This window comes from Diceros bicornis, chromosome 41, assembly GCF_020826845.1.
Source record: "Diceros bicornis minor isolate mBicDic1 chromosome 41, mDicBic1.mat.cur, whole genome shotgun sequence".
NCBI lineage: Eukaryota > Metazoa > Chordata > Mammalia > Perissodactyla > Rhinocerotidae > Diceros > Diceros bicornis.
The window spans coordinates 6,597,511-6,726,803 of NC_080780.1; the positions used below are offsets into that span (position 1 = coordinate 6,597,511).

Sequence of the window (129,293 nt, forward strand, 5' to 3'; positions counted from 1 at the left end):
GCAGACTAATGTGACAAACAGATCATGGAGCAGGTCACCAGCAGATCAGTGAGTAGTAGCATACTCCCTGGACACAGGTTTACCCCCAATACTGTACCCAAACCTAATGTGTGCTGCTGACCACAAGAATGTGTGTGCAAGATGGTGAGGACAGCCAACGCCATCTGTCACTGCAAAGAAAATCACAAAGCCCAAGCACTCTGTATCATCTTTGCTTGTAAAGGTGAAACAAAAAAGTACATTATTACGTGGAAGATGGATGACAAGCAGAATATAAAGCCATAATTAGGTCTAGATTTCAATAGTATCTTAATTCAGCAAATGCATTGTCTTTAGTCCCTTTGGGCTCCTATAACAAAACACCACAGACTAGGTAGCTTGTAAACAACAGAAGTTTATTTTTCACAGTTCTGGGGACTGGAAGTCTGGGATCAGGGTTCCACATGGTCAGGTGAAGGCCCTCCTCCGCAGACTCCTCACTGGGTTCTCACGTGGTGGAAGAGACTAGGGAGCTCTGGAGGCGCTTTCGTGAGGCACTAATCCCACACGTGAGGGCTCCACCCTCACGGCCTACGCACCTCCCAAAGGCCCCACCTACTAACACCAGCACATCGGACATTAGGCTTTCAACATATGAATTTTGGAGGGACACAAACATTCACTCCATAGTGTGCATATGTAAAGAAGCCCCTGACTTCCTTGGGGCTTTCAAAATATTCATCTCCTCTTCTACATAGCATTTATCATCCTGAAGAGCATTTGATTTCATGTTTGTCTTCCTCACTAAACATTGGGGTTCTTGAGTGAAGGCCCCATATCTTAGTATGTCCTAGGCGTAGGGCCCAGCCTAGTATTTGGCATGTAGCAATAAACAGGAAGCAACAGGTGGATGAATAAATGATGGATGGAGGAAAAAATTTAGGAATTGAAGGTTGGAAAGAAAGGAAGGAGGAAGGGAGGGAGGGAGAGAGTTCAGTAACAAACGTGACACCACAGTAAGCATTGGTGGCCTGCATCCTGTGGTTCAGCTCTCCAAGAAGGAGTATGCCACCTCCCAGACCAAACAAAAGATCCACACAGAGCTGCTATTTGGCTTCACCCAAGAAGCTAAAAAGCTGGACCCATGGCTAGAAGTTCTAAGTGTCATATTGGTGGTGAGAGTTCTCTATCCCTCCTGTGTACCCCTTCCTCTACTCAGGCATAATGCCTCCAATAGCATTCTCCCCGGGTCAGATGGAGAAGACACTACCACTGGTCATTTGCTCTTGTGAGGGTCTACACTTTAGTGTGAATGTGTTTGTCAACTTTAGCCCAGTGGTTCTGACCCCTTTTGAGGGGAACAAGGGGCAGCTGTCTGGGTGCATCACAGGCCTGCCCTGACATCCTGATTAAAGCTATGGATCCTCTCCTCAGGAGAGTGCACCACCACTGTCCCTCTAATGCACAAGCTCAGACACTGTGGCAGGCAGTTTCCAGGATTCACAGCCGTGAGATCTATGATCAGGGGCTACTGGCCTCTATTATTTGGCTCAGCAGTTTTTTCTTTTTAAATTTTAAACTTCTGCTCTCTAATTGGAGAAGTACTTTACTTAGATGTTTATCAGGCACCAATAACCAGACAGGGAGAAAGACACTTCTTTGATCAGAATCAGACCTCAAAGTACACAGATGGAAGCCGTGTTAGTCTGCTGGGAAACTGGGAAAAGATAAGGTAGCAAGGTGATGTAGATGCCCGTCCCCTCAGCTCCCACTGATCCTATACACACACACACACTCACATACACATGTGTGCACACAGGCACACATATACACACATGCACATACACACACACATACACACACACTGGTCACTGGATGGAAGTGCCAGAAACTCATTGCCTCTGGGGAGCAGCTCTCCATCAGTGACTGACATGAGTCAGTGGCTTAAGCACCAAACTTCCTTGCTTCACAGGTGGAACAAAAGTATGGTGTATGCTACGTCATGCCCAGAGGTCTCCTTTGGGGTTCAGCTCCAGGAGCCCACAGTGGTCACCTACTCATTAATGCACCAGCACGGGCTTCTTCCCTTCCCTGGCTCACCTTCCAGCTCTGCCACCAAGGCTTCCTGGGATCATCTCCAGAGAAACCACCTACACACAAATCCTCATTTCAGGGTCAGCTTCTGGACGGACACAACCCAACAAAGGTGGTCATCCAAACTGTAAGCAATCAGATACAACCCTGAAAGGCCTTTATAAGATGGCAAACAGAGGTGAGATTTCATCATTGTGCTCAGTATCTGGCCTTCTGAGAAGGCTGAACAGGAAACAGGTTAGGATGTGGCTGTGCCTAGAATTTTAGGAGGAAGAGAGGGTGTTAAGAGCTCACCTCAGTACACTGGTGATGTGGCCCTGATAGGAAGTGAGGTGTATCTTAGTCAGCTTGGGCTGCCTTAACACAATGCCACCAACTGGGTGGCTCAAACAACAGACATTTGCTTCTCACAGTTCTGGAGGCTGGAAGTCCAAGATCAGGGTGCAGGCAGATTCAGTTCTTGTAAGAACCCACTTCCTGGCTTGCAGAGAGCAGCCGTCTCACTGTGTCCTCACATAGAGGAGAGAGAGAGGGCTCTGGTCTCTCTTCCTTTTCTGTTTAGGGCACTAATCTCATCCTGAGGGCCCCACACTCATGACCTCATCTGAACCTAATTACTTCTCAAAGGCCCCACCTCCAAATGCCATCACAGTGGGGTAGTTAGGTCTTCAACATATGAATTTTGAGGGGACATGAACATTCAATCTATAACAAGGTGTATTGCTTATTTGAAAATCTTAAATTCTTTCAATTAACATTTAACCACGGTTTTCAGATAGTGTTTGCTGTCCAGTTTGTTGTTGTTGCTGTTGTTTGAAGTAGTGGTACCACATCTTCAGATGTCTAATCTGATGAGCTCATTTTCTAGGGGCACCGGCTGCTGGAGTTATGTGTGTTTAGGAAAGGCAGGTGCTGGGCTGCATTAGCGCCAAGAGTTTAAGGGGAGGGGAGAGAGCCCAGAGCGACACCACCAAAGGCCTCTTTGCAGATACTCTAGGTTAGGGTTTCACCTTTAAACACTTAGGAAGTGATTCTCGAAGGACATGCCCCTAAGTATCAGTGTCAGCAGCTCCTGGAACTTTTTAGACACCAGATTACTGGGCCTCACCCTCTACCTACTGCAGCAGAAATTCTGGAGTGGGCACCAGCAATCTGCATTTCAGCAAGCCCTCCAGGTGATGCACTCAGATGCGAGAATTGCTCCCAAAGGGTGTAGCAGCACTGAAGGGGCCAGCCTTGTAGGGATCATTTTCTAGCTTTGGGGGTTTAGAATCAGAGGGATGGGGAGTTGAATGCCTAAGGGTAGCTGGTCATCCCATCTGTCCATCTGTTTTCCTCAAGACCTCACACAAGGCCTTATCTCTGCCCCGATGTCACCCGACAAGTACTGGTATCAGTGATCTGGACCCTTGCTGAAGATTTATAAAGTAAAGAAAAGAAGCAGTAATTGCCCCCAGCCTTGTGGGCAAAAGGCAAGAGGAGAGGTAAAAATTCTTTCTGCCAGTCTGTCATCTCGCTGCAGTTTCTGGCCCTCCTCTCCCCCAGGCTATCGCCACCCATCTCCCCCTTACACACGAGTTCAGAACGGTCCTCAGTCTCCTGAAGAGATTGTCAAGCTTACTGTTGTTAATTTTTGTTAATTCCTATAGTTTTATCAGGTTTAATTTGAGGGTAGGGAGCCAAAACTGTGTTGATAAGCCATTTCGTCACCTACCCTGGGAATTCTAACCTTATAAGTTTCAAGACCCAGTTTTCTAGAATAATCTACCTGTGGCATTCTAAACAAACCTACCACTTACATGCTCTTTTTAAATAGACTTTATTGTTTAGAGCATTTTAGGTTCACATAAAAATTGAGCAGAAGGTACAGAGATTTCCCTTATACTCTCCATGCCCACAAACGCATAACCTCTCCTACTATCAACATCCCCCACCAGAGTGGCACATTTGTACAATCATTGAACATACATTGACACATCAAAATCACCCAAAGTCCATACTTTACGTTAGAGTTCACTCTTGGTGTTGTACATTCTGTGGATTTTGGCAAGTGAATAATGATGTATATCCACCATTATAGTATCATACAGGGTAGTTTCACTGCCTAAAAATGCTCTGTTCACAGCCTATTCATCCCTCCCCACTAATTCTTAGCAATCACTGATCTTTTTATTGTCTCCCAAGTTTTGCCTTTTCCAGAATGTCATAGAGCTGGAACTACACAGTATGTAGCCTTCTGAGGTTGGCTTCTTTCATTTATTAACATGCATTTAAGATTCCTCCATGTCTTTACTTGGCTTGATGGCTCATTTATTTTTAGTGCTGAGTAATATTCTATTTTCTGGGTGTACCACAGTTTATCCATTCACCTACTGAAGGACAGGTTGGTTGCTTCCAAGTTTTGGCAATTATGAATAAAGCTGCTATAAACACCCATGTGAAGGTTTTTGTGTGAACATAAGTTTTCAACTCATTTGAGTAAATACTAAAGAGCGTGATTGCTGTATCATGTGGTAAGAGGATGTTTGGTCTTGTAAGAAACTCTCAAACTGTCTTCCAAAGTGGCTGCACATTTTGTATTCTCACCAGCAGTGAAGGAGAGTTCCTGTTGCTCCACATTATTTCCAGCATTCAGTGTTCTGATTTTGCCCCTTCTAATAGATGTGTGGTAGTATATCATTTTTGTTTTAATTTGCAATTCTCTCTTTTTTTTTAATTTTATTTATTCTTTTCCCCCAAAGCCCCAGTAAATAGTTGTATGTCATAGTTGCACATCCTTCTAGTTGCTGTATGTGGGACACGGCCTCAGCATGGCCGGAGAAGCGGTGCATCGGTGCGCACCTGGGATCCGAACCTGGGCCGCCAGCAGAGGAGCCCGAGAGCTTAACCGCTAAGCCACCGGGCCGGCCCTAATTTGCAATTCTCAATGACGTGATGTTAAATACCTTTTCATATGCTTATTTATCATCTGTATCTCTTCTTTGGTGAGGTGTCTGTACTTTCATGCTTTTTATTCTACTGGTAATGAAGTTTCTGACAGCATACTCTGCCATGCTGTGGCAGCATCCCATATAAAGTGGAGGAAGATGGGCACGGATGTTAGTCCAAGGTCAATCTTCCTCAGCAAAAAAGAGGAAGATTGGCATCGGAAGTTAGCTAAGAGCTAATCTTCCTCACACACACACACAAAAAAACAAACTCTGTAAGGATGTTTCTGTGTGGAATTATTGCAGTGCTTCCATGTTGGTTTTTATTTTGGCTCAATTTTCTCCAAAACTAAGATTGCATCCCATTTTATAAAACTAAAAACAAAATGAGCTCAAGTATTTGACTTCTCACTAGTAATCCATCTGGTTACTATTCTTATAGTCTATGAATTGATATTAAGTTAATCATGGGATTTTTAGAACCATCCTGAATTCCTTTTTAAAGTTGAAGACTATGTTTTTATTTCTTTTCCTCAATGAAGAGTGATGGCTCAGTGCATAACCTCTTCTGATCTCTTAAGCATCAGAAAATATAAGCCCTTGGATCCAATTGCACTGAATAAAATCATCTTTCGAGAGTACTTTTTGGTCACTTTCTTCCAAATTCTAGCATATGTTTCATCTTCCCAACATAGGAACCTGTAGTTTTTAGGTCATAATTTTTTTAAGAAAACTAATAAAACCCATGAAAAGTTCCCAACTTCTTAATTTTACAATAGAGTTCCATATTCACCAAATAGGTTAAGAGCATGTGTTTTTTGTTTTTTGTTTTTTGTTTTTTTTGTGAGGAAGATCAGCCCTGAGCTAACATCTGTGCCAATCCTCCTCTTTTTGCTGAGGAAGACCGGCCCTGAGCTAACATCTATTGCCAATCCTCCTCCTTTTTTCCCTTTTTCTCCCCAAAGCCCCAGTAGATAATTGTATGTCATAGTTGCACATCCTTCTAGTTGCTGTATGTGGGACACGGCCTCAGCATGGCCGGATAAGCGGCGCGTCGATGTGCACCTGGGGTTCTGAACCTGGGCCACCAGTAGTGGAATTCGCGCACTTAACCGCTAAACCACCAGGCCGGCCCTAGAGCATGTGTTTTTTAAACAACAACAAAAAAATGAGAACAGACATTTTTATATGAAATCCTTTGAGGAAAAGAAAATATATTTAAATAAATAATCATGGATTATAAAACACTCCAGGGTTCCTATAATAGATAAATTTGAATATCTCAAAATGCAATGAAAACTACATTAAGATATGACACCAAAAGCACAACCAACAATAGAACAAAATAGATAAACTGGACTCCATCAAAATTATAAACTTTTGCACATCAAGAACACCACCCAGAGAGTGAAAAGACAACCCACAAAACAGACCAAAATATTTGCAAAGCATGTATCTGATACAATTCTGGATACTAGAATATGTAAAATCTAGTATACAGCCAGAATATATAAAGAGCACTCACAACTTAACAACACAATGGCACACAACTCAATTAAACAATGAGTGAAAGTCTTGAATAGACCTTTATCCAGAGAAAATGTACAAATGGCCAACAAGTATATGAAAAGATTTTCAAAGTCATTAGTCATCAGGGAAATGCAAATCAAAACTACAATGAGATAACACTTCACAACCACTAGAATGGCTATAATCCAGAAATTAGAAAATAATGAGTACTGGTGAGGATGGGGAGAAATTGGAACAATCATACATTGTTGGTAGGAATTTAAAATGGTGCAGCTGCTGTGGAAAACAGTTTAGCAGTTCCTCAATATGTTAAACATTAAATTGCCATACATAGTATACACTCCTAGGTGTATACACAAAAGAATTCAAAAAGATGTTCAAACAAAAACTTGTACACGAATGTTCACAGGAGCTCTATTCACAGGAGCCAAAAGGTAGAAGCAATCCAAATGTTCATCAACAGATGAATTGATAAACAAAATATCAATACAGTGGAATATTGTTCAGCTATAAAAAGGAATGAAATACTGATACAACACGATGAACATTGTGTTCCAAAATATTGCGCTAAGTGAAAGAAACAAGACACAAAAGGCCACATATTGTATGATTCCATTTATATGAAATGTCCAGAATAGGCAAATCAATTGAGATAGAAAGCAGACTAGTAATTGCCAGGGGCTGGTGGAAGGGGCCAATGGGAGTGACTGCTTGATGAGTGATGAAAAAGTTGTGGAAATAGATAGTGGTGATGGTTGCACATTTTAAATGTCTTAATGCCACTGAATTGCACACTTTAAATTGGTTATAACATAAATTTTATGTTATGTATACTTTACCACAATAAATAAAAGACAATAAATGCTTCAAAAGCATAATTTGTTTGTTTCATTAGTTAACTTTATTTCAGAAACTAGTGCTTCCATTATGCAAAACCAGAATTTTTCTGTGTTTTAAGCTTCTTCTCTATGGAAGTGGGGAGTTGTACTGTTTTTCACCTTCATTTCATGTTCTTAAGGAGTATTTTATTCATTATAGTAGTTGAAAAGTACATCTACTTTTTTTTTTCAGTTAATTTGACCTCCACAAGTGTGTGCTAAATCTTTGGGTTCAAGTTGTGTGATAGATTCATCTTCAATGTTTTTGGAGACATATTTATGTGTCTTTCTAAACTCTATAGGTCTGGATTTTACTTGCCATTGTGCAAGAAACTCAGTCTTTCACTTTCCTGATAAAGTCAATAATCAGCCTATCAAAATATCTGCATCCAACACTGACTCATTTATCTCTCACATTTAAATTAATTTTCAAAACAGTCTTTGCTTATTATGTATTTTCTTTCCACTTAAGAATGAATCAATTATTATATGATAGTTTCCAACATAATTTTGACTCATCTCAGGTTCTTGTTACACTTTTTTAATTCAAGGAAGCAAATCACATGAGTTATGTCCACTACATTTTTTTAATGTACATAGCTTTATTGATAATATCAAGTATTACTAATGAATTATAATGCAGTACAAAGAATATAGAAAATCATCAAGATAAAATTATCAAGATAAAAAAATTTAAATTATCAAGATAAAAATCTCTCAAGAACCTCTCACCCACAGGTAATATTAACATTTAGTGAATAGTCTTCTAGATATATGTACGAAATACCTGTGAAATACTTAAAACTATCCTGCAACTTGAATTTTCACTCAACTATGCATAGTGGATATCTTTTCATCTCAGAAAATAGATATACATCATCTTCTTTGACAGCTCCAAACTACTCATTCATATGAGTATATCAAATATTATTTCACCTTGTTATGAAAATTTAGTTTGTTTTCAATTTTTGTTTCAGAAAACCTCATTCTAATGAACAACGTTAAACACTCACATGCACACCTATATCTTGAGCATGCATTCCTTGAAGTTGCAAAGTAAAAAGTCTTACACATTTTGCACTTTGTTTCATATTGATATGATTGCTAACCTGACCTCTAAACCATCCTAGGAATGCCACCAACAAGCCCCAATTTCTTCAACCCTTAACAACGATCTTTGAGGAGTGGTAAACAAAAAGTCATATCTCACAATTTATTTTAATTTTCATTTTTTAACCTCTACTAAAGTTGAATATTTTCCTTGCATTAGTGTTTTTTGCATTTATTTTGTAAATTGTATAATTAAGTTCTTTGCCCATTGTTTATTGACATTTCTTTTTATTATTTTGTTAATTTGTAAAAGCTCTTTGTATATTAGCAAATGTAACCCTTCTTTCATAGTCACTGCAAATATTTTCTCAAAATATCATTTGTATTTAAATAACAGTCTTCTCGTCTTCCCTTTCTTTCTTTCTTAAAAAACACTATCAGAGAAATGTTCAAACATATGCAAAAGCAGAGATAATCATATAATGAATCACCATATAGCCATCACTCAACATCAACAATTATCAAAGTTACTACCAACGTGATTCCATCTCTCAACTGCTCTTTTTATTTATTATTGTTATTGTTGTTGCTTTGCTGGAGTATTTTAAAGCAAAGCTCATTTCACCCATAAATACATTAGTATGCATCTCTAATAAGGACATTTTGACATGCCATTTTCCCAACGTATCCATCTTTAATACTAAGAAAATTTCACCTACCATGTAAAACCCTTTTGGACGATGTATATCTATTTCAAAATATCCCCCAGGTCATTTCCTTAGGGTGTGCTGCCTATTTAACCAGAGACAATTTCATCTACTTGCTTTGCATAGTTTGTCGAACATATTTTTATAATTCTTATTGGATTCTCTTTTCCTACAAAGGATTTGTGCTTCACTTCGATGTTCCCTACACATTCATCACATTCTCTTTTCTGAGCATCAGATGATCGTAGGCCTTTGAACCTAAAGTCAGTTGTAATTCTTATTTTTACTGCCTCTCCCCAGTTGCAGCTCAATATTTCCAATTGAAGTGATAGTGGGTGCTGAGATCTCAAGGTCTTCCTGCTAATTTTCCATGTTGTAGGCATTTACATAGGCATTTGGGGAAGTTATGGGTTTTCCCCAAAGCATTCCCCACTTACCCAACTGCCTAACTCAAAGCAGAGTTTAGGATTTCCCCCAGATCGATATACTTATTTTAGTCCTCTATTAACTCATCTTCCTTAAATCTCCCTTGTTTATGCAGCAAGCAGCCTTTCCCAAGAGTCCTGGTCTTCGCCAGGTGTCTTTCTTCTTTTACTCAGGAGGACTTTCCAAGGAAACTCCTGTCACTGGCAAGAAACATAAAACTTCTCTGTGAGGGCACTGCACAGATCAAAGTCAGGTGAATCTTTATCTCCAGCATTCATCTGTTTTATTTGTGCTTCACATTAGGAGAATTCTTAACTTCTTCACTCCTATTCACACAGTCCTGAAGTCAAAACATCCAGGTTTGGCCAAAGGGGTTAATCACTATAGGTTGGTAGGTGATCGGGTTGGTGGTGTTTGTGCATGTTTGAGGGTGTAATAAGTTCTGGCTGCTTTTAACAGAGTTAGCCCTCGTGCTTGGGGCCTTTTGGGATGGCATGGGGCTGAAAGGCAGAGGTAGAGTACACTTAGAGAAAATGGGGCAAGAGCCAGCAGAGCTTTTCCCCCAGGCTGTTCCCAGTTCCATGCCAGCCCACAGAAATATACTGCCAAAGCCAAAACCAAGTCACAAAGTATCAGTTAGGAGACATCATCTTGTCAATCACCATCATCTTATGAATGAAGAAACTGGAGCTTAGGAAGGTGAACTGAATGACTTGCCCAAGGTTGGAGAGAGAAGTATGACCAAAACCAGGTCTCCTGACTCTTACTAGTGACCCTCTCCATCTACCAAACCATCTCTGGCTGGTGACACTCTCCATCTACCCAACTCCCACCAAAGCTCAGAAGGCCAGTGATGCCTCTCTAAAGCATCTCGTGTTATGGCTGAGCCTCAAACCACCTCAGTAGGATTGACTGCCATTATCAAACTAATTCCAAGGGACTTGGAACATAACTTGTTCAATCTGGAGTCTCATCAATTGCAATTCTAGAATCCCTCATCTTGGACATCAGGAAGATGGAATTAGATATGGCCCTGTTGGATGAACTAAAGTCTACTTAAACAAAAGGGAATGGTGTGCATATGATTAAGATGAAAAATGTACTTCAAGTGAGAATAGATGACTAACACTGACGTCCTCAGGAGGCCCCGATACAAAGCTTCACTCCCATCCTACACTTGACCTGCCTTAGTCCTTAAATTACTTGGTCTTTTGTCTGTGAAAAGACAACAGGATTGAGTCTTTAAGCGAAGAAATAAATAGTAAGTAGTTCTCCAGGTTTTCTGCAGCTATGTCTCATATTTGACAACCTTACACTCACCAATTTGACAGTCTGCTTTCATTAATCCATATGCATATAAGGTGTATATTACCCCCATGTCTACGAGATTCTCACTTAGCCAACGACATCTGTCTTTGAACTGTCATGAAATGCTAGAATGATTCTTTTTCTTTTGTGGTGTCAATTCCTCTTTCTGTCATTATTAACCTTGCTAAATACTCTCTTCCCTCCCCTTATGAAAGGCATGAACTGAGTGCTAAGTTTCAAACATACCCCCTTAACACATCCAGATGGGAAAAAAAAAGCACATCTAGCTACTTACTTAATCAAACATCTACTTTTACTCCATCAACGGGGAGTAGGCCCTTTTGTACATTTAACAAATTCAAGCAATTTAGCAACTGGGTTAAAGTCTATGTAAAGTACTTCAACAACATGGGAAATAAAGACACTGGTCTTCTGTCTTAGAATTGGTTAATGGAAGATGTGAAGTCTCAAAACGTGCACAACAGTGGGTTCTTACAGAGCTGCCTAATGCACTGCTGGGAAAACCTTGAGAAGTTTTCCATCACGGGGGGAGGTGGGTTGACAGTTTTTGCCTTTGCTGTCAGCTCCACTGTGGGAGGCTCCTAAATTTATTATACCTAGGAAATGATTCTAGTGCAAGCCTATCCTGGAGGAAGGAAAGCAGCAAGGCATGCAGTACGCCCTTCTACATGTATTGTCAGGTATTACTGTAAGGCGACGGAGGCTGAGTCTTGGCAACTCCAAGGGCAGTGACCATGGGGCGCTTCTCCATCTAACTCAGTCAAGGGGAGGCAGAGCGGGAAATTGGTCCCATTGGCCTTTCTACATCAACCAGCTTGCCAAGCCTCGGCTAAAAGAAAAACAATATTGAGAGAGTAAAATAGAATCATCCCAGTGGGGCAGCAGTGTTTTCCACTGGTGAGCATCTCCATAAAATGCTATTTCTGCCGAGTAGTCAAAACCCTCAATACCACCTGCTAGAAGATCAGATGTCAAACATTATTTTCAGGTTCTCAAGAAGTAGCTTTATTTCTCTTTTTTCAATCTCCTCACTTTGAAAGGCTCCTTTACCTCAGTTTCCTCAGCCACAAAATACGAATAATAATGTGGTCCAACTTCCTGGGGAGGAGAAGATTGATGAGCACTTTTTGCTGATTAGCTCAAAAGCCACACAAATATAAATCACTGAGCACTGCGCACGCCGCTGCACTGCTACCCTAGGCACCTGGAGCTCTCACTGAGTCAACGGGAGCTCCAGGAACGTACAAGAAATATGTGCTGGGAGAACTGAGTCCGGCGTGTTTTGGTGATGATTACTGACGCACTGCTGTAGTGGAGTAGCAACTGCTAAGTGTATGATTATGGACCACTGCATTGGGATTGGCTCTGAGAACTCTGCTGCATCAGGCAGCCAGGCTCCAATGGCATCAATCATTTGGTACAACACTCTGTGTTTTATGGCCTTAATGGCATTGGAATCCAAAGGGCCAAAAGCTGCCATCAGAAGTGAGCACAGGGCTCTTCACAGGCTGGAGGGGTAAGAGCAAGACGGAACCAACTTTTGCTTTACAAATAATAATCTAATAATAAGGTAATTAAACTAGCATACAGGTTATGTTGATCTATAATATTGATTAAACGATCCATAAATGCATACCTGTGCTTAGCTAATGGAGCCAAATCCCTTGGTCCTATCCCCAGGTTAGTCACTTGGCTTGTCATCTTTTGATGACCATGGAATGTGTCCCCAACTGTAGTCAATTGTCTTATCAACACATACAAATCCCCTATCTTAACTTGCCCCAAAGAATGGGATCTTCATTCCACATGCTCTGTTTTCAAAGGTAGCCTTTGCTATCATCTGTAAATCAAGACAACATTATTCCTTCTCCCAGAATGCAGGGTCATTCAATACAATGTATTGGAAACATGCTGCTCAGCAGAAAATGTTTATGAGATATAATCATAGAAAATAAAGGCATATTATAATGAGAATTCAATCCTTCAGTTTAATTGCAAAACACTGTTTAAGCTAAAGGAAATTGTGTCTTTGAGCTCTGAAGTAGAAATAAAGTTGCCAGTTCCTGAGATGCATATCACAGAAAATGAGTTCTTTTTCTTCATTAGAAAAACATATCTGCAAGTAATAAGAATATTATGAGTAAATATTAAAAGAATACATAGCCATTGGCCTGTGAGTAGCTACAGAATATATTATATCTTTAAATAATTTCTAAATCACCAACTTTGAGAAAAACTGACTCCTGGTCTTACCAAATTGTAATCTGTGCTTATCCTGCAGAAATAAGGAGGTATCAGCTCACTTAGGATAATTGCCCCATATAACCAGAACAGGATTAGGGGAAGTTCATTATGATTCTGAAGTGCTGCATTTTTAAATTATTCTTTGCTTCCTTTTTGGAAAATAGCTTGAAAATGAACAGAATAATGCATATATAAGGATAGGGTGAACTAAATTGTCCATTTTTCTATAGACCCAAGAAGGAATGAAATGTGGAACATTCTGTGCTGAAGTCATCATTGCTAAGAGAGCATTAAACAGGTAAAGAAGCAACACTGCCACATGCATGAGCTTGGCACTCCAGACGGACAGAGAACAGAAAGAGAAGGTGGCTCCTTCCAGCTGTGAGGCTAGGAAAACACAGTTCCTGTACAGATTGGAAACACAATATGACAACTTCTGGTCATATGATTAAACAAAATAGTTTTTTATGAGCTAAAAAACGCAGATGAACCCTTCTAAAGTAATACCAACAAATGGAAAATATCTGCTGAGTGTCCCGGTCACTGTTCCAGGCACTGAGGAAACAACACAGGCAAAGAAAAAATCTTTATCATCATAGAGAGTAAACAAAATAAGTGTTAGTTATACAGCATGTTAGAAGATGATAAGTGCTGTGGAAAAAACGTGAAGAAAAGAGGAGAATAGGGATGCTTGGGATGGCGTGGGAGTCAGGGTTGCTGCATTTTATGAAGGGTGGGCAGTACAGTCTGGGAGCCAAGATGACGTCTGAGCAAAGACTTGAAGCAGGTCAGAGGGCAGGCAGGCAGGCAGGTATCCAGAGAACAGCGAGTGCAGTGAGCCGTCCCGGGAGCTTGAGGAATAGCAAAGCAGAGCAAAGTGGCTGAAGACGGGTGAGCAAGGGGGACAGCGAGCAGCTGCACGCGAGTTGTAGGGGAGAGAGGTGAGGAGGAAGAAAACCTCATACGTCCTCATAGGACTTCAGCTGTTACTCCAAGAAAGCTGGAATGCCACCCAGCAAAGAAGCACATGTTCTGACTTAGCTTTTTTCAGGCTTTCCCTGAGTGCTGTGAGGGACAAGGACAGAAGTAGAGAGCAACTATGAGGCCCCACAGTTTGCAGATGAAGATGACCGTAGTTTGAACCAGTGCGGCTACAAACAAGGTGGGAGGAGGTGGGATTATGTAGGGATACTTGTTGGAGGCAGGGCCAGCAGCAGGTTCTGACGGATTGGATGGTAAGAGAAAGAAGTTTTTTGGCCTCAGCAATTTTCAGTTGCTCTTGAATGAGATGAAGAAGGCTGCAGTGAAGCAGGTTTGAGGGGAAAGATCAGGGCTTCAGTTTGAGGACATGGTAAATAGGAGATGTCAATTAGGCCTCCGGGTGACAGTGTCGAGGAGGCAGTCAGACACTCCAGAGTCTGATTTCAGAGGCAGGTCTGAAGTGCAGATGTCAGTACAGAGATGACATTGAAAACTATCTTCAGGGCCTCGTCTGGGGAACTCTTGCATTTTAGGAAGGAGACTGAGAAGGGGCAGCCAATGACAAAGAGAAAAACCAGGCCAAGGTGGCCTCCTGCATGTCTACCTCACTGACATCATCAGGTTCAAATGAAATGTTTATGGAAGTTTTTTGTAAACTTTAAAGCCCTAGATAAATGCTCACTTACTACTCCTGGAACCAGCCAGACTTTGCTTCGACCACTTTGAGATAATTTTGCAAGCTCTCTTTCGATAAAGAAATGATCTCCTTGCAGCTAGGTAAAGGTTAGTCCCAACTGTGAATCTGTGAACACCTTTCAGGTACTCCGTCTTCTTCCTTACCTGCTGTCTGCTAGATGTCACGTTCCAAGAATCTACATGGACATCTCTAATCAGAGGAATGGAAGGAAAGAGGAACCAAGACTGATTACCAGGTATTAGGACTAAAGACTTACAGTCACACTCCATTCAATCTTTATGCCAATCCCATGAAGCAGTATTGACTTTCCCTGTTGTAGAGATGAGGATGCGATGCTCAGGGAGGTGAAGTAACTCAACTAAGTGTCTACAGTGACCTTGTATGGGGCCGTCGATGGGGAGAGATGCCAAGATTTTTAGGACACTTGCCACTGTAGAGTCCCATAGCTCAATCCCTTCTCCAAAACTATCCCACTTCCTTTAAAGACTGAGCAGGAAAGACTTACAATTTAGTAACGCTGAAAAGAGAAAGTTGCTATAACAATACAAAAGTAACCAGACTAAATGTCTATGTACTGTACAGATTGGAAAGCCCATTCACGAACCATAATCTTTCCTGGACGGGCCCATCTGATCCCTTTTCCAAGATCGGTGCCTCCAAGATTGGCGATTTAGCCTTAGGGGAAATACAAAATTGAAAGACCGCAGGCAGGAAACACTTTCCACCAATTGGAAAAGGATTTCTTAAAGGAATGAATCCTGGAAGGGATCTCAGTTCTCTGCTGGGAAACAGGGCATTGGCAGGGGCCACAGCTGAAGGAACTGACCAAGATTTGGATCCCAGCCCAACCACTTGGAAACTGAATACTTCAAATATCGAACGCTTATTCAGTGCTTAGTATCTGCCAGGGATCCATCTAAGTATGCCTATGATGCACTAACTCCCAGACCGGGAACATTCCTGAGGAAGGTGGTCTTGTCGTTTGTTGTTATCATTATTTCTACTGTTGTTGTTACTATTCCCATTTTACAGAAGAGGAAACTGAGGCATAGAGAAGCCTAGTAACTTGTCAGGATACCAAATCTAAATAGTTTGGCTCCTGAGTCTGTCACTTAACCTTCAACAGCAGGCAAGCCATCCTCTCTGAGCTTTAGTGTCCTACGTACAATTGGTACCACAATGCTGCCCTTGCTGCATTGTTAGATGGGGAAACTATGTCTGGAAATGTCCTTCACAGACCTGGGCTCAATAGTGGGCTTACTAGAATATTACCATTCGTCTTTGGTTAAGTCTGTCTTTTGAAAAAGCTCTTTTTAAGTCCCCGTATGTGGGGAAGATCAGCATTCCTTACGCCTCCTCTATGTTCTTCCTTCCCTTCCCTCCCTGTGTCCACAGAGCCTCTCCCACATCTGGCAACCACTTAGTGGCTTCATCCTCTGTGTTCCAAAGGCTGTGTCTAAATTTACCATGACACGTTTCCCACCGAAATGCAATTGTTTCTACTTTACTGGATTGGAAGGCTCTTAAGGGATAAGAACACATCTTATGCTTTATTGGGACTACTTGTCTCTCCAACGGCACCCGCAGTGGTAGGCTCTCAATGAATGCATGCTCCTTGAATAAATGAATGAATATATGCCACCAAAAGTTTTTATACCTCCACAAATGGTGTTCTAATCCCATTCCTACACAGTGTAATCAACTGGCGGATGACACCCACCTCTCTGTTTTTCTTTATTCTGGTCTGTTCAGGTCAGTCAAATATCTACTTTCCCTTTACTCACTCAAAGCATTTTCAAAAAGTTTTCATCAGAAAGCTTGTTGGGTGAATCTGTCTTCTCCAAATCACTATGACTCAGTTTGTTTTTCAGTCTCTTCTAACATCTCTAAATCTCTAATCTCTTCTCATCCTCTAATTTCTTCTAATACCTCTGAATGATATTGATAGAAGTCACCATTTTGAGAATCTAAGTGTATTCTTCTTACAAATACCAACGGGAATAAAGTGAAAGAATTATCAAAGTGGGAAGAATTTGTTTGTCAGCTGCAGCACATCCTTAATTCAAAATCTAGAGGCAGAGATGTGAATGATCAGCAGAGCTATTGAATTTCTGTGGGTTTCAAAACCAGGATCCACCAAGGCTCTGTAGAAGGCCTTATAAATGCTGCAGGAAACGGAGTACCCTGAAGGGTCTCTTTCTGGCTCACTGGGCATTTCCCACCCAGGCACTGCCAGCTGGAAGTGCTGGCTCCAGGTGAGCTCCCCACCCCTCCCTGTGTCCTGTGGCTTCACTTCCAGAAGCAGGTGGGAGCCAGTGGTCTGTGCTTAGAAAGAACCAAACCCAAGGAGTGAGCCCCAAGGAAAGGAGTTAAGAACCTTGCCCCAGGCCAGCAACTGCTAGTTTTCAAAAACAGCAGAAGCAGAAGCTGGAGATGGTGGAAACTGGGAAAAAGAAACCAAAGAAGCAGAGTCTTTGTTGCAAAAGTTTCATCCAAGTTCTAGGTCTTTCTCCTCAGGTTCATGTTCCTTTTCAAACAAAAGTACATGAGTTCTGTATTAGTTTAACCCTGTATAAGTTAACAGAAAAAAACTTTTTTTAAAAAAACTTTTCCTATTACTTAAAATTATTCTTGCTGTTTCCCAACTGCTGGAGGAAATAAAGGATGCTCCTTTATTGCTGTTTAACAGATTTTTTTAAATTGAAGAAAAATACAATTATAATAATAACTAATTACATGCATCATCTCCTTTAATTTCACCTAATTCTATCAACACCATTGTAAAGTAGGTATGCTCTGCAGATAACAAACTGAAGCTCAGAGAGGTTAAGTAACTTGCCAAGATTCACACAGCTAGTAAGAAACAAAACTATTCACCAGATCATATCACCTCAACCATCCTTCCACTCTACAAAGCCCCCTTTCCTTTAAAAATTCCGTCCAGTGTCTGCCAGAAGTGCCAGTAGCTGACTCTCTTATTAGAGTAAGCTCCGAATAAATAGCGTTTGATTAATTCTATAGATGCTCTTTATTATTTTGATATCATCTCAAAGAAGAAAGATGGGTAATTTAGCAATTATTCCCTGAATAAACTAAGCTAGACTTTATTAAACACTCTATTAAACACATTATGAAAACAGCAATATATATATACATATTTGCTAAAGAAACAAGATAACTTTAGACTTACGATTTTTTTAAAGTATCACAGATGTTTCAATTGCCCCTGATGTTTGCCCCTCCAATGTGCCTACCCACAGACCCCAGGTTGTAACCTGAATTCCTTCTGCACCACCTGTTGGGGGGAGTGGGATGTGGAGCCTGACTCTACTCAGTTTACTCCCCGTCTCAACAGGACACTGGTAGTTATCAGGGTTAATAATAAGGAGTAGTTACTACTCACGTGTCCTCCTCTCTGCTAGGCATATGGCAAGAGCTTTCATATGTGATCTACATGATCCACAAACAATCCTGTGAAGTACTTTATATTATTACCACCAATATATGCAGAAACTGAGGCTCAGAGAAGTTAAGGGCCTTGATCAAGATCGCACAGCCCAAACTGTCTGGGCTCTAAGTCTCATGCTCTTCTGCCTCAGGAGGATCTGCCTTGGCTAGAGGACCATGCCTGAGTTCTTGATTCCCACTCCTGGGGAGCACAGCACACATTTAAGGAGACACACTGCGGGCCGAGGGTGCTGCATGCATCCGGGAACCAGAGGTGCCCCATGACCCCTCCACTACATTTTTGGTCTCCCTAGGCCTTGAGCCTTGAATTTATTGCCTCATTTAATCCTGACAAGGACTCTTTAGGATGACGCAGCATTTATTTCTTTTGCAGATGAGGAAGATGAGGCTCAATAACTTGCCCGAGGTCATACAGGTAAGGGGAGGACTGTGAGTTAAACCAATGAATCTTTACTAGTCCCGCCCCCTCTGGCCTTTAAGCAGGGGGTTAACCGGCTCAGGCTCAGCACAGAGGAATTTCTTTCGGGACCAGCTGAGTAGTAGGTGTTGCATAAGTGGTCCAGGGAGAATTTGGCCAGATGCTGTTTGTGGTTCATGGAAGGTAGAAGAGACTTCTCCTAGGATGGCTCCAGGCGAAGCCCCTCAACCTGGTGCCTGGGACTGCCCCCAGCAGCCTCCTCAGCCAGGCCACAGCCTTCTCTGGTGGCTGCTGCCCCGGCCACACTCAACTGCTCTGAAGCGACATTTTCCGCACGTTACCTTTGTCCCCTGTCCTCTCCACCTGGAAGGCCTGCACATTGTGTCCCCCTCACGGCCCACAGTCCCTTCCTCACTCTCCTCGTGGGAAGTCACCCCGTCTTCCCCCAGCTAAGCAGAGGTCTTGTCTGTCCCGTTCACAGGGCCGCGCTGGCCTTCCCGATGCGTCCCTGCAAGTCCTGCAGGGCGGGAGCCGCGTCTCCTTCATCCCAGTCCCTCCTTTCGCGCCTGAGGGGCTCGGGACAGATCTGTTGAATTCATGATTCCTCCTCTTCTGCTCAGATTGAACACTCTTGCCTGGCTCCTGCTAGGGTGGGGCCCGGCTAATCAAAATGATGGGCTCCTTGCAGAGTGTGAAGAGGTGCGCTGTCAGAGCCGGCATTCCTGTTGTAACTGAGACACACAGCGCCATACACTCGCGCTTCGGGGATCAGGGAGGGAGAGGTCTGAGCACAGCGCAGCGGAGCAGGGCTGCAGCACTGCCTTCGGTGTCACCTCCTCCCGCTGCCGCCCTTTCACACTTGCATGTGCACACAGGCCGAGATGGAAGGCGCGATCCTAACTTCTGCCGTGAGCAAGTGGGAGGGAAGAGAGACGAGAGGTATTCCATTGGTTGTCTGGGAAAATGAATCGCACCTTCCCTCACTTACGGAGGATCAACTTTTCCCACCTCCCCCCTCGGGTGGGCACTCATAACCTGGGGTCGCAGCCAGAACCTGGGAGCCAAGTGGCCCCAGTTCGAGGGAAGGGAAGCTGGGCCGGCATTGGACGCCCCCAGACACTGGGGAAAGTGCTTCACAGTGTCCCGAGTCCCTCGAGTCGCCCCAGCGGGGCGAGCATGCGGGTGCCCGGACGAGAGGCCTCGGGCGCAGGGTGGCTGGGCCCGGGGAGTGCGCACCCCCTCCGGTTGTCCCGCACGCGTCGCCCGCGCCGGGCCCCCAAGGGTTAAGCGCGGGTCCCCCAGCGCGCCCACCCGGCCACCCGGCCCAACACGCAGAGCGCCGGCCACCGCCTGCCGCGCGGGGCTGCGGCGCGATGCGGCGCTGGAATGAGGAAGCGCGGCGGGGAGGGGAGGGTCCGGGCGCGCTGCGCGCGGGGGTGGCGGCGGCGCGCCGAGCGGGCCCGGCGCGGGCGAGCCGGCTGCAGCCGGCGGCGGCACCAGCAGGTACGGCCCGCGCCCGCCGCCGCCCCGGCGGCCGTTGGGGGCTGAGGTCCAGGCCCGCGCCGCGGCAAAGTTTGTGCGCGCGGCCTCGGAGTTGCGGTCGGGACGGCGCCGCGCAAGCGGGCGACCCGGTGGTGGAGGCGGGGGCGGCGCGCCCTGCTCTGTGTCCCGCTCCAAGTCCCGCTCCGCGCCTCGCTCTGCGCCCGGATCCATGTCCCGCTCCGCGCTCCGATCGATGTCGCGCTCCGAGTCCCGCTCCACGCCCGGTTCCACGCCCCGCGCCCCGGTCGAGTCCCGCTCCCGTCCCGCTCCGTGTTCCGGAGCAACGAGCCCGGCGAGAGCCCGGACGTGCACGCGGGGCAGGGGGGCTGCGGAGCGGGTGGAGCTAGGACCCGCAGTGTGCGCAACCCCAAAGTTTGTGGAGCGCCGGACGGCGGGCGCGCGCTCGGGCCACCGCTGCTCTGGGCGGCCGCAGGTGGCGAAGCGCTGGCCCGCGGGGGCGCGGCGCGGAGGGGCTCAGGTGCGCGGCCCGTGGGCGGCGCTGTGCGCGCGGGGCAGCTGCCGGCCGGGAGCGCGAAAGCCGGGTCGGAGCCGGCGGGGGGTGGGGAGTGTGGCAGAGAAATGGGGAACAATGCGAGTGAGCAACTTCAGGAAGTCATTGTGAAAGAAAGCTGGGAAGAGCTCGGCGGCCAAGTTAGCAGGGCACTCTAACAAGTGCCTGCGCGGCCCGCGCCCGGGGCGGCGACTGCGGCGACAGTGCCTGGGTCCCCGCGGAGCGCAGCCGAGCCGGGCGGGACGCTTGGCCCCGGCGAGGCGGCCGATCCGGGCGAGCCCGGCAGGGCAGTGGGAAACCCGGCTTCGAGGTTGCTCTTCGCACCCGAGGATCAATCTTGGCCCCCAAAGTGCGACGCACAAATCCACGTGAGTGTTTTCAAATTGAATTTCAGTAGGAAAACTTGGAGAAGCTGGTGGATTTAAAAAGAGTGAGAGAGAGAAGGAAAGAAAGAAAAGACAAAGCAGTAAGATTTGTAATCCCTGGTTTCACTCAGATTCGTCTGTCTCTCCTTTCTGGGGACAGCGTGAGCGTTGACTTTTGTCAAAGCTTTCGCCACTGTATGCTGTGACCGCAGGTGCAGGACCAGGCTGGCGGTGGGGCACTTCTGAGGCGCCCCGCTGTCACAGTGAGGAGGACGGTCTAGCTCCGTTCTATTTAAATTGATATATACTTGTATAGTGAGATCACGGAAGTCAGCTTTTATAGTCATTCATAAAGAGCTTTGTTTTCTTATTTTTGAGATGAGAGCTTTTTGCTTATCCTGTAGAACAATTAGATCGTGTCTGAACTTGCTTTCTGCAAAATAGGAATTATGCCGGTTTGAAAAGTTAGTAGTACTTTTGCTGACTGCAATTTTGGCTGTCAGGTTATGAATCCCCTCGGTAATAAGGCATCAGGTTACTTGCGACTGTTTTTGAAATGTGTTTTAAAAATTTGTCAGGGATCCTTGGTGATTCCTCAGGAATCTTGTGAAGGTGTGATTATTTTTCTTCTAAGTTGGAGGCACGGAGTATGGCATCTAGAGAGTGAAAAGTGTGATGATTCAATAGGGTCTGATCAGGCACAGCCTTCAACAGCAGTTTCCCTTCTCTCTCTCTGGCTAGAGCCCGCCCAGAGTGAGTCTCAAGGCAGTGTGCTTCGCTCAGGTTGCACACTCATAATTTCCCACCCTGCTCCCGACAGTGTATTTCACCTTTGAGGTAACTAGTTTTAAACTTGGAGAGACAAACTGGTGTTGAAGAAATGTCTCCTTACTAGTCAAATCAACTTCTGTTAAAAGAGAAAAATTTATGGAAGTTGAAAATATTTAATATGCGTAATATTTAAACTTTCATGGAAATTTAAATGATTTAAGGATTGGTTCACTTTGGTTATGAGTTGAGAGGAGAGAGAAACCTACAGGAAATGGTCTGAGCCTCTTGAATTTATTTCTTTGTTTGAAGATGTTTGATGAAGTTAATTGGACTCATCTTTTATATGGGATTTTAAAAGTAACAATTTAAGTATTATTTATATTAAATATATCAGAATTGTTTCAGTGACAAATCAGATTGTGTGGTACATGGCTTAAAATTTAAACAGTGACAAATATCTGTGACAAGAATATTACCTGCTTACTCCATAGAATGCTTATGGAGTAAGCATACTCCGTAAGCATACTGCATATTCTATGCTTAGTCCATAGAATATGCAGGACGTGTGAAAAAATAACAAGTACACACAGATGTAAATAATGATGTCACATTTTAAAATCCTATATGATTCTGGTTTGATATAATGTATCTGATTTCAAAACTTCCCGTGAACATACATGTTTATATCTTTTTTATGTGGAAAAAAATGTCCTTCCCGGTCTTGAAGTCCTCCAGAGCTGATGACCAAAACATTTTATTAAGTTAAATGGTCATGTTTTCCTCCCCTTTTGTTTCATGGGGATAGTTGAAGGCAGGAGTTTTAGAAGCTCCATCATGCTTGTTTGTTTAATTCATCAGTATTTTAATTAAAATGCCACATCTTGGAAAACCACCTGTCCTGCACAATTCAGGAGCATCAGCCCATCCCCCTGGTCTTGTAGGAGGAGCCCACGGGTCTGTCAGTAAAAGTGCCTGTGTCATGTTTGACCCTTTTGAGAAGTTGGTTCCCAGTCTCCTGAGAGAATGTAAAGTGTGGCTGTCCTTGAAGCCATTTATTTCCTCTGTTGAAAATTTAAGATTGTAGCGAATTTCCTGGCTGGGAGGTCTGAAGCCCAGCAGTGCTGCTGGCCACTGCGTCTTCCTCACTTGACTAGAGACGTAGGGTTTGAGGATGGTGGTTCTTTGCTTTGGGGATTTTTTCTCCTTGATTTGGATTTGTGTGTTTCATGTTTGGTTAATGTAATAGCATATTGTCAATATAGATGTCAAACTTTTGAAATTTGAGAGAAGACTATGTGTATATGTGCTGTCTACTATGTGTCCTGCTATGAAACGCCCCCACCCCACACACGCACGCATTATATATATACTTCAAGCTTGCATGTATTAATAGATAGAGGAAATAAAGAATTCTATGCGTGTGCTCACACGCACAGAGCGTGTACACAGTGTAGAGAGAGATGCATGGGGACAAGGTGGGAAAGAGTTTTAACATTAGACAGACCCAACCTGGGTAATAAAGCCCTTCCTTTCTGGTTTTGTTTATTTTTTACCTTTTACTAAAACAAGATGTACTTTCCTATTTATAATGATGAGTTTAGGCATAAGTGATGTTAGTACTTTGGGTGTCTGCCTAATACTGTATGTGCATGCAGTGTACTGCAGTTAACCCAGAATTTGTCAAGGATAGCAACATTTAGCGGCATTTTTCCCCTCCTCAAATCTGTGTAATTATGAAATAATTTCACTGTGACATAAGTATTGGTTTTTGTTGGCTTATTCTAACAGAGATTCATGTCAGTGGGTCCAGCTCACAGAGAGCAAACCAAGACCCTCTTGGGTTCTCTGGCAACCCTTGCTGTTTCTAAGATGATAAGCATTTTCGGGCACCGTGACTCCTTCTAGCCGCGAGCCGCTGCACCTGCTGCCCTGCCCATTAACGTTACTCCCTGTCCGGTGCTGGTACGTTCATATTTGCAGAGCCCTCAGACATGTGTGTGTAATGATTCCATTGCATAGGAGCAAATAGAACACGTAAAAGCCACAAGAAGCCCATCCTTTGAGGCTGACAAGAGGAGAACCATTGATCCAGTTTACGCCTTGAGACAGATCATTCTGTTTTGTTTAAAGCAAGTACATGTACATGTGGCATCTAGATCTTAGGAAGATTGAGTTTCGGAGCGTTGGCATTATACACACATGCCTTGAAGATTCAGATGAGGAGGGAGTTGGGAAAGGGGTTCGTCAGGGACTTCAGCACCCAAACCAGACTATAGCAATAGCAACAAAACTGTTTTTATCATGGTGTCGACTAAAAGCTCGCACTGGTTTCTCCACGTAGACCTGTGGCGTTCCTGTTGTGCTTTGAAGTTTAATCTATGACTTCACACCTCACGTTATCTTTCTGCATCTCCTGTAATATATGTTCACGTCCTTCCATTTTCAGTGTCCTTGCTTCAATGGGTTGTGTGTGGCGTAGTTTTTAAATGCTTGATGATATTCTAACAAATGTTATGAAACATTAAGAGTGAAGTGCTGTGTTATTACCCGTGAAACACAGCAAACAAGAGAAGCTTTGAAGGAAGTTTCTAAGTGGAGGAGTGGGCAGGGCCTGCTCTGCTGCACTGTGTGTCGCTGGGGGTCACTCCTGAGAAGGGTCTGAAGGGAAAGCAGCTGAAGTCTACACTGCAAGCAGGGGCCTGCTCGGTTCAGTTGACTTTTTTCCTTCTTCTATTTTACTCTGATAAGTAGGTGGACGCCATGGGTGCCTTCAGTGACCTGCCTGGTGATTAACTGTTAAAAATGGTGAACACCCAGAGTCCCCAGCGTGGGGGCCACTGTCTTCCCCGTCACAGGCCTGGCCCTATTTCCCTTCTCCCATGGCCCTTTCTGCCTTTGGGGAACTCACAATTCCTGTTGACTAAAAGAGCTCCCTCTTCCACCACAAGCCTGTCAAATCAGACGTCCTAATAATCTCTGAACCCACTTTGGTCAGGACAGGAAGCACGGGCTCCCTTCCTGCCTGTGTTTTCCTGAGAGAAAACTATCTTCCCTCCTTTTTTGCATATTTGGCAAATGGTTCCACCTTTCTCTCCGCCCCAGTGGAGTGTGAAGGCGGTGGCGGAGGAGACAGACCCGCCACCCGGGCAGCAGGGTCCCTCCCAGGTGGCTGAGTCGAGAGGACTCTGGGCGGGCGGCCCAGGGTCCGAAGACCCCAATCCTCAAAGGCAGGATTTGTGTGGGAAAGGCAGCACCCCTTTGGTCTCTAGGAGGCACAGGCTCACTGGTGAGTGCCACACGGTTTCTTTGCTGTGCTTGCGTAGATGGGAATAGCCAGTGTGCCCTCTCTTCCCGGTGGCATGGTGTCTCGGCAGCGGGGTGGCCTGCGCCCCAGCACCTGCCCCACACCCCTCCTGGCCGACTGTCTCAGGGTGATGGAGAGCATCATTATGCTTCATTTGCACTCTCTGCTTTCGGGTTGTCCCACGCTCCACCTCCTGATAGGTCATGGCGCGAGGCCACGGCTTAACGAATGGCTGAAAATGGGGCCTAATTAGTGGGAAAGTGCCTTCTTCATATTTTCTCATCCAAGTGTGCAATGATTCATTTTTCTTCAGCAATCAGCTCACTGCTGAAGGAAATCTGACTCTCTTCCTGCCATTTTCGCGCCAAAAGTTAGCTATAATGGAGATACAGTTGATGCACAGCTTCTAGGGTATGGTGAGAATGTGGAGGGGGACCCAGCATCGTTCCTTCATCCTTCCTCCCCTCCCTCCCTTCCTCCCCTCCTTCTTTCCTTCCTTCCCTCCCTCCTTTCTTCCCTTCTTCTTCTCCTTCTCCTCCTTCTCCTTCTCTCTCCGTCTTCCTTCTTTCTTTCATGTGTGGGGTTTTTAAGAGCCGATTGAAACAACTAAGAGCTGAGCTGCATAAAGTATTTTTTAATGGCCTTATACATACTGAAATTGATTTTTATGCTCCATTTTTAAGATCATATACTAAAATCACATTCTAAAGCATTTTCTGTTAGTTTGAAACTGTTTAAAATTGAACAATATGGTTTGGATTAGAGTCCTTTTCTACAGCTAGGAATTCTGCTATGAATATTGATTCATTGGTTTTTGGTAATTTTTTGTTGGTAAATCAGATTTTCACTGGCAAACTTGGAACAAATGAAATAGCACATAAGATACCTCTGTAGACCTAATGGGAAAAATGTTTAATTTAGAATCTTTAGGAGAAATGAAAATGAGGAATTGATCTTTTATAAGCTTACTGCTGAAGCACTCTGAAGTGTCCTCCAGTGCTTTTAATGGAAACGAGAGAGCCAGCGACCCCCTAGTGCAAACCCCACTTTTAACCTAAAAAAGTGACCTTTTCCTTTCATTTGTGCTGAGTTTTGTGTAGGGCAGAAAATTAAAGTGATATTCAAAGAGATCCACAGTGAAAACATTGATAAATTGTATATCCTACTTCATTAAATTAAAATCATAGTGCTAATTATCTCAGGTTGTTAGAGATAAGGCAATTAATTACCATTTAAAAATGGGTTGGAAATTTCTAGTGCTTTTCTACATGTGTTTTCTTGCTTCTGTCTGGAGTTGTATATGTTTCCCTGAATTTAAAGAATTTTCAGTTTAATTTAGAGTAGAGAAGGCTTTTATCAAGGAAATGTAATTTGCTAAAAAAAAAAACCACTTAAAACATTGAAAATAAATAATTTAAACTTATTTAAGGGCTGCAGAAAAATCTGACTATAATGTTTAAAGTGAATTTTCCCGTAATTTGCTCTCTGATGGACATGGGCATTTTGTCCCCGATTATAAATAAAGACATGCCGTTTTGTAGCCCTAAAATGAGGAAGTTGTAAGCTTCTGTGAGGCTCAACTGATGACACCCCCTCCCCCTTGGTTTGCATGAGGACATTGTAGGCTAAAGGTTGTGGGTTACAGAATGGGCTCCAAGCACTCCCGGTTGGGCCTGATAGTCACTGGGATGTTGTATCCATACGGACCTTGTTACCTGTTCTGTGGTGTTTGACATTTCATCTTCAGGATCCTTCGAGGTTTGGGTTACAAGACAGCCAGTGCTGAGCTCTCTGTCCTTCATAGAATGAAATGGAAATCTGGAAATTTTCTTGCTAATTTGATCCAACTAAAGAGCCAATTCAAAATGTCAAGTGATATTCTTTTCTGTAATTATTTGGTTTATTGCCCATAGCAATCCTTTTTACCAAATAATTGATACATTTATTCTTCCCTCTACCCTTGTCAGACACAGCTGAATTTGGCTTCAGCTGAGCCATTTGAAGTTGGGGTGAACAAGGTGAATTTCCAAAGTACTAAAGCTACCAAGAGATTAAGCTATGATTTAAGGAAACCGATTTTTTAATCCATATTTGGTACACTGTGCACACAGTTTAAAAATGTGAACGTAGATGATTTTTTAATAGTTTTTATGAAAAGTTACCTCATTTTAATTGACTATAGTTTTGTGAGTGTTGTAAACAGAACTGAGCTCAGAATCAAGTCCTTCAGGGAGAATTTCCCGTTAGCCTGGAAACTGTGTGGTCTTAATACGGAGAGTCAGAGTCATCAGGATGTCTGCACCCTCCTCTCTGGAGCTAGGACCAAATATTCCGTATTACACGTTGAGCCAAAGCAGCCTTGTTATTGCAGGGAGTAAGAGGTAAGTAGATATCTGGGTACCAATGAATCCCATGATGTGTTTGCTCTAGAACATGTTTTCTCTCCGTGTTTGTATCTAGATTTGTAGATCTTGTCTCCCCAACAGCTAGACAGTAGACTTATCTAAATAAAATGAAAAAAAGTTACAGTACCTAAGACAGTGTCCTCAGTGGGCAAATCAACAATGGCTTTTCAGTTATTGTTAATAAATATATACGTATAAATATATACGTATGGATTTGTAAACAACTGGACATGCCTGTGAAGATTTGCATAATTTTACTCCTTGGATCTGAATAAAATACAGCTTTCGCCAAAGAATCTCACACAAGCCCTTCTTTAACTACAAGTCCAGTGGCCTTGTAGAAACCTCATTATTACAGGTTCATTTTTTGTAATGTTATGGGTATACAAGTGGATTTTTCTACTAGGTACAGTTTTAATTGTGACTTTTCACATGTCCACAGGAAATGATCTACTGGTATCTTAAGATAAATTTGCTGCGAAGAAGGCAAGATAAGATGCTGTATTCTTTGTGACAGCATATTGCCTTGCTGAATGAAGAACTTAGTTAATATTGTAACTTTGTATTTATCTATTTTTTTAAAAAATGAAAAAAAAATTGAAAAGCATAGAAACACAAAAACTGATCCTGAGCTCCTCTGTCTCTTCATTTTTTTAATAATAAATGACAAGACATCAGCACTTTGGGGAATATCTGTGCAAGTCATTATTTTGAGGCAGTTTCTATCCTTTTCTAAGATATAGGTCTCATTTTTATTGCACCTCGTTTTGTTGCACAGTTGCTGGCCATGCATGAAGTCTTCTAAAATCGGGAAGAAAGTAGAAGAAATTGATTCTAAATTTAGATTTCTTTACTTAAGTGATGAAGTGTAAAAAGCCATTTATATTTAAGGAAGCTACTTAGGAACTGGCCTCTGATGATGGTCAAAATCAGGAAAAGTCCTATAAAAGCGTATGTAAATTTTGAGCGTGTGTGCCACCAGCACGGTGTGGATAAACAGGAGTTACTGTTAGTAGTTTGGGAAGCAGTGGTTTTGTGGTGCAGCGGGTCTTCGGGAGGAAGGCCCCTCTTTCTCTGTGAGAGATGCACGTGTGACAGAGCACAGATACAGCAGGTGTGCAAGGCCGGGACATTCCTGGGCCCCTGAAATCCAGCCCTGGACCTGTTGTGAGAGCAGGTGTGTGAGCACAGAGAACTGTCTCCAGCTCCATTTTCTCTAGTATTTTAAAATTTTTAATACAGTATCTCGCATTTTTTTATACTTCACTTTGAGAAAGGTGGCTCCATTCTGGCATTTAAAAATATTCTCGTGGTTCTTTTCCTTCTATATTAAATACCTCTTTCCTAAGAAGGTTTTCAAACAGCAGGGTTTCTGGCTGTATTTTGAAAAGGCTTCCTCAGTTCCCTCTGACCCTTCTTCTTTTGCATATCAGTTCCTGCCCCTAGAAAAAATGTGAGGACAGAATTGCACATCTGAGCTAATTTGCCCTCACAAAGCAGGTTCACTGGAGAACCAACTGCAGGAGGAGTTCTCTGTGGCTCAGATAAATACAGGGGGGTGGGAGAGTGAAAGCCAAATTGGATTCCCTGCTGTCCTGTTTAAAGCTTGTTTTTCTTTGTTATTTGTACCAGCAATACTCTGTGGAATAATCAGGAAAATGTGTAGATTGGCAGCTAATTTTTGAAAACTGAAAAGAATTAGAAATGAAATGAGTGCTCCGAAGTTTTCATGTTCTCCCGACCTGTTTTGTCAAGTTGTTAGGAAAACCTATAAGATCCGTCTGACTAGACACAAAGACCGTGCAGATTGCCTCAGCTTTCTCTTGGAACATTTCTTTTTTTAAGATACAGTGTAATTCGCAGCGATATGATAGATTTGCAAAAATAAAATCTACCAGTGTGAAGATGAAAGAACTTTCTCTAGCAGGAATAATGGGTTTTATTAAAAAGGTCTGAGACCTCAAGCATTTTAAATAGATTATGGGTTTGGCCCATGTTCCCCCTTCTTACCCGCCCCCTTCAAAATAAGCGTCATTGAGTATATAAGGAAAAAACACCAAATGTAACGCTGGTGCAGCCGCATTCATCGGGGAGGAAAAAAGCCAATAGCATACGTTTGACCAAATAGCCAGAATTTAGCTATCTTGTAGAAGTGTTGTGATACAGTTTGCCCTAATTGCAGAGTATTACAAAGATCATGCTTATTTTCTGTTAAGATCCAGGTAACATCCATTCCTTGTCTGTTATACATTTGAAATTTGGGGCCACTGCACTGGGGTGTTACTGCAGGAGTGGTACTCCAGTGGTCATGGGTTCACCTCTCAGCTCTGTTGTCTCTCAGATATGTGGCCTTGGGCAGGCTACTTCTTTCTTAGCCTCGGTTTTCTCATCTATAAAATGGAAATAATAATACAGATTATGTGTAATAATAATACAGTTTAACTGTGAAGGTTAAAGATACACATTTAGCAAATGGGTATTGAATACTAGGTCTACCTTGGACACTGTACCAGGCACTCAAATAAGATGGTGGACAAAGTGGACGACATTCATGGTTCTTTGAGGCTTAGCAATTAAATGCCAGGCGCGTAGTAGGTTGCTTCAATAAAGCTAACTAATACCAGCATCCTGTCCTGTACCATCTTTTTCTGACATATATACAATACTCAAGAAATGTTATAAAATATTACTGGACAGAAAATTCACTATACACAATAAGGCGAGAGGAAGGCATTTGTTAAAAAAAAAAGAAAGATAGTGGACATTGTTTAAACCTCAGAGAACTAACGTTTTGTAAAGCCTGTAGAAATGCTCTGTGCTCCCAATGAGTGGACTAATTTTGAGTGAACCTTAGCAGTTTGTTACAGCAAGTTTGGCTTGCTATGTACTATGCTTATGTTGTTAATAGCCATTAATTTGGGCAGCTTGAAAAGTAATCAAGTTGTGGTTCTTGACAAGCAGCTGGCTTTGAATTTTGACTTCATGAATCTAGACTCACCTTTTCAGAATTATGGAAAAGCCTGGGTATTTCAGAGCAAGTACTGTGAAGAGAGTTTCATCATAGAGACAGAGAGGGCACATGGGGAGGCTAAGGAGGGTCTGAGGACCGCCACCCGGCCCTTCCGACCGACAGTGGCCCTTGAAAGCTCTGGTGGCTCTCACCGAGCTGTTCTTTGAGACACTTGCTCACTGGCAGGTGGAAGTGAGGACACTCCTGGAGCCTTGCCTGGACTCCTTGCTCAGAAGCCACAACTGCCCAGGGCTCTTGGATGTTTCTCCCCAGGAGATAGCCAAGTTCCAGTCTTGTGTGGGTGTGGAAGGAGGAAAGGAAAGCAAGGCCAGAGAGAGTGTTCCAAAAAGTCCACTGTCCCCAAGCAAAGCTCCGAAGGGTCAGCGTAGGCAGTAAGTCCACGTTTGTCTGGCCTGGCCGCTGGAGGAACGTTCTCACAGGCAGGAGTGGCCTGTTTTGGTATGCTCTGGACCTGCTCTGTTCCTGTTTCTCAGTTCTTGATCCTCAACATACCCTGTTCTCTGAAGTCATTGATATGCCAACTTCATTGAACTGAAACTAGGAAAGTCCTGTTTGATCAGAAGAAGGAGAGAGAGACAGAGAGAGAAAGAGACAGAGAGAGAGAGAGAGAGAGAGAGAGAGAGAGAGGGAAGGAGGGAGGTATGGGGAGGGAGAGATAAAAGAGATAGAAGGAAAGACAGAGAGAGCCTTTAGACTTCCAGATCAGTGACCAGTCCAGAGTAGGAGAGGAGGGTGAGTCGTGATTATGACAACAGGCTATGTCCTCCTAGAGGGACGGCCATCGACAGCCTGTCACGTTGCCCTTCACTTATCTCTGCATCTATTTCCCCTTGTGCAAGATTCAGAACTGCTCGCTCCAAAGAAACAATAAAAGCATTCATGGTTATAAGAACTACACAGGTGACAGTTATTTACTGATATTGGTGACTTTCTACGATCAACATGTTGAGCTCTGGCCTAAAATTGTTTGGGTTTCCCATGCAAAATAGAAAATCACACTTTGTTTCTGTGAAATAATTATTCCCTGCAGTGTCTCCCTTTACAGGCTTACTGATCTTGGTTTTCGTTTAGGTGAAGGTTTGCAAAAACAAGTTATTAATTTGCTTGTGTGATGAACTCCTCTTACTAATTATAAACTCCTTTATAGCTGAGACCATCTCAAGCCTGAATTCCATTGTCTACTTGACACTGGGCGCTGCTTCCACATGGGAGAAGAGGGCTGTCTAAAAATACAGAGCGCGGCCGTGTGTGTATTAAACGGGGGTAGGGTGGTATTTCACTGCCCCTTTTGAGACCCCCAGGGCTGCCTGGTCTTGGAGAGGGTGGAATTTCCTCTCCCTCAGTTTCCCATTGTGCATTATTCCTTTGGTCTTTGCCTAAAAGCAAAGTCACTTTTACAAAAATGTCACTACTTTTTTATCCAAAAAGATGCAGATTCGGAGTTTGGGGAAGTTTGAGGGAGCTTGTCAAGTCACCCCCAGTGTGACATCAGACCAGAATTCCCAGGGCCCAGCGCAGACTGGAAACACGGGTCCTGTTCCTAAATTATTAAGAATGTCGAAACAGTGGTGACAACCAAAGATTAGTCCAAGCAAGTCCTCTGTGCACAGCCCCCAGCCACTGCACTGGCCGCACCCCCTGCGGCAGCCCTGATGTCAGAGTGGGGTTTTGAGAGTGTGTATGAAAATCTATCTAAGTGAGCTGATTACCTAACAAAGTTCTGTGGGGCGGGGGGGTAGTGGTTATAGACATTTAGTGAAAATGGAAACAGGCCAGTTGACACAAATCCAGAGTCCTCTGGCTCGGTGTGGTCGGCTCCGTAACACCCACTGTCCTGAGTGTGCAGATGGCTGCTGAGGCAGGGCTGGTTCCAGGAAGGAGCCCTCACCCTTGCTCCCTCGGGACACAGGAGACAGACGAGCTTGCATCTGTGAGATGACTGCCCAGGGCAAGGGCTTTCCCACCAAGCGGAGCCTGCTCTGGGCACTAGCCACGGGCCTGGGCAGTTTTCTGCTTTGTGAGGCGTTCTCACCTCTCCCTGCCTGAACAGACTGATGCGTGAAGGGGACTCGGTGCTGATCTATTCTGCCCCTGACGGCAAACCCAGAGGGTACCCCAGCGGCATGCAGGAAGGATGCCTTCTCCGGTAGTGCTTGGGTGGGGAGTCATTAGCTGGCCTTAGGAAACAGTATTTTTCCTTTTAATTGGAAATAACTTGAGTATACAAGAGGGTATTGGTTAAATCAGTTCCTACAACTGAGTAGCGCATAGCCATTAAAACACGGGTATTGATGTATATTTGTAAAATAAAAAGATATTTGTAATATTAAATGAAAAAATATTTTACAACAGTATATTTGGAATATGTTTAGTAGTGTATTTTTTTAAAAAGCTCTGTGTGTGTACACACACTCAAACACACACCCACACCCACATGGAAAAAATTTGGTAGTCCTAAGTGGTGAAAATTGTGGATATTTTCTTACCTTTATAAAAAAGTTGTAAAAATGTATCACTTGTGTATCGTAAAGCTCAAAGTCAACATTATAAAATTTTTGTGTTAAGAGTAGTACTTGTTGCAACAAGATTCGAGCTCTGTTATGTGTCTCAGCAATCAATACAGGAGACTTTTAGGACCGATTTGTGATATATCACAATAAAATACTGTGCTCATCTTCAGAAAACTGAATCTCGTATTAATGCTGCACAGTGAATACGAAGATTCTTCTCATTTGAATCTGTCTTATTTCTTTTTTTGTGTGTGAGGAAGATCAGCCCTGAGCTAACATCGGATGCCAATCCTCCTCTTTTTGCTGAGGAAGACTGGCCCTTGGCTAACATCCGTGCCCATCTTCCTCTACTTTATATGGGACGCCGCCACAGCATGGCTTGACAAGCAGTGCATCGGTGCGTGTCGAGGAACCGAACCTGCGAACCCTGGGCCGCCAAAGCGGAGTGCGTGCACTTAACCGCTGCGCCACCAGGCTAGCCCCGAATCTGTCTTATTTCTTTATGATTGTTTTGACAGTTTCAGAAGAATCATAGATTTTTGCCTTTTTTACACTAAAAGTGTGTGAGACTTTGGACACATTGCTTTTTGGTGACACAGGTGCTGGTTTGGTGTTAGCCTCTGGGGCTGGTGTGTCTGGCTTTGGCTTGCTTGTGGACCTTCAGTCTTGGGGCTGAAGCACATGTGGGCCGTGGGGCCTTTTTCCCTTTTGTGGTCACTTGCTTACCCCTAAGCTACACACTAGCCTTGGAAATTTATGTCACAACTCAGACTAGTTCAGTGGCTTTCAGAAATAGATGAAAACCCCTACTATCCAGAAAAAGTGAGTGATGGTCATTCATGTCTTCATGACTGAAATTGAAACTATGTATTCCATATGTACCATAAAAGCTATTATATGTATATATGTATATATGGCCTCTGCCCACAGTTTTCAGCCTAACTGGAGGGGGTAAGGTCCATCCATCAGTGTCCAGGTCTTTGCTGAAAACAGGCCTCACAGCTCAGATCCACACATCTGAACCAAAAAGACTGAGGTGCCCCCCCCAGAAAAAAGTGACCTGATTTAGATTCAACAAATAGACTCAGTTTGCTGGTCAGAGAAGGATCTCTTCTGAAGGCTGTCCAACAGAACATAAATGAGCAGACTTTGTTCAGGCCACAGATTTCTCATCCATGGAGCTCCCAGATGTCATCTCCCGGGGCACCTGAGACTTCCAAGGTGTAGGCCAGGACCCGCAGTGGGAACACACATACCCCTTCCTTCTGCCCATCTGACTTGGGGCCTCTTCACGGTGTTCGTGGTGGCTGGCAGTGCAGTGTGCAGGCCGTTCACTGTCGCCACCCAAGGGCAGCTCTTCCCAATTGGTTTTCTCTTTTTAAACCAATCTGCAGAGCCCACCATCTGTCAGCAAAACAAGAAGGTTTGGGTGCTCTCTCAGCCTTGTTTTGCTGCCATCATGAGCTTCACTTCTCCTGCATAAGAGCGCTGGCAAAGTCTGCAAGGGCCTTGAACGAGTGGGGGACAGAGACGGAAGCACCCGTGTTGCCCATCTGCCAGGCTGGAGCTGTATTCATTATTGATGGAGGGAGTGCGGTAGCTGCTCAGATATGCAGCCCTGCCTGGGTAAATGAGACATTCTTCAGCAAATTGCTTCGTTTTTTGATTGCTGATTGTACGCGTGTCACCAAGCTGACTCAAGGTTCATCGATGCATGCTCAGTAAATTAGAAAGAACATAACTATGGATCAGCCAAGAGAATGAATTCTGTGCCTACAATGACCCAGGGCCATTTAATTTTCTGCTTAATTTTGTTGCAGTCAGTTTGCATTTTGGGTTATTATGCAGTAGGAAATTAACAATAAATAACAAATTTGGTCCTCCTGTGCTTGTAATGATATTTTTATAAATCTTTGTAGTGCTGTTTTTAAAAGGATCAAGGTCTGTGCCAGTCTGATACTCCAGCAAGTATGTGAGGAGGAAAATGCATTATTCTTGGTAGATAACCTTGTTGTTAAATACATAGGGCTTCTCTATCTCTCTCTCTCTCTCTCATATCTTATTAGTACTTTGCTTTAAACTAAAATCCCTCCCTCTCTTTCTCAGATAACCTGAGGACAATGGACGCTGATGAGGGTCAAGACATGTCCCAAGTTTCAGGTGAGACCTGTGAGACACCTTTACGGGGGAGTCCGTGAGGACTGCTCCACTGGGGGCTAGAAGTCAAGGTGCTCCTTGTGTTCCTGGGGGAGGCAGAAGGGCTGTTCTGCAAAAGGAAATACCAAGATGGAATTTGTGTCGATGGTTAATGTCAACTTTTAGAGGTTATTCCAATTTGAGAACCTGAACAGAAAAATCTCCAAGATAAAATTATTTTTACTGTTAAATCTTGAGAGCAGCTTGGAAAGGATTCAATATATGTTGGTACTCGTGGGGAGAAAATGACTGATTGATCTGCTCTAGACCCCAAACACTTGCCAATGATGGGTTTAGAAGAGAGAGAAAAAGAGGAAGGGAAAGAGGGAGAGAGAGAGAGAGCAAGACAAAGAAGGAGAGAGAGGGAGGGAAAGAGGGAGAGGGAGAAAGAGAAGGGGAGAGAAGGAGAGACAGAGGGAGGGAGAGACGGGAAGGGAGAGAGAAAAAGAGAAGGAGAAAGAGAGAGAAGGAGAGGGAGAGAGAGAGGGAGGGAGAGAAGGAGAAAGTAGTTTGAAAAACATAGTTGGGGGCACAGTTCAGGATATTTGTTAAGCGTGCGAAGAGCGTTACTCCCCTTCACCATGTTACTCAAGCCGTATTGGACATAGCTTTTCTCATCATAGGAGACCCAGGAAGTAGACAGTAAGTATCAGGAGATGAGCCTAAGGGTGATCACAGACTGTCCCAATGGGTGATGCTGAGGAGGATGAACCACCAGCTAGTGTGGCAAAGCCTGCACAGCTCCCATATTCATAGGGGTGGGAAGCCCACCTTCTGTCTGACCATGGACCCAGAGGTGACAGCAGCAGTAGCAGCCTCCATGGGCTTTGGGTTTTCAGTATTTTATCTTTTAGAGCCTCACAGGCTCAAGGTCAATCCCAGGCTGGCCTCAATGCAAAAATGGCCTGTCCTTGTCCTCTGGGCTTGGCCCTCCTGCCCCAACTTGTTTACAAGTGTTTGCTGAATTCTGCATCTCTGTCGGAGTCAGTCCTCATGACGAAGACCCAGAGCGAGTGAGCGGCGACTGCCCCGCTTGGTGGCTGCTCACTGGAACTGTGCAGGAGAGGAGACGCAAGTCCCATCCAACTGGAGGCAGACCTGCTGCGTATCACACATGTCGTCCTCCTGCTCTGTGCCAGTTACCCCTGCCATTTAGAAAGTTGGGACTTAAACTCTCCAGGCTGTAAAGAGCAAGCCAAAGGCTAGCTTTTCCACTGTTGCACTTAGGCCCTTCATGTACAGTTGGTGGAAGTGAAAATTGGTCCTCAAGGTTGGCACATCTATATAAACTAAAACTGTACTGAATGAGTTGACCATAGAGATACCCTTTCACAAGTGTGCAGACTATTCAAGCAGATGCTCACAGCAGCATTGGTGCTAATAATTGAAAGCTATGGTACATCCACGCACTTGTTCATTCAGCTCTTAAAAACGAGGATGATATAAGGGGCCGGCCCGGTGGTGTAGTAGTTCAGTTCACGCACTCCACTTTGGCAGTCTGGGGTTCTCAGGTTCGGATCCCGGGCGCAGACCTACGCACCACTTATCAAGCCATGCTATGGCAGGCATCCCACATAGAAAGTAGAGGAAGATGAGCACGGGTGTTAGCTCAGGGCCAATTTTCCTCAGCAAAAAGAGGAGGATTGGCAACAGATGTTAGCTCAGGGCTAATCTTCCTCACCCCCCACCCCCCAAAAAAAGAGGATGATGTAAATATACTAGTAAGGAAAGATGTCCAAGATATATGTGAAAGTGACAAAAGAATGTTTCAGGATGGTCTGCAAAGTGTGATCCCATCGGTGAAAATGAAAACAAATTATGCACATACTCACACACTTTCTACATGCATATAAACTTAGGAAAATTCTGGGGTGATATTTATTAACCTGGACTTCCTCTCGGAAGCTTAGTGATAGAAAGAAGGAATGGATTAGGGAGGAAGGGGAGGGAAACCTTTGCTTTTCATCTTCTTCCTTTCAGCACTATTTGAATTTATTTTCCTTAAGCACATACTTTGTTTCTTATACAGAAGTACAACAACACAACAACAAAAATACTGTTTAAATGAAAAAAAAAATGTTGGCTCTTTGAAGCCTCTCATTTGGCTTGACTGGGGTTGGGTCACTGCTGGCCTGAAGAAGCCTGCTCTGAAGGAGACGTGTGGCCCTTCCCCAGGAAGCAGGTCCCATCCCCTGGGACCGTGGTTGGAGGTGATCAGTGTCAAAGCACCAGATGTTGAAAATTCCAAATACAAAAAGAGACCCTTCCAGGAGACCACCAGCCTGGTGGTGTAGTGGTTATGTGTGCGTGCTCTGCTGTGGCGGCCGTGGGTTCGCAGGCTCGGATCCCGGGCGTGCACCGACGCACCACTTGTCAACCCGTGTTGTGGCGGCGTCCCATATAAAGTAGAGGAAAATGGGCACAGATGTTAGCTCAGGGCCAATCTTCCTCAGTAAAAAGAGGAGGATTGGCAACAGATGTTAGCTCAGGGCTAGTTTTCCTCACAAGAAAAAAAAAAAGAGAGAGAGACCCTTCTACTGTTTCTCCTTGTTGCTTGTGGTTTTCCTTGTTACCTTGGGTAGCTTCCAAATAGGCATTTTGCATGAGGTGTTTGAAGAATAGGAGACCCCTTGGATCAGTTTGGAATCTACACTCTGATGTCCCAGAGCCAAAGCTAAAAGCCCTAGCTGAGGCAGCATCTCTGTAATGTTTCATATGAGGAACAGCTGGTCAATAATCTGATCTCATGTCTTGGTAAGAAAAATAACAAAAGCCTCATTTTCTTCTCATCTTTTTCTTGCCCTTAACATTATGCTAGATACTCCACTTGTTCTGGATGCTGGCTTTTCAAAGGGGAGGGTAGCTGGGGGTGGAGACAAGAATGAAGGGAGGCCACATGACACAAGACTGCCTGAAAAAGGAAACTCTTCTTTGTTTGAAAAGATTTAAAGTTTGGTCTGAAATTTAGTTTGTATACACTTAGTGAAGGAAACACTACTTCTGAAACATGACTAGTAGTTTGGGTTTCTGTTAAACTTGAAGCATTCTAAGCAGTGATTAGAACATCTGAAGAGTTGTGCCATTTTCACTAGAGATTTGAAGAATGCTTTTCTACTTCCTGTTGCTTCTCCAGTTAACACCTAATCACATCCCTTTTTCCTTTTCATTTCTAAGATTGAGGGAAGTGGCAGTTAGTTATGGAATAAGGATGTACATTTAACCAAGCAGGAGTTGACATTCTTGATATGAAATCTGAGGAATATGCTACTAAATCATCCTCTTTTCCCATAAAATTATTCAGTGCTGTCCACAGGAAAGAAAAAAAATAGATTTTTCTAAGTTGAACCCTCTGAAATTGCCACTTTCATATGTAAAGAATGTTCCAGTATCAGCAATTTCATAGGGGTCAACCTGATAGATGTGAAATATTCACTTGAAAAACAGAGAAATACCCAATATCGTCCCTTTTTTTTTGCAAACCACCTGGTTCTTTCTTCCTTGGGATTTATCCTAAATGTCGACTGAGCCCTGGTGAATAGTGTCTTTAGGGTAGCAGACACTCAGTAAATTTTACTGACTTGCATCCACTGGTTTTGGACAATAGTATTGAAAGCTATTCTTTCCTTTTGGGCACATCTCATTCATTCTTTTGGTAAGGTTTTTTTTTCTTTCTCTCCTTCTTCTTTGGCAGTCTTTCCAAAATACTTTTCAAGCGTGTGTGTTATTTTTTGTTTAGGTTGCCAAAGGAAGAGTCAGCCTGTGGGAAGAGAGAGGGATATGGGAGTTGAGAGACCTATATCAGCCTCCCATCTCTGCCCCCAGCTGTGGGACCTGAGATAGTTTTCTATGCCTCCTGGGCCACTGTAATGTCATCTGCAAAATGACAGACTTGAGCCAGTTGACCTTTAAGGATCCTCAGACCCGAAAGCTACATTGGATGTTTTCTTAATGGTATTTATAATATTTGTGGGAACATGGAAACAAGAAATATGCACTGTAGACATGCATAATCTGCTTAGGGAAATGAAGCTCATCTATATTGACGTATCAATGGAAATATTTTCTCTCTAGTTAATCATAGTAAATCACATTGATTGAATGCTTTATATTTACCAAACATTGCCCTAAGAATTTTTCTCATTTCAACTTTACAAGCACCCAATGAAGAAGATACACGTACCATCCTCAATTTGCAGGGAGCTGAGACTCAGAGAATTTCAGTAACTGACCAGAAGTCCCATAGGGATCCAGACATGGCACTGGGATGCGAGCCCAATTTGGACCCTGGATGCAAGCTTCTCCACTGTTCTATAGAGCTGAGATTCTATATTCTGAGTTTTTATTTACCCCCATGAATTATGTTCACATGGGTAATTGTGTATAAAAAAAACTCATGCTTTTGGAAGATAAGGAATCACAGAAGTTTGCTGGGTGAATTATAATCTACCTGAGAAATTATTTACTTTCTGTTGATAAGCTAATTGTACAATTTTCTCATCTAATTTGCCCAAAAAACTTCTCATAGGTAATGCTTTATTTGAAACATAGGCAGTAGGTAAATGAAATGTAAATTGGTAAGAAGTTTCTTTCACTTTTCTAAAAAAGTGAAAATGTATTGCACCTCCTAAATTGTTCTTTTTAAATACTGGATTTCTGGCTGTCTGCATTTCTGTGTGTTGCATGTCGTGGTACATGAATTTACAGAAAATATGGACACTTAGTGCTACACATCCCATATGTTTCTACAGTGTGTTACAGTTTACAAAGTAATCTCATGAGCTTATTTAGCATATTAGCATTCACACACATTATTGTTATTTTATCTTCACAACAATCCTGTGAGCTAGACCAAAATCATGGTTTTTAACCTCATTTTACCATTGAGGAAAGAGTCTTACAGAGGCAACTTATTCCTCATTTCTGTCAGTCTTATAATTGGTCAAAGCAGAACTATATCCCAGGTCAACTGACTTCTAGTCACAGTGTGTTAATATTTGGGGTGTGTTGACTTGATTTACTAATTTTATTTTTTTTATCTTTTATAATCTTTCTATGGTTTTGCATTTTAAATGGTTAACTGGGCAAATTTGTTTAAAATCAACACATAAAAATATTTTTGCCTAACATGAAGATTTTCACGAAGTGGTAAATGTTCATCATGGAAATATCTGCAGCGCTGGAAGAATCCAGGGGTCACTGAGTACAAGGCTCATGTGAGCAATTAATGTCTCAGCAGCCACTGCTCCAACGTTGGGGGCTTTTAGGCAAATCAGATGACCTCTTAAAAACTATCACTGAGTGAAGGCGAGGAAAGGTTGAATTACAGCAGAGCTCTTGGAGGGCACATGAATATATATCTAACTCTCTCTCTTCTAGTTCGACTTTCTACTAGATGCCACTGCACATGCCAAGGCTGATTTTTTATTCTCTTCTCCCCGTGTGTTTCTTCCGCATAAGGAGCTCCTGTTGATCAGTCTGACCCACGACATTTTAGAATCGTGATCCCTACTGTTTTCATCATTCCTTTTTCTCCCCTAGGTAGAAAACAATAAAAGTACTGAGATACAAGACGAGGGACACTAGAGAGGTGGCACTTAGTTCAAGTCAGGAGCCAGACCACACTGATAGAATTCTGAAGAAGCATGTCTATTATTATAGGCATCCTCAACAATTTGTAGTTGGTCTTGTTCCCTAATAAACAGGTCAGTTAAATTTTAAAAAAGTAATCAGGAGTTATTTGGACGTATTTTAGCATGAACTGAGCAGAGAGATGGTATTCCCTCATCAGATAAGTCCTGATTCTTTGTGATCCTCCCTTGGTTTCAGTGTGTCCTGATGTCTAAATTGGTCCCACACCATCATGGAGTACTCCAAAGTTATCACAGGGAGATCATAATAAGAAAATATGTTCATAAAGTTTAATTTCTCAACCTCCCACCCCATAATAATGACAACTGGTTAATCCCCAAGACATGCGTGCACACGGCCACACTCTATGCACATTTCATCACTGGATCAGTTTGTTAGGCCAAGGGTCTCTGCTGTCAATTCTGTGGAGGTTCTTCAGGGGGTCTTCGAGAAGACTGGGGGCTGGGTCTCTGATCTTCTAGCCTCTCCACCCTGCAGTGTCCCCACTTTACACAGAAGACTGGTTTTATCTGTTGAAGTTCTGTGTAAGATTATTCTTACAAAAAAAAGAAAAAAAAAAAGACCCCTCTGACCATCTCCCTGAAGTCCTTGAAGTTTGAAAACCATCATTCTAGGCAGTCATGAGAAAGAAAGAGTTGTCAGTGGTTCATAGACTCCCTGCATTCTCCTATTCAGAGATTTTCCCCATTTATGCAACGGGAGAAAACTAACAACGTGGAGACATTTAGCTGTTGTTACTTTTAAAGTCTTCTACTTAGGGCAATGACAATATTCCTGGTGTAACGTACATTTACAGGGCTTTAGTGTAACATGAGCACTTCAGTCAATTTCTCTCTGGCCTTTTGTTTTTCCTTGGGAAATTCTTATAATCCTGCCCCATCTTTAACTCTTCATCTTGCGTTGACTATCCAAATATACCCAATGATATTCTTTCCGAAAATATGCCAATTGTGGTAATTACCACTAAGCTGGAAGATAAATTTCCAGCCCCGCCAACAAACATGCAGTCCCAGCCTGCCGATTTTCTGTTAACCTCCCTTTAGGATCTTAATCCCAGCTGGTCTTCCGCAGCCGCTCTGAAGGCTTATTTGCATCAATTTAGGACCTCACCAGCTGTTTCTTGCGTGTGGTTTATGTCGTCCCCTAACTCAATTTCAAGTTACATCTAGAAGGTTAGAAGATACAAGAGTTTCAGTTTCAAAGGAAAAAGAGCATTTTCTACCAGTTATGGCTTCCCAGTGTTGGATTCCTGGGAGGGGGAGTGACTTCCCTATTGCTGGACCCTCTGGAGAAACTTAATTCTAATTTAGTCAAAATAGATATAGGCATCCTGTAGAACTGTATTTCGTTTGGTAGATCCTACTTTGTGAAGTATAAGCAACTTTTGCAGTTGTGTGGATTATATTTTATTTTTATATTTCAAAGATAAGAATTCATGTTGGCAGACTCGCCGTGCATGTGAGGAGGGAATCATGCTCCTGGGAGGCGTGGGGGTCCCTGTTCATTCTCCTTCCAAGCTTCCTGTCCCCAGCAAGTTGAATCAAGTTAGGCAGCCACCAAAATATTCCCTGAGCCTTGAAAAGAAAGTGAACAGACCCAGAATGTGTAGTTCTGAGCAGAGGGCCCAGTCTGATGACCTTAAAACAAACTAATATGAAAGTGTGGGGAAGCAGGCTTACAGGAGGGTAAGCTGGAACAACTTTATAGGCGAAAATTTTGGCATAACACATGAAGAGCCTTAAAAATGTAGATGCCTTTTGACCTAGGCATAAAACTTCTGGAGATTTATACTATGGTGATTCTTAAGAGCATGTGCAAAGACTGACTATTAGGATGTTCACTACAGTGTTGTTTAATAATAAAAAAGATCGAAAACAATGTAAGTTTAAAAGTGGAAAAAGGATTTAAATAAATCCTAGTATACCCATGCAATGGAGTATTACCCACAGACATTGTAAATAAAGTTGTAAAAGTATGGTCACAGGCATGGAAAAGCATTCATGAGAATATCTAAAAACTAGTTTATTTTGATAAAGAAAATATATCACCATATGTTATCTATGATATACAAATATATATATGCGTGTGTACACATTCACACACCCACGCATACACCATCATTTTACTAGTGATAATCTCAAGGGGATCTTAATCTTTTTTCGTTTTGCACATCTATGTTCTCTCATTTTTTGGTGTGGTAATGGTATTGTTTTATAAAAAGGAAAGTAGATTTTAATCCCTGCAGAGAAGCATTAGCTCAATCCAGTAACTGCCTCCTCATGCTGTCCTCTCAAGCCAAGCAAAGGTGAGGCCCAGGCACTTGGGGCCTCCCTGCTGGTCCATCCATGGTGACCATGCCCCCAGAAACTCAAGCTCCTACTTGTCTCCTCAGGAAAGGAAAGCCCTCCAGTAAGTGACACTCCAGATGATGGTGATGAACCCATGCCTGTCCCTGAAGACCTTTCCACCACGTCTGGAGGCCAGCAGAACTCCAAGAGTGAGAGAGGAGTGGGTGAGTTGGGTCATCCCGGCATCCTGTTAGCAGGCTGTTGCATGCTCTATTCCTATAAAACCTTTTCCCTTTGTATTCTTCCAGAGACGGTGATTAGAGGACATGAGTCATTTTCTCTGTTGTGTCCCCTCAGCCACCGCGTTAAGGAAATACAGAATAAAGCTGAGCAGGATGGGGCCCTCTTGTATGAAGGAGGCTAGACACTCACAGCTCAACTTGGCCGTGAGACCCACGTGCGGAGCAAAATGGCAGAGTTGAGAAGTACCCCTGCCATGGGGGGCATGTTACTAGCATTGTCCTCTGTCCTCAGTGTGCTTCAGGAATATCCAATTTTATGGATTGTGAATAGTGAAAATTATACATTTTATGTATTATGGCAATAGGACTGTTTATTTTTAGAGCTTTGGATTAGAAGGAGCCAAATATGGCCATTTTATGTCATCTCTCTCATCTTTATTTCTTAAATGTCAAATTTAACTGAAAATAGAAAATTTGATAGAAATTTCTAAATGTTAAAAGTAATCTAGATGATCTCAGTTAGCATATATTTACATACCTTTTCCATGAAGAGGTGAGTATGGAAGTATCATCAATCTCTCCCCTGATTAACTTACATATGCTACAGTTCATCTTTAGGAAACCTAACCCACCCTGTTTATTATAAGAAAACAGAGGGCCAGAGATGTTCAGTGAATTAACCAAGGTCAAATAGCAGAGTCAGAATTAGACTCAACTTCTGACTCAAAGACTAGTTTTTACTCCATTATACCATGTTCTCATGAGATAATAAGTCAACAGTTCCTTGGAATACCTATTTTCTTGTTCTTTTTAAAGAAAAAACAATGATATTGAGAGCCACTTATTTGCACAAAAGAATAGCATGAAGGGTACACAGGTCAAAATGAGGTAGAATGGATCACATGTAGATCAGCTGCATAAGCTCCTGCAGGCAAAGAGGGCAACATATGTGAAGCTCTCAGGGTTATGAAAATCACACAGCTGTCTTTCTATAGGACATCCTGATGTAATAACTAAGAAACATATTGTATATGTTTACGTGTGTCTTAGGAGCCAAGTAGATTTTTGATATAATGGTTCTTTTGCTTAAATTTAGCTATACAATTAATTGTACAAACAGACAAGGATAGTGGCTAAAGCCATTTGTAGTACATGAACCAAGAAAACAAATTTGTGAATTCTTTCTCCCTATTAGAATATGCCTACTATCTGTGGGAGAGCGGATGGGAAAAGAAGCATTTGTGGATCTTCCGCTCTCTTCTGCACACATCATTTCAGGGTTTCCCAAAGATGAGACACAGAAGAGCATACTTTACTGTAATTGATGCATTTACTTTCAAGATTGTCTTCTGTTTATTGCAAGTGATACTGGTTTATCATACACCGTACTGCTACAAAGGTTCTTTTAAAAACACATTTACATAAATTAAAAAGTTAAATTTAAATAAAAACATTAGGCCAGTGATGGTGCATGTATCTGATAAAGATTTGCAGAGGTGGCATATGAATGGCTAATGTTGGGGCGACCATGCATTGTCTCATTTCTTTAGTCCCTGAAGCAACCAGTGAGATGGGTACTGTTCTCTGCACTTTGCATATTAATGAATAGATGCTCATAATTTACCCGGGACACAGAAAGAGGGGCTCAGGGACCAAGAGCAGAAGAAATTGTACAGAAACATATCCACTAACCATTTCAATGAACCGAGACCCCAGACATCAGAGTTAGGACACTCGGGGACATTGCGGAGAAACCGGGGAGCTCTCCCTGAAATCCCCACAGCTGCCCTGCAGCCTGTGAGCCCATGGTCGCCGTGGGCATCCTTTAGAGAACTGAAAGTCAGGCTGATTCCTGGAGAGTAGAGAACAGTGCACAGTTCACTTGGTATAGGTAAATAAACCATTGTTATAAATGCCTTCACAATCTTCTAAATATATCGCCCCTTATGAACTTCAAATTGTTGGTGATTTTCCTCTGGTAAGAGGTCATCAAGCCCTTGGCAGGCACTTCTGACTGGTTCCCAGACTGCACTCTCTTGGTTGAGATTTGAGCTCTAGGTCCTAGCAGGCGCCCCATGCAGGTGTGGCTGGGGAGCCAGGGCTGCTCTGTGGTTTCCTGTAGTCTCCTCCCAGTGTCCTCTTGTTTTCATGTGTGACACGATTCATTCTACTTCTCCTTTCAGGATAAAGTTTATCAAAACTGAATTTCAGAGTTGTAAAATTTAAAACACCTGAAAAACCTCTTTGCTCGGTTTGTAAATAGCTGTTGATGTAGCCATATGGACAGGCAGGGAAAGCCGTCTGAAGTGGGTGCTGAAACACTGTTTCAGAGAGTAAACGCCCTCCTGGGGGGCTGGATCCAAAGGAGCAATGGCTCACTCCGGGGAATGCCAAAGCACAGATGAGAGGGGAGAGGTGTGAGGAGAAAAGTTGGTCAGAGACAGAATCCCAAGAGAACGAACAGTGGGAAGAGGCATCAAGGAAATCGACTACTCCTCATGGCAACAAAGTTTTAGAAACCATCCTTTACGATTTCTGAAGGGAATTAGTATGTGGTGATGGGTTGCTTGTTAAAGTAACTTGTAACATGCAGCAATATACAAAGTAATTATGCAGACAGCATTAGGAGACAATATAAAAAGACAAGAGACTTAGTAGATCGAAGGAAAAGGAAATACATTTGAAGCCGTATTTCATCAGCTCCACGGGAAGAAGCCAGAAGAGCAGAGGAGCGTCAACAGGAAACGAGAAGAAGCCCCTCCCTGCAGAGTGGTGAAGCAGGAAGAGGAAGTGCTGCTGATGGATATGGGGCAGGAGGCGCAGAAGGGGCGGAGAGGCGCTGTGGGGCACAGAAGACACATCTTAGAGATGGAAGGGCCACGTCCAAGCCCCTCCCCTAGCTGCCTGCCTCTCAGCAGGCTTTTCCCTCTCTGAGGCTCAGTTTCCTCGTTTTCAAGTGGCAGAAGTAACCAAGCACGTCTCACAGAATGACTTTGAGGGTTGAATGAAAAACGTAAACATGCTTTGCTGAAGACAGAATAACACAGACATAAAGTAAAAAGGACAGTAAAAGGCAGAAAAAGGATGCAATTTGTGCAAAGCAGAGCTTTTAAAGATTTATGAGAAGGGTAAGGGAAGTTGCTGTAGCTTCGCTTGAGAGAGGGGAAGAGAATAGCAACATTTGTAGCACCAAGGATGGAAGAGGGACTTATTAATTAAAAGGAATTGATCCAAGGACTAGGCAGACTGAAATAGAGCCAAGAAGAGAAGGGAGGAACTAGTTAGAACAGGGCAAAACCAAGGGAGAGACTAAGGTGCTGGCCACCACCAGACCCAAGTTAGAGTCCAGGGTGCTCGCTGCTACTGTTGAAATATCAAGGAAGAATGATGGGAGGCCAGAAGCTGGGAAAAGGCAGGAAGATATTTGGTAATAGTAGAGCGCTGGGCTGTCCGTTTTAGGAGGAGGGAGGAGTGCCTTTGAAAAGCCATGAGCCGTCATTACCAGTTTGACAAATCTAATCTCAACCAGGAGAACAGACCATCGTAATGAAAAGATTGGTGGGAAGTGATAGAAATCAACCCCCTAAGATGGGGGAGGCAGTGTTTATACTGATGATTGGGTTGTTCCCAGATGAGAAAAGTAATAACTTCACACCTCTTTGCTTCACCCAGTGTTGAAGGAACACCTACAGGACTGTGTAGAAATATGGTCTCCTGGATTTAAAAAAAAAAGATATGGGAAAACAGATGTCAGAGAAATAAGGTCGAGTCCAGGCTATAACCCTTATTTGGCTCCAGTTCCTTCTAGGTCTGAATAAGAGGAAGCAAGGATTTGAAGTGCAGCTTGAAGAATTTAAGTTAGATGCAAAAGAGGACTTCCTGACTATGAGGGATTTTGTCATCAGAACAGTCTATTTAATGAGATGATAGCTGGTTCCTCTGAAGTGGTCTCTTTAAAAATAAGAGAAATCTCACCTCTCTGAAGTGGTTGTGTATGAAACAGCTTACAGCAGAGGATGTGCTCAGTGACCTCTTAAGGCAACCCCAAATTCACTCAGTCAGCCGTGGCATGCATACTAGAGCAGTGGAAAACGGGTCGAGATTTCTTCTGCCAGCTGTGGACCAGGGGCTCTTAAAAGCGTCTCCTGTAGGAATTGTGTTGGAATTGGCATCTAAAGAGCAGATAGGCATTTTGTATTATTAAAAAAAAAAACATAAAACTTAGTTATTGTCTTTCTTTATTCAATAATCCTTAGATTTCTTCCTTCTTTGTAGCCTGAATTTTTGCCTCATTACTGCTCTGCCCTCCCTTCGCTTGTATTCCATGTTTCCATGTCCTAAAATTGAGGAGGGATCCTGGAGCTCTGGAATGCTGTCACTGAGCTCGCCGCCCGGAGGTACATCTCCCACTCTCAGAGGACAGGATGAGAGGAGGGACTGAGGCTGTGGGTTGGCTGGTTCCAGACACAAAACAGGCTGTGAATGAAGGAGGAGGCCCCCTCCCCTGTGAATGGGGATGGCTGGCAGGGAAGGAGGCTTGGTGGGCTGGAGCAGAGGAGAGAGGGAGGAACCAGATATAGAGAAGAAAGATTAGAGACGGCTACCCCTGGGAAAGATGACCAGCACACTCAAATATTTGGGGAAGACCCAGGGGCACAGTAATGCTGTAGGACTGAACTGGAAAGATGATGTACACAGGCACAGAGAGCAGTTGAATCATGGGAGGGCAAAGAGACTGGAGACTGATGTGGGGTTGAACAAGGCTCAGCAAATGGCTTGGCTCCGTGAACGGATAGTCGGGATGACCTTTTATGCAGTAGTTACTCTATGCAGAGGCAAATGTGCGGGTTGCGTGAGTTTGAATATGGGGTAATAACGTGTATTTCTACATGCCCGGTACGTCCTAGAACATGCTGCTTTTGCCTCTGCTCACTTACATGCCCTCCTCCCAGAGTTGGGAGGAAGTGGTAACCATTGTTTCATCCGTAGTTTATGTTAGGACTTATTTACTGTAGGTCGCACCTTGCAGTGTGGTGTTTAGAGCCCACGGCTCTGCGCTCGTGAGGTAGTGTTCTCAAAGCTGAATTAGCACACCTTGGGTCCTTCCCTTTGAGTAGTTTGACCAGGGTTTGATTCACCTTGGCAAAAATGGAAGGAAAAAAAAGTTGAAAAAATCTGGATTTTTTCCCCTCGAATCCAGGGAAAAGATTGTGTAAAAGCATAAATTTTCTTTTTTGATCCATTCACTCAAAGTAAAAATTGCTTTAGTCAGTCTTGAGTTCGAGGACTGAGGGAGTTGTGAGAGGATTCACATATTTTTAATTGGTTATTCCGGTGTCAAATCTCACCTTCATTTTAAAATTTTAGGCAGAATACCCAGAGAGTCCTGAGAGATGGACGAGTGGCTGTAACGCTTCTCCGAAGGCTGGGAGGGGAGAGATGCTGGAAAGAGAAAGCGGTGGGCTTTGGTCTAATTGGAGATTGGGCAGCCAGCTTTTGAGGACGGATGCTTAAGCCCGCTTATCTAATCAGCAGTTAGAGGAAGTTGTTTTTATCTGTGAAATGCATCTCTTCTGAACCGATAAACCCCATTTTAGCTAGGGAGAAATATTATCTAGCAGCATCTGAGCATGAGCTGCAGCTGAGCTCAAGCCTGTTCAGATGGGATGGGCTCTGTGAAAGAAGTCTCAAAGCAGAAAACTGCTGAACTTAGGTGGGTGGGTGTGTTGGTTTTCGGTTTTTTATTTTCCTTTGTGGAATAACTAAAAGCATATCATTTGGATTCTTGTTCACCTCTGCATTTCAGTTCCTTTCTCCTCTTCATAGCTGAAGTAGTGTGCAATGGTTGTGATGGGGCATATTTTAAAAATTCTGTATTCTTCATCTTATATTCACTGTCTCTATCTTGGAATGCCTCGTGAAGAGAGCAGATATTGTCACCATGATGTATCCAAAGATTCCAGTTGGAAAGACTCTTATTTTCCTGAATTTCCAAACATAAGACATAACATTAAAAAATTATTTTGCCTATCCTTTAAGTCTTTCAGGTTTTGAAGAGAGAGGCTCTTCAAAACTTCATTGTATCCCATTTAAAAGTAAATGTTAAGTTTTTTTATTACATCTACTTTGTAGATCACTGCAAAACATTTGGAAATCGTGATCTTTGCAGAACATCACGAGGTGTTGGTCCATTAAAATTAAAATAAGTGATTGTGTGCTGCATCAGGTACCATCTTGTACTAGGTATTGGAATAGACAGATGGAACCAAACAGCACAGGTTTAAGAATATTCCTTGGAGAAAACTGAAACTGGTATGTGTGTGTGTGTGTGTGTGTGTGTGTGTGTGTGTATGTGTGCAGTGTGTATGGTATGTGGTACATGTGTGGTGTGTCTGTGTATACTATATGTATAGTGTATGTGTCTGTGTGTATTATGTGTGGTGTGTTTATGTGTGTGTGTATGTGTGGTGTGTCTGTGGTATGTGTAGTGTGTGTGTATCTGTGGCATGGATGGTATGAGTATATATGTGTGTGGTCTGTATGTGTGTGGTGTGTGTGGTGTATGTGTGATGGTCCGTGTGTATGTGTGTCCTGTGTGGTAGTTGACAAGAGACCATAGTTGGTTGCTTGGAGGAATATCTCTGTGCCTGGGATAGGGCTGTAGGGATATTTGGTCCCTGGCTCTGCTGTTCCCTCACTTGCTGGCCCTGGCAGGTTGCTTCATGCTGTTTCCATCCCTGTGCTGCCAGGGGAGTCACCTTGCCCATCGCTGTGATATATGGAAAGCACCAACCGGGTGGGTCACAAGGTGGACAGTCACCCATGGCGGCTGCTATGGGTGTTATCATCATCTCCATCTGGTGTGCTGGCTGTAAGATATTCTGTGGCTCTGGAGACTGGATGCACACGTGCCCAGGGCATCTCCTGGCAGGGGACTTCAGGGAGAAGCCCTGATACACAGACCTAACAAAAAACCTAAAATTCCTAAGAAATAAGGCGTACAGAGGAAGCAGCGCCTGGTCACTGTGACAGGGCCTTAGAGTCTGAGCAAGCCGTCAGGTCCTTACCAGCTGCTGAGACTGGGACACAAGGAAGAGGCCGGCCTGGACTGGAGGGCAGAGGCGTCATTTTGCCACCACTAGTGAAGGCACACCCATCGGGAGGATGTGCATGGGGACGAGGGACTGTCGCACTGCTGTGTTCTCTTCTGTCATATACAGGCCGGTATGTCCTTGCCTGCTTGTACTCAGAGGCTGATGACCACAACGTTTGGAAGTTTTCAACGTATGGCCCAAAGCAGAGCCACCGCTGAAGTCCCCCACCCTTCCCTCGCCTCCCCTTCTGAGTTCGCTTTAGAATTTGTGCAGATACCATTTATGCTGGCTTAGTGCTGTGTCCAAACTTGAGTTTCTCCGACTCTTAGGCCGTTAGGAAATTCCATGCAACAGCAGTAATATCGACCAAGCCCTTCACTGTGCCGGACTGATTCAGTCGCTGCCTGTAAAACCTTAGCAGCTAAAGCTTCGAGACTAATGGCCAAATAACAGTAACGCACAGCAGAACTCACTCGCAGGAACTTAGTGAAGTTTTTTTTCAAGAATATAGAAAAGGCAGAATTGTTCCTAGCTGGGCTGGGAAGAGGAGGATTGGGAAAGATTTACAGAGTTGAGGCTTGAGCAGGGACAGGAAGGGTGAGTCACATTTTGACTTGAGAAGAGTGGTGGGTGGGTGGACGGGAAGAGGGTGGGCAGAAGGACAGAGATACGAAAGGGCAGCTTGCTCTGGGAGTGAGGAGTGGTGTTCGGAGGGGATCCCTCAAAATGTTTCACCTGGGGAATGACCCTTTCAGATCTGTGTGCTGGAAAGATCACTCTGGCGACTGTGCTGATCCCAGAGGGCGTGGCGGGAGAGGAGGCAGGGCATGGAGATGTTCCCTGTAGTGGCCATAGCATTAGTCCACTTAGTCACTGTGGGCACGTGAGTTCAGTGGCTGCAGCTTCCACCTTGGTGATTGAATAAAATGGGAAATATACAAGGAGTTGGGGGTAACTTGAAATCCATTCACAGTTGGTAGCCAAGGAGCTGTCTGGAAGGCAGTACGCGTAGGAGGTGCAGAGAGCTAGTTCTAGCTGTATGGTGATATCACCAGGAGGGACAGCAGACCACCGAGGGCCTTGCGAAATAAATTTTCATAATTGTCTAGACGAGAAAGCAAGGAAGGAGGCAGAGAATGAGTTGTTTGATTCAGGTAAAATTTCCAGAAATAAATATGGCGTAAAAGCCACCAGAAAAGAGATTTTAACGAAGGCAAGAAGAGTGAAAGGGGAAGTGAGATGGTGCTGGGGAATGGGGCCTTCGGGAGATCAGCGATGAATTTCCCAAGACTACCTCCATAGCGGTGGAGGCCCAAGTCACAGTGTAGAAGGTGATGTGAATGGGCAGAATGCTTGGAAGGCAGCAAGGTGGGGGTAATAGAGACATTAGGGATGACGGGAAGGAGAGAAGGAAGCAGGTTGAGGGGGGTGTAATCTGGAGCATTTTCAATTTGATCTTTGTAAGAGGAGAGTACTCAAGTGTATTTGAAGGCCTATAGGAAGGAGTTAGTGGAGAGAAAGGATTAAAATATAACAGCCCAAGTGGAGTTCCAGGGGAGGCAGGATTAGCCATCCAGGAGCTGGGTTTGGGGCTCTGCCTTGGCTGCGTTAGGGCCTGAATGTGTCCCCCAGGTGTCCTCATGGCCCTGTCCCTCCTTGCATTCAGTCTCCATTCAGAAGGCCCACACAGAGGGGCCGTCCTTGACCACATGATCTAAAATCCCAGTGCCATCTTCTGGATCCTTACCCTGCTGTGTTTCTCTTCACGGCACCTGGCACCACTCACATAGAAGGCGCTGCTCTGGGATTTGCTTGCTGCTGTGTCCCAGCACCTGGGTGTTGCCAGCATCCAGTAGGTGTCCAGCACATGCCGACTGAATGAATGAGTGGAGTGGTGGCATTGCTTTCTCAGGTGGAGAGTTGGTAGGACAGTAGAGACAACTTCAAGTTCAGAGGAAGGAATTTAAGGCTGCGCCTGAATTTAAAGTTCATCATGTGGATTATTTTAGGTCCCTGTTTCTCAGTGGGCACAATTGGTATTGGGGGGAGAAGCCTTTATTGGCTGAGACTGTCCCTCCCATTGGGGGATGTTTAGCCACCTATGTCACACCTTGCCCCGGTCATCATGATGCCCCCAGTGTCTCCACATATCTCCTGGCTGAGAACCCACATTGAAGCACCACCATGTAACCCGAACACCTTCGTCCTCACGTGTTCATTCCATCCCACTCACAAGAGCTTTGCACATTCAGAAGGGCAATTTGTGGCTGATTATTTAAGATTTTGTAATATAGTCAGTAGTGTTCCAGAACCTGCCATATGAATTAAAAAGAAAAGGAATACCTGTAGAAAAACTGGGCCAGAAAAGTTTGAAAAACTCCAATTCTGGCATTTCCAACCATGCTTCCAGTTTTTACTTCATGTCTCCAAAGGTGCATTTAACTTTGAAAAGTTGTTTATTTTTCCAAACTGAAACCAATGTTCATCTTATCTTCATTTTATTCTGACAACTTAAATTCAAGATCACGCTGAACCTAATTGGTTTACTAAGGGAAATAAAGATAGATTTGTATCTGTCAGAGTGGATAGATAAACAGTATTTCCTGTTCTAGGTTTTTGGTCCCAATTTTATTTTCTGCTTTGTTCCATCTGTGTTGAAAGAATAGTTAGCTCGGTGCGTAAAACAACCAACCGACATTTCGTTAACTTTCCTTCTACATGGGGTTTCAGAAAGAAATGGAAAAAAAAAAGGTTTTGAGCTGTGGTCGCCACCTGTCCTCCTATCTGGTTAGGACATTTTCTGATTTGGGAAGTGTAAATATAACCCAGAAAAAAAAAAGCTTCCCCTCCTTTTATGCAAAAGTAGAAAGGTTGAAGCAGAGCGGAGCGCTACCCATTGCCCTGTGAAGTTTCCACAGAACCAGTTCAATTAGATGAAAACACTTGCCTGGCGGAGCCGGCCGCCCCAGGAAGCCGCGTTGCTGGCTTCCACAGCTTGGGCGCCTGGTTGAGGCCGGGCCACTGTACCCGCCAGATAAGCCCAGGTTCTTCAAGGTCTTAGCAGGAACTAGAGTTCCCACATTACCGCAGATCTGCTCAAAATTTTAAACTCTTTGCCTGTTAGGATTTGGAAGATAACAGAGACTTATAGGGAACTCAGAAAAGTGTGTTTGAGTTGATGGTGGGCTGAAGCCAGCAGGGATCGGCCAACCGTTAAAGATTCGGAAGAGCTGCCGGGCTCTGGTTCAGCTGTTGGCAGCTTGAAGCCAACCACAGTTGGAAGAGTAGACACTACAGAATTCGGTCAATGCTACAAATTAGGGCTTTTTTTTTTTTTTTTTTGAAAGCTGGTTTACCTGCACGTCACTTGCTTAAATAAAAGTTTAATGTCTTGACAGCTACAATGAATTTGAACACAGGAATTATTTTGTGGATAGCAGTGTGGGTGTGGGCGTGGGTATGCATGTTTTATGGAAGGGGTGTTGTGGAAGAGTGAGCCTGTTGGGAATACCGTGGGCAGTAAGGGTAAAGATAGGTTGTCCAACAAAAGAGTTGATTCCCAATGACTCTGCTGTCGATATCAAACACTGGAAATGTCGGACCAACTAGACGCTGTATTAGTAAATAGAAGCCTTCTCTAGTGTGTTAGTTTTGTTGCTGGGGTTATGATTAGAAAAAGATTCTGTGTCTTATGAGATATTGTTATTATTATTAGAAGAACTTTAAAATGCAAAGCGAGACTTGTCTGCATTACGTTAATAGGTTACTAAGTTACCATGATATTTCCGGGAAAGCGTTAGCCTCACAATATCCTTCAAAACATGGGATTGAACTTGATCTTCTCAAAATAATTTTTTGTTGAGTTCCTTGGATTAAATACAACCCTGAGATGTGTGTACAAATTAGGAGGTAACTTCTTCAGTTGTCCCTGTGTATGCAGTGGCTTCATTAGGACACTTTCTCAGCAAGGGCTTAGCAATATGCGAGTGGCTGGGGGAACTACCAAAAGCCAACTCGACTGTTGAAGGGCTGGAGAGGCTCTCCCATGTTCCTCCTTCAAGGCACCTGACACTTGCTGCACTGGATTCACTCACTGAAGGGCCGTTGCCTGCCCTACTTTCAGGAGGGAGTTAAGCTGCAGGGATCTTTGAGTGGCAGGTCTTGGGTGTGTCTTTGCAAGGCTGCCTGCCAGGAGAGTACTTCCCCTACAGGGGATGTGGCTGCAGGCTGTCAATTTCCACTGAAATCACCCGGGCATGAGTCCGGTGAAGCCCTGAACGTCCGGTGTCTTTCCCCACCGGGCGGGGTGTGATGGATGGAAGGCCTCCCACCCAACCCAGGGTCCTGGCTGCAGTTACCAGGCTCGTGGCAAATGCAGCCATTCTCTTTTTCAGAATGAAGGACTGTCACGTTAGAGGTGAAATCCTGCTGAAATGAGAAGAGAACTATTATTACAGCCCTGCAGGCAGCTATATGATTATTATTATCATTCCTGGAGTCAGGCAGAATTTTACCATTTTCGCAATATTGCTACACTCTCCAGTTGAACACGATAACAGTAAAAATATGACTCCGCCAGTGCCCCCAGAGCATGTCTGTTGGCTTCTGCTCCCACCATAATGTTAAATAAGGACAATTAAGTATTATCCGGTGTGGCTACTACTTATTTAATCTTAGCATTACAGTTGAGGCAGTCTTTGGTGAAATTCGTGTTCAGTAGAGAATCCTGTGGTTTTAAGTGAAGTGGTTTTAGTCTTGAGAAGGTAAGAGTTATTTTGCCGTTATAAATACTACATTTACTCACAATTTAAAAATAGTAGTATTATTACTAATCTATGGTCTCAATACTGATTTTTATATTTGACTTCGTAACTGTAGATGTTAAAAATTCTGTTAAGGGTTTGTGTTTGTTCATTCATTTGGTTTTCTTATTTCAAGAACTATTTTTTATTACTGATGGAGTATATCCTAAAAACTTACCCTTAAAACCAGCCTTCTCTGCTTCTGCGCACTGCTCACATGCACACTCTCTAAGTGTTAGGTGTGGAGTCTTTCCAGTCAGGTCCTAGGCAGGCAGCCCTGGCCTTCTGCCCTATGAGACACAGCAGCCATGAACAGTTCTGGTTCAGGGACAGAGGTTTCATAGATGAACGATACCAGCATTTCTGGAACATATTTGCGAAATATGGGAATCAAATGTGCTAGGGTAGTGCTGTGAATGGGGAAGTACAATGAAAATATAATGAGACCTGCATAAGTAATTCTCAATTTTCTAGAAGCCACATTAGAAAAGAAAAATGGCACAGGTAGAATTAATTTTAATATATTTTATTTAACTCAGTGTACCTGAAATACTACTATTTAAACGTGCACTCAATGTAAACAATTGTTCGTGACTATTTTATTCTTTTTTCGTACTGAGTCTTTGAAATCCAGTGTGTATTTTATGCTTACAGCACATCCCAATTCGGACTGGCCGTGTTTCAAGTGCTCGGAAGCTACCTGTGGCTGGGGGCTACCTGTTAGAGGGGCAGATGTAGAGTTCTGTAGAAGAGTATGTCACTATATTATTGAAAAACATTTTAGATTAATCCTTTCTGGAATTTATCTAAAAACTACTCATTTATCAACTCCCTTTCAAAGTAGTTTTTAAATCAGTGTTCTCTTCAAAATATTTTCTCAATTGTCATGACAAGTGAATGTGAAAATTTGCTTTTTAGTTCTCCTTTATTTGGCCACATTTGATTTAGATAAAATCTAGGTCCAGTTCACTTTTTACATCATTTGGATTTATTTTGTGTAGCTCTGTTATAGGTCTTGTAGCCATTTGATTAAGTACAAAGTAATGAGAATAAAGCAAAATATAAACCTGTAAAACAAATTAGTTTTCCAAGGTGTAGTAGCTGAATTAAATACAGAAATATATTATTTTTAGTTTTAGTTTTCATCTAGTCATGTTCTTCTCATGCACTCTCTATGGTAATTTTGGGGGGTTGTGAAATCCCTTTGAATTTTTTGAAAGAAGACAACTGCTTTATAGACATAAAGCACATTCCACGAGGACGCCATTGAGGACAGGCACTAGGAGAATCGAGCTTCAAAGATGGGCACCATCACATATGTGAAATTGTTTGCAAAAATTGTGGAGAATGAAGCTTTTTGATAACTTCCTAAAAGATGCTGCTGCAACCTGATGAAGCAATGGAGCAGAGGTGGTGAAGGAAAGGCTTTTTTTTTTTTTTTTTCCAGGGGAAAAGGAAGCAGCAAGCTGCCTGTTCTGCAGCCTGAAAGCACAAGCCTCCAAGTCCTGATAGCCTGTAGTAGCCCATGCATGAGGCACCCTGGCACTCGACCCAGCTTAGCTGTGTGCAACCCAGACCCCAGCCTTCCTGTCTGAGGGATGCCGCGTGCTTACTAACTGGTGCTCATCTTGCATTTCAGGAGACAGCATGTGCTTCTGTGGCTGCTATATTCCTGAGCACACCATGATCCAAGTCACAGATTCAGCATTGTGGCTTTGATTGTGCCGTTATTGTCTTTTGATCTTTTTTCTTCCTTTACTCCTGTCTGTCTGTCTTCCTTCCTTCCTTCCTCTCTCCCTCCCTCCCTTTCTTTCTTTCTTTGTTTTTTTCTGTTTCTCTCTTCTTCTTTCTTTGTTTCTCAGTCTCTCTCTCGCTCTTCCTTCCTTCCTTCCTTCCTTCCATCCTTCCTTCCTTCCTTCCTTCCTCCCTCCCTCCCTTCCTTCCTTCCTCCCTTTCTTTTTCTTTCTTTCCTTCCTTCCTTCCCCGCATGTGTTTCTTCCTTCCTTTTTTTTTTAATATTGATCTTAACTACAGTTTCATCAAGATTAACTTGGGTCCAAGGACCAGTAACTGAAGCCTTTTGCCCAGAAATAAGCCATTTTTGGAGGCATAAAGACAAGGCTGCCCCAGTACCATCAGGTACTGCGCACCTGTGCTACAGGTAACCTGAAGGAGCGGTACAGATAGCAGTGATGGGACGAGTCAGAGCCACACAAGCCTCAAGGTCACGCTCTTACTTTTTGCTGCTTGTTAAATGAATTAGACAGGGATTACCTAGTTCAGGATTTGTTGACAACAAGAACTACTTCTTCGTACAAAAGAGTTGTACCAGGACAAAAGCCACTGTGGTGAAAAGGTTGCTGTCTGTAGCTGTGAAGAGCACACTTTCCTTAGCTGAGTGTATGTGCAGTGTGATGCTATGTAGCAGGACTGGGTTTCAGGACCACTGCACCTGAGCATGTGTGCCCAGGACTTGTCCTTGGGGGTCCAAATGGATGCTCACACTTACTCTGCAACTCCTCACTATGCCTCCTTGCAGAGCCCCAACCACATACTTTTGAATATTTGAAGCTTGGTTTTTGTTTTCTTTTAGAAATAGCCAAAAGTCCATTTGGAACCTAGACTTTTGCGTGAAGTGTTAAATTAACCTGGCGAATGCTATTTGTTCAAAAACAAGGCTTCATTGTAAAGTAGTGAGAATTGTTTTCTGGACTGACTTCTAAGTTCACCCTAAAAATACACCTGTGGAAGATGAGTCCAGCTTGTAGAAGATTTTGACGCAGAAGTTTTGGGTTTAAGTGTGGCTCTCTGCCGTACTACAACCATGATGTGGGGCAGACCTCCCTCGGAGCTCCACTGTCTTCATCTGCAGAATACACTGAATGAGAGTGTGCATTTCTCCTAAATGCGTACTGTGTAAAGTGGTATTTAAGAAATACATTAATTTGCCTAATTGGGTTGGAAAGGATAAACATTTTGCCGTATGTTTACTGCATGCATTTCTTCATGATGGATAGACAGGCCACATTCTTTGCCGACTGCTGTGTTCATTTCTTTGTCCCTTCCAATGAGTCCTTGATGAAGTCATTTGGCAGCGTTTATAAGTTCCTTCTCTTTACACATCACCAACCCGTAATGGCCAGTTGTCCGAATCTCACCTTTACATTCTTTGTGCTCTAGGAAATGTATCCTGCAGCTTCCAGATTATTTACCTAAGTTCATGTGAGCACATCTACAATTCTTACACTCCTATGTATCAGCACTAAAAGTGCAAAAACAGCGTAAAGAGACTGAAACCTGTGATACACACACCTAGCAGTTGGATGTGAGCTACGGCAGGGTGCCCCAGATATTTTGTACCTGTCCGTTGAGCACAGCTAGACTGCAGGCTCCTTGCAGGCAGGAAGCCCTTCTCCATTACATGACACAACGTGAGGAAAAGCAGAAACGTAATGAACATCTTGACTTACAGGATACTAATTCAGTGTGTTGTGAAAATGCTCTTTGTGGTTCTCTTCGTGAGACTGGCTATAGAAATAGAAAATCGTCTCAAGAGGGAGTAGAAAGTCCAGAATCAACATTTGAACCACCAGATGAAAATAATTAAATTAAGAAGGGTAGGGAGCTATGCTTATACAGTTGAGGGGGAAAATAAAATGTGTCGTCTAAAAATTTAAATAAAAAATAGATGGAAACAAATAAGGAAAATGAATATTTCCAGTTTTGCTGTATAATTAGAATTGGCTTTGCAGTCTAGAGTCTGTGATAGTCACCTCCTCTGGTCTTCTTCCAACCTTTAAGGGGACAAATCATCCAAATTAACAGCATCCTGGGATCTCAGAAATTATTAGTGTGCCCTACATTGAATTACCATCTTATTAAAATGTTCATAGGTATATATTATGAATTTTTTTTGTCTTATTCAGTCTTGAAAACTGAAAAGAAATCTGAATGCTTTTTGACATGTTACTCAAACCATATTGTCTTCAAAGTGCAATCACTGAATCCATTCCAGGCTACTAGACTAGATGTTGTGGGAATGGAAGCTGTATAAGAACTGGTTCCCTCACGGAGTTCACTAAACTGCATCTGGCCGCAGGGAACCCTTGTCCCACACTCGCTGCAGGTTTGGAGCTAAATGACTAGCACAGGTGTTGAGTGGTGTCAGCGTTCCAGAATACGAGGGAACAAGCTGGAGGCGGGGATTGAGCTGGCTTTGGAGGATCGATTAATGAGACAAGTGCTCGTTAAGTACCTACTTTGTCCCAGGCACCCTGCTAGGCACGGAGGTGACCAAGAAAGATAAGCAAGATAAGTGTCAGGGGCTCAGAGTTTACTTTCTGGTGGGAGAGAGGAAAGATGCAGCTGAGCAAAGAGAGAAAAATAGTAAAAAGAGAAAATATAGAAATAAAATATAGAATAAACTTTCTTGCCTCACAGACAATGCTGCCTGGTTTTGAATATCTGCTGATTTTAATTAAAATATTTAGCTTGATGCATTGAAGTTCCTGGCTGTTTTTATTGGATGCACTGACTGCAGTATGCCCATCCCTTTGGTGAAAAGGTAAATCCTGGCTTCTGTCTATATGTGAAGGAAACAAGGAAAATTTAGGAAAGCTTCTAATGCTGACACCTTCCCCCACCCACCCAGACCCAGCCGCACACAGTTCGTTTAGTCATGAACTAACTAGTTGCTGCTGTGCAGAGGCATTCCCACTGCCACAAAGCATTCCAGCTGGGAGCTGCTGAGCGCTCCTGAGCCCCAGTGCATAAACCCTTTAGCCTCCTAGATAGGCGAGGGGCCAGCCTGCTTGGACGCCTCATGAGACAGGCTGCTCTAGGTTTCAAGAGACACTGAGTATTAGAAAAACCTTGAACTAAATCTGCTTCTATCTGGAGCCATCCCTGCAGCCATCTGCAATATCAACGCTTTCTCTTAAGTGTGTGAGCCCTTCAAATCATTGGAGACAGCTATTCTAGGCCCTCCAAACATTCCCTTCTCCTGGCTAATGTTTACTGGTTACCCCCTCCCCCGCAGAGTACAACAGAATAAACAGGATAATGCTTTTGCTTTGCGGCTTCCCACAGTTCTCACTCTCCCTGGGCATTGTTCAAGGTGCCCTAGTCCTTCCTACAGCACAGCACCTGAAGGACGTCACGGGCCTTGGAGGCAACGCACGTGAAGGAGAAAGCCAGATCCCCGCCTCTCATGGGCCCGCCTTCGCCCAAATAGACTTTCTCCCTCAGGGTGTGATGGTACACAGCAGTGAAAACTAATGTTGTAATCCCATGGGACTCACCTCTGTTAGTTTATAAAAGCATGGATGTTAAACATTTTTTTATGTGCTGTTGAACTTTATCTAATGTTCTAGTTCTGAAGGGCAGAGAGCCCAGTAAGAACGAGCCCTCCTTGCTCTGGACGCTGGACACCTCCTTATGCAGCACGTGCACACACCCAGTGTCAGATTTGTGCAGCCACAACCCATGTTAAGTGTCAACTCAAAATTCATGCATCAATTTCTCGGGAACAGCTGTTAAGACATATCTCCCTCATCCCGCATCTGTGCCTTTGATATTTGGGTCTCAGAGTAGGATCTGGCACTTATCGTTGTCTTGTTTGATGAAGTGTGTTTCACTTCGGCCTGGGAAGATCTTTTTCCTTGTGCCAGGTGCAGGGACAGTGGTGAATAAGAGAATTCTTTCCCCTGGAATGCTTATTTCCACGGCAACTTCGTGAGGTGCCCTGCTGAAAACTTTTTTTTTTTTTAACATTCACATAATCCGTGTGTTTTTAAAAAGATTAAATTAGCATATGTGGGCTGCTAAGGACTCCACTCTGTCTGATCCCTGACTCCTCCAGGATTCTTGGCCTCGCTGTCAGTACAGCCGCCTGTAAAAGGGAGCAGTTCATGGTAGTTTGTCAGTGAACCAGGCCTACAGTCACAGTCACACTTTTTAAACCATTGAAAACTAAGTTTTTGCAAGTTCCTTAAAAGGATCAAAATTCACACCGTGCATCAAAGCAAAAGAGAAAGATCTGCCGCCATTCCCGCTGGAACGCTCCGCTGTGCTTCTCTGTTCCAGGTGACTCTAGACCTGCAAGTGCTGTGTCTGTCAGGTGTTTAGTTGAGTTTAAGTTTTACTTTTGTAAATGGAAGTGTTATCTTTAAACAAATCAGTCTGTTCCTTCAATCCAGAATTTCCAGAGCTCGGGTAAAATGCCTCGTGTCGTGTCACATAATTTCGTGAATCCTGCAAGGGCAGGTGGTATGCCGTAGATATTGGAAAGATTTCTTAGAAAGTCTAAGTGAAAGGGAAACAAGTAGAAAGTGCGCTTGACAATGATGGGTGTGTGGATGGTGCTCTTCGCAACGGCTTGTGTGTCGTCAAGGTTTGTCAGACGATATCGTGTTGCTCTTGGGAATGGATTCCCTTTCCCACTTTGCCAACTCCTTGAGTCAGGAAAGCTCACATTCCCAGATCCACAGAGAAACGGGGAACCTAGAGGGAGGGAGAGATGTTTTACTGTAATCGAAGTATGAGGTATGTTCTTTTCTTTATTTAGAAAGAATAAAGAAAATCCCAAGATTTTTATATGATATGCCAGGGGCATTTCCAAGAGAGTTCCCATTTCAGAGAGACATATCAATTGATTTCCCATCAGCTGGCCATAACTTCTGAATTGTTAAATAGGGAAAGAAATTCGTTTTTTGAGTTTGTCAGAAAAATAAATTCTTTGAAGTCTTCAATTGCTGCCATTGGAAATGACATGTCTGACTTTTCAGAATCCATGGAAAGAGCATTTGAGTCCTGGACAAGAAAGAAAAAGAGGAAAGATTACTGATAAGTGATTTCGTGAGATGCCCCACAAATTGGCTGTTAGCAAAATTCTCACCTCAAAAAATATAAGAGTGGGATACGTACAGTGAGAAACAGTTATTTTTGGCACGTTCTTTGAGGTAAAACACCTCTGTAAGGTGCTGCTTCCTCATTACTATGGCACCAAGATCAGAACAAGAATGCTGTGGTTTTGAAACCATGGACGTCATTCATAGCAACTACAGAGGCTCTGCCTGCTTGAAAAATGAGCCCAGACGCCATTTTGTTTCAGGAATAAACAAATTGAACCACTATGCAGATGTGGTCAAAAGCAGGCAACTCTTCTGAAGATAGACCTGGAAAAAAGTAAACCAAACAGAACTTGAGATAGTCCGTACATAACAATTTCAATTAGTGAATTATTATTTTATGTAATAATAGTACCCATTCATGTAATAAAATGCAGTGGAATTATGCGCTAAGGATGCCAAGAGCTTCTACTCTTACATAACTGACAGTCAATTGAAAGGAAATAGAGTGCCCTGGTCGTGGTGATAGGTAGGCATTGCTCTCTCTGTTTTACAGATGACAAAGGTTCCCAGACCATGCCCAGACCCTAGCACCACCTAGAATAGCAGTTGGTACTTAGAGTCCTCAGGCCTCCTTCTTGGCTATATGGTTGGTTACAAAATTAATAAGATTAATTAACTAATCTTCAAATCATACAGCCTATATGAACCCAAGTTTTCTGATTCTAAATCTTGTGTTCTTTTGATTCTTAGTTGTTACCATTTTTTAAACTTGTGTGTTTATGATTTTTGGTACCAGCCAAAGAACAAGCTGAACGGCGTATTGAAAAATACTGGTGTTGTATTCTAAATGGCATTAAGAAACTGGCAAGGAAATTCGATCATGATATCTTCTGTCCCGTCTGGCTTCATTCATGCAGTATTTGTTGGGCATTTAATGAGGAGTAAGGAGGATGAGTAAGGCACACCCGAGCCTCTCTAAGGAGGCAGAATATACAAAATGCTGCAGTGGAGGTATAAAAACCCACAACATAGGCAAGGAGCAAAATCAGTTTTGATGAAAAGTGTATAGGTTTTTAGAAGACATGACATATACTCTAACCCTTCAAAAATGGGTAGAATTTTTAGAGATTGATGGGAGAAAGGAGCAGGTATGGGGAAGAAAACTGAGGGCAAAGGAAGTGAGATGGCGGCTTTAGTTTCTGCGTGGGCTGAGGAGATCCTGGGAGGAGGCCTGACCTCCAAGAATACCAGTAAATTCCCTAGGAAGTCATAGCCATGGGGCTGATGAGAAATGGATGGGGAGTCATTAGCATGGCTTAACTTCCAAAAATGATCGCTAGTTTGAGCTATTTATTCTATTGCCTTTCATCAAGAAATCTTGTAGCATGGATCACCCTAATTGAAACCCTGTCACATTTAGGGCATTAATTCTTGTATTTTAAGTCATGCTATAGGATCTGTGAGAAATAAGTTTGGGGCAGATGGGGACCCTCCGTGCAAAAATTGAGTCAAAGCTTTGGAAACAAGACAGCTTCTCTCATTTATTTACAAATTCATTCAGAAAGCTGTAGATTTGAAAATACCAAAATTAGATACAAGAACTCATGTCAGAAACAAATGAAATGATCCCCAAGTCAGCTAGGTGTTTGAGCAGGGAGATAAAGCAGCAGTGGGGGGCGGGGGCGTGGCCCTGGGGTGGGCCCTGCCTTCAGGCAGGCCTGGGTTTGAATCTCCATCAGCCACCACGTGGCTTTGAGCCAGTTGCCCCTCCTCTCTGAGTAGCCCAGTGCTGATGCCGTTTACTCCGGAGGAGCCTGGTGGCAAATCTTGGTGGGTCCAGCCTCCTTGATGAGGGGCTGTTTCTCAAGGAGGCACTACAGACCTTCCCTCCTTACCACTGTCGCCGCCTCGGTTGGTTTTCACGGTGTAGAAGCCATGATTTTGATTTTCAGGGCCCATCTGGGAATTGAGTGAACTGAACAGGTGAGGTTTGTGAACCCACCAGCAATTCATGCCATCGTCCTCCCCCTAATTTTGAGAGAGACTTTGCTTTTTGGTGATTTTGCAGCTGAGTAGAGAATCCTCGGGCAGGATTTGGAGGCAGGCGGATGGGAGGGTAAATTGGGTTCTGATAGCGTGTTACACCAGTAGACCCTGACGATGGCCTTACATCACGCACAGATAACTGCCTCGTTCTTAACCGTTAGAAATGTGTCATTGAAGTGTGAAAATATTTATGCTGTTAGATTTCCCATCATTTTCTGTTCTTTCATTCCCTCTCATTTGCATTTGTTACTCGTAAATGTAGATCTTTGGTGCGATTTGTACAACCGCTCTATGTGTCAATCTGTGAAAAGAAATCTCCGGGCGAGCTGAGCTGTTGGTCCCCTTTATCCCTGCGGGCTGGGTTTCAGTGGTTAGCTCAAAGGGTGTCACAGCCGGCCCTGCCTGGGCTCTGAGGATCAGCCAACAGAGAACAGAGTGGGCTTCTGGTTTACTCACTTACTGCTTAAAACCTACTTTTAAAATTACTAGCTGTGCTTTCTAGCACAGGGCGTTGATGTTTTAACACAATCACTGTAGTTGTTTAATTCAATTCGTGTATTACCTCTCTGAACAAAACCAACCAATTATAAACTTTGTAAGTTCTGATTTGAGATCATTGAAATATTCACCACACCACAATTGTTCATTAGGTACTTTCTCTTTTTTTTTATTATCTATTAATGGAAAATACCCAAGCATCTGGCTCCTTGTAGTTGTATGATAGGGAAGGGGGGTGGATTTAGCCATTATATTAGTTGGGTTTTTTAATTTTAGAAAGTCATTTATCTTGATGAGAAATCATATGTCTTAATAACCTTGATAAACTAAGTTTTGCATGATTACACCTTAAGGTTGAAACACATTTCATTTCATCATTTCCCAGAAGGGGCACTGAATTCACCCATTTCCTGTTTTTAATCTCAGAATGTTCTGTATTTCCTTCATGTCTGCTTTCCTGGCAGCAGGACCCTGGAAGCGATTGACACCAAACTCTTTTACCCCTACCTAAGATTTATGCACTTTGCACATAGTTACAATCAAATCTACGGTATCTTTGCACAGAAATGGATATGTGAGGCAAAATTGGCTGTCTCAATTATGTATGAAATCGTTCAGCAAGCTGGTCACTGAGCCCTTCCTTGCAGCAGACGTTTCTCGAGCCCCTGTGATATCTGGGCCTGATACCAGGTCTGACAGTCACGTTCACAGTTCATATTCAAAGTTCACCTTAACCGACGTCTCATTCATCTAGCGTTTAGAGGGAGGGAGCATTTCTTCATGACTAAATTTTGTAAACTACTCAAACAGACCGATTTTACTTTTGGCGTATTTTAACCCTTTTGGATAAGGAATCTTTCTAGAACCTGCTAGATCCCCTGAGATTCTTTCAAGAATATCTTGAAAGTACTTTAACTTTTTCTTCTTAACTCAAGTTTACTGTTGTAAATACTAACTCTAGCGTGATGGAGAGATCATTTGGGGGTACACACGTTGCACATGGTAAACCCTGTAAGCAGGGAGGACTGTGTTCTCACGTCATTGCTTGTTCTTTCATGTATTCATTCCTTCAGCAGACATTTGTCATGCCTCCAATGTAGCGGGATATTGGCTTCCAGATTTTCCATAACAGTACAAATTGCAAATATGTAGTCCCCTTGCAGTCAGAAAGTGCACTTGGATGTGTCTGACCATATAGGTCCTGAACTTCACTTCAGAACAACTCATTGTGCCTATAGAGCTTATCGCGTCCCCCTAAATGACCCTGGCTTGAATTGTCTCATCTGTTTGGATAGTATTTTCAGTCTCTTCCTCTACTTTCTAATTTGCACCTTCTAATCTTTCTGGGTATTAGGATGAGAAAGAACCATTTAATCATTTTCACAAGTGTGCATAAGGTGAGGGCACAGAAGCTCCCAGTGAGTGTCTCAGGGACTCGCCCATGAGTAAATGTGTGAATTTTAGTTCAGAGGTTTTTTACTTCTCTTTTAAAGTTGGTCAGTTTTACTTTCTTTCTCATTCTTGACCTCTTGTCACCAGTTGATGCAGATGGATGTACAGCTTCTGAGTAAGTGTAATGTCAACGGGATGACGTCAGCCAGGGATGCTCCCGATTTCCCCAAATTTATATTTTTAAGTTCAGCAATTCAGATGAGGCAAAGGGATGACATTTTCAGTCTCTTTGATCTTTATTCAGATCTTTCCAATTTAAGTTTTTGTTGTGCTTCTTTCTGTCACTTAAACCCGAAGCCTCCAAGTTGAAATGAAAGGCTAGAAGCAATTCTTTATCTAATGTGCAAATGTGTCTTATTATTACTTTATTAGAAATTTTATTTTACGTGGCCCTCAACCATGACATCTCTTGGAATAATTGATAACCTAAATCCGAACGTTTTGTCATTGTGAAGGGTAAAACTTTCTGTGAATTCCATGTGGTATACATTTTTCCCTTTTACATATGTGTAGAATTTTTTAATACTTTGTTTTCTGAAAATAAACTATTGCTCATAAGCAAGGTTATGGCTTCCTAAATCTCTTTTCTTTGCTTTGATCTTATGGCAGAATCGCACAATAACAGACACGCTGAAAGAGCTGGAGGCGGGAGGGGCTGCGGGGGGAATCGCTAACGATGCCGCGCCGCAGGACCTGCGTCTGGGGCCCCTTCTCTTCTCTTCCATCCTGTGGGATTTGCAGTTCCACCTTTCCCAGACCTCCAGGGCACTAAACAAGAGCGAGAGAGACCTGCCTTCCTTTCCCCTCCATCCTGCCAGCCACAACTCTTGCCATAACATACTGTTCTAGCCTTCAGACCCCGGATGCGCCACCACACCTCCCCAGAATGGCCCTGATGTCTGGCTCCCCACTGGGCATACGTGTGCTGCTCTTTCCTTTTTCCTTGGCATTTGAACTTAAGGCTTAATTTCTACAGTGTTTGTGCTGATGCTTGTGAGGAAGAATAGAAAAAGAAGTTTGCATCCTCCTTTTCTTCTCACCTCAGCCATAACATTAGGGGCTGCGGACATCACCAAAGGGAGTGACTGGCTGTCGAAGCCAGTCCTCTTGTGGGCACACGGAGGCCGGGAGTGTCAAAGCTTCAATGTGGGCTCAGGTCTCTGGCCACAGAGACTGTAAGGAGCCTGATTCCCAGGGGCCCAGTGGATGCAGCTTTGGCTCCATGGTCAGTCTTCAGCTGTGTCATTTTTATTGAAGGGCATCTTGTTAGTGAATCTCTAAATCTACTAGCAAGTTGCTAAAACTTTCATTTATTAAAAAGTATCAACAACCTTTTACATGTTTCTCCTACTGCCTCTGTTACAAAGTGGGAGACCCATTCACGCCTGGGACCCAGCCTATCCCAGAGCCAGGATGCAGGAATTGTATTAAAACTCAATAACAAAAAGATCAGAGAAGGTGGAATTCCCTCCCAAGAGTCTGCCTTGGATGGTGCTGGTTCATGGATTCTGTCCGTGTTTGTCTGCAACTCAGGACTTAAAAACACCAGGTTTGCCTTTTGTGCACAGGAGGTGCTGCTTGATCAAGTCTGCCTCACTTGGAAGAGGTTGGTGGTTCTCCCAGCGTGGTTTCCCTGCAGAACACGCCCCACAAAAGTGCTGTGAGCAGATATTCATTTCATCTAAAGGTGGCCCTGGGGGCAGGAGCGAGGGACAGGAAGAAAGAAAGAAAACCAATGCAGAGGTGTACTGCCACCACTGTGTGGGACGGGGCTTTTCTCAACAGAGGCGGGAGGAGGCATGCATGGCGCCCCCCACTGGCCAACGGCTGCCTCGCGGAGGGTGAGGGCTGTGGTCTCCTGCTGCCCTTTCTGCAGCCTCTGAGGCCCAGGGCAGAAAGACAGAAAGCGGCACAGCTGACAGGGGTGCTCTGCGTGACACCTGCCAGGGGTCAGGTGGAAGGCAGGCTGAGGGAGGCAGGCAGGGCAGTGGGGCAGTATAGCACCCGAAGTGGGGATCTTTGCCACCATGTACTTTTTTTAGATAGGAAAAGTAAAAAAGAATAAAGTTCAGAGATGAGAAACCAACTTGCTAAAACCGAAGAGAAAAAAAGAGCTCAGACATTGTGGAGTCACAGGCCTTCAGTCACCCTCTCCGGCATTCTGCTCCTCTTTTTCCTAGTATTGGAAAGGATTTTAAAAGTAAGTAGTCAATGCCCTTGGTAACAGGCCTGTGGCCGCAGGGGTGGACACAGCATCCTCAGTGGCCCAGAGCTGGCACCGCAGGTGTTCAGGAAAAGCTTGTTGAATAAACTGAAGTTTATTTGTGAAGGAAAACGTAAAGCATCTTGGTTTATGTGGCATGCTTCGATGGCGTCAGGGTCACACTTCAGTGTCTAAAACACCTTGTTGGGGTGGAAACAATGTGTGATGCATGGAGAGTCATCTAAAACATTTGCCCAGGAAGCCTGGAGGGTGGAGTTACTGGGGTCCTGAGGAGGGTGGGCCTGGGTCGTGGGTGGAGATGGAGATGCCTGGCCTGGCGCCTGTCTCCTCAGCAGCCCCTGGCAGTCAGCGAAACTTACCCAGCTCCTCGATTCTCAGGGAAATGGCTGAGCCATCGAGAGCTCTCCTTTCGCCTCAGACAGAAACTCACTTAAGGGCAGTGAAGTTGAAACTCCTTTAGGATCCCTGCCAGCGGTGGGCAGTGGCAGAGGGTTGAAGGGTATAAGGAGTGGTCAGGGCACCGACCGACCAGCACCCGGGAGGCTGGACAGCTGCACAGGAGGGTGGACGCACAGGACAGCCCTCCCCAGGCCTGTAGCCGCGCTCCTGTGCCGTGCACCGGGCAGTGTGGGCAGGGGTGTGGTTCTGCCCTCTGCCCACAGGCTGGAGGTTTGCCCAAAGTCTACTGGGGATGCAGTCTCTCTCATGTTAGATTCGTGGCAAATTTTAATGTGTTAGCTTTTAAAGAATAAATTGAAAGAACAGTCCTGGGAAGGTACCGCTCAAATGTAAGGTTTCAACAGGTATTCAGTAATTTTCTATAAGAACAATAATAGTTCTTGGGGTTGCCAATGTTTTTCTTGGAAAATGAGGAAGAGGGAAAACAGTACATTAATTTTAAAACCTGCACCTGTAAGGGAACTTTCCATCTGAATTCAGTGGCCTGAGGAGGCAGGATAGGCAGGAGGGCCCTCCTCAGCCGGGCCCACCGCCCTCTGCCACGTGCTCGTGGAAATGCTAGATAAGGGCATTTTCTAAGCAACCTCCAGACTCCTCCGGTGGGAATGCCTGGGGCTGGAGCTCTGCTGCTGGTTATCTCCACAAACAGAAATTGCCGCAAACGGGTTCATTCACAGTTTCTTTCTCCTTTTTCCCTAGATTTCAGGCTTTTCTCTCTTTGCGTGTTCTCATTTTTAAAAATGATATTTAGAGGTCCCAAAGAGGATCTCCCCGAATAGATTTACGCTTTCTGTTCCATTAGTTCATTTTTTGGTCTCAGCCCTAAAATTAAATGTTTTATTATAATGAAAGGAAATTTTATCGTATTTTTACTCTGGCTTTTTAAATACAAGAGAAAAATAACAGAATGGCCTCCTAGAATTATTAGGAATTTCTGGATCTACTGCCGTTGAGGACAGACATGCAGGAACACCTGGACTATATCCCCTCAGCCGGCAGAATTGCAGAGTCGGCTTGTCACTCTCCCTCCGAGGTTAGGAATCAGGAGATCACTCTCTCTTAGAAGTTTGACTTAGAGCAAGAAAGGCTGTGAGAGTGTGTGTGAGTGTGTCTGCGTATCTGTGAGAAAGTGTGTGCATGTGTCTGTGCGCATGCGCACTTTGCCAAGCCGTCAAATGCAATTCCTTACTCTTGCTTCCCTTTCTGTCACTTCTCCATAATTCTTTGTATTTCGGTTGGGCTGGTGTCTCACAGCAGCTTCCTCTTTTCCTGCATTCCTATATTTCATTATTCACCCTTGTTCCTCTTCTAGGGCTTTTACAATACAGCCAGGAGGATGTGGAAACCCAGTTACAATATGACACACAAGCTGCAGTGTCACAATCCTGTTCTCGGGGCCTGCCTCCTGGAGGCATCTGGATGAGGTGGGAGTAGGAGGAAGATAAATGGTGTGGAGAGGGAAGATGACAGAATGCAGAAGCTGGGGCTTCTGGAAATCCAAGGTCTGATGATAGCTAGGATGGTTTTCCTCTAAAGCCTAGAGTTTCCCATTAACGGGCCAATTCCAGACTAGCCTGCAGCCTCGCCCAGCCGCAGAAGACTGTGGGGTGCGTGTTTCTGTTTCGGGAGCCCAGGGCACCTCAGAAGCTACTTCCCAAGTCCAAAACCATGATCCCCTTTCCCCCAGACCAACCACTGGCTCCCAATTTCCCTCTGTCTGTGGGGTGTGAAGATAGTCTCCTTTGTCCAGTGTCCCCTCCTCCCAGCCATCTCCATCCTGTCGCCTAATCCAGTTCCCACCAGGAGACCCCCCTGAGCAGGGACCTAGAAGACTCCCTGTGACCTTGGGACTTCATCTCAGCTTACAGATGCCTCTTGAATCTGGCCCCTTTATCCGCCTCTGCGTCCCCACTGTCTGAACAGGCTGGAGGACCACCCGCCACACACACTGCTGCCCCTGCATTTCCACTGGAGACTCCCTCTTCCCTCTTCTCGTTTTGAATGTTGTCCTTATGGGAGACCAGACCTCTGTGTCACTTCTTCTACCAAGCTCTCCCTGCAGTGGATGCAGTCTTGTGTCCCTGAGAGCAAGGACTCTCTTTGATGCTGTGTTTTGCTTAGGCAGGGCTAATGTTCTGCTGTGGATCTTTCTCCTCATAGACTGCACACTCCTGTGGCCAGAGATCATATTTTTCTTTTATAATTTATCTCATGACTCTCTGGGGCTTTGCACCCACGCTTGTGCAATGCCTGAAATATAAATCACTCCTCAAATGATATGTAATGTGGCTTATTCAAGGGCCTCATTTCATAAACTCATTAACTGCTAGAACTGGAAGGTTTGCAAAGTCAGTTCAGCCCTACTAAGATGGCTGGAGGAAGATAATCCATTAACTCCCTTCTTCAATAAAATTCTAATCTCAGTCACTATGTTTTATTCAGCTTTCAAATCAGGTTAACATATATGGCGGCCTTGGACTGACAAAAGTGAGCTGGGGAGTGGATGCATGGGAGTGAAGAACACGGGCTTTGGAGCCTGGTGACCTTGGGTTCCAGTCCCTGCCTCACCACGGTCCCAGCAGGCGGCGTTGTGCAGCTCAGGTGACCCCTCTGAGCTTTATTTCTCTCTTTTGTAAAGTGGGGTCATATTTTTCTGACAGGGCTGCTTTAAGAATGAAAGAAGCTGGGGTGCAGGAAGCATTTCACACGGTAGCTGGCTCCTGGTCCAGCTCATGGATGACTTGCAGACAGCTGTTTGAGCCAAGTAGCCTTGATGTGGACAGTGCATGCTTCATATTGCTCGGATTTTAAATGGGAAGAATGCATGACCCAACCTGGTCCTTTTCACGTGTTTCCCAGTAAAGGGTGTTGAATCATAAAACTAGAGAAAGGGGGGAAAGAGAGGGAGGAACCTCCCTTATTTCAAAGAAATGTTGCTTAAGGGAAGGACAGGACTTTTTGAGATACTCTAATCCTAAGAAACAGCTGATATCTACTAGGAAAAAAGTGCGATATTTGAAGGTTCTTCCCAAGAGATGTGAGATTTTGACAGAAGTGCCAGGAAGCTGGAGGCTGCTGAGTGAGAGTGAATACCAGGTGGTCAGGAGAAGAGGTGCCACCGTGCTGGGCAGGGGTCTTTGCTCTGTGACTGCCATTTCCTTTGACCCTCCAGGTGTATGGTGACATTTTATTCTGGCGTCCTATGTGAAAGGACTGAGACTTGGTGAGGCAGTACGATGGTCCCAGGTCTCAGAGCCTCTCCGAGGCTGAGGGAGGGTGGGGGCAGGGCCTCCTTCTCCAAAGCCATCTCCATCGCCCTCTTGTGGGGTCAGAACCCAGGCTGGAGAACCAGTGCTCGTAACAGCATCCCAGAGCTTTGTTGTGAGGGTTGACAAAACAGCATATGCTTAGCATTTATTGAGCAGAGTGCTAAAAGTTAGGAAATAATGAGAGAGAGAGAGAAAGAAAGAGAAGAAGAAGAGGGGAAAAAAACTTTAAAGAATTCCTTAAGCAAAGAACTATAAAATGCAAAGTATTTCGAGTTTCTTTTGCCGGGGTTAGCAATAAGTTCACACTAGATATTAAAGAGTGTAAAGCAGCCACATCTCTTGCCTTATGCCTTCCCACAGTCTCTGTGTGAGTTTATTATCAAGATGTAGAATTCTGTCCATCACAGGCCACCGTTCCTTACCCAGAAATCTCTACAGGAGTGCTGCCCAGTTAAGAAAGGGAGGGAGCAGGGACTTCATTGTGACTTCTAAGTGTGGTGCAGACCAGAGTCAGACTCCTGTTGCTGGGGGTGGTGAATGCGTCCCGGAGCAGTGAGGAGCTCATCTGATGCTCAGAGCTGTGGGGACTGCTGTCTACCTGTCTGCATTGCTGTTCTTCCAACGTAAACGTCGCTGTGAGTGGCAGGCTCTCTACTACTGATCTATTTTACTGAGCTGCCTTTGTAAATATGTGTGCAAAAAGAGTGATCTTTACCATTTGCACATGCACACGTGCACACACCCATGCGCGCACACATGCACACAAACGTGTGCACCTCGGTCCGTGCCAGGTGCACCCAGCACAACCACATGCCTCAGTCCCAGCCACGGCTCCCAGCCTCAGCCCTCTCCTCCCTCTGTGGCTGGCCGACTGGGTTACAGACAGCAGAGGTGTCTTATACTTTCTGCTTTTTCCTACCCCCAACTCCAGCTTGCTGCCTGAGCTGGTGCCTGAGAAATATGCTTTTGGGTCGAGAACGAGAAGAAATGAGAAAGGCAAGAGTGAGGCTTCTCGTCCACCACAGTGTGATAAAGTCGCCAGTGGCCTGCTGACTGCCCCAGAGGTTTCGGCACGCTGAATCCATGAACACTTTCCTTAAAGGTCAGAGCCCCTGAGACAGGGGTGCTGCTGTCCCTGGGGGCCCAGGGACCAGGGCCGTGCAGCGCTGTTCTCCCTGTCCCCCCTCCTCCTTTGCTGAGTCACTTCTGCTGGGAATTCTGGCAGGGACCCCTCAGAGCTTCTGGAAGGGAGGGACAGCAGGGGATCCACCCTCTGTGTGTCCTGGCGGAGATTACTTTATCTCTGGCCTCCCTGAGGCAGGGCCTGGTCTCCTGGGATCTTTGGGGCTTGACACAGTGCCAGCTGTGGCGATGGGAGGGAATGGCCAAGGGTGTTTGCAGAGACTGGAGAGGAGCCGCGTGCGCTCAGCACCTGGAGGAAGGGGCCAGAATTGGGTTTATAGTTCTCAGCCCTTTCTTTGCGTCTCTTCCCCGTTTTCAATCAGGAGCAGCACGTCCTTTGCCTCCTGCGTGTGTTAAAGACACACAGCAACCGTACTTCAGAAGGCCAGGGCACGTTTAACAGTCAAAATATTTCCTAATTTAGTTTTCAGTGCTTCATTTTACCAAACTCCTATTTACACTGGTAGCAGCAGTTCAACCTGTTGTTTCAATAAGAACGTGCTACCGGGAAAACCACATCTAAAACATGGGTACAGTTACATCAGCTGAAGTGCACGCCCAAACAGTTGATAAATGCCTTGCTTTGTGGCCCACGCTGCAGACACTCAGGCGACTGCAGAGCCTGTCGGCCCCACATCCCTTCCCTGGCCCTCCTTTCCCTTCCTCTCAATGTTGCAAGTGAGTACAGCCATCCATCACCATGGGGAGCACGCCTGGTCTTCTCCTGTCCTTAGAGGACTAGACATTGAAAGGTGGCCTCCATACACATCTGCTGCTTCGGAGACACCTGGGAGGCCACCCCACCCATTGGCCTCGGCCACACCCTGTGTGCAGCCTGAGTTATTTACTCGACTTTCCCTCCCTTCCTGTGTGGCCTGGGTGATCCAGTATAAATGTCCTTCATTGGAGTATGATTTGGAAAGGAAAGATGAAATAAATTTTCACTTACATAAATTTCACTTATCAATTCTTCACTTATTTCCAGGTCCAATAATATTTCACTATTGCAGCCTTGCGAGACCTTTATATCTTGTCACTATTTCTCCAGCCATCTTAATTTTCTTCAGCCCTAATTTATTGCTTGAAAGTGTCGCTTTCCCTCTCTCTTTTTTTTTTTTTTTTTTTTTTGTGAGGAGATCAGCCCTGTGCTAACATCCGCCAATCCTCCTCTTTTTTTGCTGAGGAAGACGGCCCTGGGCTAACATCTGTGCCCATCTTCCTCCACTTTATATGGGACGCCGCCACAGCATGGCCTGATAAGCAGTGCGTCGGTGCGCGCCCGGGATCCGAACCAGCGAACCCCGGGCCGCCGCAGCGGAGCGCGCGCACTTAACCGCTTGCGCCACCGGGCCGGCCCCTCCCTCTCTCTTTTTAAAGCTTTGAATTAAGCTCTCTTACTCTGTTTTTATTACTATTTTTCCATTTTCTCCTTTTCACATGATTTTGTTTAGATTATAGAGGTGAATTTTAGAAATTTCATCTTGGTACTTCTGTATACTTGAGATTTTTAGAATAGGCGAATATTATATTTACCAAAAAAAGATAATTTTCCTCAAAAAAAAAGAAAAAGCAATAAAGACATAACATTCAGAAAATATCCCTAAACCTGTTCTTTAATCTGTTGAATGTTTTGCCTCCAAATTGTGGTGAACTATGCGTAAGAGGGTGAGTAAGGGAAGATCGCAAATGACACCCAAATAATGACTTAGAAGATAATCCCATAAGTAGAATCATCACTTTTGAACCCATTGTTTTCTCAGTTGTACTTCTCAGTAGAAAAGTCTTTGCTTGTCCATTTCTCTCTTTCTAAATTATAGCTTTATCAGGCAGAGCTTTTTCCATCCTACTTAGTTCAATATGAAAAATTGAAATTATATTAATAAAACATATATAAAAATAGGCTGGGTCCCCAGTTGTGCTACATCGAGAGAGAGAGGGTCAGAAATTGGTTTTTCGCAGTCTGTTAATCAGGCTGTTGTTTAGCTCTGTGTGCTCTCTGCTCTGGAAGGCGGGTCTGAGAGCTATAATCCGAAGTAAAGCAGAGTCGGCTTTGGCCATCTCTGTCATGTTCACTTGAAGCAACCAGAATTGTCCCACAACCTGGCAGTGAGCCTGAAATGCTGTAAGAGTAATTCTCAGATGGAGGTGGGTACTTACTAGGCATATTTGGCTTGGAAGGGAGGCCTGCGTAGACTCAGGGTTTCAAGGCACCATTGGCATTTTCCCAGAGGGCATTTGTCTTTACTTGTCAATGCCAGTGGTCTTGCAAAGCACTATCCCTAGTGTTTTCCTTGTTTGAAACACTTGGTTAATGTTAGTTGGCTGTAGCTAATCCCATAGGCCCCGAAGTCTTTGTTGACAAGAATATAGGTGTTATCTTTATCTGTCCATGGCTTTCCACTAACAAAAAGAGCTACAGAGCGTTGAGTGCCTGCCGAGGAGCAGGGCACTGCTCATAAACATCACCATAAATCTTCACATGAACCTGACAAATGGATATGATTATTCTCATTTGGTGGATGAGGAAACTGAGGCTCAGAGTAGTTGGCGCTTGACCCACTCCACACAGCTGGTGGGAGGCAGAGCCGAATGCCATACTCTGCCCTCTGACCTGGCCTGAGTGCATGCCACCATCCAGCAGCTGCCCCTTCCTTCCTGCAGGTGGCTGTGACCCAGGTGGAAGCAGCCAGAGGACCCACTCAGACAGAAAGCCATGTGTGCTGGGTTTATATAAACTGAAGTCAAGTACGACTCCGAATGAAAACGCAAAAATGACTCTCCCCGTTACTAACCTGTTCTAAATGCACCACGTTTCTTGGGAGCCTCACTCGTAACCAACAGAAGAAATAAAATGCTTTCTGCCACATACTATGCAACTTCTCGTTTAATGTAAATGGATTTCTGGAAATGTTCAGATACAAGTGTTGTCTTCAAAACGTAATAGTAAGAAGTTTGTTGATTCAGCGACCCTGTAATGATCACCCTGCATGTTCTGGGTACTATGCAGGAGGAGAGGAAGTGGGGAGAAGGGAAGCAAAGCCTCTTTATCTGAGCACAAAATTGAGTTCAAGACCACATCAAGTTCCAGAACTGGGCACATATCCCAAGGATACTGGAATGGAGATGGTAAGGGCTGGAATAGCCAGGAGAGAGGGCTGGTTTCTGAGTAGGCATCCCAGGGATGGGGGAGAGGAACAGGCCCTGTCGGGGTACACAGGCCTGCGGAGGGCTGGGAAGCATTGCTAGCTGAGCAGGGGGATGAACAAGGCTCGAGGACGGGGGACGACCCTGACATCTGTACAGGACACAGAGGTCTGCTGGACCCTGACATCTGTACAGGACACATGGGTCTGCTGAGACTTGGAGAACATGTTCCTACTGTGGCTGAGGCTTAGTTAGGAAATAATTATATGCACAGCTGAATGAAAACTGCGGGGTATTTACAAATGAGGTGTAGATGGCAGGTTTGGTTTTTCTTACATTTTTCCATAAGGTTCATCCATTTGATTATCTGAATAGGATTACCTGCTGAAAGAGTCCTTGTCATTACTGACCAGTCCTAGTGGGATTTTGACACAGGACTTGGGATTTTTGTCTCATCATAACAGTGCAGACCAGTGGAAACTCTGGAAGTAGATGTGACCTGATAAAGGCAGCCTTGAGGATGGCCATCTTAGGGCAATAGGCAGGATCGAATGGAAGGGGAGACAGAAAGCAAGGTCCGCAGGATGCAGACCAACCCCCCTGTGCCAGGTGCTGGACAGGAAGCACGGGCAGGACACGGGGCAGGCTGAGGCAGCCTTGCTTGGTGAGGTAGCGACTTCGTGAGCATGCTGGGATGTGATGCAATTGGAAAACAGTAAGAGAGAAGTCTTGAAAGAACACAGAGAGATGTTGGCTGTGGAAGGCTGGGGTTGGAGGTGAGACCCAGATGCCTTAGAACTTGTGGAATCCAGATAAGAGCACATGTGGGACAGAAGGAGAACTGGGTCTGGAGGAAGACCTTGAGTTTGGATTTGGATGTGCTTGTTTGCAGCATGGAGGGAAGAAAGGGCAGCTAGGTGGTGACTGAGCCCCAGCGAATTCCCACAGTCAGGAGACCCCGGCATAGCTCTGCTTGCCTTCTTTTACAAATATTTTGTGTGCATGGCATTGTGCTGGGGCCATGCAGCATCTAGGGTTGAATAAGCCACCATAACCTGTGCACAAGGGGCCTTGAAGTCTGGAGAGAAGGAGCTAGTGGAGTGGGAAGCTGGGTGTGGGGTGGAAGGAGCAGCTTAGGAGTGACTCTATTTGGGTGTGAGACCTCACACCAACACTCCTTGGCTCTGGATCTGTGGGTCAGACTTTAAACTTGTCTGTATTTTAGCTTCCTCTTCTGTAAGACTGGAATGCCAGTACCTTCTTGGAGTGAGCAGTCAGGAGATGTTGGCTAGTATTCTCTTCGCCTGATAAAACCCAGAGCTTTCTAACTTAGAAGACGGTTTAAGAACAAATATCCATCCCAGAAATGTCTAGGTATGGAAGAATTTCAAGGGAAGATGGATTTGCCAGAACATAACTAGTTCTCTAGCAGGAGTGTGGCCCTGCTGTTCCACCTCTGGGGGGTACCTGGTCCTCTCCTCCACCTTTCTTCATGTCCCAGTCGGGGACCCTCTTGCTACAGTGTGACAGGGTTAGGATGCAAATCCATGAAATTCTAGATCTGTAGGCATTGCAAAGGTCACTTCAAACCACTCTTACACAAGTTAATGAGACTAATGATCTGACCATGCCTGACAGGCTAGCATGATGTAAAGATTATGTATAAAAGTCAAACTCCAGCATATTTCTAAATTCTCCTAAATACAAATCTAAATGTGTTTCCTACCCCAGAAAAATTCAGTGTCCTTCTTTGACTTGAAAGTAGACCAGACTTCCTCCCTCCTGTGTTGAAAATCTCAAGTATGTTTTAATGTCTCCGTAAGGGAACAACAGCATGGAACTTGATATGCACAACTCAATGCAAACTGTGAAGTGTGGTTTGTGGACATTTAATCTTTTTTTCCAGAATGTTCGTCAATTTGGCAATCTGAATAGAATTCGGAATCTGAGGGATTAACAGCAACTTATATGAAAATGTTAGTGACAATTTGCAGAATAAAAATTCCTACCAAATGAACTCAATTTGCTCTTAATAAGAATGTATTTCATGAAATTTAGAAAACTTAACGAGGTGCATTGAATCTTTTACTAAAGAAATGAAGACAAGGCTGAGCGTCGGTCAAGGCATAACCCCTTCCCTGCTCCCATGGTGACCGCCTCTAGGACCAGGACCAACCAGGGAAGGGATAGCTATGCAGAGGGGGAGCCAGGGCGGCCACCCCTTCCAAGTGGCTGGAGGGTGACCATTTCGTGTGTGGGGGCCTCTGCTGGTAAATGCGCTGTAACGCCCATGTTTGAGTGTGTCCGTGTGAGTGCAGCTGCAGTGCTTACACACTCTCAAGCATCGTAAAAGAGAAAACACAGCTTCCCAAAGGCCCCTACTGCACGGGGAGAATGTGTGTTTGGAATACTGACTATAATGTGTTAATGAGATATGGTCTCAGATTCATATATTTACATGCTAACCACTAAGAGGACAAATTCCAGAACTTCCTTTGAGCCCCAGGCTTCTCTCTGGTAAACCGGTGATAGTACCTGCCTCTAGGACCATGGTGGGGATTAAAGGCAGTTTATGGACAGTGCTTCCTAATTACTGGCATTTACAGACCTCCCGGTGAACGCCTTCCACAAGGTGCCAGACTGACACCGGACAGAACAGGACAGGTTAGGAGAGGACAGAACTGGATAGGTTAGGACAGGACAAGACAGGACAGGTTAGGGCAGGACAGGATAGGACAGAACAGGACAGGACAGGACGGGACAGGACAGGATGGAACAGGACAGGATAGGACAGGATGGGACGGGACAGGTGGGACAGGACAGAATGGAACAGGACAGGATAGGACAGGATGGGACGGGATGGGTGGGACAGGACGGGATGGAACAGGACAGGATAGGAGAGGATGGGACGGGATGGGTCGGGACAGGACGAGATGGGAGAGGATGGGACAGGACAGGACAGGATGGGACAGAACAGGTTGGGACAGGACAGGACCGGGCAGGACAGGGCGGGATAGGACGGGATAGGACAGGACAGGACAGGATGGGACAGGACAGGACAGGACAGGACAGAGTAAGTGTTCGCATTTTTCTGTTGTGCATAGTTCCCTGCCCATGCAGAATACCATGCTCTTCTTGTTCTGAACTCAGCAGCCGATATGTGCATGAGCGTGCTGGTGCACAAGCAAGAGTGAATTCTTACCAGTTCAGCTATCCTCTGGGGAAACAGAACAACTCCATAGCTACAGCCATGTTTTGTTTTTTAAACTTTTTGTAATTTTTAGGGAATCAAATATTAAAAGAAAAATTAAAAAGTTAATTTGAATTATCCTAGGCAAAGAACTGATTCCTCTGAAAAACAATTAACATTTAATGTCTAGTGATGTATTATATTATTATTTTATTCAACGGTAATGGGTTAAATGGAAAACATTCTGACAAAATTACGTCTTCCAAGACTTACACTTTGATTACTCAAGACCTGTACAAGTCTACGTTTTCTGATGGTGAGACAATTTGTAGGTAAATTGTATTCAGTTCTAATCCCCCTGCTCCTTTCCTCGTGAGTTTCCCGGTGCACACGAGCCCCTCCTGCCTCTATCTTCCTCATCTCACACACAAGCTGTGGCCTGTGGCACTGAGGGACACATTAGGAAGTTCCCTTTCAGATTAAGTCCTGCTCAAGCCCCAGATCAGCAGTGTCAGCACTATCTCAGGGAATTGTGGCAGTTATTTTATTTAATCAGAGAGTTTTATGTTATATCACGTATTTGTAATGTCCCCATCTTAAAAAGATAACACATACCTTACAAGACATCTTTGACTTTTCTCCCATTACCTGAGATGGCAGCACCCCCATGACACAGAGGGGCTGAGGTTGAAACAGTTGATATGAAGGTTAGGGCTCAGTGAAAGCAGCAGAGCTGCAGAGGACACTGTAAAAGCGGCATCGCCTGGGCTCCGCTGGCCATCCAGCTCGTGTGCACCCAGGCAGACAACTGCTGACAGCAATGCCTGATGGACACGTGAGCGTGGCTCCTCCACTAGATTTGGACGATCAGGGAACCATATAAATAGAGGAAGACTGAGGGTTTGTTAGAAAATAATTAAGGTAGTCACTTCAAGGAACAGCCTTGGAAGTGTCTGCCAAGCTATGTTTTCCCATTATCCCAATATTTTAATAAATTTTTCATGGGAAAAAAGGGAAGGTCTGTGGTCAAATAAGTTTGGAAAACAGTGGTTTAAGCCAAGTTCAGGAGGTCTGTTTCCTGCAGGACAACATAGAGTCTTTACTCTGCTAAATCAGAAGTTCATCCAACAAGTGTAATTGAGCAGCTACGCTGGGCGCACATAACTCTGATAGTCACTGAGATGCCACTCTTGCAGAAGAAACTGTGTGCATGTGTTTGTGCACATGCATTTGCACATGCAGTAGCTACTAAGTCTTGAGGCATAGGCACACACCGGGAACCTCTGACCTATACAACGGAACAAGAACTTGAAGATCTGAGGTGGTGATAACACTTGGGAAGCAGCTGATAAGTAGTGCCCACAGAAATTGGTAGCTCTTTTTGAGGTAGGGGAAAACACTAATTTTTCCCCACTCAGTGTGTTGCATGAACATTTTCTAATTTTCTCTGAACGCTTTCTAAGAAAATGTTGAATGCTGAATAAAGAACATTTGCTGTGCAATCAGCCCATGAAGAAACACACTGCTTTTGTGTAGATAAGTGCTCTCTCGGGTGAAACTCTAGTGTGATGCTCAGATCTGGGATCTGTGTGTACCAATTCTGCTGGAAGGTTTCTCATAGTTCTAGAATGTTTTAGGTTACTACCCCTGAGATGTTTAACACACCAGCGGTTGCTTCAGAATACTCTGTATGATCTAATGTCATGAATTGCAGTCCTGTTTCTGAGGAATCACTGTGTCACCTTTTCAGTTGCCTGTATGAGGGCTAACAGTAGCTGATTAGTAGCTAAATAATGGTTTTGAGCAATAATACTTTCTTTTTAAAAAATAATACTTTCTTTTGAATTCTTACTATATCTCTCAAATGGTATCACAACCCAGCTTTCTTTTTGCCTTCTTTATTGCAGTTACATATGGGGCTGATGGCTTTAGGGATTTTCATGCAATAATTCCCAAATCTTTCTCTCGTAAGTATATACTTTGCTTCTAGAACACAGAAATGCATATTCATTTCATACTCAGTTTCCATAGAGTCAATATTGTGAATGCATGTTTTTTCATCACTTCCCTTCATCCTTGGAAAAATGAGATAAATTAAATATTGACCATTCTGTTCATTAAACAGCTACCATCAGGGACATCACTTCTACAGTAAAGCATATGTGTAATGTTTTAGACTGTTGAAAGATGTTGTGTGGAGCATGCCTTTTGTGGTGGCAGTGGAATAATAGTTTACTACCTTTAGGTGGAAGTAACAGTAGTGTTAATGCGATTGTTACTCTACTAATGGTGTCAAACAGTTTTGTTGTTAATGTTATGATTATCTCCTTCTTATTGAGTATGATGATAAAATAGCCAGACTTTCTGTCACTGTTAAACAACCCAACATGTTTTCAAGATAGTTTTTACAATTTTCTAGGACAGGAGAAAGATACATACTCTCCTTCTGTTGCTCTGAAGTATTAATTTCAGAACTGAGAAGAGAAAAATCGCAGGGCTTCAAGACCGTTAGTCTGTGGTGCCTCACTGCCTGAGCAAACCCACTTAGTGCGGGACATTCCTGATCTGAGCTGTTAAACCAAAAACAGATGTTAATTTCATTTTTCTGTTTTAGGTATTGAGAGATGATAAATGATAAATATATTTGGGCAACATCCTTGAAGGAGTATTTTAAGGAATGGAGAATGCTTTTTAAAAATATACAGGTAGCTGAATATTTAAAGTGATACAAGTTCGTTGCCCCCTTAGGACTTAAGTCTTCAGAGCCTGTATTAATAAATTTTCTAATATTGGAAAACATCAGAAAACAGGTCATGCTTATTAATACTGTAACAATTATTAATACAGGTTCTAATCTAAAAGGTGTCAGTAACAGTTAGAGATAGATTTCTGACATCCTGGTTATCAAAAGCTCTTTGGTATCTAAAGGATTTAGCGGTGTCAGTCTACATGTACCCCTTTGCTCACAGCCTAGATTGATTGACTTTCCGGTATATCTGTACGAGTTACAGAAATCGCCCCCTTACTAAAGTTCCTTTGATTCAACTTTAAAACAATAGCTTGATATCTATTTCTGTGAAATTTATATGTATGTATATGTAAATGTGTGTGTATATGTATGTGTATGTGTGCTTACATGATATGTAAAACATGAAGTTACTAGGACAGAGAAACAATATTAATTTTGAGATGAACAATCACATTGTTGAAATGTCGAAAAGCCACAGGCACTTGAGAGTAAGGTGATGCATTCTAAGATATGTTTGCATTAAAGCTGAGGAAGATTTAGGCTCAAACATATTGTAATGTTGAAGCAGATCCTTTGGTGAAGTCTTCAGTATGTAAAAACTTGCAGCATATAAAGATACATGATGCTTGGAGATTTTATAAGGTAGATGATAGATGTTTTGATACACTTCCTGTCTATATATTTATACAAATGGTTCACAAAGTACTAGTATCTCTCTCTCTCTTTCTTGCCCAACCCCTCCCTTGTAACCAAACTGCAAATATCCTCCTCTCACAAATGGCTGTTGATCTTGACTTCTCCAACCAAACAGCAACCCAGCTGTTCTGGGCCAACATTACCACCTAGTGGTCGTGGTGGAGAATTCTCCTCCTCACCCCTCACCACCTCTTTTCTTCCTTAAAAATGAAAAATATAACTTATTTGACCCCCTCTACTTTCTCTGTCCCAATTTGTGTCCCTAGTTACCTGAGGAAAACGTAAATATACTTGTAACTTGTTTCTTTTTCATATTCTTCCTCTTTTCTCTCTCCCTGACTTCATTCCATTTAAAGGCTTAAAACATCAAAAAAGGATAAAAATATTTCTAATCACACATCTTGACAAGGAAGAAAACCCTGCATTTTAAATATGTTATAATAAATAGTTTCATTAACCTTACAAATCCTTGAAAGTTTTCATAAGCCTCTTTTAGAGGCAGCACAAAAACATCTCCATATCCCCTCTTTATCTCAAATTTTCATTTACTTACCCTCATTCAAGATACATCTTAAATATTTTTATTCCATTTGATTTTTACTTTCTAGTCACGACTTGCAGGAATATTTCTGTCTTCGATTTTTCATTTAAAATATTGAGCATTTCAAGCTTACATGGCTTAAACTCATACTAAACTGATGATTCAGAATATCTTTTCAGTGGAAAAATGCAGTCTGAGAAGCAAACATTTACCTTACCAGCAAATCTAAAGACACGTTCTAAAGGGGAAAAGCAGATGAAGAGAAGACAACCCATTGTGAGGTGGGCACAACCCATTGTGCCAGTGCGCGTTATACCTGTGCATTAAGATGCTTAATCATTCATGAAGGCATACAGTGCTTGGCAGAAGATCCCAGCCTCTTGGCCCTGTTGACCCTGAGTTCCCTGGATTCTCCAGGTTCTTCAGTGCTAAGCTTGTCTCTGTGCTCAAGTCAGCCTTATGTTCAGGGGACTGGGGTCTCTCTCAGAACTGCTGTGTTACTAGTAACATAGAAGACCTCTAAAATATGTAACAGTAACATTTTAACTTTTCCCAATTTTAAAGAGCATCTAGGAAGGAAAGTAGCTTTGACTCAGGGTTTGAAGGCATCTACTCTTAATATAAGTCATCTTTATTCAGTAATAAAATTGGGCCCCTGTCCATTAGCCTTCGGTAGTCAGTTGAAGAGCTGCAGGGTTAGGCCTGAGCCAGAGTGTTCCGGGATAAAGAAAAGCACAGGTCTCCATTTCACGTTCTATATTTAATTGGTTCAATTCAGCTCCTTACTGGGTTCAACATTTTTCTAAGTGGTGGGGGATGGAGTTACAAAATATTTATAAGTCCCTATATTCAGAGGAGTATAACATTTCATAGAAACAGTACTGCAGCTGAGCAGTTCCGGCTCCGAGGAAATGGAGCAGATGGAGTGATTTAGGAATTCACAGAAGGGTGGGCCAGTCCACATGAGCCCGGGTTAGCTCTCCATAGAGACAACGTCCGTGGGGTGGACTGCAGTACAATAAATGCAAATTAGGCAAGGCCAGCTATTTCCTGGAACTGATTATGGGGCGGGTCTGATCTGCACCATCCAAGGAGTGCCAGTTATGGAGACAACGAGAGGACTCGCCATGCGGCGTTGAGAGAGTAACGTAGGCGTCGTGCATATCCCTCCAGGTGGGCTCCAGGGTGTTTGAATGTCAAACTTCCAGAAATGGGCAGCTTAAATAAGTGCCGGTTATCCATTCCCCCCTCACTAGTTGAAGCATCTGCTGGTGCCATTGACTTCTGCAGGCTCCAGAATTCAAGATAACGGGCCCACGAACTCTCAACCAGACCCGCTGAGCCTCCCTCACAGGTGCATACAGAGGTGTAGGAACAGGCCCTCCGCACAAGTGCGCGTCCCTTCTGGCTCCTTGAGTGACAGGCCACCCACAGAAGGAGCTCACCAGCCGCGGTGCCCGCAAGCTCCGGGCATCACCCCTCTGCTCCTCTGTGCTGGGTGGAGGCATCTCAGGGCAGGGAGCTCCCCTCTCGGAGGAACCTCTGATCCCTCCTGTGCCTCTCCTCCTGGCTTCTCTCCACTCAGCAGCCAGACCAGGAAGTGCTGATCCCGTTCGCTCAAGGGGCTTGAGAAGGCGTCTCAGCCCAAGGTTTCTCTCTCTGAGCCCAGCCTGTCCAGTCCCATCAATGTCCCCATAGGAATTGATTTCAATGCCCCACTCACTCCCTGCCTTCTGACCCACTCTGTGCTTTGCTTGCCTTTTTTAAAGGAAGCCTGTGGCCTGGCCAATGCAAGGAACTCCGGATTCCAATCAGTGCGAGACCCCAAGACTGCATCTTCTGGTTTTCTTTTTTCTAGCATGTCACTAATGGAACTTACCATCAGCTAAAACCCCAAAAGCGTTTTTCACACCTACATAAGTGAAGCCAAGACCCCCCCTTCCCGAGCTTGTGTTTTTAAAATGTGAATTTTAACTTAAGTGGACCTTACTTTTATATCTATTAGATTTCAACTTTTGAGATCCAGTCTCTGTTTGCCACTTATTAAGATAGTTTCATGCCCTGATTTCTGTCATCTACAAAAATGATAAGCATGATGCCTGTGTTCTCCTCCTAGCCAGGTGAGAGACCCCTTTTTCATGGACACCCTCTTTGGGTGTGCAGAAATCTCTCCATCTCTTCTATGCTGCCAACACCCAGTTTGCATTTGTCCCCAAAGAGATGAGAACTTTCTCCCCATATTTAGAGAAAATCACACGTGCTTGAATCTGACATACCCCGTGGCTGACAGTGTTGCCCACGTTGTTCTCACAGATCCCACTCGCCCCCACATTCATCCTTTCCCTCTCTTTGTCCCCACAGACCTTTCCTGTCCTAATGTGACCTAGACTTTGTCCCCAGAGTGCTAGCAAGCTTCCAGGTCTAAAATGCTCGACATCTGCCATCTGACTCCTATTTCAAAATGTGTACGGTGCTTGCTTATATGGAGCCCCCTGTCCAGGTCCCCTTCCTCATGGTTCCTTGATCTTGCCTCCGTGCTCTTGGATATTGTCTGCAGACTTTTTTTCACAAACCTAGAACATCACCGGATCTTGAATTTTATTCTTTGAGCTTTGCCTCTTCTGCACCTGGGGCTCCACAATGATCTCAGGATAATTTATGATAAGCTCTCATGCCCTTTAAGCCTCCTGGTCTTTTGGTTCTGTTACAATTCTCAGAGTAAAAGTCACCTGGCATGATAATAACAAAATCCTGCCTTCAAGCACCGCTAGTCAAATTAGTGACTGGCATCCAGTCTTCTGGCTGGAGGACCTCTGTGGTGTTTAAGAGTATCCATCCCATGCCTTCCCCTCCTGCTATCCTCATCCCCTCCCTCCTGACACAGCTTGACCTCCTCTGCAAGCAGCCTCCTGTAGCAGAGTATGTGCTCCTGATGTCAGGATCCTAAATGTCACCCCCGTGCTTTCCTGCCCTTCTGCTCCTCCCTGGGAAGTGCCCACACCATCATCAACAACCCAAGCCACAGAGCCTACCAAAGGGTGGCAAAAATACCTGTCTTTCTGAATAATGCAGAACAGGTGAGAGTTTCTGGCAAGTGCCATATGTGTATCCTTGGGAAAGACAGAGTCAGTTCTGTGTAACTGGTTGCCTCTAAATTTATGAAATGGAGCCGACTGGAGGAACATGCTAAGGGGACTATCCCAGCCCTTGTTCGTCTGTGTGGGTTCCCCCTTCCAGCCACGGGTGCCCTTGACCTGCACCCTGCGCCGCAGCCCTGTGTCTCAGCTCCAGTGTCTCAGCTCCCGTGGTTGGAGAACTGACCACACCAGCAATAATTTGCTCCACTGTGCTCTGGAATGCCTCAATCTCATTTAAAAAAAAAAAAAAAAACCATGCAATGGATGATTAAAAATAATCCCAGGTTAAGGAGTTCAGAGGTCTTTGAAACTTTGTTGTCGTGTTTCCAGAGCATTCAGTGCAGAACCTGCTGGGCAGCGAGCCCTAGGGAATTAGCTTCCACCTGAAAAGATACACGCACATCCCTGAGAACACCAATTCCAGAGCTCAGGGGTCACCCACCTCCCCTGCTGGTCTCCTCTCCTACACTCACCGTGTCAGGACTCTGTCCCTTGTCTCTGGCAGCTGGGAGAAGTCAGCAGGAAGCTGCCTGAAAACAGGGTGCTTCTGCGTCTCTGGTCTTCGGAATCTTGTAGGGAAGTGCACTTGGGGACGGTCTCTTACTGGATTTCTCAGAGTGGTCCTGAGTAATGCTGGGTTCTGATGGGAAGAATACTCCCTCATTTCTGGGCTCTCAAAGTCCACAGTGAGAGCTGTGGCCCATGTTCCATTCACTTATTCGTCTGTAAGTCTTTTCTCCAAAGAGCTAATGAGAACGCCTTGTCAGTATAGTGGTTAGGAGTGTGGGCACTGGAGCCAGGCTGCCTGCAGTACCTCCCAGCTCTGCCACTTCCTAGCTGTGTGACCTTAGGCAAGTTGTTCAACCTCTCTGTGCCTGAACTTCTTCGATGATAAAATAGGATAATAATAGTACCTCCTTTATTGGGTTGTCATGAGAGTTAAATACTACAGTGCAATTAAATTGCTGTGTGCCTGGCACGTGGTAAGTGCCGTGAACATTATTGGGGTGAGGCAGGGCCCTCCTCCACGAGATGGCTCTATTGGGAATGACCTTCCACTTGCCATACCCAGTCACTCTCCTGAGCTAACTTTCCATCTGTTTACCCACTAAATCCTTAACATCCCTGTTCATCCAGTGCTGATAGTTCCTGTTTTTACAGGTGAGGAAACCAGGGCACAGAGAAGTTACGTGACTCACTCAAGATCTGAGCTTAGGAAGAGTGGAGCTGAGATTCCCATCCAGGAATTTTGATTTCAGAGTCTGGGTGCTAGACTTCCAAATCAAGAGGAATGTGCTGAATACAGTAAACTTGGAGTGTTATTAACTAAGTTGGTTATTTAAAACAGTTGTTCTCAGACTTGAGTGTACACAGAATTCCCCGGAGCACTCGGGCAAACGCACGGTGCTGGGCACACCCCCACGCCTAGTTCAGTGGGTCTGGGGTGAACCCGAGAATTTGCTCTTCTAACAAGTCCTCAGGTACTGCTGCTGCTGCTGTCCAGGGACCAAACTGTGAGAACCACTGATTCAAAACATCTGTCAAAGATTTGGTCCGTCGCGACCGTCATCTGTCTCAGCGATCATTTTACTTGGCAAAATTTCCCTACCTCCTCTTGTTAATCTGTAGAGACTGTGATCAAAATGATGGTTTTCAGTGTAAGTGCAGTTTCTCCTGGTCATTACAGTGCTGGATTCATCCGTTCAAGTCAGTCAGCGTTTCAGAAGAATGCAAACAAAATGTCTCTGATTTTCTTTACCAAGAAAAATATGCAAATAACATAAATAATTACCCTAAATGTGACTTAAAGGAAATGATAATGCAGAGTAAATAGTGGTTGTTGTCGTCATTAACACCAGCCCTTCACCCCGCCCCCACGCATCTTTCTCTTCGCAAAGCTATTCTAGATCTCTGTCATTTACACACTATCGCAATCCACCCTTCAGCAGTTGGAAGAAATGTAAAAAATTATGCTTCTACTTTAGGACACAGGTTTTATTATTATTGTGAAATAAAAAGGAGTTAGAATGATCCTATACTAAAGAAACAAACAAAAATCTTTCCAGAATCTGTGGTCAGAAATCTGAGCATGTGTTTGCTGAGTATTATCCCAAAGTTTATTGATACGTGAAACAAGGAAAGTTAGCATTTTAAGTAAGAGACGTTTTTCAGCCTTGATAACCAATTACAAGGAGTTTCAACAAACAGGGTCGCCCTCCTTGGGAGCCAGATTACCTGATCAACTCTCACCTTCTGGTGTGAGGGGTTCATCTGTGGGTAGGGTGTAGGATTCAGCCTCACGTCCGTCCGGAGGTGCCACAAGGCTGTCACCGTGGATCCGGTGACCTTAACCTGCTTAGAGTGAGGGCCCCACTCTAAAGTGAGAATTTATGAACAGCTGTTTCATGCATTTTTGGACGCTGCCATTCGGACCTGTGGAGAGGGCCGGCAGGCAGGTCATCCCAAACCTGCTCTGCTTCCTGTGGCGCGACCTGGAAGCCCCTGCAGGCCACACATCTAGAGCTCAGGGCTCTGTCCCCATGGTATAAGCTGCTAAGAACCTTCTGTTGAGGAGCACTCAGCTTCTATTTGGTTGTCTTTTTGCTGCTGTGTTGTTTTGTTTTGTTTTTTGCGATGACACTGAGTGGCACCCTGTATTGTTTCTTTCAGCCAGTAATGTTAAAGTAGAGACTCAGAGTGATGAAGAGAATGGGCGTGCCTGTGAAATGAATGGGGAAGAATGTGCGGAGGATTTACGAATGCTTGATGCCTCGGGAGAGAAAATGAATGGCTCCCACAGTGGCCAAGGCAACAAAGCTTTGTCAGGAGCTGGAGGCATTCGACTTCCTAACGGCAAACTAAAGTGTGATGTCTGTGGGATAATTTGCATCGGCCCCAATGTGCTCATGGTCCACAAAAGAAGCCACACTGGTAAGGCCTGGCGTAGTTCCTCCGTTAGTGGCCTGGCAAAGGCCCGTGGGGTATTGCAGGAGACGCGTATCCTGTCCTAGCTGACGTTTCGGGAGGAAGATATCCTGTCTCAGTTGTGTGTTCTGAGCCTGTTGCAGATGGACTGGCAGAGCTGCAGCGGCTCCAGGTCATAGCGGGGCATAGCCTTCTTATTCTGGAACAACCTGCAACAGGACTTCTAAACACGCACCAATTCCACCCTGTAAATTAAAGCGATAAAACAGAAAGGAAAAGGTAACAGCCTCATGCAAGTTCTGTCCAGGGCCTAAGGTTATACCCTCTAAATAGGGGCAGCCGAGGTGTTAGGCTGCAGGTGCCAAGTGGTTCACCCTTAAAAAAACAAGACAATGCAAAAAAAAAAAGATGGATACACCAAAATTTACGCCTCAAATTTCCTTCTGAGAAACCACGAGTAAAATATGCATTTGCTAGTATTCGGATTAACAAGGCTTGATTTTTAGAAACATTAGTGAATGGTGAAATAGCAGCAAAATTTAGTCTTTCAGAAAGAGTTCAGATCAGTTTTCAGATGGCTTACCCTCCAACAGGGGAGACTCTGAACAAGATTGTTTGATTCCAGCTAGTTTTCACCTCAAATTGGTAAAGAATTGAATATCAAATCCTTGTCTATTGGAGCCTTTAGAAGTATAAAAGAATATAGTATTCTCATCTGCAAATGAAGGAGGGAGAACAGTCTAGTGTCAGATGGCTGTGCCCCAGCTCCTGAGACGTTCTCATACTGGGGGTGGGGGAAGTGGTCCCAGTTCCCCCCTCCATGCTCCCCAGGACTCGGTCATGGCGACTGACCAGTCACATATTTTTCCACCAGAACTGTCGAGTCACCACTAATGGCACTAGAGAGTCTTCAAAATACAGTGTTAGTGGGATGCATTTCACCTTTAACTGTATGCATGAAGTGTCTTTTGAATTGAACAGAAACTTTACTCTTTGCCCACCCTAGGGGTGGGCAAAACACAGTAAATTCACAAACTCTAGTGGCCACTTAAAGTTTGAACATAAAATGGAAACCCTGAGTCATCACTGTCTAGGGGGTGGCACCTGTAGGTCATCATAAAGCCAGTATCTGCCACCACACTCCACAGGAGGAGAAACAAACCAGTCAGAGGAAAAGCATACTTTGGAGGCACAGCAGATTTCATAAGATATCTCAGGGAAGTGAGGAAGAAGACTTGAAAATCATGTGATTCTTACTTGGGGCCCACAAATATAGAATTATCAAAAATTAAGCAGGAATTCAGAAAATTCGTTGAGCAAAAAAGCTGTCAGAGAATGCAGATGTTTGTGGACTTGTAATTTTTATATCTGAATCAGGACAGTTTCCAAAATGATGTCTTCCATTTGTAATACATCTGGAAAACCATGAAATATGTTTATTTTCAATAAACATTCATTTTCAATAAAATGGAACTTCTAAAATTAAGCAAACTTTGCTTTTCCTAATGTGTCCCTTAATCCTCACATTATCCAGTGAAATAGTCCCATCACCTCGAGCCCTAAGTTAGGGTTGCCTGAGAGTTGTCACGCTCGCCCCTTTCGTAGTGAGGTGGGTGCGGAGGTGCAGTAGGATACCTAGGCGATTCATGGATGTGCTGGGACCCGCGGTATTTCACCCCTGCTGGAGGAACAGACGTCCAAATGAGTTGCTTTCCTGCTAATTCATGTAAAGCCTGACTATACAGTGAAAATTCTCTTAAATAAATATTTGATAAATGAATCAAATACTGGCATACTAAATTGCCACAATATCATGACTGCCTGACCTGACGAAAATAGTAATTGCATTTAATGAATAAACCTGCCAAGTACAGATATGCAGGGTAGCATCAGCTGTTAGCCACCCACCTCTACCCACAAACAGTGGCTAAGTGCCAACTACACACCAACAAAGAGTTCTTCACTTACAGAACAAGTACATTCGAGAAATAGGGACAGAGAGACCATCAGTTTTATAGTTCCTGCCTTGACTTTTATTTAAAAACAAAACAAAACACCTGAAACAATGAACTCATGGATTGTCTTCATAACGCATTTCCACTTGCATAAATATAGAGGGTCACAGGCAGATACAGAAACACATTGGCCAAACTGGTTTGAATAACTAGACATGCTAGAAAGGTTTTCATTTTCCTGGGATCTGAGTGGAATATGTTAGAAAAGGCATGCTTTACTAACCACCAACTCCGCCCTGAATTCTCTAAGTTTAAAAACATTTCTGGTGCCTCTCAAACTCCACGGGCACGCAAATCACTCGGGGATCCTGTGAAAGTGCAGACTCTGATTGCAACCCCGGAGTCGTGGGGGTGCTGGAGCATGGACCCCGAGCATCTGTAGATGGTAGGACGGGCAATGGAGTAGTGAACTGTAGACAGTGCCCTTTCAGAGGGCTGTTCATCTGGGAGCCGAGGTACGACCTAACAGATTTTCCACAAGCAGGGCTTGCCTCTGCCCGTCACCGAGTGAGCCGGCTCCCGGGGCTTCCTCCCCTGGTAAACTGCGGCTTTCAGGGGCAATCTCCCCTGGTAGAACCCTCGCCTCGGCCCACATCACCCCCTTGGTGGGGGGCCGTTGGTGCCATTGTCCAAGTGGTTCGTTGATACCACCACTTCGCTTCCCTAGTTTTGCTGCTCAGTTTCATTTTTTTTAACTCAAGCGCAATAGTGATGGTTTCTCCACCTCCATCTCAGGGTTAATGTGAGAACCAGAGGGGAGAGTGGTATGAAGGAATCATAAAGTGCAGAGAAACCCGACCACGCAAATATGCAGCATTATTATTCTAAGTGGTGGGATTTTTAACAATAAAGATCAGGAAAAGTACCTGAATCGTGGTTGTTCTGTAAGGTCCTGCACCTACTCTGTTCCCATCTGTGGGGTGAGAAGGTGCTGTCACTGTGCTGCATAAACACAGCATGGAACTGGAATGCTGCTTCAAGGTATGGTCACAAGAGGCCCACGGGAATTCTTGCAGTTTAGGTATATTTTTTTAATTCACCTTCTTCTGATATACTCTCTGAAATTTTATGATGTAGGCATCCATGAAGACTTTCTTTTTTACCCAATTAAGTTATTAAAAGGGGCTCAAATGTTCTTATAGAGTCCCAGAAATGGCCCATCTATAGAGTAACTGAGATTAAAAGCCAAATTTTGAATTAATGATATTCAAGTCCTCATGCCAATTAAATGAAAGGAAATACAACCTTGTTTCAGAGAAACTTGATCTCACTTCGCTCCAGTAAGTGAGCTATTGACCTGCGGGAGGCATGCAATTGACACTGGCCAACAGAACACAAATAATGGGGGCTGTGTTCTGTCCCCCAGCTCCCGGCTCTTCTCCCTTTCCTGTCAACACTTCCAAAGGGAGACTACCTTGAGTTGAACACTCTGTGTTGTCACTCCAGGGAATGCTCTCTTCAAGAGTCCCCATGCCCTGTGTTACATATTCATGCTGGCACAGGCAATCAGAAACAAATAGATTTCCAGGAAAGCTTGCCAGCAGAATTAAGACACCAGGCACAGCAGGACACACGATAACCGTTGACTCAAATTGGAAGATAGATTTCACTCTTGAAGAAACGGCCTCCTTTCTTTCCTTGCTGCCCTGTTCTGTGGAAGGGGGACATGGCTCTAATGATCTGTCCTTTCTGTCTCCACTAACTCGCTGCTCCTGCAGAGACACTGGCTCCACTGCAGTATCTACCTGGGTTTTCCTTCCAGCCTTCACACCTCAGGAGAAGTGGAGAGCTCCAGCACCTGGTCAGCGTGGAAGGGTACTTCACACAGCCTCGGGTTGGGCTCGCTAGCCTTGGGTCATAACACAACACATTTGTGTCACCAGGAGTGCCCTGCCTCCTTATCATAAGCATTTTTGTCGCATAAGATCTCCCAACTGACTGTCTTTCCAGAACACCCAGCCTGAGGGTCCCCCCTGTCAGAGTGCCAGCTGCGATGGGAGATATATTCCTCCCCACCTCGCCCCCAGGTCTCCCTCCACATGGTGACCACGTTACTTCTCTTTTTCCTTTTCTCTGCTTGGAGTTAAACACGCACACTCACGCACGTGTGTCCCGTGAAGGCCCAGAAGTGTTTCTAATAGATGATTAAATGATCTCTCTCTATTGGACGCTCCTCAGGGCTACCTGCTACCAGCTATTTTAATCTCCTCATTCAACATGGGCTTGTAACTCAGAGATTTAGTTATAATTAGTTAGTTGTACCAACACCTTCCCATTTGCTTGTCTTTAAACCCTTTCTCTGCTCAGCCAAGTCCAATCCAGACATAGATTTGGGAAAATACTGAATACATCCTGGTTAGTGTCAGGATCCCTCCAGTTGGTCTATAATTGAATATCATTGTAAATTAGTTGCAATTTTTACAGTAGCACATCTACCCTGCCCACTTAAAAATAAAAGTGTTGATAATCATGAAATTCAGGTGCCAGTATAGATTTTTAAATGGAATCTGGTGTAGATTTTACTAGTACCAGATATGCTTCTACGTAGTCCTTTTTGAGAAGTGCTATCTTCTTCACCAAAATTGTGTTAATCAATTGGGAAAATGGTTAAATATAGACTTTAACACATTCTTTTTTTCCTAAGAAAAAGTTGTTACTAGGAGACTGCATTTTCACGGTATCTCAACACCAGATATTGTGGTCACCTAGAGCTCTTCTTCTAAAAAATACATTTGTCTTCAAAAGAGCTTCAGTGTTTACTTAAACATGATGAATGTAGCACTGTTTTCAGAGAGAGCTAAATGAAATGTTCACCGATTTAGATTCTGGGACCTATGACTGCTCACTAGTGTATTTCTTTCTCAGAGATACTTGGGTGTCCCTTTGTGGGATCTGGAATGGAGGGAGGTGTGCTGCCACACGCAGCAGAGCTTCTGCTGTTTCCTTAGTCACGGCTCCAGCAGTAACACCCCTGAAAGCGTTCCTAATAGCACCTAAATTGCACCTGCTGGAGTGTTTGTGCTGAAAAGATAACTTGTCTTCTATGAATATAGACCAATAATAGCTTAAAGATTTTAGAATTGGTGGGGAAAGCAAAAAGCTAGAAACCTCGGTGCAGCTCTGATGCTGAAGCCCTGCCGCAGGGAGATTCAGGACTGTTCTCTGGACTATGTGGAGCTTCCTTCACAGTTTCTTAACTTCTCATTTTATTCAGTCTTTCTTCTTCTCGCGCTCTCTCCCTCACACTCCCTCCGTCTGTCTCTCTCCTGATTTGCCTGCGTAGGGACAGACAGGTAATGGAGAAGAAATTGAAAGGGAGGATACAGGGAAAATGTAAATGAAAAGAAGTTATTATAACTGTTATAATGAAGTGCCTTTCATTTAAATATAAGAATGTAACGCTGAAATGAACTTGTGATCCTGAAATGCATTTTTAATGAGTTTCCTTTTTATTTTGCTGCTTCAGTGGCATATTTTAAAGACCCTTTGAAAAAAGCCACATTAAAAGCCCCACCAAATGCCACAACACGCAAAATTGGATATTGGTTTATTCCAAAACTGCTGATCAGGAAGAGTGGCTCTTCATCACAAAATGTTGCAGTCACTTTATTTAAATGAGTTTGAATTTGCATTGTGATGTGCCATTCTGATTTAGGGAAAAAAAATTAGATTTTCAGATCAAATTGACCCAACCAGTGAAGCGTTAAGGAGCTGGCAGGTTGAGTCTGAAAGCCTCATGTTCTATCAAACCTGCAGCCGGTGGAAGTCACACCGGGCCCCGTGGGAAACAACTTTCTCGCCGCGTCCCCCTCTTGTCTCCACGCCGAGTTTTGTCTCACCGACTCTCCCTCCTCTCCTCCCAGGAGAACGGCCTTTCCAGTGCAATCAGTGTGGGGCCTCCTTCACTCAGAAAGGCAACCTGCTCCGGCACATCAAGTTACACTCCGGGGAGAAGCCCTTCAAGTGCCACCTCTGCAACTACGCGTGCCGCCGGAGGGACGCCCTCACGGGCCACCTGAGGACGCACTCTGGTAGGTGCTCTGGGCTCAAGCCCGGGCTCCGAGGGATTCGGAGGCCACCCAGGTGTCCTGGGGCCCCGTGTCACACGTGCACAGGAGCCCTCCTTGTCGGCTGGCCTGATCCCAGGGCAGAGCCCTCCCTCGGGGATTGGCGGCCACTGACTGTGGCCAGTGTCCCACTCTCCCCCTTGTATTCTTGATTTTCCACTGAACCAGAGGAGGTGGGTGGGGAAATCACACACACAGAAGTCTCACCTTAGGCAGAGTATTCAAAAGCAGCCTCTTCATCCTATTTTGTCAGGTAAGTGGTTTTTTTTTAAAGGATTTTGCCAACTGGACTTTTACTGGGTGTGCTACTATACCCAAAAAGTTTCCAAATGCATTTCTTTATGTCGGCTGTTAAGCCGCACTTACTATGGTTTTATACAGAGTGTTTCACTGGCGATCACTGGGTTAGTTTTCTTTGCAAAGGTGATTCAGGGCCTGCTGTTGTCTGTCCTGACTGGCTGGACGCCTGTTACCCGAGGGCACACCGCTCTGCCTGGGCCCCAGTGTAACTCTCACACCAGAAGCCAATCGAGGCCTCAGTTGGAAAGGCCAGTTTGAAACTATTACCAGATTTTAATAAATGCATCCCGAATAATCCAGAGTCTCAGCTACATCATAATTAGCATGAATGCTCAGCAATTCTCGAAACACTCCCAACCTGTGAAGCACAAATCCACCTTTGATTAGATAAGATCTTCTGCCTCCTGAGAAGTCTTCTCTGGTATTTCATTATCAAGTGGCCCTATAATCTTCCAGGTCAGAGGAAGAAAGTGTAGGTAGGGCCTGCATGCTGTGCCAGACATGCCATCCAGCAGGGATATTTGGCGTAGTGCCCTGGGAGGCTCTGGGAGCGGGAGGTGATAGGCCCTCTCTCCTGCCCTCATGGAGCTCACCATCCAAATTATCCTGTCATCAGCGACTTCTGCCAAGCAGGGCACTGTGGGAAAGAAAGAAGCTTCAGACCAGCTCCTTCCTGACATCCCCGAGGCAGCACTATAAGGAGACACCTCCCCCCAGAGAAGGGGACGCCATGTCCTTGGGGAGGGCTTACCTGGGCTCAGGCCGTCTCACCCAAATGTGATGAGTGTAGTTAACACTGTGGTTTGAGAGCCCTCTTCCTTGTGTCCATTTCTGGGTCATGCATTTACTGAGCACCCCAGGGACAGGTAGAGTACAAGTGCTATGACACTGGCATCCAAGGGGATGGTGGGAGCACAGGGAGGGGGCAGTGGGTCTCAGGGTGGGAGGTGTCAGGAGAGACTTCCGGTAGAAGGAGGAACTTGAGTCAGTACCGAAAGGTGCATTTCTAAAGTTTGCCTTCGGAGAAGTTCCAGATGAATGTGTAATTCTGTGAGTGATCCACATTTTAGCAAGTGTTGTCGAAATTTGGTCTTCTTCTGCAAGTGGTACCTGGGAGTGTATCCTGGAGGGAAGAGGGAGAGGAGTCACGGGGTCCTGGGAGGGCTAGTTCTCTCAGGTGTTCAGCCAGGCAATCTCCTTACATAGAGGAAGCTCCAAAATGCTCCTAGTTAGAAAACCATGATGATTTGGGTGAACTTCCTAAAATCTTCCAGAAGAGGAGTTGCTCCTCCCATAGAGTGGGCAGGTCAGCAGCGGGTAACAAAAGGGCCAATGCCACTACCTCGCCATCAGGAGCAGGGCATGTGCTCAGGGTTGGGGAGGGCTTTGCTGCAGGGGACAGGGAGAGCAGGTTCCCGAAGTGGGACAGTGACAATGTGACTGTGAGCATTTTTAAATGTTTACGTGTGTCGATAATGAGGAGCATGTATGTTGTCCCACCTAGAGGTGAAGGTGTATAAGGAACTAAATGACAAACAAGGTCTGTATAGGCTTCAGATGTGACAACTATATGATCTGTGTACAGTCCTAACAGGGCATCTAGGACAAAGAAACTTCACATGTATCATTTATAAGGAGTTAACTAGACATCAACACAATTCACAGTAATACCCCAGTGGGGCTAGTAGGAAGCACAGCTTCCCATGTAGGTGGAAAACAGCAGGCTTGTCCTGAGCTTGGCACCAACCATATCATCGTCATCCCTGGATTACTGTGACTGCAGCAGAAATCCCTCCTGCATATCAGTCCTGAAAACTTAAAGTGATGCTGCTCTTTTCTTTCCTGTTGTGACATTAGGAACATATAATGTAGTATTTTAGGTTGTTCTGGCTCCATGCCTGCTTATTTCATTCGAGGCATGATGGTATCCTTCTCTCTAAGTATGCCTAATTTCTTGAGTAATTATATATAACAGTAGTAGACTTTGGACAGTTTATTTCTATTATGGATCCACTGATGAGCAAGTAGATAATACTGTAGTGAGAAAACCATCATTGATCCAGGGCTGCTGGTAATTCTGCCATCTGAAAGTGCCATTGACACACAGCTCTTGGAAAAAGCAGTGATTTAGGTTCTACAAGATAGTTACACTGGAATGACAGGAAGACTTCAGCCTTTGTTTGCAAACTCAAATGTGGCCACATTCTATTCATTGTAAAATGGCCACTCCTCCATTCCACTAAAAGTCATGATCGACTTTATAGCAACTGGTGGTGGCCTGAGGTTCCAAAGACCAACACATCAGTGGTGGTAGAACTATAGAATTTGTCCCATACTGATAACAAGAGGAGCTTGGGAGGACTGGCAGGGTAGGGAAAGGATTGCCCTTCCTTCACTGCTTTCTCTGGAAGTTGCAAGCGTAGCTAGAGACTTTCTTTCCTGCAGAATATTGGGCTATGCTTCAAGATATACTTTAGTTCTTACGTTCCAGAGTTAAAATCAATCATATACTCAGAAAAATGGATATTCTGACACCATGCCATGTATACAGGAATTTGCTAAAGTTATAGCTTTTCCAAGAAAGGATATTGAGTGGTTATCTATTAATTTCTAAAGGCAGTGCTCAATAAAATGTGCAATTTTAGGAAATATTGTATATTTCAACATTATTTACCTGATGTTAGGGCTACAACATTTTCTGCATATAAAGAAAAATCTCTTTCTTCCTCTATTAAATGTTCCAGAAGTCCAAGTTTGGTTTTCACCTTAGTCTTCTTAAACCATAGCTTCTTTCGTCTAAAGGAGAGATTTAGCCAATACAAGCTTTGGTTAAACATTCCTATTTGGGTACTATTGATTTTTATATAACATTTTCAAATATGTGAAATCTAATAATATGAGAAGGAAGTAGAAGATTTTGGTCTTAGGATGGAAATTTATTTTCCTTATATAAGTAATTGAAGATACTTTATCCATTTCATCTCTTAAAATGTTATCTATTAAAGTCTTTAAACTTAGGCATGATGTGAATTCATGCTAGTCATCTTTTCCTAAAGTACCACTCAATAAAATGCAAGAAGAACTAAACTCGTTGTATAGAACTTCACTGCTCAATACAGTACCCACTAGCTATATGTGGTATTTAAATTTTAATTTCAATCAATTAAAATTAAACAAAATTAAAATTGCTGCAGGGGACAGGGAGAGCAAGTCCCCAAAGTGGGACAATGACAACGTGACCGTGAGCATTTTTAAATGTTTACGTGTGTCGATAATGAGGAGCATGTATGTTGTCCCACCATATGAATGTGTGCAAGGAACTAAATGACAAACAAGGTCTGTATAAGCTTCAGATGTGACGACTATATGGTCTGTGTACAATGCCTAACTGGGGACCTAGGACAAATAAACTTCACATGTGTCATTTATAAGCAGTTAACTAGACATCAACACAATTCACAGTAATTGGCTATAATTAATATTAGCTGTAATTCAGACACTAGCCATACTTCAACTGCTCAATACCCACACATGGCTGGTGGCCACCGTACTGAACACACAATTGCTACCGTATTGGACGGCACAAGAGAGAGAACAATTCCATCTTCATAGTGAGTTCTGTTGGACAGGGCTGATCTGGAAGCCACGCCATCCTAAAATTCTTTGGGGAGAAAACAGAACTTTTCTAAGTTAGAACAAGAAAATACATTTTGGAAATAAAAAGTTTATTTCATTAAAGTTTGTTTATCCGCTATGGTTTCTTAGAGACCTCAGATTTAGCCAGTTTAGCACCCTGGAATTGAATTCACTTTGGTTACATTAGATCTGCACCAATGTCATGCCAAACCTGGCCCTCAGCATAGACGTGGACAAAAGTCCAACTTTAGAGGTGAATCCGGATATTATCCGGCACCAGAGGCCTTCCTCACATCTCTGTCCAGTTGTTCGAATTCACATTATAGCGCTGCAGTGGTAGTCAAAGGACAGACTCCTGTGATTTAAGTAGGTGAGAATTTGGTAGTCAGGACAGTGGACAAATTAAGAAGAAATGAGTCACAGGAGTTCTTAGTACAATCAAGGAAACCCCTGGGCATTAACATTTTTAAATTCAGTAATTTTGACTAAGTCCATAAAGCTTTTAGCGCTCAAGAGTAGAGTTTTTTTGACTTTCTGGTAATAATTGTATTGCATGCATTCCCATTACACATAAGGCCGATATTTAATTGGGGTCTTGAACTCAATTGTGTTTTCTGCAGTTGGTAAACCTCACAAATGTGGATATTGTGGCCGAAGCTATAAACAGCGAAGCTCTTTAGAGGAACATAAAGAGCGCTGCCACAACTACTTGCAGAGCATGGGCCTTCCAGCCACGCTGTACCCAGGTAAGCGCTGAAGGCACGAGCGAGCCTGGCACTGGCTCTCCCTCCCCAGCACGCGGTGGAGAAGGCCTTCTGCACGCAGCGCTGGGAGCAGAATGCAGGCCTGCTGTGCCGCCGCCGCTGGGATGGAGGGAAGTTTTTGGCCACTAAAATCACACAGTTTCACTAGGAGCACACCATGTTTCCTTCCCGACTTTCCATGTCCTCATCCCACCAGAGAGCTCCACCTTAAAACCCCTCCCTCTCGACATCTGGGGAAGCTTCTAAGATAGTAGTGACCCTTGAAAGTTCTAGGATTTTTTTTTTGGTGGGGAGGGGTTGGTAATTTTTTTAACCTGGAGTATCGATTGCTTCTTTGTGCTTAGTAATCAAAATAAGATGTGAAATCCTGCTTTAAAAACTGGGTCTTCATGAAGTTGATCAAGAGCTTTCAGGCGGTGTTTTCCTTTGTGGGCGTCAGCGCCCGCCTGGAACGAGAAGTGAGCTTGTTGGAAAACCCTGATGGTCGGCAGTATTGCGGCCGTCGGAGGATTCAAGGAAAAGTTGCTTTTTTCTTATGAGCTTTGATGCTTCTCTGCATATTGCATCACGAGAGAGCACTTGACTGCAATCTTAGGTAATATAAAGTGACAGATGTAAAGAGATGGTGCCGAAGGAGGCTGAACTTACTCAGGAGGACAGCAGTGTTATAAAAGGCACTTTTTTAACTTTTTAAGACATACAAATTTATGAATAGATGAACTGAAGCTAACCTCTTTCAAAACACTATTCATTTAGCACTAGCACTAGAAAAATCATCATTGGACCGAGCGGTAGAAGTTAAATTAATAGTTGAGAATTTATTAGCCTCATTTAGCTTTCTGACTTTAATGAATGGCTCATAAAGGAAAATCTACCAGGGAACGCTCAGATTATTGTTTTTAAATTTTAAATTTTATTTTAATTTTTTTATTGTGATAAAATACATGTAACATAAAACTTACTATCTTAACCATTTATAAGTGTACACTTCAGTAGTATTAAGTACATTCAAGAACACTCAGCTTATTAATGGCAGATGGGAGCAGGGGAAAGAATGGTCAGAACGAAGTCCTAACAATCGAGTGGTCTTGGCAGTGAGAGGCAGCATGTTAGGTGGTGTGTGCTGTCTCCCCAACGACCTGCTGTCGGTTCGGGGCTGACAGCTGATCCCTCTGGGCCTTCATCTTCTTACCTGTAAAATGAGGAGATTCCATTAAGTTGTTGTTTAGCTTTTTTCAAAGTCTAAGGTCTATTTCTAGAATGGAAAGGTACTGAAGGTTAGAGGAAGAGAGAAAACTAGATATTAAAATAATAATAATAATAACTTATGAGTTATCAATTTGTGGCCAGACCCCAAGGTAGGAGATTAAGAGATGAGAGGAGGATTATAATAAAATAAAATAAAATGTAAACACTCAGATATTGTATTTTTCTGTGAAAACTAAGTTAATGGGTCTTGGATTAGTGTTTAGATAAGCCATTTATCTACTCAGCAAATATTTACTTAGGACTTATTGTCTACAGTACCAAGCCCTATTGAATATGATAATCTGAATTTCCCCTTAAAACTATACACGTGGAATTGAGAAGACAAAATGAACAAGAGACACAGACAGAGTCCGTTGGTTTTCTCCACCCTTTTCATTACTAAAGAAGCAAGGCGTGAAGTCACAGCAGGCTGAGAGCTGCTTCCCGGGAAGAAGCAGCAGCCCTTCACCGAGACCTGGGTTCCAATTTCATCTCTGAATCTGGTTTTAGATGTGACCAGGGCTCATCTCTTAATTGGGAGTGATAGTCCCTGCCTGGCCAACCTTGCAGAGATGCTCTGAGAGAAAGGCGGGAGGAGGAGATGTGAGAGCAAGGACACCTGAAACCTCATTCTCCTCTGTCGGCTGCCCGTGTCAGTGAGCTTGTGTCAGTGATGTGTGTATTAAATGTTAACCCTGTGGTCAGAATCAACGTGATCCTAAAATGTTCATTTATTCCCTTTGGTGATCAGATTATTTGGGATACCACACTGATGGCTTTATGTTCCTGTCCTCAGCGGATAAGAAGGCTTCTCGTGTGCAGTCAGTGCTGGTTGAAGGGAATGTTGAGGGAATCCATAGACGAACTTAAACAAAGTCCTACGAGAGTACATGTGGGACACAGGGGGCAGGCAGTGGGCTGGGGGGCTTGGCCACTTAGCTTTGCTGTGCATCTGTCATCTCCTGTCCTTCCCACACCCCCTAAGACCAGCCCCCATCAGCCTTCAGATGGATGCCCAAGGAGCTTATTCCCTCTCTGATCCCCCTCAGATTGGGGCCATTCTCTTGGATTAGGTACAAACAAAGCCTAGCTTATAGGATGTAGAAAAGATTAATTTTTCTGAATATAGTTTTATTTGGTAAAAGGCTTTTTTGTCATCTGTTATAATTTCCTAATGTCTTTACGGAAAAAATAAGTCTCTCTTGAGCCTTAGGTGCACAAATTGTGTTACAGGCCCTTAAGGGAAAGGCGTCAAGGGCAGAGTACCAGCGATCCGGGAGCTTTGGGCTCATTTGTCCCTCACTGTGATGACTCTGAGGATGTCAGAGGGTCTTGTGGGCTAGCAGAGGTGCTGTACACACCCTGGACAGGCGATGGTGCCCTGCTTTGCAGAGAAAGATGGACACCTAAGGAAGCACATTAGCTGGATAGGTCATATGTACAGCCAGTAGAATTGGACTTTATAGATCTTACCTGTCTTCCTCTCATAAATCAGGATGTGAGCTATTATTTTTGCCCATTTAATAAGAAACACACATTGCAGATGTTAAAAAATTACATATACCAGCAATAACAATTTGAAATATGTTTTCAAAGTGGCATTCATAATAGCAATGAAGACATAAAATACTTAGAAATAATTTTAGCAGGTAATATGCAAGCCATAATGAGGATACCTACCAACCACACTGAGGCAGGACAGAAAACATGGAAGGTGGAAGAGGGAGAGAGGGCTCGACACTGCACGTGTGTGTCCTCCCCACTCAAGGCATGGTGTTCACATAAAAGTGGTTTGTAAATCTTAGTGGAATGTCGTGAAGTGTATCTGGAAAAAGAAATGAGGGAATTGGCATGTTTTTAAAAGAAGAGTAATATCTAGTGCTATAGTGAAATGTAACTGTAGTGTGGGACTCTTTGAAGAATAGACAGGCAAATCAATAATAGAAATGGATGAACCTCCAAAGACCTGTAGTAAATCAGCATGTCGTATCTGAGAAGGAAGGAAACATAGGCGGTGGGGTTTAAATGTACTATTCAGAAACGGTGTTAGAAGAATTGATCAGCTATTTGGAAGATAATCGGTTTAAATTTTCATCTTCTTGTATGTTAGGATAAATTGCAGGGAGATGAAAGAGTTATATTTCCAAAAAGCAACCATAAAAACTAGAATACAGATGAGACTATGCAGGATACAAAGTTGTATCTTCAATTATGGAAAGGAAGAGAAGATGTAGAAAAGTAACAATCAACTAGAAATCGTCCCTGCAGCAACATTTAGCCCCACATTTCTAGATTTCTACAGTCTGCAGGTGTTAATTGCTTTTCTGAGGTTCTGTGTGTTCGGGAATCAGAGCTCTGGTTCTCTCCCCATGTTGTCAGGATTTCTGTAGCGTCTTGAGCGGCCGTGTTTCTTTTGCATCTCAGATCGCTGTGCCAGTCGATGAAGTGGGTCCCTTAGATCATTTCCGGCTCTGACAGTTCTTTGATTCTCAGAGGGCTGTTGTCAGGATTGACTAAGTTAGTGGATTTGGGAGTATTTTGAAAAGTTAAGAGGACTCATCAAAGGGACACAATTACTTAATTGCAGTCCAGGTTCTGGTGGCAGTGTGGGGCGTGTTCCTTTGGTCTTGGGGGATAACGTGCAGTGTCCAAGTGTCATTTGCAGGTGGCTGTGGTTGGCCTCTGTCCGTCTGGCAGATTGCTGAGAAGATTAGAAATAATTTCCTCGAAGGGCCTGGCTCTTATAAGCGCTTAACAAATGTCTGATTTAACACTGGACACAACTGACTCCTTTCACAGTAAGCATTTCTAAACTGGCCTCTCTAACTGTCTTTGACTTTAGTCATTAAAGAAGAAACTAATCACAGTGAAATGGCAGAAGACCTGTGCAAGATAGGATCAGAGAGATCCCTCGTGCTGGACAGACTAGCAAGTAACGTCGCCAAACGTAAGAGCTCTATGCCTCAGAAATTTGTTGGTAAGAGTTAAACGTTTGCTGTCTCTTAAAAAAACTACGCGGGTGTTTTAGACTCAGGTGTTAATTAGTTGAGGGTAGAAGAAAGAAAAAAATCTCATTTTTAAAAAGCAAAATTTGGTAAGCTTAACATTTGTTAAAAATCTTGGAATTTTTCCAATAGGCCTCTTAAAAATAACAAATCTTCTACTGGCAGTTTTTCCTAGACGTGGTCTTAGAGCACCCAGGGCACTTGGTGAGATCTGCCCGTGGATGCTTTATGTCCATCTGGGGGTGGCTGGGTCAGTGTGCACAGGGTCAAGAGTGTGGGCCTGGCTTGGCCAGGGGCTCACACGCAGCCCATACACCCTCTGCCTGAGCAGCCTCTCTAAGCTTCAGATGCTCATTTTTCACGTGGAGCTCATAATACTCCCACACGGGCTGCTCTGAAGGTTTAATGGGCGGAATTGCGCAGCAACTGGCCCACAAGAAGGGCCCAGTGAAGAGGGGACACAGCTAAGATTGCTATTGTCACCATTGAGTCTCTACCTGTGCCAGGTGCTTTGAGGGATAAAAGGAAGAGTGAGGCAGCCCTTTCCTCCAGGAGCTTGTTGTCCAGTGTAGATGATAGACAAATGCACCAGTAAGCACGGTCCATGGCCAGACACTGTAAGTGCAGGAAGAATGACATCTAGTGAGATGTAAGAGTGGAAATGCACCAGATTTGGGGACCAACCTGAGAGTGTCAGTACACAGCCAGGCGTTAAGACTCTCACCTTGGCGAAATTATTTGACCTCTCCAAGCCTTGGTTCCATTCTTCACGTATCTCACAGGGTTTTCTGAACATAAATTAACACCAAGGTTGTGCGAACATTTAGAAACCCTCAATGTGAAGGTCAACTATTATCACAGGGTGATGTGGAAAGAGGACCGTGGTGGGAGGGTTATGTCTGGGAAACAGATCATGGGGGGAGAGTCATGTACAGGAAAGAGGACCATGAGGGAAGGGTCATGTCCAGGGAAGAGGACCATGGGGGAGGGTCATGTCCAGGGAAGAGGACCTCAGTGAGAGGATCATATGCAGGGAAGAGGATCAGTAAATGCTTTGTGAAGCTGACAGTGACCTTGAGGGAGGAATAGGATTTCAGCACATTATTGATAGTGGAAGAATGGGAGAGGATTCTAGGCAGATAGATAAAAAGAAAGAGAAATGGTGATGCTGGTTGTGGGGGCTGGAGTGGGGACATATGGGACATGATTGAGGAGCAGGGTGTGTTCTGGGCTAACTCGCCCTCAGGGAAGCAATAAAAATGAAGTCCCACTAAGCTCTGGGCACAGGATGAATGGTCTTTGAATGCCAGGGTGAGAAATGTATCCTTAATTCAGTAGCAGAAAAAAGCATTGACATATTTTTAATTGGACCAACATCTTGGAAGATAGAGACTGCAAGTGCTGACAGTTGATTGGGAGAAGGAGAGCAATGGGGTGGTAGTGGTGGGCATGGAAAGAGGAGGGTGTGGAGGCGGAAGGCTTGGTGAGAGAGGAATGTAGGGGTCAGCACAGGAATTGGGTGACGGAAACCATGAGTCGTGGTGAGTCTAGTAGAAAGTATGCCATTTGGAGAAGTGATAAAGCCAGGTTCTGGAAAAAGATAGAGTTCTGGTTTTGATCTGCTAATTTTCAAGAACTTCCTGGTATAGATGACACATGGGAACCTAAGAAGTGTATGTTAGGAGAGAAGATGAGTCTAGAATGGAGCTAATGGTTAATGAGGCTTGGGATTCCAGAGGGTGCCTGCTGTCCTACAGGACAGGACAGTAGGAAGAGGACAGGACAAAGGAGAGGCTAAGTTCTTGGGGTTCTAGCCTCCCTCTTGCACTGAAAATAGGCTCCATTTTGATCAGGTTTTAAATAGAAGTTTGTCGTAGGTTGGGAGTTGGGAGGGGTGGGGGAAGGAAGACTTTAGTTAAAAAAAACTTTTGCAAACCACTGTCTGGAGACACCGTGTGGGGAGTCGCCCACATAAATGTGAGCTTTTAGATGGTGAGAACAAGGGAGACCTTCCATTTCCTGAGCAGAGGAGGAGTGAGGTCAGGTGTGGAGAGTAGGCTGTTGGTGGTGGGATTTCAGTAGCACTGGGCTGAGGTGAGAGCGGGGCGCTCACCCCCACTCGTCCCTGACAGGCAGCGTGCAGTGGGGAGAGCGGTTGGCGGGTGAGTGGGGAGGCGGAGCAGAGACGCAGCGGCACGTGTGTCCGGGGATTGTTAAGGGTCGCTGACCTTGGGCAGCTGGGTACAACTTCCTCCTTCAGGTTGGGAAACTGGAGAATGCCAAGGGCTTTGAAAATGAACATGTGCAGCCCCTTGTAGCTTTTGGAGACTTCAATCGAAGTAAGACCCTCTGTGAAACTCAACTGTAGCCACCTTGAGTGAGACCGCAATTTAGTTGTTGTCTTGAGATTTAGATGCTTCCATGTTAAAAAAAGGAAAGGCAAGAAAACCAGCTCTGATTAAGCAAAGCTAAGATGAAGAAGCAGTCCCTGGGGAGAAGTGGCACACACAGGGGAAGTGTATTGGGAACAGTACAGCGAGGACGGCAGAGTGGAATTTGGAAAGAAGGGCTCCCAAGTGGCTCTGCATTCTGCTAGGTGTTTCCCCAGAGTCTGCTGATTGGCAATTTACTTCTAGAATAATGCCTCTCCTCGCCCCCCAGATGCTTACCTTGCCCTCACTTCAATTTGATGGGATTTCAATCAGCCAGTTCTAACTCGTTCACAGTTTCTCCATCTCTAAAATAAAAAAGGAGATGGATCTCTAAGGTCCCTCTTAACCTCTAGATGCTGAGTTTATCCTTTATAAAGATTCAGAAAGAGTGGTAGGAATGCAGCTATTATAATACATACATGCTGGCCCGGTAGTGGTGGAGTAGAAAGTGCTCCAAGTTTGCATTTAAGAGACCGGGGTTCAGGGTCCAGCTCCAGCTATGACTGGCTGGTGACCTTGAGCACAACACTGGACTCAGCATCCCCATCTATGAAATGGGTGTGATGCCTCCCGCCCTGCCTCCCTCCCAGTGCTATTCTGAGGATCAAAAGGGATGATGGGTGTGGCAGTGCTCTCAATGCTAGAAAGCACCTTAAAAATGTGAGATGATGTTATTTTCATGTTGAATATTGCTCAGAATGGCATATATTTTTGCTTAGTTGATATATAATCTCTGATTAAAATTTTTATATTAATCTTTGGCATAATTGTAAATAAGTATTTATTTTGCCAGCAACATTCCTCACCGTTATGTCATCAAAGATCTCATCCTCTGAGATAATCAGGTACAGGTCAACAGGGTCAATGAAGCCCATCAGAAAGGGGATAATATTACATAGCAATGCCAATCATTGTTTTTAGTCTGTTTGGTGATTGTAGTGAGAACATTTTTAAAATACAGAAGAAGAAATAGAAGAGGAAAATTACAATGATCAATATTTCTGCTACCTGTTATGATTATCTTGGTGCATTTTTTCTTTTCAAGAAAAAAAAACTGTTGTATTATCAAAATGACACATGGTTAATATAAAGAATTTTAATACAAAGATGACTATTTTTAAATCACCACAAAACCCAGCATCCAGAAATTACCAATATTACGAGTAGCTGAGCATCATTCTAAATATCTTTCTATTCATACGTATGTGAGTGGATAAGATGAATAGGTGGATAGATGTGTGAAATAAATACTTCTATAAGATTCTATCATATTATAGATGCTATTTCAAATGAAAATATCACATTTACATGTCTTAAATTTAAGAGGTAGACAAGAACCAAACAAAACTGGAGGACTGGCTTATCTTCAAGTAAATATTTTCTCACAGAAAGCTATTACTTTTTAAAGGATTTCTCTAGGACTAAGAAGATATATTATGAAAAACATTCAGACCTTCAAGTGATTTTTTAATTTGCTTCGATTTAGGCAGTATCTACTGACTCATTGCTTTGAAAAATAAGGACATTATGGCACTTCCGAATGCTCTGTTATATTATTATTTTTACATTTTCCAGCTTCATAATATTCACATTCTATTCTGTAATCATAATTCTCATAGTAGCTTAGCTATGTGTTATTAACTCCATATTTAAATAGATTCGAGGCAGACCCAGTCCTTCTACTACTATTTCTGTTTATTTTGAGGCGTCTCTACACCAGTCGGACTTCACATTCAAGCAGCTTCTTTCAGGAAGGTTCTGTACGTGTTCTGTTTCCACAGTTGTTTGTGTTGGAGGATGTCTGCCTGTTGGCCTTTCTTTTTGAGGAGCATCTTAAGGGAGTGTGATGTTGGGTCTCTTTTTTTCTCCCACTGAGAACTTTTTAGATCTTGCCGTGATAAGTGATGGCAAGATATCCATTTTCTCCCTGAATGCCTGAAGAGTTCTTTCTCTAACCTTAACCTTAAATACTTATCTAGGATGTGTCTTGGTGTTTTGCATTCTGAATAAAAATTCCCTCTCATTGTAATTTGGAAATTCCCTTTTTTTCTCTTTATTTCTGGCAAATTCTCTTTTTTATGTATTCAGCTTTTATTCCATCTACTGTGATCTCTATTCAGGGATACCAGTTGTCCTGATGTTGAATAATTTGTCTTCCATATCTGTTAGCATTTCTTTAAGTTTATTTTTTTTATCTTTTTCACATTTATTCACTGTTATTATCTTGTGTTTTTCCTCTATGTCAGTAATTCCATTTTTAGTAGTTTCTATTCTATTGCTTGCTGCCTCTAATCCATATATGAATTCTGTAATAATACTGTTTTGGGCCTCATTATGTTTCCTGAGCTTTGAAATCTCTTTTGTCTCATTCTGTTGTCTTAGCATGCTGTCTTTCAGTATTGTTTATTAATTGGGTCCGTATCACAGAGCCACTATGAGACATTTCCTCTCTCCCTTGAATTAAGCTTTTTTCCTAGGATAGGCTCAGTGGTCTGTGTTTTACTTCCTAGAAAATATTTTCACAGTAACCATGACATTTCTCTTCATCTTGCTTATTCTACTTGTGCTGATATAGCTTGGTTGACATTTCAACGTTCTTCCCACTGTATCTGAGACATTTTTTTTCCTGTGAGAGCTATCGACTTCTATAAATCCTGAAAGAATACCAAAGATGGGGTGGGGGAGTTCAGGTGAGACAAAGTGGAATCTTGGTTAAAAGACTTGCTGTCTGTTCTCCTCCCTCATCCTGAGATTTGGTTAAATGCCCTCCCTTCTCCCTTGGTTATCACTGCACTGGTTTGGAGGGTGTCCCAGCCCCACAGAGAAATACTCTGGGATGCTGGGCCGTTTCCCCTCAGTGTACAGCATCGAGGACTTCACTTCTGTCTAGAGAGCTCACTTGTCCAAGTTCTTGCTAGCAGAGGTTCCAACTGCTTTTTGATCAGAAGTGGAAAAAGACACCTATTTGAATTGATTCTCTACAGATATGAGGATATTACAGAAAATGCTGAGAATTTTGTTGATTCATACTTAATGTTTTTGGTGATGAGATCAGTAGCCAAGCTTTGCCATATATCTCTCCAGAATTTTCTTTCCTTGGTTCTTTATTTTTTTAAATAATGTAGTTCATTAGAATATGTTACTTTCTTTAGCTGATTGCCAAAGTGAATTTTGTGGGTTTTTATTTTTCTCACTTTTTGGAGTATTAGGGAAGAGAAATTCTGTGGGCAGTTTCAATATACCATGGTAATCTGAAATATATGTTGTTTTTTTTTGTGCATCCATTTGTTGTTGACACCAAGTTTAAAAGAAAGATTTCAATGGTTGCTTGGGAAACCACACACATGACTTTGGGGAGAAACAGGATGATTCGGTGGGAAAGCACCATTTTTGGTGGGGCTCTAAGCACTTTTATGTTTATCAGAATTGGCCACAAAATCCACTCCCCCTCCTCTGCTTGCCAGCTTTGGTAGAGGGATAGACTGGGGTACAGGCCAGAATGCATTCATTCTGCTCTGTGGTTAGTGTGACAAGATATTTAGCACCTCAACACAGAAACAGAAAAAAATGATATGGTTTCTGTAATGCTATCCAATTACTTCTTCTAACTTTTAATGGAGAAACACCACTTTTGTGATCCCTGTGCCCAGCCTACATAGGGGTTCCCTTCTGTTGCGTTTCTGAAGAGGGTGTGGCTAGCCACCAGCAAGAGTTCTTTCTGTGGTCCAGGGATCACGCTGTACTGTTATCAGGGCATGTGCCACTCCTGACCTCCAGCAGATTAGAATGAGTGGAAGCCAGGCCGTTATATGATAAATATCCTTTACAAAGCAAGAAATGAGACTAAAGATACTTTATAGTAGGATGGGGCATATTCCTGGGCAATTATCAATGGTTACAGAATTTTTTTTTTTAAAAAAAGGGACTATTAGTAAGTCTATGAACTACAGAGTAGTTTATCCTTCTGTTGCTAAGAACTAGCAGGAGATCTCCATGTCGGGTGTCAGCATGGGGGGTGTGGGGATCCTCCCTGCCACCACCCTTACCAGCTGCCATCAGCCAAAGCCTGGACTTGGGACAGCCTGAAAGTAATTCCTTACTTTTGCTCCTCCCCAATCTGTTCTCCCCGCGGTGACTGAGAAGGGCCCTTCCTTCCTTCACATCCTCCAGTAGCCTCCACTTCCCTTTGGACAAAGCCTCGGCTTCTCCCGTCCACCAGCCCCAGGCTCTGTCTCCCCTTGGCTTCCTCTTGCTGCTCTCAGAGCCGGGACACCAAACCCCACGCGCCTGACTGACTCTTCCTAGGTCAGAAGCCTGTGTGACACTTGAAGCAAGCCTTCCTTTGCCTTCCTAGGGCTTCTCAGACTCGGATGCCCTGTCTGTGTGATCCTGCTTCAATATCTGTCTCCCTGTTAGCTGTGTGCTGAGGAAGATGGGGGCCGTTTTGACTTGCTTACCTCTCTATCCCTCCTGTCTGGTCCGTGGTAGATGCTCGATGAGCATGTGTTGAAGGAAGGAAAGGAACAGAGTGATGAAAAATGTAGACAGTTTAGACATGCCCAATGGATGGCCTCATGTGCTTTGACTTATTAATTAACCAGCACTGAAAGAAAAGCAAATCAGTAGGCCTGACAATAAGAGTGCAGAGTTAATTAATGAATTTGCTAATTAAGCCATGGTTTCGTGCTGAACTCATAACCAATATATCGAGAAAGTATATCTTCAAGGAAATTCATTTTATTTCTTAATGAAAATGTTTACCCAAAAGCTAATTACAAGAAGCAAAATCTAGTCTCAGATTTCACCTTTCTCGGGGAAGCGAGCTTGTCTACTCCTACAAACCGTGATATTAGATCGTAAGTGTCTTGAGGCAAGGCTCCATCGCCGACAGCATCACTCACGCCCGGTAATCTTTTGAAAGAACACGTGCATGGCACGCCTTCCCCCTGCAGATCCCCTGGTTTGCCCCTGGCTCCCTACCACGTTATCTCTGCAGCGCGCGGCTCCAGTGCTGCCAATGATTGACAGGCAAGTGGGATTTGGGGCGCAGGAGCATGTGGAGACTGTTAAGTCTGAGTATCCTTTTAACTCTCACTGCAAGTCAGAGCCAGCTCTGTGTTATTGATGCGAATGATATTGTTTTATTTTAAAGAATATATAATTATATATTTTGATTGTTTTATTCTAGAGTATTAAAGTTATGAATTTAAAATATCACATGATATTATTTTAAATATATTGCGCACTATTGTGAGTAATCATATAGTTATGTATTTTAATTAAATAAATTTATGGTAAATTGACCATTTATTTTAAGTTACTTAGAACACTGTATTGAAAAGATTTCGTTTAAATATTAATCTTAAATTAAATATAATAATGTTTAAGTATACCATCCATAGTAAAAGACACAAGTATTGTTTTAGTCCATTTGAATGTGTGCTGTTTAAATTGACACACACTGTCTTTGGTTCACCTATTCATTTATTCGTTTGTCCAACCAGATTTCTTTAAATGCCAACACTGGGCAGGCCCCTGTGCTCGGTGCCCACAAGGCGGTGATATCTCACCTTCCCCTATTTGGGAGGTGTTCATGTGGCATGTCTGCGCATACCCCGAGATTGGGTGCCCCACCTTGGTGTAGATTTTAGCTGTTGCTGCCGCACACTTAGGAAATCCAGGCCTCACTCACTTTCGCCCACTTCCCGCAGGGGACAAGTGCCTGTCAGACATGCCTTATGACAGCAGTGCCAGCTACGAGAAGGAGAATGAGATGATGCAGACCCATGTGATGGATCAAGCCATCAACAATGCCATCAGCTACCTGGGGGCCGAGTCGCTGCGCCCCCTGGTGCAGACACCCCCAGGCAGCTCTGAGGTGGTACCGGTCATCAGCCCCATGTACCAGCTACACAAGCCCCATGCCGAGGGCCCTGCAAGGTCCAACCACTCCGCCCAGGACAGCGCCGTGGAGAATCTACTGCTGCTCTCCAAGGCCAAGTCGGTGTCCTCTGAGAGGGAGGCGTCCCCAAGCAACAGCTGTCAAGACTCCACGGACACCGAGAGCAATACTGAGGAGCAGCGGGGTGGCCTCATCTACCTGACCAACCACATCAACCCCCATGCCCGCAATGGCCTGTCCATCAAGGAGGAGCACCCAGCCTACGACGTGCTGAGGGCGGCCTCTGAGAGCTCCCAGGACGCCTTCCGGGTGATCGGCACCAGCGGGGAGCAGATGAAGGTGTACAAGTGTGAACACTGCAGGGTGCTCTTCCTGGACCACGTCATGTACACCATCCACATGGGCTGCCACGGCTTCCGTGATCCTTTTGAGTGCAACATGTGTGGCTACCACAGCCAGGACAGGTACGAATTCTCGTCCCACATCACGCGGGGGGAGCACCGTTTCCACATGAGCTAAACCCTCCTCTGCTGCATGGACCCCGCAAAGAAAAGCATACAGGGCCACTGCCCTCCCCTCCTGCCAGCAGCACAGACTGGACGAGACCGTTGTGCTTTGATTCCTAGGTGGTGTTTTGTTTTGTTTTGTTTTGTTTTTTTAAGTTGGTTGGTTGGGATTTGATTTGCTTTTGAAAACAAAGAGATTTTTATGGTTAGATGCAGGGTTACATTTCAGGCCCCCAACTGCCGTGTTGTTAGACGTTTTCCTAGACTGCTAGCTGAAAGCCCCCACGTGTTGCTTCCTAGAATTCCCCTCCTCCAAACAACTCATCATTTTCAGAGAGAATTTTATAAGAACAGGCCAAAACCCGGGAAGAAAGGAGCCGGTTCCAGTGCTAAGTATGGGATTCACAGACCCAGTGTGGTTTCCAAGGCCCCAGAAGCAGTGGGCGCAGCCCCTGAAGTGTGGCCGTCCCCGCGAGCAACGCAGGTGAGCAGACCTGGGAGGTGCCCCAGCACAGCAGGGCCTGCGAACTGCACATGCACCTAGGGCTGAAAGGCTGCAGTCAAAAGAAGGTATTATTCTAAGTCATATGCTGCAGGAAAATAAATTGTTGAGGAGAAGTTGTGACTATTGGGCTCCCTGGGCAAGGAGAAGGAGAAGGAAGAGCCTGTTAGGCTCATTCTCGATTTCCACACTTCTATGACGTTGCTCGGAAAACCGCTACACCTTCTGGGCTTGTCAGGCGGGATGAGCTCAGTATTCCTGGGGGCACCCCTGGAGACCGCTGTGCTCTGCTTTGTCATCCGCATGCCTTCCATAGCCACAGGAGTCCGCCACTACATTTTCAACACCTAAAATCTGAACCTTAATTCCTTTTGAACCTCTCAAACGGTAAAATTCCTCAGAAACCAAAGCTTTATTAATCGAATTCCACATTCGTTTCTTTGGTTATCTGTTCCTTCCCCGGCTGGTTCTACCTATGACCAGAAACCTATTTTCCTGCGGAAGGCCCGTCCTAGACATCGTTTGAACTAAGCATGCCTTTTGTTTCTAGCTGCAGGCCTACAGATTTCCTGCTGTTGGTAAATTTCTTTCCCTACCGTCACTGTATATTTTTCTTGTTTTAAAATCCATAAAAGAAGGACTCAGAATGACCATTAATTTTCAGACCAAGGAAATATGACAGGTGCAGCGCAGCAGACGTTGCTCACACACAGAACCTACCTGTTTGAAACTAAACTTTCAAACAATCTGAAACTCCCGTAAAGACAAAGCAGCAGCCGTGTGCCCACACGTGAATAGCTGGCGAGGCCCCGCACCCTTTCTCCCTGGGGGATTGGACTGTTCGGGGCAGCCGTCTGACAGAAGGAGGCGGTGGCACTGGAGGTGAGGGCCCCTCCCATCCATGCTGAGACATGGAGTGCTCTCTGAGGCCCCACTGAGGTGTGTGGAGATCCTAGTCCCAACCAGGAAGGGTGTCCCTCAAGAGTAATCCTGTCATTAAGGACATTCATCTCAATCACCTAGGCAAGGAAGAGCATTCAATTTCAAATGTTTACAATGCTTGTCTTCACCAAAACTGTCCCAAGGTGAACATGAAGAAACAGGAAAAATGGTACATAAGCACCTCCAAATTTAATCTAAATCCAGGGTTCTTAGTCTCAGTGCTATTGACATTTGGGGCTAGATCATTCTTCGTTGTGGGGGATTCTCCCATGCATTGTCGGATATTTAGGAGGATCCCTGGTCGCTACCCAATAGATGCCATTAGCACTCCCAGTTGACAAATAAAAATCTCTCCAGACATTGCCACATGTCCCCTAGGCAGATCACCCCTAGTTGAGAATCACTGCTCTAAATAAATTCTAAACCAGTCAGATGTCTGGGAAGTCTTCCAAAGATAAAAACACTGGAAGAATTTTCCCAGTCAGCAGTCTGGAGCCTGATTCATGTTCCTTTGGAGTCATTATAAATTCTATAAATGAATTATCCCCCTTCAGTCTTCAGAAACATACCTTATCACGTGCATTTGAGTTTTGTTGAAAGGATGGAGTCCACAAAGATATCATTCTTGAGTCATGGGTTCCTTTGCTTACAGAACAGTCTGGCATTTTTGGAAACAAACAAAATAGTAATCATTTAGACTGTGGCACAGCAATGCACTGAGTAAAGGACCAGGTAGAGGAGCGGGGCTGTTGACAGCTGTAGTTCCATAGGCAAGTACAAAGAAAGATAGGCCTCACGTGAGTGAACATAATCGAGGTGAAGACTGCTTAGAGTTCCAGTTTGCTGGCCAATTCACCTGCCCTGTTCTTTTCCATCCACCCCACAGAGTCAATTGGTTGAAAGGAGTGATTTTTCCCCATGGCTTCAAACAAAACTTAACCCAGAATTGTAAATAGTGGCTACAGGAATTCTTTTCCAAAATGCTTTCCCCTTCTTTTCACTGCCTTTTATAGCCAAGATAAGTGTCCATTTACACCCCTTTGGTTGTGGTTTTATATTGTAACACCATTTTTCTTTGAGACTATTGTATTTAAAGTAAGGTTTCATATAACGTCAACAAGTAATTAAATTATGTTTGAAAGGTGGCCATATTCTGTACCAAAAGCTGTTACTGTTTTTCTTCTACCTGGTAAAAGTAGGATTTTGCATGACCTCACACCTTTTTGTTCCATGGTTTGTTCTATTGCTTGACGGGGTGTGTGTGTGTGTCTTGGGAACTGCTATGTACTGAAATGTGCCTAGGTTTCATGCACTCTCCTTGTGTTTAAAATAAATATCAGAGAAAGGAGGGTGATTAGGAGCAGGTTGATCTGTTGATCACAATGAGAAATTGCTATGTAGCGTTCCTGCCCCTCCCCTGTCACCCAGCTTCCCTCGACTGGGAAAGCCTGGGCACCTGCTCCCCACCCAGGCCCCTTCTGTAATGTGTACCTTAGTGCATGGGCTTGTCCTAACTGAAGAGTCACTAAAAAGAAGTGCATTATCGTTGCTGTGTCTCCAAAGGGTGTGTCCCGGCACCGCTCATTTCAGATGCTGGTTTAGGACCAACCACATAATGAAATCTTGGAATCTCATTGAGAAAGAGAGCTACCTGTTATGCAGATGTCAGATTGGGGTTTTTTTTCTTTCTATTTTTGTGCTTTTTCTTGTTTTGTTTTGATTACTTCGTGACTCTTATAGTGTCATCTTCTTGCCAAAACAAAAGCGAGATGAAATGGATTTACGTAGATAAGTCATGAAGCAAATGTATTTCTCTCTCCCGCACTTCTTAAGTTCCGGCAATAATGAAGGGTCAACTCTACTTAAAGTCCAGATATCTCTCATTCAGTTCAATGTGGGTTTTTTTACTTTAAAATGAACCAAAATCAGATTTTTTAAAGATGTACAGGCGTCAGAAAAAAGAAGCACATGCCGTTGGTGCGATAGCATTCACTGTGAACACGTGTACCCAGATATTAATATGCAATATTGTTTCCAATACTTTCTAATACACTTTTTTACAATGTTGTGTGTGGTGATTGGTAAAGTCCAATTTATTTGTATCCAATGCAGCTTTAGGTCTTTAACTGCCATTCTGGCAAATACATGTACAGGATTGTAAATGAGAAAATGCAGTTGTATTTCCAGTCTGCCTCTATGATGATGTTAAATTATTTCTGTTTATCTGTGAACAAGAGGTATACCCCTGGAAGAATAGAGTCCTTTTGTACACATTTTGAAATGCTTCTTCTGTAGTGATAGAACAAATAAACGCACCAAATCCTCTGTCTACCCCATCGCACGAAGTCCACACGAGTGTGAGACAAACCCCTACCGAGTAGCGGTCTGCTGCAGATTCCCCGGGTCAGAGAAGGCAGAGGCGGGCCTTGAGACTGTGCGGCCTGAGCTGGGAATCATATGTGATCATAGGCGTACAGTGTTTCCAGCACAGCAGTTCAGTTCAGCAGACTGACTGCCTCCTGTCTAAGCTGTACTGGGCTTGGGGCACTAAGTCTCAGTCTTTGACTTCAAAGTGTGGATTGAAGGGTGAGTGGAGGCACTGGGCAGCAAGAAACATCCCCGGCTCTTCACCGCACGCGGCAGAATGCCGCGAGCGCCAGGCCCACGGCTGGGGGAGCCCAGAACACAGTGACCGACCACAATAACCACCTCTCATGGTCCTCACGCTGCAAAGCTGCACACTTAGGCCCGGGCTGGGCAGTACCAGAGGGCTCATCTCAGCTCTACCGCAGAACTGCATTACTGCACACTCTCTCCGTGTGACAATGCTCTGTCCATTTTGGAGAAATAGCCAAACATCATGTGGGTCCAGATCTAGTAAATAAGCGGAGGTGCCAAGTTTATATGGTGCAACATTTGATCCAAATGAGGTGAAACTCGAATGAAATAAGCAGATTGTACTGTTTGACATCAGGTGCTGGCATCAGTTCCCAAGGGGACTTTCAAAAATATCATTGGCCAAGGCAGCATCTTTCGAGGAAGGTTTCAGCCTCCTTAGGTGACCTCACTGAAAGAGCATGTTGCTGGGATAGATGAATGTGATGATACACCCATTTGAAATTGGTTCCACCATTTTACAGCTACGCCTTATTATTTCTCAGTGATCACAGGTCAAAAAAATAAGGAATATCTGCATTTACTTAGAAATAACCTGGGCTCGAACTCAAAGGGAAAAGTGACTCAATCGGGTGAGAGTTGATGGTGAAGGTGAGGTATATGCTTGGGTATATCTTTGCAGCTCAATTCCTTATGAAACTTAATAAACATGTACTGAAGGAATTGTGATAAAAGGAGTTGCTTGCACTAATCACTCGCAAGCCTGCGCGGCCCTCGGTGGAGCACACAGGAGTGCTCGTCTGGATGTGGTGACTGGGTGAGGGCGAGGTTTCAGATCTTGATTTCCAGAGCCACCAGTAAGATGATAGACTCCATTTCTTGGTCCTCACTACCTTTTATTTTAAGTCAGCATAAAGATGATTATTCTCACCATAGCCTTTTGACACTTTTACCCTCAGGGTCCATATACCTTCCTCTGGTCCCCTGCAAACTCTTGGTGAGTCATGGTGCCTCCACTCAGTGTGCCCCGATGATGGACCCCATTCTGGGGAGGCTGATGTGCAGGGGGTGTCCTCTTTGTGGGTTGATGGTGAGGACCACAGCAGCTCAAGTGCACTCCTGGGAGTGGGCGGAGTCGGGAAAGGTCTGCCTGGTGGGCCCCAGGAAGCACCGGATTCCGGGGGGGACCTACCAAGGTGAAAGGAGCCAGGCAGCAAGCTTGGAGGACCCAGCAGGAGCTGAGCGGATGCAGTGCTGTGGGCCTGCCACTCTTCCCAGCCTGGAGCAGCCCTGGAGCACCTGGACACTCCATCTGTGATGTGTCCCCCTGGGGCAGCCCCGGAGGTTACGTGCATGCATTTTATCGTTCCCGCTGGAAACAGCTGCCCTGGTGCGTTTCACTTCTATTCCAGATGAGTGCTGTCAATTTAAAAGTCATGCTATATTTTAAATGTTAGTGTGAAATTTTGGGTGCTAAAGATCAAGATTGGGGGCTCAAAGATTCCTGATCCCATTTCCAATTAATTAGTCATATCTTCTGTCAAAATAAAACATCTTGGAGGTTTTGTGACTCCTTGGTAAAACCTTCTTGCATTCTCATCAAAAACACATGGATTCTCAAGGAACAGAATCCCGTGGCTGTTTCCTAACGTCACGTTTTTGGTATGGCCTGTCAACTCCAAACACAGAACTAGACACAAAAGCGTGCTTGAGAAATTGGTGAAAGACTCAGGGAATTCTTGGACCCCCAGCATAGGAACTCTGTGTCCTTCTAAGCCCAGGGCATCACTCTGAACCCCTCTGGCCTTTCTCTGCACCAGAACCCAGAGCAGCAACCGGCAGCACAGCTCTTGTGCAGAGCTGGAGCCAAAATCTTGCTGTTACCTACACATCATCTGTCTTACCTGTCTTTCCCCAAATAGCTCACCCTTCACTACCACTAACGAGGAGGAAATGGATCCCTTTGGCTCGTAGAATAACAGTTCTGCCTCAGCAGCCCAGGCTCCTGTCCTCCCCTTGGCCCCTCCTGCCATTAACCCACATTCCCAGTTCCCAGCCTTAGGCTGCCTCGAGATGCCCTCACCCACTCCAGCCTTCCTCCGGTGCCAGTGCTTCCACTGACCCCCCCCTCACATGACCTTGGTTCTCAAATGCAGCTCAGAATCACCTGCGTAGGTAAAAATGCGATTTCCAGAGACCCACTCCTGGTCGTTCTAGAGCTGGAGGTCTGCCTGGAGTCCACCCACCAGGTGTGGAACCAGCTCCCCAAACTAGGCTAAGCTAACTCCTGTCCTATTCCTCCTCGAGGCAGTTAGAGCCTTAACCCTCTTCTCCAGCCCATGCACGTTTTTTTTTTTTTTGAGGGAGGAGGAACAATTAATAATGTCTCTCTCTTCACCTCTTGAGTTTGAAATGACTCAGATATAAACAAGAGAATCAGAGAGTAGGAACCAAAATACTAGCTGTGTTACCCATGAACACAGCTTCAATGCGTGACCACAGCTTCAATGCGTGACCACAGCAGGCTTGCCAACCCCCACCCTGCACTAGACAGACTGGCTCGCCCGGACGCAGGCAGCACTTAGGCTCAGGCACCCCCTGAAAAGGCTGAGCCCCTGCCCTGCAAGATGGGGGAGAGGGGACCAGAACCCCCGCCGCCCGCCTGTAAGCAGCAGACCCCAGGAGAGCAAGTGGAAGCATGCTCAGTTCCTGCATCCAGAGGAGTGGAAATAGGTAACTCAGCAGGTGGTGGGGAGCTGCTGGAGACCTGGAGGAGAGAGCGATTGATGCCTTGAGAGCTAGGGAGAGGTGTGGAGGGACCCAGCGGGAGTCCTGGCAGGGAGACACGGCTTTAACCTGTGCATTGCTGCTGAAACTGGAGACAAGTCAAGATTAGAGGGAAGCAGCAGGCAGAGGACTTGAATCTCTGCCACTAGAAGGCAATCTCCAGGAGCGGGGTTTGGTTTCTTTAATTTACTGCCATATCCTCGGTGTCAAGAAGAGTACCTGGAACACAGTAGGTGCTTGCTATGGTCTGAGTGTCTGTGTCCCCACAACATTCAAGTGTGGAAAACCTAACCCCAAGTGATGGTGTTAGGAGGTGGGGTCTTTGGGAGGTGATTAGGTCTTGAGGGTGCAGCCCTCATGAATGGAGTTAGTGCCCTTATAAAAGAGACCCCAGAGAGCTCCATTGTCCCTTTCACCATGTGAGGACATGTTGAGGAGTCTGTGATTGATCCAGAAGAGGGTGCACACCTGACCCTAATCTCAGACTTCCAGCTTCCAGAGCTGTGAGAAATAAATGTCTGTTGTGTATGAGCCACCCAGTCTCTGGTATTTTGTTATAGCAGCCCTAATGGACTAAGAAGATGCTCAATAAATATTTGCTGCATAATGATCTATTTAAGATGATTAAATCGATTGCACACTGGAGGAAGAATGAGGAGTTGACCCAAGTCTCAGCTCCTACATGAGCCATTAATAGGAAAAGGGGAGGCAGGCTGAGGGTTTGAAGAGCTCGATTTTGTTTAATTGAAGCAATTGGATGAGGAGAACAGGTGAGCTTTAGAGCAAGGTGGTAGATTTGAGTGTCATCAGCACGTGCATAACTGTCAGGGAAGCTGTGACAGACACCTGAAGGTGCCTAAGGAGAGAGAGGAGGGAGGGTGGGAGACAGCAGAGGAAAAGAAAGGGATTGGTCCAGACAGAAGGAAAGCCGGTTGAGGGCAGCATCCCAGATCTTCTCTATGCAAGAAGAGAGACCATAAATAGGACCAATAAAGCAGATGAAATGAGGAGTGGCTGAGAAGAAGCCACTAGCTGAGTATCTAGGATGCTCACAGTGACGTTCAGGGAGTGAGTCCATGGAGGGGTGGCAAGCGGGTGCCAGAGACGCTGGGTGGAGGCGGGCTGGGGCCTCGAGAGAGAAGCTAGCAGGGAAGAAATGGGGAACTCAGTGCACCATGGCCGCAGACCTCAGCTTGGACCCAATGCTTCAAAAATGCCAAGTTCTGGGCAGTATTTTCCTAGGGAGGAAGGCAAAAACCTCAGTGTGACGTCCACCTGCTGTCTCCGCTTTTTGGCAAGGCCAGGCTCAGGACAAGGCCAACATCCCTCGAGCTCTGTCTCCTGCAGCTGCCCCTTCTGGGGCCGGTGGGTGCCCTGGGGAGCCGGCTGCTGGTCCCCTCCTGCTCAAGGAGCCAGCCCCACACCTCCTCCTGGGCAGCAGGGCGCCGCTCGGCCGAGCAGATGGGCTGTGGCTACCCGGTGAATCGGCACGACGGGAAGCAGATGCACCCACCACGTCCCCGTGCACAACTGGGAACCAGCTGCTGGGGGAGGAAATTTGCATAACTAGGATAATTTGGTACCAAAACTGTCCCCTGAAGTGAACTGCATGGATCTCGGTACAGTTAACAAATTTCACTTCTTCTTTCCCATGTTTTGTCAAACCAACTAGATATGACGTTGAGTGTGTGAATTGTCCAAAGATGTTTTGTTTCTCCCTTCATGAGTCAGTCCCAGGCCTCTTCTCTCTCTGCTCTGCCCTGGACTTAGGCTCACACTCACAGGAGTCCTCTCCCGGCTCATTCCTGGGCACACACGGATACGCCCAGCAGTGCCCTCCCTGCCAGCAGTGTCACCCCGAACGCCCTCCCAGGCGGGACCAGGCTCTCCTCTGGGGTGGCATCACTCCTGGCATCTCGCACCACTGTCCTGGCACCTGCGGCAGCTTCCTCCTCCTCATCATCCCTCCCGCTTCCTGCGGGCGAGGGCGGGCCCAGGCCCCACGGTAAGGAGGGTCTGTGGTTTCAGTGCCCTCAATTCAATTCCCCTTTCGGGGCCCTCCTCCCTTCTAGGCACTGCCCTTCACAAAACCCGCCATGGCTTCCCCTTGCCCACACCCAGATCCCACCCCTTTAAGCATCATGATTCCTTTTTAAAATTGCTTTCATACCATCCCACGGGAAAATAGTTGTACATTTATATCCACCGCTACAAAAATAAAGTAGGCTTGCGTATGAGTTCAGGGAGGTCTGCCACCATCACTGTGACTCTGAGAGGTCAGGGAACTGGTCTAGGGTTCAAGTCCACACTCTCCAGAATGGTGTTTGTCCTGATAAGGCCTGACTCCAAGTGACCGCTCTAACCTTGCGGGCTGCTGAACTGGTAATGTAGCGATGCTGAGCTCACCATACCTAACTGATTTCTGGAGATTTCTCAGGACCAGGTCTGTGTGTTCCTAGAACCTTTGTTTAAGTCTATGTTGGGGCTCTCACAGTGCTGTGTGTTAAGCGTCCACCTCCTCCACCCGACTGTGAGCCTCTGGAGGGCAGAAGCTTTGCCTCAGTTGTCCCCAAACCTCCAACAGCGAGCAAGAGCAGGTGCCCGCAGCCTTGGAACAGTGTGTGGGGTGTAGATAGACCCTCCATCCTGCCCCCTGGGCTCCCTGTGGTTTTATCTCAGTTGATAACCAGGACCGCAGCCCAGGACTCTTCCTTCTGAAGCCCCCTCCCATCTTTCCACTTGCTTCAGGGCCAGCGTCACTCTCCCCAGAGAAAGGCAAGAGGCAATAGAATGCAGGCCCCTGGTTCCCAGTCTCCCTGGGGCTCTCCAGAAGGGTCCTCTCTGTGTTCTGACATTCAGGCCCTCATGGGGGGTGGTCTCGCTCAGGGGACAGTCTGAGTAGTCCTGGGGGGAAGCTGCTGAAGTAGAGCGAGAAGGACTGAAAGGCAGAGAAGGCAGGCCTGCGGGGTCCCCTGGACCAAGTGCATCTCAGTGAAATCTTGAGAGACTGAACAGAGAGGAGAAAAACGGAATCATGCAAAATACTCAGTTAAAACCAGAGAAGGGGGAAAGAGTGGGAGACAAAAACAAAACAAAACAAAACAAAGAACAAGACCAGCAAATAGAAAACAGTAACAAATGTGGTGAATACTAATGCAGCTGTGTCAATACTCCTTTAAATGTCATTGGTCTAAATGCACCAATTCAAGCACAGAAATTGCCAGAGCAGATCCACAAACAAGATCCAACAGTGGTTGTCTACAAGAAAGCCACTTTAAATATATTTAAGACATATATAGATTAAAAGTAAAGGTATGCAGAAAGATATACCTTGATAGGTATAGAGGTCAGGGAACCTGACCTTTGATTAGTGAATCAAAAGAAAGTAGGAGTAACTATATTAATTTCAGACAAAGCAGACTTCAGAGCAAGGAAAGTTATCAGGGATAAAGAAGGCCACTACATAATGATAAAGGGGTCAATACTCAAAGAAGACATAACAAACCTTAATGTGTATGTGCCTAACAACAGAGCATCAAGATATGTGAGGCAAAAACTGATAGAACTGCCAGGAAAAATAGAGGAATCCACTGTTACAGCTAGAAAGTTTAACACCCCTCTCTCAGAAGTGGACAGATCCAGTAGGCAGGAAATCAGTAAGGACATAGTTGAAGTGAAAGACAGAAGGAGTTATGTGGGTGAAAAAAAGGTAGCAAGAAAATTTGAGGCAGAGGGACAGCATGAGTACCGTTGCAGAGGATCGAATGAGGAACCTTGTATTTGAGGAAGGCCATGCCATGGAGTTTGGCTAGAATGTCCTGGGAGAGCTTTCAGGGCGGGCAGCCTCTGTGGTGCTGAGGGGCTGGCCCACCAGGAGGACCAGCAGGAGGTGGGTTCAGCCAGAGAAGGGCTCTCTCAGCATCAAGACTAAGGGGGGAAGCAGAAGATGAGCCCCTGTCCTGGTCCTGGAGCTGCTGGGCTGTTAAGTGACAGCTTGGTCCCTCTGGAGGAAGGGCGGAGATGGGTGTGAGCATCAATTTCAGGTAGTGAAACTAAAGCCAGGGAAGCAGAGTGGCTTTTTCAAGGTCACAGAGAGTCACCCTTGAGCCGCATTTCCTAAAGCCCATTATGCATAATACAAAAAGGAGAATGGAGCAAAGTGGTTCCGGAAAAGCCACACACTCCTGCCCCCTTTCGGAGATTCACACTGTACGTTAGCATTTGAAATGCTCTGAGAAGAACAGAATATAGTTTATTTAATCCACCTTCCCACAAATGGGTTTAACCCCCCAAAAATCCCCATCACACTTTTTATTATCAATATGTGTATCACTCTAGGAGGGGAAACACTTTACGGCAGGGCAGAACAGCACCCAGCCTGTCCCTGCTCTAGGAAGAGCTCCCCAGGCTGTCCTCCAGCACTGAGGTCCCTGACGACTGCCCAGCAAGGCCATTCTTGTGGCACTAAGTCCTGTGCCAGGGCCCCTGCGAGTTCCTCATGTTGGTCGCATCACCCCATTGGTGGTCATTAGCACCTGCGACATGGATGAAGACAGAGGCTCGGCTTGGTGACTCGGTGGATGTCACACACCCCAGGGGTGAAGCTGGGGTGAGAATACAGGCCCCTCGCCCTGGATGGTGCCCCCCAACCCTCCATGGAACAGATTGGTGTCTCTACCACAGAGGGGACCTCGTGTGAGCTGTTTCCTGCCTTCCAGAAGTTAGCCTTTCCGTGAGAGCAGAACCATCTCGGAGGTTGTCTGATTATTTCCAACAGGGGTGTAGCCAGGGAATTTCAGAATTGAAATTGGGGGCATGAGTCATTCTCTTTATGACAGGAAAAAGAGGCAGGATTGTCTCCTTCCTTGGCCTTCCGTGCCTCTACTCGATGTTGAAATTTAGGACCTGATTTAGGGCCCAGAGAATTCAGAACAGATTTAGGTCCTGAGTACCTGTGTTGACGTGTGAAGAGTAGCAGCATATCATTTCTGTATATGTTTTCTGGTTCATGCTTTGGTGAAAAATACCACTAGCCTAGCTGTGAAATGCTTGGAGACTTGGAAAAAAAATACCACTGGCTGAGCTGATATTGTATACCAGGCACAGTGCTAGGAACCCTACGTAAACACTCCTGTGATTCTTATGAGGTTCCATTATACCCATTGACAAATATGGAATTCTCAGGCTCGGACAGGACAAGTGATTTCCCAAAGTCATACAATGTTCACAGATCCCAGATATCCAAGATAATGCAATTTACAATAACAAAATAAAAGCAATATGCCAATATTGAGGTATAGAATGTCTCAATAGTATATCTAATATGTTGTTTTTAATGTAAAGGAAAAGGAAACGTATCAGTTAAGCTAATAAATTATCTTTGTTTTCCAAATAGTTCTCCCTGCCTGGATGCCTTTATGTATCATTCTCACTTACATTTGCCAGTATACAGACTTTCCAGTTTAGATTCAATCATTTTTTATTTTATCCATCACCACACACAGTTGCAAAAATTTTTTCTTGTGTGATAAGAACTTTTAAGATCTACTCTCTCAGCAACTTTCAAATATACACTACACTACAGTAGTGTTAACTATAGTCACCATGCTCTACATTACATCCCACAACTTATTTATTTTATAACTGGAAATTTGTACCTTTTGACCCCCTTCACCCATTTCACCCACCGGCTTTGAGGAAGAATCCTCAAAATTGTTTCTCTTGAGTGGTGTAAAACGTGCTTACAATACTTTATGTGGGGAGGTTGAGGCAGGGAGGCAGGGGGCAGGCAGACAGAATAGTTTTGGGAAAAAACATGATAAAGAAACTTGAAAATTCACTTCTGTGGTGTGTGCCTGAGTTTTAATGATGGAATGAAGAAATGTGCTGAAAACAATTGGTAATTCAGAAGGGAAATCAGAAGTAGTAGAAAACTGAGTGGAAAAAATAGCAAGGAAAAAAAGGTTCAGCCACACTAAACTTGTTAATATGTAGGGATTCTTTTCGAAGTCTTAGCCAAGTATCAAACAAATACCCAGCACGAGATGCCAAGAGTTCACCTTCTTGGATAAAGTGAGGTTCAGAAAGAATTTCCTCGAAAGGCCCTGCTTTATATTACACAAAATCCTTAATCCAATCTTAGGATAAAATTAAATCTCCCCATTGGATAACAATCTCCGTGTCTTAAAAAGGACATTGACAAAGCCACAATTGACCACGCAGCCTTCCAACACTCTCCCAAGCACCCCACGGGGCATAATGCTTAACTTAATAGCACACGGTAGGTGTTCAATAAATGTTTGTGAAATAATTATAGTCCCTCACTTCACATTCTAATATCAGTGTTTCTGTTGATCTAAATATTTCTTAATACAAAGAGTTGCTGAAGACCAGGACATGATGAATGTGAGACTTTGACTCTGCCCTAATATCCAAGAAGGTAGGAAACTACCCCACCTGAATCAACAGCCTCGTGCAGCATTTCCAACGTTGACCTAAAAGGAAATCATTTCTCAATGCCAGGCCTTCCTTATGAAGGCCTCTGCACCCAGGACTTGAATAGCCTTCCCACCTCATGGTTGAATGCAGCATTCCTCCCAGGGGACACGGATACACAGTCACTGAATGAATATTTCTACACATAGAACAAAGAATACTGCAGGGGCAATGTGAACAGCAATCCTGAGACAGCAGTGTCATTATCCCCATATCTTAGAGACAATGTGAGAGAGGCTTAGAGAGTCACAGACCTCCCCTGGGGTCTCCCAGCTGCTGGGAGCCACACCTGTCATCACACCGTGGGGCCAGGGGGCAGCTCAGACTCCTGATGACCTGGGCTGGAACTTGTGTACAGCAGGATCATGTGAAGCAACCAAAAAGGAAAATGATATCTTACCCTTAGGATTACTTGGTCACTGCCACACTCTCTGGGTGCACACATACCCCTGTTTAGCTGTATTGAGAGATCAAATCTAGCGTAGCTGAAAAGGCATGTCTTACAAAAGCAAAGAGCAATTTGACTTCTCGACTGCTTGGAGAAACAGCATCCTTTCCACACCTGTAGCATGAAGATGCCAGAACCTACATCTCAGAGTATTTGTTTCATTCCTCAAACAGAGGTTCTACGTAGAACAGTGTTGTTCCATACAGTAGCCACTAGCCACATGTGGCTATTATTTAAATTCATTAAAATCAAGTAAAGTAGAAAATTTAGTCCCTCGGTTGTAATAGCCACATTCCACGCTTTCAATAAGCCATGTGTGGCTGTGGCTACCATATTGGACAGTGCAGACGTGGAACCTGTCCAGCGCCATGGAAAGCTCTTTAGAGAGTGCTGACGAGACACCCACGTCTGCCTTGCTGCCCAGTCCCCAGTGTCCAGCACTGCACTTGGAACAGAGTGGCTCCCTGCAAACATTAATTCCCTCCGCATTAAACCATGCGCTCCCAGCTTGTTCCCGAAGCCTGCCCTGGGTTACTGAATCCTGAAGGCTGCCTTCAATATTCAAATTATGCAGCAACTTTCACTTCCCCTTTGGGGACTGGGCCTTTCACTCTGCCAGCCAGGGAAATCACATTTGCCTGAGGACATGTGCTTTTTATAAAGCAGGCTCACTGGTCCCTTCAAGGTGTTGGCTAACATGGGGACTGCCTTTCCCCCAGTGCGGTGGGACCCTCGGCATCTCCTCGACTTCCAGCCCATTCCCCTGTGCCTGCCCTGCCTGGGTTCTTCTGTGACCTCCAGTCCCCTCCTGGCAGCAGCAACCTGCAAAACAGAAACTGTGATGAGCAGCGGCAGGAGGGTGGGATTTCCAGCAAATAGGGAAGAACTTGTTGCGCCTTGCTGGTCGATTCTTGCAGGACCATCATCCTCCCAGGAGAAAAAGAGGAAAAAAAGGCAAATCACTTTCCTCTTGCTTCTGCTTCTCCTAAATAAACTGCTTGCCTAATTTCCTTTGCAGTTAGAGAAATGTTCCTTGTGAAAGCTGCTATTTCCACACATTCACCCAGTGTGCGGAATCCGGGCCTCCAGGACGCATTTGTGTTTCAGGATCCTCCCCTCGCCAGGTTCCCCACGTTCTTGGAGTTTAAGCTGTCCTTGTGTCTCGGCTTGAGGACAAACGCCAACTCAAATCATCTGGTTCTTTCAGTGGAGAGTGCTGCTCTCCACTGGACCCCAGGGCCAGGTGGGATGCAGTTCTGGAAGTTTCCACTTGAGGACAGGGGATCTCTAGGCATAGCCTGTGACCATGTCAGCTAGCAGCAGCCACCCCAGTGCCCAGGCTTCTCTGTGCCCCTGCTTACAAAATGCAGGCCTGAGAACACCTGAGCAGTCACACGCTCAGGGGCCCATAAACAAAGTCTAGGTGGAGCCTAATCCCAGCTTCTGCGTGTGCTGGGCCGCAAGCAGGGTCCTGTGTGGTCAGTAACTCAGTGACCCGCCTCCTCTGTAAAAACAGAGATTAAAAATGCTTACGCTAAGAGGAGTAGGAAGGATTCCATGAGATAATATATGTGAAGAAAGTACTTGCAAAATGTGATCACTTCATGACTGAGCATCACTTCGTGTGTGTTCATCTCTGTGCTGAGGATTCAGGAACACTCTGGTAGATAACAGATATTTTGAAAGCACATAGGCTGAAAGGAAGCTGGTCACTAGGCTCCCCCTGCATCTCACTATTTCATCGTGTCTGGTTGACCCAGGAAAGAGAAGTTCACTTAAAAGGGATTCAAGGCACTTTTCACATACATAGAAGCAGGCGTCAGTGAA

The 129,293-nt window shown here is 44.5% G+C and overlaps 1 protein-coding gene across 5 annotated transcripts; it reads left to right on the plus strand.

Annotated features, from left to right (window-relative positions):
* Nucleotides 1–21,020: 21,020 nt before the first annotated feature.
* Nucleotides 21,021–117,445, plus strand: IKZF1 (IKAROS family zinc finger 1). 5 transcript variants are annotated; one of them, XM_058534790.1, is made up of 8 exons: nt 21,021–21,149; nt 35,274–35,327; nt 43,405–43,524; nt 89,547–89,807; nt 95,680–95,847; nt 100,440–100,565; nt 104,674–104,808; nt 112,980–117,445. In XM_058534790.1, the coding sequence occupies exons 2-8, from the start codon at nt 35,288–35,290 to the stop codon at nt 113,687–113,689; spliced, it is 1,560 nt and encodes a 519-aa protein (XP_058390773.1). In that variant the 5' UTR covers nt 21,021–21,149; nt 35,274–35,287; the 3' UTR covers nt 113,690–117,445. The 5 variants fall into 5 exon arrangements, with proteins under 5 accessions (XP_058390773.1, XP_058390776.1, XP_058390777.1 ...); XM_058534793.1 differs by having other exon boundaries at nt 104,674–104,778; XM_058534792.1 differs by lacking the exon at nt 21,021–21,149 and adding an exon at nt 25,044–25,203.
* The last annotated feature ends 11,848 nt before the right edge of the window (nt 117,446–129,293 follow it).

Bases quoted from the DNA above. Each gene is read 5' to 3' on its own strand.
- IKZF1 (XM_058534790.1), top strand. From the start codon at position 35,288: ATGGACGCTGATGAGGGTCAAGACATGTCCCAAGTTTCAG. The intron at 95,848-100,439 runs GTAGGTGCTCTG...TGTTTTCTGCAG, and splicing joins CCACCTGAGGACGCACTCTG to TTGGTAAACCTCACAAATGT. The intron at 100,566-104,673 runs GTAAGCGCTGAA...CTTTGACTTTAG, and splicing joins TCCAGCCACGCTGTACCCAG to TCATTAAAGAAGAAACTAAT.